The 144,179-nt window shown below is 31.8% G+C and overlaps 15 protein-coding genes, 1 long non-coding RNA gene and 1 other non-coding gene across 31 annotated transcripts in view; 8 read left to right on the forward strand and 9 right to left on the reverse strand.

Moving 5' to 3' along the window:
- On the forward strand, positions 6,439–13,461 carry LOC109349089 (zinc finger CCCH domain-containing protein 12-like). 4 transcript variants are annotated; one of them, XM_019589751.1, is made up of 4 exons: positions 6,439–7,557; positions 8,784–8,848; positions 8,885–8,958; positions 13,105–13,461. In XM_019589751.1, the coding sequence occupies exons 1-4, from the start codon at positions 6,819–6,821 to the stop codon at positions 13,208–13,210; spliced, it is 984 nt and encodes a 327-aa protein (XP_019445296.1). In that variant the 5' UTR covers positions 6,439–6,818; the 3' UTR covers positions 13,211–13,461. The 4 variants fall into 4 exon arrangements, with proteins under 4 accessions (XP_019445296.1, XP_019445293.1, XP_019445294.1 ...); XM_019589748.1 differs by having other exon boundaries at positions 6,442–7,557; positions 8,784–8,958; XM_019589749.1 differs by lacking the exons at positions 8,784–8,848; positions 8,885–8,958 and having other exon boundaries at positions 6,447–7,557; positions 12,930–13,461.
- Positions 14,712–15,611, forward strand: LOC109350393 (RING-H2 finger protein ATL29-like). Its single transcript, XM_019591635.1, has one exon. It carries the CDS (start codon positions 14,712–14,714, stop codon positions 15,609–15,611), a length of 900 nt encoding a protein of 299 aa, XP_019447180.1.
- LOC109349091 (transcription factor bHLH71-like) lies at positions 18,809–20,722 on the forward strand. Of its 3 annotated transcripts, XM_019589756.1 has the most exons (4): positions 18,832–19,392; positions 19,809–20,222; positions 20,468–20,570; positions 20,611–20,722. In XM_019589756.1, exons 1-3 carry the CDS (start codon positions 19,009–19,011, stop codon positions 20,564–20,566), a joined length of 897 nt encoding a protein of 298 aa, XP_019445301.1. In that variant the 5' UTR covers positions 18,832–19,008; the 3' UTR covers positions 20,567–20,570; positions 20,611–20,722. The 3 variants fall into 3 exon arrangements, with proteins under 3 accessions (XP_019445299.1, XP_019445301.1, XP_019445300.1); XM_019589754.1 differs by lacking the exons at positions 20,468–20,570; positions 20,611–20,722 and adding an exon at positions 20,314–20,449 and having other exon boundaries at positions 18,809–19,392; positions 19,809–20,276; XM_019589755.1 differs by having other exon boundaries at positions 20,468–20,722.
- Positions 25,486–27,609, reverse strand: LOC109349093 (E3 ubiquitin-protein ligase Os04g0590900-like). Its single transcript, XM_019589757.1, has one exon. It carries the CDS (start codon positions 26,844–26,846, stop codon positions 25,731–25,733), a length of 1,116 nt encoding a protein of 371 aa, XP_019445302.1. The 5' UTR covers positions 26,847–27,609; the 3' UTR covers positions 25,486–25,730.
- LOC109349094 (28 kDa ribonucleoprotein, chloroplastic) lies at positions 29,975–33,175 on the reverse strand. 3 transcript variants are annotated; one of them, XM_019589760.1, is made up of 5 exons: positions 32,750–33,175; positions 32,558–32,656; positions 31,279–31,572; positions 30,163–30,259; positions 29,975–30,084 (listed from the first exon to the last, which is right to left on the reverse strand). In XM_019589760.1, the coding sequence occupies exons 1-5, from the start codon at positions 33,104–33,106 to the stop codon at positions 30,023–30,025; spliced, it is 909 nt and encodes a 302-aa protein (XP_019445305.1). In that variant the 5' UTR covers positions 33,107–33,175; the 3' UTR covers positions 29,975–30,022. The 3 variants fall into 3 exon arrangements, with proteins under 3 accessions (XP_019445305.1, XP_019445304.1, XP_019445303.1); XM_019589759.1 differs by having other exon boundaries at positions 29,975–30,108; XM_019589758.1 differs by having other exon boundaries at positions 29,975–30,259.
- Positions 36,567–38,659, forward strand: LOC109349095 (protein TORNADO 2-like). Its single transcript, XM_019589761.1, has 2 exons — positions 36,567–37,175; positions 38,111–38,659. The coding sequence occupies exons 1-2, from the start codon at positions 36,678–36,680 to the stop codon at positions 38,420–38,422; spliced, it is 810 nt and encodes a 269-aa protein (XP_019445306.1). The 5' UTR covers positions 36,567–36,677; the 3' UTR covers positions 38,423–38,659.
- LOC109349096 lies at positions 53,608–55,858 on the reverse strand. The gene is made up of 4 exons (XM_019589762.1): positions 55,586–55,858; positions 55,216–55,413; positions 54,644–54,859; positions 53,608–54,299 (listed from the first exon to the last, which is right to left on the reverse strand). The coding sequence occupies exons 1-4, from the start codon at positions 55,586–55,588 to the stop codon at positions 54,069–54,071; spliced, it is 648 nt and encodes a 215-aa protein (XP_019445307.1). The 5' UTR covers positions 55,589–55,858; the 3' UTR covers positions 53,608–54,068.
- On the reverse strand, positions 61,935–62,489 carry LOC109349100. Its single transcript, XR_002107919.1, has 2 exons — positions 62,352–62,489; positions 61,935–62,282 (listed from the first exon to the last, which is right to left on the reverse strand). It is a non-coding gene; the product is annotated as an uncharacterized LOC109349100 (long non-coding RNA).
- LOC109349098 (glycine-rich cell wall structural protein 1.0-like) lies at positions 77,612–78,836 on the forward strand. Of its 6 annotated transcripts, none has more exons than XM_019589770.1 (3): positions 77,615–77,965; positions 78,014–78,388; positions 78,458–78,836. In XM_019589770.1, the coding sequence occupies exons 1-3, from the start codon at positions 77,677–77,679 to the stop codon at positions 78,607–78,609; spliced, it is 816 nt and encodes a 271-aa protein (XP_019445315.1). In that variant the 5' UTR covers positions 77,615–77,676; the 3' UTR covers positions 78,610–78,836. The 6 variants fall into 6 exon arrangements, with proteins under 6 accessions (XP_019445311.1, XP_019445315.1, XP_019445316.1 ...); XM_019589771.1 differs by having other exon boundaries at positions 78,014–78,352; positions 78,422–78,836; XM_019589767.1 differs by having other exon boundaries at positions 78,014–78,836.
- LOC109349097 (ubiquitin carboxyl-terminal hydrolase 21-like) lies at positions 79,762–83,948 on the reverse strand. 3 transcript variants are annotated; one of them, XM_019589764.1, is made up of 9 exons: positions 83,188–83,948; positions 82,972–83,092; positions 82,377–82,487; positions 82,015–82,181; positions 81,582–81,911; positions 81,359–81,476; positions 80,380–80,829; positions 80,004–80,291; positions 79,762–79,973 (listed from the first exon to the last, which is right to left on the reverse strand). In XM_019589764.1, the coding sequence occupies exons 1-9, from the start codon at positions 83,623–83,625 to the stop codon at positions 79,945–79,947; spliced, it is 2,052 nt and encodes a 683-aa protein (XP_019445309.1). In that variant the 5' UTR covers positions 83,626–83,948; the 3' UTR covers positions 79,762–79,944. The 3 variants fall into 3 exon arrangements, with proteins under 3 accessions (XP_019445309.1, XP_019445308.1, XP_019445310.1); XM_019589763.1 differs by having other exon boundaries at positions 80,380–80,824; positions 81,354–81,476; XM_019589765.1 differs by having other exon boundaries at positions 79,762–80,291; positions 80,380–80,824; positions 81,354–81,476.
- On the reverse strand, positions 88,164–93,291 carry LOC109349101 (probable ADP-ribosylation factor GTPase-activating protein AGD8). Its single transcript, XM_019589772.1, has 7 exons — positions 93,005–93,291; positions 92,788–92,906; positions 91,167–91,596; positions 90,754–91,020; positions 89,188–89,313; positions 88,690–88,785; positions 88,164–88,501 (listed from the first exon to the last, which is right to left on the reverse strand). The coding sequence occupies exons 1-7, from the start codon at positions 93,074–93,076 to the stop codon at positions 88,394–88,396; spliced, it is 1,218 nt and encodes a 405-aa protein (XP_019445317.1). The 5' UTR covers positions 93,077–93,291; the 3' UTR covers positions 88,164–88,393.
- Positions 97,444–102,387, reverse strand: LOC109350901 (probable E3 ubiquitin-protein ligase RHG1A). The gene is made up of 6 exons (XM_019592212.1): positions 102,315–102,387; positions 101,079–101,169; positions 99,822–100,957; positions 98,831–98,899; positions 97,971–98,156; positions 97,444–97,788 (listed from the first exon to the last, which is right to left on the reverse strand). The coding sequence occupies exons 2-6, from the start codon at positions 101,089–101,091 to the stop codon at positions 97,642–97,644; spliced, it is 1,551 nt and encodes a 516-aa protein (XP_019447757.1). The 5' UTR covers positions 101,092–101,169; positions 102,315–102,387; the 3' UTR covers positions 97,444–97,641.
- Positions 123,061–125,420, forward strand: LOC109349102 (transcription factor MYC2-like). The gene has a single exon (XM_019589773.1). The coding sequence runs from the start codon at positions 123,233–123,235 to the stop codon at positions 125,315–125,317; it is 2,085 nt and encodes a 694-aa protein (XP_019445318.1). The 5' UTR covers positions 123,061–123,232; the 3' UTR covers positions 125,318–125,420.
- LOC109350394 lies at positions 130,019–130,348 on the forward strand. The gene has a single exon (XM_019591636.1). It carries the CDS (start codon positions 130,019–130,021, stop codon positions 130,346–130,348), a length of 330 nt encoding a protein of 109 aa, XP_019447181.1.
- Positions 131,858–131,943, forward strand: TRNAM-CAU. Its single transcript is given in 2 exon segments — positions 131,858–131,895; positions 131,908–131,943. It is a non-coding gene; the product is annotated as a tRNA-Met (tRNA).
- On the reverse strand, positions 136,818–137,826 carry LOC109349104 (abscisic acid receptor PYR1-like). The gene has a single exon (XM_019589774.1). The coding sequence runs from the start codon at positions 137,708–137,710 to the stop codon at positions 137,087–137,089; it is 624 nt and encodes a 207-aa protein (XP_019445319.1). The 5' UTR covers positions 137,711–137,826; the 3' UTR covers positions 136,818–137,086.
- The window catches only part of LOC109350881, a 2,103-nt gene continuing 1,520 nt past the window's right edge, over positions 143,597–144,179 (reverse strand). Inside the window, exon 4 of the mRNA XM_019592190.1 lies at positions 143,597–143,851. Within this exon, the coding sequence (XP_019447735.1) occupies positions 143,690–143,851 (162 nt within the window). The 3' untranslated portion in view covers positions 143,597–143,689. The remainder of the gene's footprint in view (positions 143,852–144,179) is intronic.

A 144,179-nucleotide genomic window follows, 5' to 3' on the forward strand; every position in this document is an offset into this window, starting at 1 on the left:
TAAACTTATTTGTTTAAGGGGAAACGTAAAGTGGTTATACTGGTCAATGGTCATTCATTTCAAGCTTCATTTATCAGAATTGTTTAAGCTATCATAGTATTGATATATATTGCACCACAGGAGGGTATAACAACTTAATTAGCTTATAAAGTGGCTATTTCCATCTATTTTTTACAACAATTGCAATACCATTGAAGAATCAAGTTCTTAAGAAGAGCCAGAACCCTGTCACATAAATATTAGAGAAAAAGATGTATGTACAGACAGCGTACAAGATTTATACACTATCATTGTATCATCCATCACTTATAATTGAATCTTAAAAAGATGTGTAAATTAAATCTCAACATACAAAAGCGTAGAATAAACTTCCCATTCACAATCTAACGAAAAAAGCATATTGTACTCATGGGATTGGGATCGTCTTCTTTGTTCTAGAAGAGTTTGAAATATCAGATTGATAAGGTAATACAAATTTTACAATGCACAAACCAGTGTGTTTGATTGAGATTTAGATTCTCAATACATATATTTTTCTGAAAAAAGTAATCTAATAAATAATATAAAAACTATATATAACTCTTTATACTATAAATATTATATTTAATAAAAAATCACTCTTACTGATATAATTCAGAGACATGTAAATGGGCACAATCAGCAGCCTCGACCCTTTTCATGAATAAGTTTCGAAGTAATAAATTCAAGAAACTGTTGGTATGTAGCCTATAAATATAAATATAAGAAATAGTTCATGTGAGTCATTTACAGAACATTTGCTAAAATAATTGATGGCATCGCATCATCAGACACACTTTCTCGTGTGCATGTGTGAATGGAATGTGAATCACCTCTCTTATTGGGTGTCTCTATTCAATCAAAATGTTCTATATGATTAAAAGTAAAATTTATAATAATATAAATTAATATTTATACACTATTCTATGATATTTCATTGACTTCGTATATGAGGATAAGATTATTTGGGACAGAGAATCACCCAGAAGGCCAGAATGGGAGAGTAGAAAGTAACGGTTAACTAGAGATTCCGAAGTGGACCAATTAGCTTAGCTATATTATAAATTCAAGTGGGTGGGCAGTTAAATATAAAGGAATGAATGGGGGTCAAGATTTTATTGCTAATTTAGAACAATAAAAATAGACGACAAAATGAATGCTAAGCCTATAGTTCCATTATTAGTGTGAATAAGGATTTTCTTAATTAATGGAGAATCAAATACTTCAATTTACTTGTGTTTTGAATGACAAAGATACTATTCTATTATACTTAAAAGGATAAATATGTTATTACATATTAAGTTTTTATTGGTTCTTTGATTTTTCAAAGACTTACCTTTTGGAGATGTACATCCTCTATTATTGCATACGTAAATGCGTGTGTGCCTTGATTCAATAACTAGCCTTACACATAGATCACCTAATCCAATTTTCGTCCCAATTCTCTGTCCTGGTTCAATAAAAAAAAATTGGCTTAGTGAAACAACTAATTGCAAGTGGCTTAGGTCCTTTCATTGAATTATGGTGGGTAACCTCTATGTTGACAGGTTACTCATGCCATCATTTCTCCTAATAGGGATACATAGAAGTATCAACCACAGAAAAGTTATAGTTTATCAAATAATTTCATAAAAATCAAGACTTGACTCTCTAGTCTACTAATGCAGCCAAATCTAAAACATTAATCTATTGAGCGGAAAGATCTGCAACTTAAATATCATATTAAACTTATTTGTTTAAGGGGAAACGTAAAGTGGTTATACTGGTCAATGGTCATTCATTTCAAGCTTCATTTATCAGAATTGTTTAAGCTATCATAGTATTGATATATATTGCACCACAGGAGGGTATAACAACTTAATTAGCTTATAAAGTGGCTATTTCCATCTATTTTTTACAACAATTGCAATACCATTGAAGAATCAAGTTCTTAAGAAGAGCCAGAACCCTGTCACATAAATATTAGAGAAAAAGATGTATGTACAGACAGCGTACAAGATTTATACACTATCATTGTATCATCCATCACTTATATTTAATTATTGTTGACTTTTCAAAAAAAGTAATCCAAATGAAGGGTGAATGATAGTGTGCATGTGTATAAATCTTTACATATAAATTTTACACTCTAAATATTATATTAATTTACAACAATATGCTATTTTTCAATTAATTTGTTTAATGTTGAAAGTTTTGCTTTGCCTTCATTAAAATAAATGTCATAATGTTTGGGGGGTAAAATTAATTGAACTTAGGTTCTGATGGCTCTTCATGATTATTGTCATAAGATTTAGGAGATGATGATCCTCTGTTGCTGCTTTCAACTTTCTGTAGTGTACAAATCAGAATCAACCAACGTGTATGATGCGCATGCCTCGATGAGAACATTATGTATGGACATTTTCGTTGATACATCTTGTTAAATCCTAATGCTTCTGATGTGATTGATTATTCTTTAATTAGTAATGGAGAATTAACAGAAAACTTGTAACATTGTGCTCTTGATGTAGTAGACAAGTGGGTGGAATTGGAATTTACTCGTGAATGGGCTGAGTTAGTGACTTAGTTCTCTTATTCTGTCAAGTTATGAAAAGAAATTAGATTTGACACCAGCACAGCAGCACTTATCTTTTAGTGGTGTGTTTAGGAGTTAAGAGGGATGGAGAAAAAGAGGGGTCAAATGTCAAGGAGGAAAAGAAGAAGAAAGAAAGAAAAATCAAACTAATTATACTACAAAATTATTGTTTTATATCCATTTAAAAATCTAATTAATAATAAAAAATGAACAAAAATGTAATTATAAAATTTTAGAATAACATTTAGGTACTTTTAATGTGTTTGTCCATAGAGAAAAACCTCAAATTGGAATAATCATAAAAATGGGTAGGTAGAGGGTTTTAGAGAATTTAACAAAATCTTTAAAATTTTCTGAATGGCCAAACTCCCAAACAAATAATACACTTGCCAAAATCATTCCCCCTTCCTTCTTCTATAACACCCCAGTTCTGACAAGCAACCTCCCAAGTCCATGAATACATTGAGCGTGTCACTTATAAAGGGGATCTTTATGCGACTCAAACCCGCTGTAACACACCAGTTCTAATACGCAACCTCACAGACTCATGAATATACTGAGTGTGTTACCCACGGGCTTAAATACCCCTGCAGAAACCCTATAAATGAGAGCATTCCACGACTCGAACTCGTGACCCCATGGATAAATAGTCACTTTACCCATGAGTCGTTACCAGTAAGCTACCGACAACGACCCATGGGTAAAGTGACTATTTATCCCCAAAGTCATGAGTTCGAGTCGCGGAAGGCTCCCATTTGTGGAGAATAAAATATTTCATGAGTATTCAAGCTTGTTAGTGACACACTCAATATATTCATGGGTCTGAGATGTCGCATGTCAGAGATGTGGTATTACATATTCCATCTAAAACAGACTTGCACAACCTAAATAAGTCCTGTGTTTGGAAGAATTCTCCAAAAGTTCTAATTATTCTTCATCCCCCTCTAAGGATATCAACATCAGCAATGGTATTCTACTATCAAGCGGGTTGAATTATTTGTTCTTATCCAAAGTGATCTCATGAATATTTGTAACACACTGATATCAAAATGAATAGATAAAGGGGAAAATGAAAATGGGGAATGAGAATAAGAGACTTTAAGAACTATGGGTAGCAATTACTTCTGCTCCAAGGACTTTTCAAGAATATCATTTTCCATATCCCAATTCTAGGGCCCCAGTATTGAAACTTTGAAAGAAAGGATCCAATGAAGAGTTTGATCACTCGAAGCATAGGCATCCGGTGATAAAGTCCAAGTCACGCAGCTCAAGAACAGAGTTAGAGACAGCAAAAACACCGGGACCCACGAGTACTACCCATAAAATTTACAAGGGCACATGCAAGGGTAACAAATAAGGGTTACAAAAGTAAATAAAAAATTTCCCCGTGCATAATAAATCCAAAGAAACCTACAAGTATCCGTATGCATACAAATAAATTTCCCTGTCCTGCTGTGCATAATAAATATATAAATTGCATCATTAGCGCTTCAATTTGGATTGGTTAAGTATTATAAATGGATTCAAATTTTGATCTAGTTTGATTGATTCACCCAAAACAATCCAAAAATTACAATTTAAGTCGTTCTTTTATTCTCTTTCAATTGGTCTGTGGTTTTATTTTTGAAATGAAGAATACCTACAAATACACAAACATTAATTCTTAGGAACTATTGTACATATGAGACAGCTTTTGTATTATCTGAATTTTATTTTACTAACACTGACTTTTTTATTTATAAACTTACTGATATCCCATATTTAGTTTTATTTCTCATTTGTTTCATCCTTTTGCAATTACCTATATAAAAAGTGTATATATATAATGGAAACATTTTATCATATCTTTAATTTTATGTCAAATAAACATTTTCCAATCAAAATTGACTAACGTGTCCAATTGTCTATACTGATTGGTGTACATAGGATGGAGGTGCCTTATTTTAATTAGACACAAATATGGTTGAAATTCATTACGTATAGGGTTGAAATTCAAGTTTGAATATCAGTCTAGATCTAAATCAATTTAGAGTTTGACACTCCTGAGTTTTAGTGAAATTACACATATCACGTTTCACTTTTCTACACTTATATAAACCTCCCATTGTTTTTATACTTTTATTACACTGATCACCCCTGCATGAGAAATAAGTGTAATCGTTTAAACAAAAAGTGCGATAAATGCAATTAAGTTAAACAAAACATGATATATTGTGAGGAAAAATCCAAATAATATACAAATCAATGTATCTTTATTATTTTTGGTTACAAAATGCATCAATAATTCTAAAGAGGTATTGTTTAAATCGCTCTTATATTATATCTAAATGAAACAAAAATAATAAAGAGGATATTATTTGGACTTGTCTCCCCAGTATATCATGTTTTATTTAAGTTGATTGCATTTATCACATTTTTTGTTCAAAAAATTACACTTATATCTCATGCAGGGGTGATCAGTGTAATAAAAGTATAAAAAATTAGGAGTTTGTGGAGGTGTAGAAAAGTGAGGGATGATTTGTGTAATTTCACTAAAACTCAGGAGATTGTTAGTGTAATTTACTCATAAATTTATAGCTGCATAATTAACAAATATTAACCAAGTTAACCCAATGATACTTACGGCTAATTGTTGGTAAAAAAACTCTTTCTTGGTAAAAAGTAAAATGTGAGTGATTTTTTTTTACATGTAGGAGGATAGGCCATAATGATTAAACAACACGGACCATAGAAATTGACCTTAGCTTATCCATCAACTTAATTTGATGATAATGTCACAAACTTAGTATTAAAAATAAATTTGTTGCCAAATAAAATTTTGAAAGTTAAATTTGCGACTAAGTTAGTCAATTTGTGATATAATTGTTAAGAGAATAATATGGTTACAAATTTAAATTTTCAGGGGGCATTATGATGACAAATTAATCTTTTAAAGACTAGTATAATAACAAATTTATCTGAATGGTTAAATACATGATAAATATATTATTTGAGGGACAAACATGATAACAAAACTGATTTGAATAATTAAGTTAGTGGCAGTGTGGCACCGTAATTAACTATTAACACTTATCAATGCTTATTATAAATATTCATAATTCCTCATCTTAATATCTTCATAATTAGTACAATAACTTGTTTATTCAAAACATACAAACTAACATATGCAATAAATATATTAATTTCCAAATTCATTCTCCTAATAATTTCCTCATATCTATTGCTATTATGTAGCCTATAATAAAAAAATATTTAATATATGCATTAATAGTAATGTAAGTGTTATATATTAACAATACATCCTTCAATATTGATAGGTTATTTATTATTATATATTTTTAAACAAAAAATTCAAAAAAGTATATGATATGTTAACCATGTAAAATGTTTTATATAGACAATACATAAATATTAATATAAATAAGAAAACATACATTAATAAAAGAAAAAAATATATTTATAAATATTGTTATTCATCCTCCTAATAACTTTCTAATTAGCATCTCCTTTCTTATTTATTTGTCCGTAGTAATAAAAACACAATTTAGTAAATGCATAAATGTATTTATCTTCATTAAATTTATTCTGTTATTTTAATACATTTATAGTCATTAATTTATTTGCAGCATAAAATCAAAAATAATTACAAAACATTCTTTTACTTCTACATGAAACAAATTAAAATAAACAAAATGTTCTTTAAATTGACATACAATTAACAACAAATATAAAAAGTATCTTCAGTTATATTCCAAAAAAGACATCCTTTCTGTGTTTGGAGAAATTTTAGGACTATATATGTATAATATATATAAATCCATTCAAATCTAGAAACTGATTTTTCCACCATTTATAGTTCCACTTTATTCAGCTCATCCATTATGTCTGTTATGTCTATCTATCCATATCTATCTTCTTCCTCCTTCATTCAACTCTCATTACATTGAAGAAAAAATAGAAACACGCTTTCGATTCCACACCGCTGCCTTAAACTTTCTTTTTCCATATACATTATTTTTTCCCACATTATTTATGTCGTGTTGCTGTACCCATTATCTAGATCTACCTCTTCCCTTTCGCTCATAACATTCATAAATTACTTCCACTTTCTACATTATCTCACTATCACTTAACTAAACTTAAATTAACTACCCACTTGTAAGATTATTAAAAAATCTTCACTTTCTGTCCAAACAGTGGTTAGGGTTTTCAAAAATCTTAATTTATGGATCAGACCAGAGATAGCAACGTGGTTCAAATAATCACCGGCGATGAAAACTGGTCCTCCTCCGGCGATCAATCCGTTTGGGCAACCGAAGACGATTACAGATTCTTCAACAACAGCAACGATGCCGAATCAACCCCTAAGAGATCGAGAAACTCGCAGGACGCAACGGCGTCGTCTAGCAATAACCGTTCCAAAGCGATTGGGAAAATGTTCTTCAAGACTAAGCTTTGTTGCAAGTTCCGTGCCGGCACGTGTCCATATGTGACGAACTGCAACTTTGCGCATAGCATAGAGGAGCTGCGGCGGCCACCGATGAACTGGCAGGAGATCGTGGCGGCGCACGAGGAGGAGAAATCGGTGCCCGCGAGGGAGGAGTTTCAGATTCCGTCGCTTTCGGGTTATTCAGGGGAGACACAGAGGTCTTATAAGGGGAGACATTGCAAGAAGTTTTATACCGAGGAAGGGTGCCCCTATGGGGATAGTTGCACTTTTATGCATGACGAGAATTCGAGGAATAGAGAGAGTGTGGCTATTAGTTTGGGACCTGGTGGGTATGGTGGTGGTGGTGGCAGTGGCGCAGGTGTGGGTGGGGGTGCTGGGAGTGGTGGTGGCGGCGGTGGCAGTGGTAGTTTGAATTTGAAGCCATCCAATTGGAAGACGAGGATCTGCAATAAGTGGGAGTTGACAGGGTATTGCCCGTTTGGGAATAAATGTCATTTTGCTCATGGTGCTGCAGGTATTCTCCTCTTTGCATTTCTATGTTTTATGAGGTTAATGTTTCACCTAAATAAAGGTGTTTTTTTAACCCCTCTTTTCTTTCTAGTTGTGATGCATTGTGAAATGTAAATGTCACTCTAAATTAGTGTTTTAAAACTTAGAGACATACAAACGAATTCATTAGAGAGATGATTGAGGTAGAACTTAAATAGTTCACCTTAACTAGTAGAAATGATAGTAAATCTCACCTTAACTAGTAGAAATGATAGTAAAATCTCATCTTAACTAGTTCGAACATGTGTGGAGAAGATTTGTTGAAACACCAATAAGGAGAGTTGATCAGATGGTACCTTAATCATTGGAGATAGAGGAAAACTATGGGTGAAATTGTTAAGAAGGATTTAGGTGTAAATGATTTGTCTATAGGCTTGATTTATGATAGGACACATCATGACGCCATTTGGTCCACGTAGCCCACACCACCCTGTGGAAAAAGCTTTGGTTGTTGTGTTTTGAAACATTAGTGCACCACTTAAACTGCTTGTTTGTTGTCCCTCAATTAACACTCTGAGCAGTGAGCAGGGTAAATTATTATTTCATATTTTTACTTCTCAGTATTGCTCAATTAACACATTAGAACATACACATGTTAACCATCTATTCTTTAAAGTATCTGCAAATGAAGTTAGACCTATATGAGAAGCTGATTTAGTTAAACATCCAAGCATCAGGTTTTCTACAAGTAATAATAGCAGCTTTCAAGATGCTTCTTAGGCTAGGTAGTCAGCAATCTAGTTGAGAAACAAGAGATGAAGAAAATAAACTATTTACAATCTATTTTCTGCCTGAATCAAAGTATAAGGAACACAAAATTTTGTAAATAAATTTATCATTAACTTGCAAAATTAATGTGATAGAGGAATATAAATGTTTCAGTACTTCAATGATTTATAATTACACGGCATTCCACCGTTCCTTCCTAACTAAATACACCAATGCATACAGTACTTATTGTTATTTCCATATGCTCATTTCCATTATTTGAATATCTGCATGGAGCATGATTGTAACACCATTTGACAGTTTCAGTGTGTTATTGCTTGTCCTGCATGTATTACATTTTGATGTCATATTCTCTGATGTTGGCACCTGCCAAACTTTTATTGGCTTACACTGTTTATCTGTCAAAATTATGGCTAGTATTCCATTTTCATAAAAAGTCCGACCCTGATATTATGATCACAGAATTGAGCCAACATGGTGGGTTTGTAGATGGAGAAAATAGAGACTCAGCTTCTGCTGGTACTCCTGACACAAAACGTGGAGGAGGACTGTTGAAAACTCTGGCAGATAATGTGGTTGCATCAGTTATTCCAGTTGCTCATTCTGATGTCTATCATATTGGGGTTCCTTCACAAAGGCCATCAGTAGTGATTCAAAGGCCAGGACAGAGAGATCAGATTGGTTTAATCAATATATGATTACTCTTCGAGATAAGACAAGATACAAATTAAGGAGATGAGAAGAGCTGATTGCAACAAGTCAAGACTCTACTCGACTTTCAATTTTAGAACCAACTTGTGGCTATACTTAAGGGATGGAGATAAGATGATCAAATCAAATTAGATTAGGTTTGTTATGATTATGTTAATTACGATTTTATCTTCAAATTTCAATTTGTTAGGATTATTTTTCTACATAAAATGATAAGAACAAGAGAGTATTATGCATAAATTTATACTTTTTAATATTCCCAAAAAATCTTCCCTTTGCTTATCCATTTTAATATTTACAAAGTATTAGAATATTTTATAGTACAATATATATACTTTTTTTGGTACATGGATAATATATATACTTTTTTGGGTAGATGGATAATATATATACTTTTTTGGGTACATAGATGATATATATACTAGAACTCGAGAAGCACTTTAATCAAAATAAATCTATTCCTGAAATCAGAATCTTTAAACTCAATTTTTCCACCGTTTTTAGTTCCACCTGATTCATAACCACTACTATGTCTGTTCTATCAATCTATCCGTATGGATCTTCTTTCCCCTTCACTCAACTCTACAATCTTATCACATTTAAGAAAACACAACAACAACAACAAAAAGCTTTCGATTCCTCCGCTATTTCCTAAACTTTCATTTCTTATACCTTTATCTTCATTTCGCTCTCATAACACTCACAAAATCACTTCCACCTAACTAAACTTAAATTAACGACCCACTTGTTAGATTTCTTTAAAAATCTCAACTTTCTGTTCCCCAAAATCGTAATTTATGGATCATACCCGAGACAGCAACGTTGTTCAAATAATCACCGGCGGTGAAAACTGGTCCTCCTCCGTCTCCGGCGACCAATCCGTTTGGGCAACCGAAGATGATTACAGATTCTTCAACACCAACAACGACGCTGACTCTACCCCAAAGAGATCGAGGAACTCGCAGGAAGCAACACCGTCGTCTAGCAATAACCGTTCCAAAGCGATTGGGAAAATGTTCTTCAAGACGAAGCTTTGTTGCAAGTTCCGTACCGGCACGTGTCCCTACGTGACTAACTGTAACTTCGCGCACAGTATTGAGGAGCTGCGGCGGCCACCGCCGAACTGGCAGGAGATTGTGGCGGCGCACGAGGAGGAGAAACCGGTACCGCCGGTGGAAGAGTTTCAGATTCCTTCGCTTTCGGGGTATTCAGGGGAGGTGCAGAGGTCTTATAAGGGGAGACATTGCAAGAAGTTTTATACTGAGGAAGGGTGTCCCTATGGTGATAGTTGCACTTTTTTGCATGATGAGAATTCCAGGAATAGAGAGAGCGTGGCTATAAGTTTGGGACCTGGTGGGTATGGTGGAGGTAGTGGTGGGGGCGATGGTGGTGGTGCTGGGAGTAGTGGTGGTGGTGGCGGCGGTAGTTCGAATTTGAAGCCTTCGAATTGGAAGACTAGGATTTGCAATAAGTGGGAGATGACAGGGTATTGCCCGTTTGGGAACAAATGCCATTTTGCTCATGGTGCTACAGGTATGTTGTTTCTCTTTGCCTTTCAATGTTTTATGAGGTTGATGCTAATGTTTCACCTGAATAAAGGTGTTTTTTTAACCGCTCTGTTTTCTTTGTAACTGTGATGCATTGTGAATGCGAATGCCACTCTCGAGTGAATCTTTCTTGGAACCGATGTTATAATTTCCAGAATTTGGTGTTTTAAAACTTAGTAGATAGTTAGGAGTGAATGCTTTAGAGGGATAGTTGAGGTAGCATTTATAATGTAGAAAAGATGGTAGAATCTCATCTTAACCGGTTCGGACAAGTGTTGGGAAGACCACACATGATTTTGAAGTACATGATGCCTATAGATTTGATTATGATAGGATATATGACATATGATACCATTTGCTCCATTAGCCGATACCACCTAGTGAAATTTTTTTGGTTGTTATTTTAAAACATTAGGGCACCACGTAAGTGTTTGTGTTGTCTCTCAATTAACACTTCTTAGCAGTTAGCAGGGTAAATTCTTATTTCATTTTGTACTTCCTATTTCTTAACAAACACATTGTCTCTTTCTTTGGTTGTTAATTTTACTTTCCCAATGCCTTGGATGCTTCAATATCTTTGGTTCCTTTACCTATTTATTTAATTTTTTCAACTCCAGCTACAAGTTTTAGAATGAGAGGATAAAATGCTTAGCTTCCTAAGTTGTGGGCTCAGAATGAAGAGAAAAAAAATGGTTGCTTGCATCCTTGTAGCTCTCGACTAGATGTCATATAGATGGAAATTGATCAATGTTTTCACTGATGTACTTTTTTGCAACTGCTGCATACACAGTGGAAGCAACATTGAAGGAAAGGAAACTTCATTAGAACATACAATATGTTAACTAGAAAGTCCTTAAGGTACTTTCGAATTTAGCTAGACGGTTAGACCTATATGAGAAGCTGATTTAGTTAGCACCTAAACGTCGGGTTTTCTGCAGCTAATAATCGCATCTTTCATGATGCATGTTAGGTTAGGTAGTCAGCAATCTAGTTGAGAAACAAGAAATGAAGAGTATAAACTATTTTACAATCTATTTTCTACCTTTACCAATGTATAGGGAATCCAAATTTTGTAATAAATTTATGATCAACTCCCAAAACTAATGTAATAGAGGAACATAAATGTTTTTTAGTACTTAAAATGATTTATAATTACCCGGTAAAATAGAATTTGATGTTGTTTTCTCATTTTAAATCAACAAAAAAAAAAATGACACGATATCAACAATGACGGGCAAAAGCCCTGATCTTGCTAAAAGTATGAGTTAATGTAATAATGAAAGTTTATTGGAATATGCTAATGTCTTCAAGTAACCAATGGAGCATAGAGAGTTTTGATTGTATTTTGGCCTCTATTATTTATTCAAATGTCTTTCCCATGAAGGGTGAGCCTCGGGCAACGGCAATGTTGCTTGCCTTGTGATACGAATCATGGGTTCAAAATACCCTCTTCGCTTGTGGGGATAAGGTTATGTATCTACCCTTCCCAGACCTTGTGCACTGGGCTCCCCCTCGTCTTTCCCCCTGAGGCTGAGGCTGTGCTCCTCCCTATGTTACTTTAATGCAGTATCATGTTTTGTGAAATTGGTTAGAGAGTGGACTATAAAGCTTCAAACAAGAGCATAAGATGATTCTCAATTTCATTCTTAAGGTATTATGGTTACTCAACATAGTTAAAGATTCTTTTAGCTGAGGCCAAGGTGTCTGAATATGCTACTTATTGTCTTGTATGCACAATTTAACGAATGCATACAGTACTTATTGTTATTTCTGTATGCTCATTTCCATTATTTGAGTATCTGTGTTAGAACTGGTATCTAAGAGAATTGAGATTTAGAGTTGTTGAATAATACTTCAGATTCAAGATCAAATCGATCTTGAATCTATACAACTTTATTGATTTGTAAGAAGAAGAATAGGAAAGATTACAATGGAAAATAGAAACTCCCTAGTAACTGAATTGCTCCAATTCGGTTACTCCCTTTCTAGACTTTCCTCAAAACTATCTATTACAAACCCACCCTTCTTTATTTATACTATTCTCAGATAACTACCTTCAACCAAATTAACTACCCCCAACTGACTTAAGTAACTTCCCTCTAAGTCCCTTTCTTACTTCTCCTAACATACACCTTCGTAGTAGGAGGCCTGGACCTACCCTTATCAATCTGCTTGGAGCATGATTGTAAGGCTGTTTCACAGTTTCAGTATTGGTTCAGTGCTTGTCCCCATGTATTACATTTTGAGATGTTGGCACATACCAAAGTTATTGGCTTACACTGTTTATTTGTCAAAATTATGTCTAGTAAGCCATTTCATAAAAAGTCTGACCCTGATTTTTTTAACTCAGAGTTGAGCACTCATGGTGAGTTTGTGGAGGGAGAAAATGGAGACACCACATTTGCCGGAACTCCTGACACGAAACATGGAGGACTACCTTCAAAAACTCCTGCTGATAGTGTAGTTGCATCAGTTATTCCAGTTGCTCATTCTGATGTCTATCATATTGGGGTTCCTTCACAAAGGCCATCAGTAGTGATTCAAAGGCCAGGACAGAGAGCTCATCAGAAGTGGAAAGGTCCAGATAAAATAAGTAGGATATATGGTGATTGGATCGATGACATCGAATAGAGTTTCAATCCCTGTGTATTGGCAACAAGGAAATTAACTGATTAGGACTTGTAATTCCCCAGTGTATTAATAACCTTGAAACTGAGTATGTAATCTCCTCTGAATGTGATGTTACAATGTATCTTTATGCTTTCTTGTCTGAACAGAGGAGCCAGTTTTTGGGGCTCCTTCATGTTTATTTATGTAAGATTTTCCATTCTCATCTTCTTTTTATTAGTTGATTAGTTGCCAACTTGACATATGAAGGATCATTTTGTTGTCTTTACATATACACGCCTCCAAGTGAAATAGTTACAAAACCTTATATCTGAATGGCCGAAAATCTGGTTTATGACAATATGTGATATGGATTGATTTTTGTAGCTGATTTCAAATAATGCTTTGGTTGCTGGTTGTACAGACAAATACCATTAATTTCTGCTAAAGTAATGAAGTCCACTATTGGTTGAGAATATGAGCTAGCTTTTGTGGTGGATCTAGGTTTACCATTGGTCATCCATAACTATCTAGTCTTGCACATATAATGCTTTGGATGTCTATCCTTAGATTTGAGGGTGTGTGAAGATATTGAAAACTCACATTGGTTGTGATTTGTGAATATAAAGCAAAATTCATTTACAATAATTAGACATACCTTTCATGTGATCTTGCTCTCAAGGTGGGAGTTACTTTAATATAGTGCATTTGTGTTATTTTTACATTCTTGGCAAATGTGACTTTTCTATGTTGAATAGAAGATTAGAAAGAAAAAATGTTTAAGCAAGTGAGGGGTGAGCAGGATATAGGAAACTTGAATTCCAACATTTTTACATAAGAATGTTTAACACTGCTGGTCATAATATTTCCAAGAATGTTCAATGACCAAACACTACACAACAATTTTACAAGCTTTTGTATGTATTTTAATTTTGCATATACCATAATATTTACGTATAAATGTTTCATGTGTCAATTTTAATGGTACAAAACAATATTATTTTTATATTTATTGTTTTTCCTCCTCCTTAATTTCTCTATAAATAAAAATAACTATTCCTTGATAATGGACGGTTACATAACAAATTTAACTAACCTTTATATACAATATATTAAGAGCTCTACACACACAATAGCCCACACACTTCCATTGATTCAGAATTATCCTAGATAGTGTTCGGACATAAGCCCTCATCTTTCTCATAAGGACTCGTTCAATATCAATGTTCCCGCAAACAAAGGCTTCCATCTAGTGCTAGCAGAACACAATGACATATATCTCCTTGATTCTATGTATTTCGTGCCTAAGAATCTCACCTTAATAAATAAATAAGGAACGAAAAAGAACAACAAAAGAAAGAACGATCTTATTGCCACTTTACCTCATTGTTTATGCTTAAACTTCTCTCATCCATGCAAAGAAATTAAAGAGCCAAATGATGAAAAGTCAAGAATAATAACTAATCTCTTCCTTTACCCTTTTGGAAGCAAAGACACAATTGATATTTTTGATCTTGACAAATAAATGTTTTCAGCAAAACCAGATGATTCTGAATCCTCACCATCTTCATCATATAGTAGCCCACCAACTATTATAGCTTTTGCCCTGGCCTTGGTTGTGGTGTGTTTTGCTGGTTTCAGCATTGTTTACTTCTGCAGGTGTTATTTATTGAGCAATTTCAACACTTGGGTATTTCAACGTTCAACCTCACTTGGTGGTTCCATTGTTAATAATGTTACTTCTCTCAGTAGGGGGCTTGACCCTTTGGTGCTTCAAACTTTCCCTACATTTCCCTATTCCACTGTTAAAGACCTTCGAAAAGAGAAGTATAGCCTCGAATGCGCAATTTGCTTGCTTGAATTCGAGGATGATAGCATGCTGCGCTTCTTAACCATTTGTTCACATGTTTTTCATCAAGAATGCATTGACCTATGGCTTTGTTCTAACAAGACATGCCCTGTTTGTCGTAAAGATCTTGATTCAGCAATTGGCGAAGCACGAAATTCTCACGAGCGAGCAGAGGACAATGTTAATGTTGAACAAGAGAGAAGGGGTGAGGTATCCATTGATGTAAAAGAAAGCGAAGATCACCGTAGACATAGTGGTGGTAACAATGAAGAGTCAATTCCTATGAGTACGAGCATGCAAACACATGGAGAACACATGTTTTTAAGGTCACACTCGACAGGGCATTCCATAGTTATGATTAGAGGAGAAGATGAAGGGAACAATAATGATAAATATACGTTGAAATTACCGGAGCATGTAGCAGTACTAAACATTGTAGGAGGAGGAAGACACAACCACTCAAAGAGTTGTACAAGTTATAAGGATGTAATAAGGCCTGTTGCACCTTGTAGTAATTGTGGTTATGTTGAAACTGTATCTGGTTGCTCTTCCATTAGGGCTAATGAAAATGTTTAAGTCTTCTTCATTCGATTTTAGTTTTATCCTTTTGCCTTCTTGTTTAAAATTTCAGATGTACTTGGAGATATAGACGATGGTATAGACTTAGTGTAGTTGTACTTCTTTAGAATTTTAGATACACAAAGGTTAACTAATTGGTACTTTACTATTGTAACTATTTAGATGAGAACACTTTCCTTAGTTCTGGGTGACCTTAAAATGGATATATGCACCGGGGTTATAGTTATTTGAAGGTAATCCTGATTTCTCCATAGAGCATCTCTGATTACTATTTGGGCATCTGCTCATGGATTTGGTTTTAATATTTGTATGTCGTCCATTGTTCGACCAATGTAGCCGACTTTACCTAATTGAATTAAGGCTTGATTGTTGTTGTATTTGAATGTCATCCATTTTTTTCAGCTGTTTTCAATTCTATTGCCAACTGGTTGATATTACTCATGGAAGTAAAACTTCAGTACTCAAGGAAGCATTTAACTGGAACGAGGTGGCTACATATCCTCCAGTGTACACTTGTTATTCTCATATGCTTTCTCTCTCTCTTTCAAAAATATTTTCTTTTAATTTTACAACTTGTATGCAAGTAAAATATCCTGATGGGGTTGGTAAACTTGTCTGTAGAATGTAGATACCCTGCCTCTCTGTATTATCAAACACAGCCCTTGTATATAAGCCTATATTTTATCAACTGTTGTCTGAACTTTAGAATATGTTTGTATGAAATAAATGTTGTGGTTAGTGTTACTATCTATTTTAAAAATAGGTTACTTTCCTCTTTGTTAATCATCCAGAGAACTTACTATAAAACTTGGGTGGCAAATATAATATTGAATATGAATAGGGGCTGAACATAGGACTGATCCTTGATGACACATACATACTGACGATAACCATTTCCATGCACATGCAATTGTATGTTATCTTTGCATGGACACTGATTGATCACTCCTTGGTCAGTGAAAACACAACCCACAACCCATACTGTGATGTGTGTTTGTTTACTATACTTCATTTTCATGCATTCCTAATGTGTCATACTTTAACAAGTTCTCATATATGATGTTCGGTTAAAAAAAAGGTAGAGGGACAAAAGAAGCATCGATCTTCTAGCTAGTATACAGAATTGGAAAAGAATATTGGAAATGAGTCATGGGAATTTTTAAGTGAGTTAAGTTCTGGTGATATCCTGGGTGATGTATTTTTTCATGAAGGGAAGATTTACACTAGAGTCACATGGTTAACTTAACAGAGACCTGACATATTGGACCACGGTCCAAGGTCCAATTCTGTCCTTCATATGTCATCATCACCACATTAGGCTAAATGTCTGTGTTTGTAACATGTCTTTTTTCATCTTACTTACACGCAGACATTCACATGCTCTTAAACTTTTACTCAAGCTAGGCTCTTCTTGTTGGAAGATCTTCATTTATGGGTTATAACATTATTCTATGGGTTAAGTGAAAGAAGCATATAAGTGGGGTTGATACTATATTTTGACCAAAAACCTTAAGGCATTAGGTCATGGGTCTATTCACTTATATGCTCTTTTACTCATCCATTTTTGCCCAATGTGAGATTTCTTCATTCACACTCGGAATACCCACTTGCACCGTCGTTGACTTATCCTTTCACAACGGAACACGCCGCCCTGACCTCTCGTCAGGAAGACTTTCGACACAAGGATCCCTCATGGATCTACCGACCACTTGTCGCTTAAATACTCCGTTGAGCCATCGAACCATCAGCTCTGATACAACTTGTTGGGAGATCTTCATCCATAGGTTACAACATTCCTCCATGGGCTAAGTGAAAGAAACATATAAGTGGGTTTGACACGACCTAAAACCTTAAGACATTAAGTTTATAGATCTATCCATTTATATCCTCTTTAACTCATTCATTTTTGCCAAATGTGAAATTTCTTCATTCACATTTGGAATAGCCAACACTTTTCACTCGGTTACATTTGCATGTTTGAGATATTTGTAAGGTGATTTGATAGATATTCCTTGTCAAAGTACCGGTGGTCCTAATCATAATAAATTTCTTTAAACTTTGATTTGATATATTTTCTTTGCCAGGGTTTTATTGGGAAAAATTCTATTTAATCTGATGATTGCTCTATGTTGAAAATGGTTATTATCTGATTATTGGTTGAGAGACAGTTTTATTTCACATGGAATTTTTCAATAAACTTGTGACAACCATAATAACATGAAATACTCCCTTCGAATAGAAGGTGCATTGGTCATCAAATAAATAATGTTGTAACCTAACATCTCATTTCAAGTTGACTGATGAAGTCAAAATGATCTTCTTGGTAGTTTTAGCATATAACGGTCATGGACCAACAAGACATGACATTGACATAATAGTGTAAAAATTTACTAGATTCTTATATAGACTAAAATATCAAATGTTTGATTTCTAAAAATGACATTTGTTAGAGGAGTATATACGCATTGATAAGGAATACCCTTAGTTAAACCAAAAAATAATAGTTGCGAAATTCTAACAATTTTATATGTTCCTATTGCCCATTTTTTATTTGTTCTTGTAGCCTTGAGCATCTTTCCTGCATGGATAAACCTCCACCATTGGATTCTCAAGTCAACAACAGCAAAATGTTGATATGCCTTTGACATGTAAAATGTACAATTAATTTGTGAAATAGATGGTATAGTGTGTATAAATTATTTATATGGGAATCTCGGGTACATGGGTCAGTCATTTCCTACAAACTCCAACACAGATTTGAATGTGAGGAGTAGCTATTTCACCTTGTCTGTTGTTTGAATGCATATTTCTATATAGATTTGGGCCCCCACACACTCTACTATTGCAGAAGCTGTGCCAGTCTTTGACAGCATCTATGAAATTGTGAAGTGAAGGGTACCAAGGCATGGATTAGTGTGAGGAACCTGTTTCCTATTCCTACAAATTTTTATTGTTGAAAAGCTTAACACCTTTTTTGTCCTCCCTCACGTGCTAATCTAAATTACCCTTTTCCAATAGTTAACTTAGCAAAAAGATTGTCACACCAAATTTTTATACACTTTTTACACTAATAATCAATGTGTAAATAAATACTGTGTAGTGTGTACTATGTGGCGACCAAAAATATTAATTCATTACCAACATTGATAATCTATTTACATATCTGATCATTATATAATACTTGTTGTTTATCACTTGTTTGTACATTAATCACTCATGTAAAAGTGACCTGCAATATTTGTTAAGTAAATAGCAAAAATGTATGATTTCACACATTTTCCTCTGTCTCTAATTGCATCAACTGGTATTTTCTATAAAGGGTTGTTCTGCTGAATTAAGAATACATGAAGACCTCTTAGGTAACTTATTTCTCACAATAAGAGAATTCAGACCAATGGCTTTAGAAACTCTTCCATCTAATGAGTTTTCCAATTTCACTATCTATGATACTATTTCTGCAACACCATTTAGAAGCTATGACTCTTCAGAGGCTAGTTTCTTATTAGGAGAGAACATAGTTGATTACCATGAACATGACCCTGATGCATTCAGTAACTATGCATTAGGGACACAAAAACGCCAATCCGGTGAACCAAGGCAGAATTTCGCGGCGCAAGGGAGGAAGAAGAGAAGAAGAAAGCCAAGAGTTTGCAAGAACAAGGAAGAAGCTGAAGCTCAAAGAATGTCTCACATTACAGTAGAAAGAAACCGGAGGAAGCAAATGAATGAGCATCTTGCTGTTCTGCGTTCACTCATGCCTGAATCCTATGTCCAAAGGGTTTGTCACATTTGTTTCTTTTTCAGTCATGTCTTTCTCATAAGAATGTACTTGGGAGTTTTCACAACTTTGCTATGAAATATGTTATGTTCCCTAATAGCAAAGCTGTGGCGATATTCTCTTTTCAGAAAACTGCTAAGCTAAAGTTGTACAAGCATATTCAAAAACTTCATGAGGATAAATCTGAGCAGAATCTTAAAGCTATGTTATATGCACAAATTATTTGGACATTTATTTCTTCCAAACGTGAGAAAGAAACAATACTAAGCCTAATAATTTGAAGTTTGAAAGTAAATATGTTTTTAGTTTTAGATATCATACTTTGTCCTTCTTGAAAAGCTTCATATATATGTTTTTTTCCCAATAATCTTTTCTCAATTCCACCATTGATTATGTGCATCTTTTGCATGTTTTAGGGTGACCAGGCCTCTATAGTTGGTGGAGCTATAGAATTTGTGAAGGAATTGGAGCATCTCTTGCAATCTCTTGAGGCTCAAAAGTTGCAACTTTTACATCAAAGGGTTGCACAAACCAATGAAGATACAGCCATTTCCAAAATCAACACACCCCCTTTTGCACAATTTTTTGTGTACCCTCAGTATACATGGTCCCAGGCTCCTAACAAATACACATCTCAGACTAAGGTTGGTGCCATAGCTGATATTGAGGTTACTTTGATCGAAACACATGCAAGCATTCGAATTCTATCGCAAAGAAGACTCAGGCAACTATCAAAGTTGGTTGCTGGTTTTCAAACACTCTACCTCACCATTCTTCATCTCAATGTCACAACCATTGACCCATTGGTACTTTATTCTGTCAGTGCTAAGGTATGTATTCATGTAACAATCATGTGTGCTATACAGGGATATGTTACTTGCTTTTTTGACCGGGCCAGAATATTATGGAAAAATTCCAGTCTTAGATAGTAAATATTGCAGAAAATGTCTTTTCATTAAGTGCCAAAGTAGTACTTGAGATGTTACTGTTGATTAATTGAAATGGTGTCGTTATATAATATCAAATGAAAATTTAGATAACTTTGTTTAGCTAAAATTGGCAACTTTTAATGAAGGTTGAAGAAGGATGTCAACTTGGTTCAGTAGATGACATTGCAACAGAAGTTCACCACTTGCTTAGAATAATTGATGAAGAAGCTTCCCTTTGTTGCTGATGAGGTTTATTTAGTGGAATGGACAAAACAACCCATCCCCTTAGAAAGAAAAAGAACAAAACATTTGCATAGGGCTTGAGTTTTTGTTTGTGTTTTTTTAAGTGTGCCGTTGAAGTGTTGATGCTAAAAGCAAATTCTGTAAATGGTGTTTTAGTTCGTTGAAGCGTACTTTTGTTTGGGATTTGGGAAGATGGTTTGTAGGAAACTTGACTGGCATGGTTTAAAAACCAAATGGAAATTAAATTGCTGACACAGCATCTAATTTGCAGATGGGAGCTATGGGGATCACCTCTCCCAATCATATGTTGAGACATAAGTAAAAAAATATTTTAAAAACAAAGAATAATAAAAAATAACATTTTAATTGGCTCGACATGGGAGGGGCTTGTACTTTGTGTTTTACTTCATGAGGATTTCAGTGAACAGAAATTAAAGATAACTCTCCCCACTACCACTAAACGACTCAGGAAAGGGGAATTATTGAATTCAATTTCGTTCTACCCACGACCAATATGAGCAAGTCATTTTAAAAAAAATATTAATTCAATAATTCATTTACCAATTTTACCCTACATTAATTATTTTATCTTTAACTACAAACCTTATTACTTATTTACTATTGTCTTATGCAACTGTCGTGCCTGTCAACCCGCTTTATTATCGTTTGTAATGTATAGTTTGTATTTTATAAATTCAAATATAATTTTTTGCACTAAATTTACGGTTGAATTTATTCAATTGGTCTAATGTTCAATTTTTTAAATACACTTTTAAAATAAGAAGATAATAAGGATAAAATAAGAAAATAATATTATATGGTTTTTTGGTAGAAGTAAAAAGATATTGAAAGCAAAATAGGAAAACACAAATTACACCATGGTTATTTGTGTTTTCCCTTTATTAATAGAATAAATATTTAAAAAAAAGAAGATAATTATAAATAAAATAATTAAATAAAGAAAATGTTTCATGTCCAGTTAAAATAATTTTTTTTTGAAAATTTTGACTTTTATCTGAATATATGTGAAATATGATATCTTCTACTGGATGCATTTGGCTAACACGCTCCATTGATTCCCCTTGTTCAAGCAATATGCTGCTGATCACGCATATATTCATATTGATAAACTCGTCTCTCACTTGAGTAGTTTATATCTTCATCCTTTCTCCGAAAACTGTCTTCAAACAACACCTCTCTTTGAAAGGACCCTCGGTTTCATTTAATCAGCATTTGCAGGAGCATGTTACAGCCTAATAATAGCATCCAAGTCAATCTTAGACTCAACAACTACGTTCAGCTAATTCTGCCATAATTGATTCTCCCTCGTTAAACTTTACTCGACTCAAAAATTGTGTTAGCCCTCATTTTAGAACCATTTTTTCCCAAGGGATATTCTTTCACCAAAATAGGTAATAGATTGGAAAACATACACTCGCACATAAAATCTCGGGGTGGAAATAGAATCATCTAATCTATATATAAAGCACATATCAACTTATCTTTAGGAATATTCTCCACTGCATACTCTCACACACTAACCTATATATAAAGCAGTTACTAGAACACGTTGGATTATGTTCAACCCCACTCTCTTCTTTACAGACTCGTCTGATCTTCTGGTAGAAGACAATGGAATCATTTGTCAACTCGAGGGAGGGAGAAAGAGTGAATTTGTGTGTGTTAATTACTAACTTTTGTTGTAAGAGGCATCAAGTTATCGAGATATGTGATACATTTTTGTAGTTTTCAGAGGAAGGCTTAGATTACAGTATTGACATATTCATAATTAAAGTTTTACAACTTCTATTTTAATAAGTTAAGTATTTTTATTTTTTATAAACTTTTGACCTTTATTTATATATGCATTTAAAAAAATAAAAATTAAATAACAAAGTTAAGCTGATATATTTTGTTTAGTCAAAATAATATTATTGTTGAAAAAAGGGCTTTGTGGGATCGATGCAATATTTCATCTGTTCTGATTCTCAGCTTACAATTTTGTTTCTTTCTGCGCAATTTGATAGAGATATATCATAGACAATGTGTCCACTAGTGTATACCAGAAGCAGATACAGCCATGCATGGATGATCCCTACATGCATATGATCAAACCATTATCTAGTTTAGTTTGATTATTAAGTCACATTTTTCTTCCTTACAAATGTCTTTTTCAATATAGATAATAGCATGCTCTTAAACAGATTGATAAAGCATAATGAAGAAAGTACACCCGAATCGGAGAAAGAAAAAGGAAGAGAGAATGGTGCCAAATCAGCCAATGCATATTGAATATTGAGCTGGTTTATCATTTTGGATTGATAATTGGCTTCTGAATATCTTAATGTAAGGTAAAGTTTCAGACAGCTAATTTTTGCATGGTGGATTTTAAAATTTAGACCCCAACTTTTTTTTTTGGAAAATCTCATAAGCCCTTAATAAAATGCATTCTAAATTTGTAAGAAGTACCAATATGGAAATATATTCTCATAGTTACCTTTTCTGAATATAAGAAACGCATTCCGACTAACGGTAAAAAAAATCTTAACAAATACATGTCTGAATGTAAAATAATATTTAGAAAAATATTATTATAAAGTATTTAGTATTTGTTTCCTAACTTGCCACACCCCTGTGGTAAGACAGTTACACTAGGAAGTGGATTTAATCTAAGTGAAAACATAAAATGCATATTTTCTTACTCCTGAGCAAAGACAAAACCAGATTTCGTGCACCTAAATGCTAAATGTACACTCGCGGTTTCATACGATGCATAACTAGAGTCAATCCAAGTGTCGTTGAGATTAAGATTAAACAGGAATGACGAAGTGGAAAGTGATTAATTGTATTGCATAGTACAATATTTCTATACACCTAGGACATCCTCATCAACTTTGACATAAAACAACTGCCCATAAAACAACAACTGTTGAATGCATCAACAAGTTCAACTTTGAATGATATTTTTTAAATACATTCATGTAGTAAAAAAATATTTCATTGTATTTAAAAATATTTCAACAGGTGAATGTATTTTAAAATATATTATTTTCTTTAAGTACATTTTGAATGCTTTTTTTTAGAGTTATGGGCTCTTTAAGTTATAAAAAAATAAAACTAAGGGTATTATGAGATTTAAAAAATGGAGAATTTGTTTTAAGTTAGGGTTCTGGTGAAAGTTCTAGTCTTGATATAAACCCTTCAAATCGTGGGCCGACCCAATACATTTTTGTATTTGGGCCTATCAATCCAAATGCACTATGAGATGGAATGATCCAACCCAATTTATTTTTATAAATATGCATATAATATATGCAGGAAGTAGTATTATAAAAAATAAGAACAATTAATCGTTGGATCACATTTCAACAATACAGATTAAGATAAAGATTAAAAAGAAATAATCATATCAACAGTAACTAGTTTTTTAAATTGACATCCCTTTGATTTTTTACGGTACCTTTAAAAAGTTGTATACAGAGAATGTAATATGATGGGCGATGTTCAGAAATTGATTTGTAAAACTTTTACTGAAAAATCCAATACTTGTGCGACGTTTGTGGTTTCATAAAATATAGTTCTCGCTGTGAACGAATGGGCTCTTAGTACTAATCCTAATGCAAGAAGGATGCAGAACGAAGTTTCAGTCAAAATGGCCAAAATAATGATATTTAGCGAAGGAGATTTATATTGTGATATACCAGTCCACAAACTGAGATACGAAAAAACATTAATTCAACGCTGCCAAAGCCCTCCTTTTCTCTCGTTTTTGCGTGTGAAAAAGGGCAAGTATCTAAAGCAAGCAAAGGTCATATGAATCGGTAATTGTCACTATTATGGTCCTCACCATTCTTTGGAATTGCTCAAAGGTTGAGCTGGAAGTTTTGGCAGAGTTAAGTACATACCCTGTCATACAAGCACCATTCGGATAGTTAAGGATAACCTTGAAGTTGACAGGGTCATTTGATGTATCTATATAACCCAAAGTCTTTTCATATTATATGACACATTAGAAGGGGTCATTTTACTCAATAAAGTGTGACATTTTATATCAAATCAATACTTTATCAACGCGCATATGAATTTGGGTTTAGGAGAGAGACTTAATTGAAAATGGTTTTGAGAAATTATTAACGGTTGAAGGGGAATCTGAATATTCATTCAATGACACTATTATTGTGACAACCGTATACAATTATTTAAGGGCGTGCTCTATCAACTCGATAATAATGAAGAGGACTATGGTCCCTGATGGCAATTATGTCATCATCGAATTGACACCTTATGGGTATATCTAAAATCAGTGTCTTTCACACAGAAATGGTCTAGTAATTGGGTAGCACAGGGCCAGAAGCTGAAAATGAAAACAATAGGTATGGTTTATGCACAAATCAAGGTTCTGAATTTCGGGGGTAGGATAGTGATTTGGTTGGTCGAATTTGGCTTAATAAGTAGGATAAGGTTGCTTACATCTATCATTGTCATACCTCACCCTCGTGCATTGGGATGCCCATGTACAATAGTGATTTGGTGAAGTTCTACCTTAAATGTCAAAGGATTTGTACGTAACGTGTAGGGTAAGTTTCATTCTAGTTGAAGCTCATTTTCACTGGACTAACTACATATCTTTACTGCAATATATTACAGATGTTATTCTGATTGTGGACTGCCTTAAAACTCTACCACAAATGTATGTATAAGTTTTCATAAACTGTCAGGTTTCATGAGAAATTATCCCAATTGTGTTCAAATCTCATTTCATTTAATCTTTCTCAAGTTTAATAATTCTTGTGATAATAATTTATGCTTACGTTGTTAGTTCTTTGTAATTCATCATTGTATTGATAGCTTGATACAGAGCAGATAAAAAACATGTGGCTCCCAAGTTCTAAAGCTAAAAGAGAGAGGAGTTTGAGATACTCATAAAACCTTTCATTTTGTGAACACAAGGGTGACATGGCATTTGATCTTAACTGAAACTCACTGACCAAAATACAAAAAAATAATACATAACAGAAGTCCCGTCCCAGCTATTACTAATATCACAATAACTAATATACCATATAAAGATTCAATCATATTTCATACAAGATTTTCAAACAAAAAATTGGCTAATATATTGTTCATCATCACCAATAGAAGGAACAAAAGGGGGGAAGGGGATTCTCATAGAGGTATAATCCCTTGCCTTCCCCTGCCATTTCTACTAAATGAGAATCTTCCACTGGAAAATGATCTCTTCATTTCAATTGGACTCAATACACAATGCAAGACCCTTCTTCTATAGCTAGACTTGCTACTTTCACCTCTTGAAATCTTTGATGGACCAGCTTCAGTAGTAGGGGACCCTTCTACTTGTGAATCTTGCTCTTCATTCATATTCAGAATATCAGCAACTGAAAAAACATTTTGTAAGGAATGATCCATAGACACTGACCTCCTAAAGGACTCATTTTCTTCATCTCCAATCTCAATTATACTATTCCTTCCCCTTAAATTACCTAAATCACTAAAAGCGCGAAATGCATTCTTCGGAACTTCTCTACCATCACCATGCATAGTCATTTCTTCTTCCACAACATCCAACCTAGTACTTCCTCTTCTAACAACTGTAATCTCATCTTCATGTTGATGGTTTTGCGAAGAAGTGTCGTTCCTCGAAGCGAGTTCTACCACTGGTGGTGGCACATAGAATGCTGCAGCATTGAAGGTAAATATGCTAGAACGGCATAGAGGGCAAGTTGAGTGAGATTTGAGCCATGTGTCAATGCAAGGAATATGAAAAACATGATTACACTTCGGCAAGAGTCTAATGCTTTCACCATCTTGAAACTCACTGAGACAAACTAAGCAATCTGTCACTCCAACCAAACCATCTCCTTTTTTGTATTTGCATACTGTTATGGACTTGATCAGTGCCTCATCTAAGCCAGTAGTTGAAACATGCCATGGCTCATGGAGTGCAAGGTTATGATTGTCTTGAATTTCAACATTTGCTTCATGGCTCTCTCTTTGTGAAGATGAAGCTTCTCTGCGTCCGCAGTACTTAGATATTATGGTATAGTAACTCACAAGAAGAAAAGCACTGGCCAAGATTCCAATGATTGCAATGACTAGAGGGGAAAAGTTTGGACCTGAATCATCATCAGGGAATTCAAATGGAGGAGGTGGAGGGTACACTACATTACACCACTGTGGACAATATAAGCTACAAAACCCTTGAGTACAATCTTTGGTGTTCATGTATGGAACCCAAGTTCTTGGGTTTCCAAGAGATGCCATGCCACAAGAACCTTAAGATTAGTATATATAAATATATAATATACTACTACATGAATCTTATAATCATAGTTTCTATTTCCTCCTGCTATTGCTAGTGAATTTTCAGAGAACAAAAAATATGCTCTGACTGATAGAACATTAACATTGAGAACAAAGAAACTGAATTAACTTCAGACAGAATTAGAAGCAAGTAGAGAAGTTACAAAACTATATAGAAGGAGCTTATGCAGTAAGCAAAGCTATAGAAGACGTATATGATAAGCTATCACCTGAAAACTAAAGGTTGAGAATGTGTGAAGCTTTATCTCCTAACAATGATTAGTAGCATACAAGCAATATATGGGGTAATGGTCTTATAATAGTTTATATGAACAAGATAAAGGTAAAGAAGACAGGGATACTCGCCAGAACATAAGTTTCTATCTTGGTAAAAGATGGCGTGGAAAAGGGGCAAAGAGATTAGATGGAAATCAGATCAAAGACATGGAAAATAATGGGCATATACTTTAACTTTTTTTTTGTCTGACTCTTTCTCTTTTCTGTTCGTACTTTTAGTTTATCTTTCTTGGTTACGATGGTTTGTTGACTAGAGAAGGTGTTGGTTAACTAGTAATGTTGGTTGAGAGTTTATTAAAATAATAAATGCTTTACTTTATTTTAGTTTTTTTTATGTGTCCTTTATGAAGTGAAATCCAATTTAGCTCAAGAGCTTCACTAAAGTTAGAAATTTCAGGGTTTTTGTTTTCAATAATGTACCACCTACATCAGACTAGTAGTATGCATTACTTTGCCATGTGGTGAATATTTGAGTGTAGACAGATAACAATATTCTTGGGAGGAAAAAACCAAAGAAAAGAAATAACAGTGAATCTATGAGTTGGTAGCATTATTGAATAATGTTATTCATACATACTTAGCTTACACACATAACACATCACTTTACTTACATGTACATGATTTTCACAATTTAATTGCATCTGGTCTCACCTTGTTTTCTATGGCCCTTCACTCAGGATTTGGCACTTCATCAAATGCGACATTTTAGAAGCAGTGTTCATGTTATTCAATATGGTGCTCCATTGACACTGTCTCTTCTGTCTCCTTTATGCGTTATATCTCCTTTGTGACACTTTAGCATATTACTGTCCCGTTATACTTTGCATATATTCTCCCATGTTCCAAACTGTGACTATCTTTCTCCCTCAAAACTTAAGGCCTAGCAATATAACAGCATATTCCAACAATTAAACTAATCTCTATTATGAGAACTATAATCCTTTAAACTTAAAGATTACAATAAATGTAATCCTAGATTCCTATAGTTACACGACAGCCATAACCTTTAATCATATGATAACCTAAATTATGTAGCTAGTCAACTAGAGATTGTGAGAATATATCCATGAGAATAAAATAAAGGTGCAGTAACAAAACTGGACTGAGTATGATTCTTAAAGTCACTTACAATGAAATATGGTGTCACTTGTCACCTGACACTTAATCTACTATTTGCAGAAACTTGTGGGTCATATCTTCTTTCTCTTTTCAACTCCACTTGTTCCCTCTCTCAAGCCACCAAAGTAAGATAACATATTTAAGACAACACTTGTGCTTTTCCATATCTTACATATGCTACCCTGCATTTATATATAAGATAATATGATATGGCTTGTTATAATTGAACCCTTGGGTCTAGCCATCTTGTGGTCACAAGAAGAAAATATATTTGAGCTTATTTTTATTCTCTTCCTTTATTGCACTTCAGTTTTTCAACGATACATTAAACTAAGTATCATGCTTCAATTGGTTTTCAGATCTAATAGGGTTTTTCCAAGGGCATGCAGATTTTGCATGCTTTCTTTGGATGTATATGTTCTTATAAATGGGAAGATATTTCACAGGATAATGAAAATATACACATTTCATGTTTGACATGATTTGCATGTATCTTTATTCAAGATCTTCTCCATTAATAGAGAGACAAGTATATGACTTTATGTGTGTTTTTAATGATAAAAGTATTATTTCATTGCATATAAAATGATAAAATGTTTTATCATATCATTGTTTTCTTTGTTTTTTGTAATACATGTATCTCCATTAATAGAGATGATCATTACTTTGGGCGAATGTTTTAGCATATTAAGAAAAAGAAATAACCGAAAGACTATCAACAATTAATATTTTATTCTAAACCATAGTTTGCTAAAGTATTTATCAATTCCAAGTCCAACTGCCTGCATGATAAAAAACTGCATTATGGAAAGAGTTTATGACTATTCAAAATTTATCTTTCAGGACTTTTTCTCTTATGTTTTACTTGCTGTCTAGTGACTGAACTTACTGAAATTATTAACTTGAATTACGTGCTGTCCTTATCCAAAAGAGTAATGACTCGGGCCCTTTTTCTTGTGTAGAAACACAATCATATGCACAAATGCCTAAAAATTCTTGATCCAAGCCCTTTTAACTCTTTTGACCAGGAACCTTATTTTTCCACTCAAAAATGTTATTTTAAATTAACGTTATAACTTTAAATTATTATTTGATTTTCAAGTAGGTTTTTTAAGATGCATTCAGAAATAAAGAATAAGTGAGAAATATATATAATTTAAATTATTATAAGAGAAAATTATTGAGTATTAGGTGTGAAAATAACACCAACGTTTTCCTTTTGGTTCAAGTCATTCTTAGTAATAGGAATTGGCTTGTCTATATTGTGTATGACTCATATTTGTAGTATCACAAGGATTGTCATTGTGATGAAGTGAATGGAGTGAAACGGAAGGAGCTTCACGTCAGCTGCTGGCATATGTGTATTCTGAGATCTTATTTTATATATTGGGCTAATATAGATAGATATATTCTTTAAATCCTAATCCAGATATCTTTAATAATATCCATCTATTCAAATTTATCCGGTATATAAGCATAATTGAAAGAACCTCGTTGTATCACAAGATAATTTTACATTCATGGTATTCACAAATGAAAAACTAAAATTACGACAAAAGATTTGGCTTTGTGGTGAAGCTAAATGAATATGTTTGCGGACAAGTAAGCTGTGATAATAGAAATAAGAATTTTTACTTTTGTTTACATGCAGATTGCGCCTCCTTGGCTTTTTACTCAGTCTGCATACCACAACCAAAGATCAGTAAATCAGTACTTCAGATTTATGATTCTATAAGTTGATTGTCGCCAGTGTCGTCTTCAGGTTGAGCGTTAATAGCACCATCTTCAAGTTGAGCATTAATAGCACCATCTTCAAGTTGAGCATTAATAGCACCGTCTTCAAGTTGAGCATTAATAGCACCGTCTTCAAGTTGAGTGTCATCATCGTCTTGTTTACTTGCAGCTTCTTTAGCGTTCCTTTCACTGAATTTTAGGCGAAGTGGCCGTCCCATTAACTCCTGAAAAGGGAAGGTTGACAGATAAATATTTTCCTTCACCGGAAAATGAATACGCAGAAATATTGTCCATATATAGATGAACTGTTGACTTTAGAACAAACAAGGAAGGAAAAAAAGGAGACTTCGACATATGGTACTCTGAACACAATTTAGTTGTAAGGAACCAAAAACTTTTTAATCATGTAGAGAAAGAAAAACAAACAAGTGACTTCCCACCAGCCAGAAACACAGTTATACACCATTTAACTCTTTTATGACATGAAATTCAAGCAACTCCACAGCTTTCATTATGTAGAATTAGAAACAGATAAAAAATTGTAAGACTCAATTATCCATGTATCTTGCTTGTTTGTCTCACCCAGTCATCTTATTTGCCCTGCATTATTGTACTGTTCTACATGCAAGATGAAAACCCAAGACTCCATCAGACTTCAACTTAACCAAAAAGCATCATAAGAGCTCAATGCATCTTAAACAGTTAAATTGGTCAATAGCATCATGGTTGTCACTTCACTCACTTGTAATGTAGCAAGTTTCAAAGGAACCTACATAGTTGAGTAAATAATTGAAAGTAAAGCATCATTTGTAATTGCAATGTGAGTCCAACACTTGAAAAGTGACAGTAATCTTGCCCTCGTAGAAATACCTTGGTACAGAAAATACTAGTAAATACAAGTGGAATCACTTATATTATAACCCAAAATACAAAAGAGAAACATGAGGAAACCATCATTGATAACCGAATTCTAGGAAGTGTCACTCTTCACTAAACTATTGACAGAAAGAGGGTATTAATGCAAACAACGATTTCAGCTAAAGATATTAATAGAACAAAAGATATTAATGCAAACAACGATTTCAGCTAAAGATTATTTCTACAAGGATAAAAATGCAAAGCCATTAATACCATGCTGATTATTAAAGATGAATACAATTATTTACGGTCATGAAATAGCCATATTTATCAATATCTGTTAGGAAATAGCAGAAAAAGTAATCATCAATAAAATGATAATTACCTTCCCATCCAAAGCAGAAATGGCAGCCTCTGCATCCTCCTTCGTAAGAAAAGAAGCAAATGCATACCCAGCTGATCTTCCAGTAGGACTGTCAAAGACAACCCTGGCTGAAACTGGTTGTTTGAAATTCTCAGTGATGAAATCTCTGAAATGGGTAGATCTTGCTTTCCATGCAACGTTGGTTGCAAAAATAACATGGCGTGTTTCGCCCGGAGGGGGGCCTGGAGGACGCAGAGGAGAAGGTTTCTTAAATCTCTTCGCAAACTCTACTCTTAATATCCTTCCTGATATTTCCTGAATCAGGCAATTTTTAGTTAGCAAAATTGTCAGCATACAGAATTTCAATGAGACATTAAAGAAAGGCAGCCCAGTTGACAAGGCTCCCACTAAGATGAGATCTGGCCATCTAGGGAGGGTAAATGAATGCAAATACGCAATCTTCTCCAACAAGTGGAAAGGTTGTTTCCAAGATTTGAATCCATTATCTTCACATCACGCAGCAGCAACCTTATCATTGCGTCGAACTCACCCGCTAATGTGAATGAGACATTCAACGATATCTAAACTCATTTTTCATTCACTTTAGACATTATCTAAACTATGTTTAAGGTATCACTGCTAAAACATACATTTTTAGTACGTTGAAAATTCAAAGTGCTTTGCCGAAAATAAAATGTATACAAGAGTCATCAAATTGTCCCACATTTATAAAGTGGTCGTACTACATACCATTTCATAGTGACAGCTTAGTTTTTAAGAAAAGAAGACATTTTTTGTTTGGAAATTCTATTATGGAATGAAATGATTGATAACTTGGTTCCATCGCATTGTAGTGGATGAAATACAATTCATTCCATCAGACCCCATTACATTCCATCTTATTTTTAACAATTCAAACAATTGAACCTAATATAATCTCATTCTCCATTCAATTACATTTCCATCAAATTAAGCATAAGTGCATAACCATTATTATAAAGAGTTCTTTGTCCATAATCCATATTTCCTGGACTTAACAGTTTCCTTACCGCATTTGGCGCCACCATTATTTGTTCGGCCAGGAGGAGACTACACAAGGGTACCTCCCAACACTAGAGGCCTAACACCTCTAGCCACCCTTAAGGACTCAAACAAAAGCAATAATTCAGAATATTCATAATTTTGTAGCCACCATTCAGAATATAATTTTATAATCACTTCACCACAGCAAATATCAAATACTATGTCAGTAGATGAGTAGAAGTAAAGAATGTCATCATAGAACAGAGAAGTAACTTACATAAGAGTCAAATTTGTTAACAGCGTCCATAGCCTCTTCCCCTGTAGCCATAGTAACAAAGCAAAACCCTTTGCTCCTCCCATCTTTGCTCTTAATTATCTACTATAACAAAAAAAAACCCATTTCCTAAAATTACACAAACATAACATAAAATCAAACCCAGACCAAACAAGAACATGATTTCAAAATAACCTCAACGTCGGTTACGTTCCCGCATTGGGAAAAAAGTTCCTTGATGTCTACCGCGGACAGAGTCCAAGGTAAGTTGAACACGAAGAGTTTCGTCTTCAAGTTTGTTGTCTTGGTTTGATTTTGCTCTGTTTTTTCCTCTGAAGTTGGTGATGGTGCTTCTTGCAAAGCAGAACATAATTGGAAGCAGAGTGATGTGGAGGTAGAGAAAGAGAAAGATTTGGAAGAGAAGAAGAGGTTGTTTTGAAGAGAAGGGTGGAACTTTATGGAGTCAAGTGGTTTTGGAGAGAAACGGTGGTTATTGGAAAAACGATGAGATGCAAAGACGGTGAGACTGAGAGCAGAGTCTAAAGTAGCCATCGTGTTTGGTGAATTGGGTGGAGAAAAGAAGCAGATAAAGGTAGGGCACTATTCATTTATTTTTAATGGATAATTATGCCCAGGGAACATAAACAAATAAAAAAACGTAAAATGATAATTTTCACCTATAATTTTTATTCGCTTAAATATTATGTAATCTTTGTAGAGTAGGTTGGTTTTGTATTTTGAAGATGGATAAGAAACTAATTCTGTAGAATGGATACATGAGAATCTAATGTTTACACCAACATCATGTTTGTTTATATTAATTATTACAGTTAATATGTAGGATAAAATTATGTATTTTACCAAAAAGATGCTCTCTCCATCCCATAAATTATTTTCTTATTATTTATTTTTTCTGAGACTGAAATATTAATATTAAGAATATTTTTTAGATCATTTCAGAACTTGGTTAGAAAGTCAGTAGTTATTTTATAAAATTTATATTAATTATTTGGTTTACAAAATTTATTTTTCTTATTTCTTTGTATAGATTTATCATATTGACTTCACTTTCCAAATAATCCCATTTCTACATTTTTTTTGCTATTTCTATATGGTATGGAAAGAAATGAAAATTTATCTTTCATTTTCGTCATCATTCTTCTCTTCCAAGATTCATGGTTGAGAAGGTTTTGGTGAGGGCACCTACATCATTCATGACTTTACAGCCAGCAACCACCTCAAGAATTGCTTCTCAAAATACTTGTTTTGAATTTCTTTTGGGCAGAATGAAGTCTGTTATAGTCCAACCACAGTTTCCAACTGCAACCACCTTCTCTTTCTGGATTCCCTCTTTAGCTAATGACATAAGGGACTGAAAATGCTTTTCTGGATTACAATGATTCGGGCAAGGCCAGCAACCCAAGCCCTGCTCAAAACCGTTGCTATATCTGCAAGATGACATTGCTTGCCATGGTACATTCCCTTAAACATGCCATCTGTGAAGTTGACGGCTATATCTATCATTCTAATAGCTGCCATGCTTGCCTGATCATATGTTCAAGAATGCTCAATCAGGTTTTAATAAGAATTAGGACTATCAAGACCCATTCAAGTACTGGGAGGAATTTACGTGGATAATGTAGTTTGACTACACTATCACACGTTTGGTATATTTTTAGAGAAGTCGTGAATGGTATCCACGACTTTGGGGGATCCACGATTTTGGGGAAGTCGTGGATCCCATTGACGACTTCCTGACATAGTCTCTCTCCATGGAATCATGTAGTCTAGGTTTTTATGGGAACCTAACCATAATGTATCATAGTCCTTGTAAAAATAATATGTCAAAGTTATAAAAAATAAAAAACAATAGATGGGTGTTGAACCATGAACCTTTAGGTTCCCATAAAATCCAAGAACCACTAGGCTACATAACTCTTTTGTTATTATTATACAATGGAAGTCGTGTTTAGGGTACACGACTTCCATGGAGAGATCCACAAAAAAATAGCAATAGGTGAGTGTTGAACCATGGACCTTTAAGTTCCCATAAAATCCAAGAACCATTAGGCTACATAACTCTTTTGTTATTATTATACAATGGAAGTTGTATTTAGGGTACATGACTTCCATGGAGAGAGAATATGTCAGGAAGTCGTGGATGGGATCCACGACTTCCCCGACTACGCTAAAAATACACTACTTCCATAAATATTTTGAAACATATACCAAAACGTGTGATAGTTCCACCTAAATTTTCCCAAGAAATGCATACACTAGAATCACAACCATCTTGTTGGTGTTTCTATGCAACATGGTTGAAAACTTGTTGCCAGCCATTGATGTTTGTTTCTTGAAGAGCTTCAAATTCTGTTGAAGCATTTTTTTATGGTGTGGCTGCTGGGATGCATAACTTCCTCTGGATGGTTGATGCATTTGAGCTGTATATTTTTTGAGGCTATGTGAAAGATGGATCTTGAAGGCAAAAGATTTGGGAGGGGGCATAAAGAACTTGGAGGTGCACATGATCTCATAAGTCAATATAGGCTTTAGCCTTACTATGAATCCTTCTGCAAGAGGTCACTCAAAAATGGGGTGAAATGTCATTTAACACATGGGCATATATAAAATACTTACTCATAATTTGTGGATCTTGGATGCAAATTATATAAACACATTGAAATAGGATAACTGATTATATCTAACAATTTTTTCTGATTCTCCAAATATACTATATTAATAAATCGGTGTTTGATATTCCAACATCAATTTCAGAGACACACTATCTTCACAAATTCAATATCTCTTATTTGATATAACGGTAAGATGATTCACGTCTAAAAAAATGTATATTAGAAAATCACACATCATCAGAGTAATAATAAGAGGACTGAAATGGAACAATGATGTGAGAATGTCAAATTTTTGCAATGAATTAGAATGCATAAGCAGCATTTCATAAAGATAAACAAATGTATAAGCAGCAGTCTTGTTTTTTCGTTGATGACCTGGGCACCTAAAGTGTATTTAAACTGGTTGAAACTTGAAAGGACTAACAATTTATGCATTAAAAAAGATAGTAAAACCTTGAATACAGACGTAACAGAACATACAAATCTCAAAATCGTGAGCATACAGAATTTGAATCTTTCCCCTTTACTTTAGTTTTATAATTTTTCTCTCCCTTTTCTCGTGTTCCAAAAAAATCTCAAAAGTTGAACATGATATGCTCCTTAATTTATCTTTTCTAGTTTTAAGTTTTAATCTTCGTTCCAAGCTGGACTGAACATGATACCCCATGAATTAATTAAAAATTAATTCCCTATATTTTTCAAGAAAAATAATATTAACATTTTAGTAAAAAATGTTGTAAAATAAAAACTAAACCAATAATTCTTAATTTATGTATCAAATCTTAAACTACACAATATAAGGAATAATGGAATCACTAATTGATAGGCCAATGAAGTGAACGTGAACATGTGGACTTGGGATAGCTTCTTCAGAGGATAAGTACAATGAAGTCAACATGGACTCTCCAAAGGTACTAGGAGTTCTGACATTTATGGATTCTTTCTTCTTATTTTGTCCATTACCTGCACACTGTATTGCTGGCAACCATTTCCTTAATTTCCCGCCATTTCCTCTTCACACTCCCTAAGTACTGTACAAGTCTACCATGGTATTCTTTTTCAAAAAGCTAGTTCAAAGTAACGTGACCAAAAGATCAAAATATGTCCTAAAGTTTATATTAAATTATAATGTTATCTTTACATGGTTTTAGATTTTGAGGGATCCAGGGTAAAGAGACAAATTAATACATGTGGGGTATCATCACGAAGACCATTCTATCTTTTGAACATACATCAGCTAACCATGTCCTCATTTCCTATCTGATTAATTAAAAAGTTTTACTTAAATAAAATAAAAATTAATATTTTATATTATTTAGTGAAATATTATTGCTTAAAACATAGATATATAATTTTTTTTGGGAGAGATATGTTATATTTTATTTCAAAGAAAACACACCACTTTATTTCTCATCCATTTAGCCTACGCAAGAACCAAGAAAACCCTGAAACATTTCTCAATCAAGTCCTCTTAGTTCTCTCCCATCAAGATGGCACTCAGCAACAATGTCATAGGAGCCATAAACTTCATTGCTGTGCTCGTCTCAATCCCAATCATAGGTGCTGGAATCTGGCTAACAAATGGTGCCGCTGATTCATGTGTCAAGTTTCTACAATGGCCTCTAATCATCTTAGGGGTTCTGATCTTGATTGTAGCTCTGGCAGGTTTCATTGGGGCCTTTTGGAGAATCCAATGCCTCCTCATATTTTACCTCATTGCCATGCTAGTGCTTATCATACTGTTGGTTTGTTTGGTGGTTTTTGTGTATATGGTCACCATTAGAGGCCATGGAACCATAGAACCTAACCGTGCTTACTTGGAATATCATATGGATGACTTCTCTGGCTTTCTTCGTCGGAGGGTTAGAAGTTCTTTCAAGTGGGATGGTATTAGAAGCTGTCTTAGCCAAACAAATATGTGTGCTGAGTTAAACCAAAGTTTCAGAATGGCTCAGGACTTTTTTAATGCACATCTAACTCCTATGCAGGTAAAACTACTCTGTCAATTTCTTTTTAGGTTTTTCTCTGGCTATAGTTTACATATCAATTTTGTTATCTCATTGCTCCGGTTCAACTTTGAGTTCACTTGTGGTTTTAGTCTCTGTTTCTTTTGGGTGGAGAATAAGAAAATTGAAAAAATATGAAGGAACATTTTGAAATAGTTGTCTTAACATCCAACATTATGTCATTGTCTTTTTAGATTTACATTTTTACACACTTCTTTAGCTTCTGAAGAAAAACATACAACCGAAGCTTTTGAAGTTTACAATGTTTTAATTTCTTAGTGTTCATTGTTTGACATTGGCCTTTAACTAGAACACATTCTTGTTCAATGTGAAAATTATTCTCAGATTTTAGTCCCATGATAAACCAACAAGACTTTGATTTAGTAGTTAGGCAAATGCCAAGTTTAGATTTCTAAAAGTAAACTTGTGGGAGGGGTACATATGCCTGCTGAGGACTAAAAAATAACATGATAAAAGGGTTTCATATACTGAACCAAAGTGCAAACTCCAGAGATATAGCAATTGTTGAAGGGATAAGATCCTAGTCACAGCAATACATCAATAATTAGTAATTAGTATCATAAGAATTTATGTAGGATATACCCTTGTGAAAGATTAAAAAAAAAGGTGTGGAATTGTTCGTTTGTTTGAGCACCATAGGCGAGGGCTGTTTTTTCAACCTTGAAAAGATGTGCTCAGAAGGACAGAATATTTAACAAGTGCGTAAGAGTATAAAATACAAGTATTAATGTTCCATTTTGTTAATGAAACTAAAGAAAAGATAGAGATTGCAAAGTTAAGAGAGTTAACTAGCCTAGATTCTTAAATAAATTGTTATCCTACCCGTTTTCTTATCCAACATTTACTGATATTGTTTCTCTTTATTCCTTTGTGCTATCTTTCATTCAAACCTGTAGTCAGGGTGCTGCAAGCCCCCAACACAATGTGGGTACACATTTGTGAATCCAACCTATTGGATTAGTCCCATCAACATAGCAGAAGATATGGATTGCCTACAATGGAACAACGACCAAACCCAACTTTGCTACGCTTGTGACTCATGCAAAGCTGGCTTATTGGCAAATCTTAGAAAGGAGTGGAAAAGAGCTAATGTGATATTAATCATCACTGTTATTGTTCTAATAGCAGTATATATAATAGGGTGCTGTGCCTTTAGGAATGCCAAAACTGAGGATCTATTTCGCAAATACAAACAAGGCTATACTTGAGGTGACATGCCAATAATGTGTTTGATGTACTAGTAGTAATAGTAAAGTTAGGTACTTAACAGTGGTTGTGAAATTGGGTTACTTTGTCTTTCTTTATTATAATTATTAGGATTTGTATCGAGAGAGGAAAAAGTCCTTGTATGATTTCGTCTATTTCACTTTGTTTTATCAGAACAAAAGGTGTTTGTTCTTTTTTATGGAACAAAGGTTTCTTGAGCTCCGCGTGATTTTTGGTAACCACCGAAAGCTGATGCCTTGATTCTCGTTACTGATACTTTGTTGTCGTATGCTTTGTCTAGTACCGGGTCCAATGGGAATCACATAATGAATGTAATATTAATTTGTATAAGTGTTATTTAAGGCTAAATAATTAGCGCGGTTAATGTATAAATATTTTTTCTATTTTTGTTTTTCAACTTCCTATATGATGTATTTAAATTTTTTTAAATAAGAAAAACATTTTCCGTTGTGTATTGATGAGCTTTGTTTTATTTTCCGTATAATAGTGAGAAAAACAATATTTTGTGATTTGAAAAGAAGCACGTTATCCAAATATATTTCCCCCCTAGTACCCATTCGAGTGTTTAGTAGTTTCTTTATTAGCACTACATTAGTAGATTTATACCACCTTCAATCCATTTTAAAAAATAGTGAGGAACTCATGAGAATGAGACTCCTATCCAGTAATGGAGAGGTAAGTGTTGTTAAAAAACATAGAAAATGTGATGTACTATTACCCATATATTCTTATGTTGATTATGATAAGACAAATTTACTCTTAAAATTAAAGGAAAAAACTGCATTTCCCTCTCTATTATGTAGAGGTGCCTGACTCTTCATATGAAGGGAAAAAGGTCTAATTAATATGATATTTGTTATTGAACATTTGAGATTCAGTGAAACCAAAGAAAGAATACATCATCTTAATTATTATCTCATTCTTTATCACCAGCATCAAATACATCTTAATTTTCTTGACAGAATATCGAGGGAAAGTAGCAAATTATTAACGCGCTACAGAATTGGTGTGTATGCGATTATCTGGCTAAAAACATTTAAAATAGAGAGAAATTGTGCAACTAAATTGTAATGCACTTCTTCTCGAAAGAAGAATTTGGTTTTGGATAGTAATTTTTTTTATTCGACCAAGTATATCTTCACTTTTTTGGTAAGAAATTAATCTTTTCATGTTCGTGACTACCTCTCCAACAAGTATGGCTCTCATAAATTATACTTTCGATCTTGAGGATCCAATCGATTTTACATCACTTGACTAATGGATAGTATTTTGACAAAGCTACAGATTTTCAAATTTTTAACCGAACTATCTTAGTAGTATCTGATAGTACGTTGAAGAAAACCCCGAAGAACGTGACCAGTGGATCATGTAATAATGGAGTAGGTTAACCTAATTCCATGAGTCGTTTGGGCTCAAATACGAGTTACAAATCCCGTACACTCGTAAGGCCTTCAGTTACATGTGGATCCTTGATTTTTAATTTTTAATTTGAACCATATTGTTTTTTTTAAATTCCCAAAATACCACTAGCTTTATTTAATCCCATCACTATTTTTCTTCATCATATGCTAAATTTGTTTTTTCTTTCTTTCTCATTTCCGTTTCTTCTGATAATCGTGAACCCGAATATAATTTTGTACATTCTGGCGAACATAAATTGGAATGCTATTTTTTCTTTATTTTCATTCCATCTGACCAATATTGGATATCAATTTTTTATAATAAAAAATAGCATTTTAAGTTTTTTAACATACGTGTCGGATTGATACTTGTCCACTTTCAAATAATATTCCTAAAATAATTCTTGGGAAACAGGGAACTAAAAGATCATGCAAACGAATTATTATATTCTGAGCATTTCGACCCATTATGCATTACCGACGACTTGGTTAATCACGAGCATCATGAAAAGCATATCGCATTTCGATCTAGTCCTTGAAAATTTATTAGTGGAACCATAAAAATTAAATCATGACCATCTTGAAAAAATGCTCCACTAAAACATGTTTTGTGACCCGTCCACTCTAAAGTTATGCAAATTAACGACTACAGGAAACGCTATTATCTTCTAAAAAGTAAATATTATAGCTCCTGCATAAATGTAAGTAGTTGCATTCTAAATCACAGTATGATAATGAAAAGTTTCAATTACAACAATTGCTTTGACAGGGCAAAAAAATGCAAAGATGGGTGGTGAAGAACGAAGATGGTTTGAAACGAACTTGAATGGAGTTTAATGTTGAAACTGGTTGGTTTGAACGATAGGGAAGATGAAGTCAGTATGGTGTGGGTTGAAAAGATGAAGTTAAGGCTTTACAAATTTATACATAGCAATATGTGCGGATATCATTTATTTGTATTATATTTATAGTATATATTATATAAAACTCTTAAACTGTCTGTGTATATATTTTTTTCTATTTTAAAAATTTATGAGGTAGAAAATTAAAAGTTTGGGGTAAAAAATAAATATCCTAAATTTAATTCTAAGATGGGCTTCAACATTCAACACCAAATACTATAATGGGCTTCAAGTAAACGTGAACACATGAGAATCATTACTTGAGTGTCAACATGCTAATAACACGTGTGACCAAAAACTAAATAAGAATCACACATCACACGAATAAGGAATTCCAATTTTCAGATGTTAGTTTTGCACTAAAAAATGTAGAAAAGTTACTACTCTGTGAACTACGATTTGTTGTAGTTGTGTCACGAACCATGATTGGTGACCGAACAATTCTGAAAGCCTTGCACCGCACTAGGTGCTTACAAACTTCAAGAAGTGAATTGGCACTAAATTTTAGAGCAAAGCATATGAATTGTACGGCCCAACTGACAAGTAAGCATGGGAATTGGCACCAACTCTGCATGAATGTCAGACGCACCACTAGGTTATTGATTCCCATATCGTGCTTCTAGTGGTATGGGTAGGTGTATGAATTTGGATGGGAGGCATTAATGATAACCGCATTTCAATTTTGGCAGGGCCATTTTATTCGATTTTCAACTTTTTTTGCTACTAATTTCCCATTACAAATAGTCTTACAATTGCATAAGTTAAATGAAAACGTAAATATTGCTAATGCTAGAGAGTATACAAAAAATTTATATTGTATAACACATCGTTGTTAACTCAATATATTAAGAGTCACACATTCACACCTATTAACATCGGAAATATCTAAAAGTTATGGTGAACCACACTTCAAATCAACCATCTTTTAAACATTTGTGACTTCAAATCAACTCTGTTTTATCAACCAATTAGATAATTATTTGATATATCATTTGATCTTAACCCAACACTTCATGTGGAGAGTGCCAGATGGATTATATACTCATTAAAAACGTAACATGATGACAGTTGATAAATATAAGCAATTGACAATTTCATTAATTCTAACCAAAATGATAATAGTATAACATTTAAAGCATTCAACTTATTCAAATGAAACTTGAATTGATGAATGATAATTTTTTGTTAGAAAGTGGCATAAATGCCTATTCTAATATTAAATAAAAGTTTAATGGATATATAATAAAAAGTTGGGAAAAAGATATATCTACTTATATTTTTCATATAGTCATTACATTATTTATAATTTATAGTTTATCATAATTGACTTGACTTTTAAATATAAATAATACAAATGAGTAGTAGATGATATATAAAGATCATATGTCCTAAGAAATTCATGTCTTCGTGTCCTTCATCACTCAAGTTTCACAAATAATATAAAAATATTAATTTTTGTCTTTATGATTTTTATTTTTAATTAAATGAGACTTTCAAATTGGGTGGAGACTCAAAGTGAGACAATAGTGGGGACATGTGATCTTTATCCATAGATAATATACTAATGGTGTATAAATGTCTACGTACTCTAAAAAGATTACTTTTTTAAAAATAAATAAATTCCAATCAGAATAAAATGCAAACTAAAATAGTCAAATTTTCCACTACTGGGAAAATAACAAACTTTAAAAATTGAAATTTTAATAAAAGTTTGGCAATATGTAAAAGTATTTGATTTTTAATTTGAATAAAAATAAGCTAAATAACAAGCTTTCATCCAACTTTTAAAATAAAATAAAATGATACTAAGTGTTAATGTCAATTTATTGCAATAAAATATAAACCAAATCAAATTTTGCGTCAAGAAGCATAAAAGTAACAATAAATTGAATATCTTTCTTAATTTTATCTCTATATGTATTAACCTTTTTAATCACATACATTATGTTATATTCTCAAAAAACTTTTATCAATGAATTTATTAGTGCAGCATTTGTGCGTCATTTAAAATAATTATCACAAATTAAAAATCAAAATCAAATTTAAAAATTATTACAATTCAGTATCAGCTTTCCAATTATATATTTTTATTTATTAAAAACTTGTGTATTGGACGGAGATCTTAACTAGTATCTATAAATGATGACTACTTGGATTGGACATGAGTGATAGAATTAAACATATAAAGACATTTGCCAAATTTGAAAGGCAATTCCATCAAGGAGCCTTTCAGAGTTCAAGTTTGCTCACTGAGTTGTCGGACGTTAGTGCCTTGAAAAAACTTCTAAGCTGGTCCACATGTATAATGATCACAAAAAATACAATGATGAGAAAGTTAACCCTCTAGAAAACAAAATCCTACTCAAATAATTAGTAAAGGTTGCAAATGACTATCATATTAATCTTCTTTGACTTATGTAGTGGAGATGAATTAAAATGTACTATATATGGTAATCATTTTGCATTTCCAAAGACTAATTTAATAATTATTTTCTTTTGGATAACTAACTCGGTCATCATATTTTTGGAAAACCAAACTAATATTTTACTCTAATATTAGTGGTGGTGTCTAGCCTGGTACACTAAGAGTATCTTCATTCCTTAACATATATTCTCGCATACTAACCATAAAGCTAATCATCTTACCTGCTAAAAATTGCATTTCAAGGCATTAAATTAATATTCATTTTTGAATATATTTTTAGTCAATATAAAAGTATAAAGGGTATATGAATGGATGTTTGGTTTAAATATTATATATTTGTTTTCCCAACTCAAGTTGGAGTCTAGATAAATTCTGGCCTAAAAGAGAATTGCCTTCCCTAAAGGAAATTATGGATAGAAAAACTAGCATCAAATTTTTTAGTGAAGGATATAAAAAACTCAAATTTAAATAGATGCCATCAATGAACTATCATTATAGGCAAAGTAGGCAATAGATAATGACCCAAGCTATATTCCATTAGTGACTGTCTAGTCCTAGATTACCCAACTACCCATGTACTTGGGGCTGGATTTTTGTAACAATCCTAAATCAACTGCATTTGCATCTGAATATCTGATGGATATATAGAGACAGAGCTAGCTGTCTGTATTTGCCATTTATACATTGGAAGTTAATTACAGGAAATAGTTTCTTGCAATATCCATTGTGGAAACATTTGCACCTATTAGCAATGTACAAGTGAATGTTAAACTGATTTGATTTTTTTGGAAGCCCCTGCTGGTTTTACGCGTAAATGTGCCAATATGAGGCTCTGAAAATTTTGGTTCTACTTCCAGTTACAACCATTGTTCTGAAATTTAACGGCCAAAACTTGCCATCATCTTTCGAATAGTGGAAATGAACGTGGAGCATTTAACTCTGACACCTCTACAAAATTAAAATAGTTGGAAGTCTGTGCTTGCTAATTTTAGATAAAGTATTAGCAGCCACGTGACTTTATATGTGTCTCATACTATTTGTTTTCCACAAGTGTAAAGCATGTAAAAATGAAAACAATAAGTGTATTTTTTTCTATTGTCAAATATTCACACCCCCAACTTTTTTTAATTTACTCAATTCATTTTTCCTAACCATTAAACCATCTTATAATTTGTTATGGGTGAAACTCAAACTTATAACATGCATCACTTTATTCCTTAAACTTCTCCACATTAACCATCAACCACCATATGACTCCCTAAACAAGTGTAGTAATTGTTTTTATAATTTTTTACAAAAAAACATTTATCTCTTCTTTAGATCTTTTTCTTTAGAAGACAAGGATATATTTGGAACCATTCATTCATATTTTATGTTAAATGTTAAGGCATGTGACATGTTTACCTCCATAATTACACAATATTCGGATTATATACTTCTTACCTTGTGCACCACACTAAGAAAACTATAAAAGTCATAGACCTTATACTTTATAGGTATTACGTCTGCAATTGTCTGATAGAACAGCAATATTTTCTTCATTCGTTGATTTGTGCTTCCGATACTACCAATGTGTGGAACATTTTTTCTCAAAATATCACATTTTATTAGTACAAATGGAGCAATGTTAAATATATAGAACATCGAATAGTCTCAATACTATAAACTATTGTGGTTGCTATCAATTGTTACAGAACCAAACAATGGAGAGAATGTAATCATCCTTTTCATTCTCTTCTCTTTACGTAATCATGCTAATCTAACACAAAGCAAATATAATGAGTGGATACCCGTATTTTCAAATTTTTCCTTATGTGTGTTCCTACATTTAATTAATTGGAGACAGGATAGAAGCAAATAGGCCCACCAGAAATGAACCACATGCTAGATGCATGTATCTTAGAGTAGACACTGAACTAGGCCACAGTGAATTACATATGGATCTCTGTGAAAAGTGAATATTTGATATTAGTCTAAAGATTTCAAAACATTGAGTGGCAGTATAACGAGGATAAATTATTTCCTTAATGTTCTTAAATATTGTGTTTGCCTGGAAAAACATAGAACTTAAATTTCTCCACAAATTAGTATAATGAAATACTTATATATATAATCCAGCTATAGAAGGTTACAACCCTACAATCAATATCTCAAATAGAATATTAATTTCATACTTATCATTTCATTTCCTTGAAAAGGTCACATAAATTTTTGATGATAAAATGATATAGAACCACACGTCTTCTATTATTGTACCGATTAAAACGATGTTATGGACAGCGACTGAACATAGAATTCTCATGTACAAGGAGTCTAGACAGTACTATTGTATATACTAAAGTATGTATTGTTGGCAAACTAAGCATGAATAACCAATCATAACTTGCAAGTAACAAAATGTGATTATGGACCCATTCAAGGAGATGATGAAGTAAGATTATCAAGCACGGTGTGGGTGGAAGTGTGGGCATGAAAGAGGCTTTATTTTTGCTTTATCTATCATCATCCATCATCATCCTATTTTAGGAGTTAGTAAATCAATGACATCATGGCTTAAGCAGTTTTATTAAGTGGGGGCACCTTCACCTGTAGCTTTAAATAAACAAGTCTTAATGACCTTGTCTTTTAGTGAAGGGTGTGCATATTTAATAAGCATACAGTGTTAGATGATTGTATATTTAGGACAAAAGTTTGGATTACGAGCATGTCATCAAAAGAAAGAAGCTAATATACGCTAGGCAAAGTAGAAGTTAAATGATAAGTGTATATATCCACTCACTGCTGTTGTGGATATATACACATTAGATGGCATGCACATAATATTCCTACATGGCTACGGGCAACCATGCCTAGCTTCCGGCATAAAGAACAAAGGAAAATTGCAGGTGGCGATTATTCTATGTATAAATTAACCACTTTAGATGGCATGCACATAATGTTACCATGCATGTTTCTAAATTCATTTGCGGCTGTATGCTTTTGGACGCCTAATGAAGGAACATTCATTTCATTGAATACCTTTTCCTTAGTGATGCTAAATTATGTTACATTTTTGTATGCTTAAAAATTATTTTGAGTTAAGTTTTGGATGAGAAACTAAAATGAAATTCTAAAAAAAATTCTTTCATATATTACTATATCCTTCAAATGTCAACTTGTCAACAGACTCTTAATATTTGAATAAATATGGTGTATATTCTAAATTTTAATTAAATATTATTTTTATTTTAGAATTAAAAAACAATTAAAGGAATGAAATGGTAGATTATTATAAAACTTAACTTGTCATTTTTAAAACCATCAAATAGCTTATTTATTTATAAAATATAAAATATGCCTTTACACGTTTAACATATTTTTCCTCAAAAAAATCCTAAAAGGCTACTATTTCAAAGAACAAATAATAGTAGCTTTCTGCACTCGAGTTCTGATCCTAACAGCCTTGCTCTCGAGTCATAACCACGTTGAGCTACTAAGTAGTAAGTACAAACCATTGGCCACTTTATTAGGAGGTGCAATTGAAATAAAGATTCTCTTCATTAATAAAGAAGTAAGTAGTTATTTTTATACATATTTTTAATGATAAAAATATGATTTCATAATAAACAAAAAGATAAAAATGTTATTATATATTGATTTTTGTTATATTATTATATGGCATTTGCATTGCTCTCATTGCAGATGATCCTTCCCCAATGAAATGACGTCAAGAGCTATGATTGCATATATTATTTTCGAAGTAGGAATGATTGCATGTTTGATGTCCAAGTCTATGGTACAACATGTAGGCTCAATTTTATTGGGAGGAGAAAAACTTGTCTACTGTGTAAACCTATTTATATACTCATTCAGTTCCTATATAACTGTCACTATTTTGAGAAGTATTTTGTTCATTTTTTATATGTTACTTTTCAAAGTTCAAGAGAGTATTAATTTTCCCCCAATTATACCCTTAAGTCAAAAGTCTTCTCAATATGACTCTACACAGTTATCCAAAACTATAAATTAATGGATATTGTTGATTCCCATAACATTACAAATATTCTTTAAAGACACAAAAGAATGCAAATTTGAAAATGTTGAAGATTCTAAAGAAGCAGCTCAAGGTTTTGACTTAAATATTGCACCTGCAAATATTGAGTATGAGTATGAGTTTGATTTGAATAAATTTCTTGAAGTAGGAGAATAAATATTTCCAGAGATAGAGATTCAAGAAGTGGTTTCAACTATGTTAAAAATTTATCTTCGTAGTGTTTATTGTATCCTGGTAGTAATGAAAAGGGATTTCGCAAATTCGATCATGATCAATATGAATTTTCTTACGTCCACAGTTTATAGGCTTCCTTTGAGATACATCATGCAAGTCACTTTCTTTTGAACGACACCATATACGTAGAATAGTTCTTCTAGAAATTGAAAATGATGAAGCCACAATATCTATCACTCCTTTCTTTACTCTTCCATCAACACTATTTTGATGTAGAATATGATAAACGGTTGCACGTTCTTCATTGCTAAGGTATTTTAACCTTTTATTCATGTTTCCTTCCAAATTTGTTTCATTAACCTCCATATCTATTTAGCATTAAAATACATAAAATAATAAATAAATAATCATTGTAAAAATAAATGAATTGAACACGTAGAACAAGTTTAAAGGCTTAAAATGACTAACAACATTTAAATGATTTAATTAATAAAACAATAATTAATATAAAAATAAAAGAATTAAAAGCAAAAAATAATTTTGATACCAATATTTAAATTTGTTTCTGTCACGTCTATATTTGCATTATTCTCTTCTCCTGTTTAAAAACACAAAAATAAATAACATAAATAAAACAATCCAAATAATAAATTATATAACACACAATAAAATAAAATAATAATATATGTTGATCTCCTTGCGTCCAAATCTTTTCATATACAAGAAAGGGGTTGTAAGGATAGAGAAATAAGGCATCTATGTTGGACATACACTTTGACCAAAGATTAAAAATATGAACAGATCATTCTCCTAATTTAGTTGTTTCGACTGTGGATATTGAGGGAGTTCTTAATTTAATTCAAAACATTTTGTGCATGACTAAAAAACAGTTTATTTACCTCTAAAATCTGCATGACGAAAAATTTTAAAAACAAAATATATTCTCATACCCATAGTGAAGCTACTTTCTCCATTCATATTTGCACCACATGGCTTCTTGTTTAAATCCAAAAAAGTATGGTTTGATTGTGATGATTGTAGAGAATGAGGAAGAGCATTGAGATCAATAAAGTAACTTTCTTCTGCATCAACATTCAAATCTGGAAACATAGGATGTTCTTCATTTGGAAAAAAATGTTGAATGTCTTCATTATCAGTATGTGAAGGAGTGACATTTAAGTCTATATCGTATAAAGAGAATTGATTTTCTGCAGTTATAATTCTTCATATATGAACTTTCTCAAATTCACAGTCCATATATATAAAGAATGAAACAACTAGTAAAATTTTAAAAATTATGGCGGTAAGTTAAATTTAAATTTCGGTGGTAAACAAATTTTAATTTAAATTCTAACCAAAGTTTTTATTTTTCACTTTGATTTTTAGGAGGGAAAGTTGTTTGGAGGCAAAGTTTTTTGGAATATGTGAATTGGAGTAACGAAAATACAACACTTGAGTAATACGTAGGTATAGTTTCAAGTAAGAATAATTATGCAAAATGATTGAAATTTATGAGCATGAGAGATAAAGGGTATTATAGAAAATTAATATATAATTTTACTACATTAATTGACTTTCTTAATATATGTGTCAAAACCTTAAAGTGACAGTTATATAGGAACAGAAGGAGTAAGTTGTTTTCTTTCACTTCGTTTATCTCAAACATTTAAAAGGGCGACGCCTGATTGGATGAAGATCTTCTATTCTCGTTGGTGTCCCTATTTATGTCACAAGTCAATCAAAATGTCTTACTTTTTTGGGAAAATAAAAATAAAAACATAAATTTATTTTTTTATATTATTTGGTGTTATTCCATTGGGTAAGGACATGAGGACATTGTTCTTTGGGACAAACGATCCCCCATCTACATGATTGAAGAGAAAATTAATGGAGTATGGATCTATGTAAACAAGAAAATTAATGGAGTATGGATCTATGTAAACAAGAAAACAAATTATCAAATTAGAAAATTACTTTGGAAATTAGTTAGTGAAGCAAACGATTAAGGGTAGACAAGATGTATAGATTACTTGTCCATTAGTTTAGATGCATTTGCCCATAAGTTTTTTGTAGTGGAATGTTTTTTATGATTAAAACGGTAATAAGATAAGATAGTTAGGCATGTCTACTTTTACAGCTCTTTTGGACTATTACACACAGATTCTCACTGCTCAATCCCAATAAAAACATTCTAATCAACTTCCCTTAGTGGTACAGAAATATTTATATTTCACATTATGGACATTCATATAATTAGGTCAAACATCTTGAATTGTCAGTATAGTGGCAGCTTTTTCCTTTGATAGCCAAGTTATTTTTTGCCACTTAACTAAGGATGCCAAAGACGGCTTGAAAAGTCAAATAGGATGGGGTACCCCACGAATGCAACTTTTTACCTCTTTCTTTTCTATTATTATTATTATGTGGGGAATACAATTGGGAATACATTTCGTAAGTCTTACATTGAATGATTAGTTGGCATGAAAGTGTGAACTGATTGTTGAGGTAACCCCAGTCTACCCGACGGTTTATAGTTAGGATTTTTAGTAACGTTGATTTTGTTGTCTTTTGGGTCGTGCTTGTTTATCTCCTCTCTTTTGGCGCTTAATAAGTTGATTCTTTTCATTCATGTTCACATTTACCAAGTCACAACAAAGCATTGTTCTAGTAGTGTAAGCTCTTATTGGATCCCAAAATTGAGGGTTCGATTTTTAAGAACGACACTTTTTGGGGCAGCCACAAACACTGAAATTGATTAATTCCTTACACAAATATATTTAGTAGTACCAAAAAAATATTGTCTAAGCCAATTTCAAAAAATTGTATGAAGAGAGAGGAACACGAATGACAAATTTTACTAATTGTTTGGTTTTTTAGTATATTATAAGTTTAGTTTCTATCGTAAGCATAAAATAAACTATTTTGTTAGATTCAAAGTTTCACAACTCAGACTTAATAAGATTAGTTTATAAGACTTTTTAATAGAGTTGTCAATTAAGAAAAGAGACCACCGTGTTGAATGGGCTTCTTTTAAAATCAAGAAAAAATGCAACGTTGTCATGGAGTTAAAAAATTTAAAATCAAACCCACCTCTTAAATCAAAGGGATAGTTAACACTTTTATTGCTTTATTGAAAACTACGTTAGACCCTAATGAACTTTAAAGTGTATTGTTTTGTAAAAAGTTGTGTGGTAAAATAAAAATAACCATTAGATAAACATAATCTAGGGAGAGTAAGTAAGAAGTGAACACATAATGCTGGTGTGCAGGGAGTTGATCGCATACCTACTAGTAGGAGAACATAACTAATTTCATGACGAGACAATAGGGGAATGTTCTAGCGTACAACATAGGCAGAGGTGTGTTGGACGGTTCCTTTTGAATTACTGAAAGATTCTTTGCCGCGTATCGCCCCCTTTCACTGTAACCACACAAATTCACGGTCACACATTGTCCCAGTCCGCGTCACGCCACGGTCACAATTCACTTCGAAGTTCGAAGTCCTTATATTTTACCACAAAAATTAAAATATTATTATTAGGATCGGACCACTCCACGTTTCGGCAATGGACACTTGCGAAATATATAGTCTGTACAGGTATCACCTTCTAGGACACGCCAGGTTACAAAACGAAAGTTGCCTTATCGTTGTTTTTTTCATTTCTTGTCTTGAGCTTGTCTTGACAATATTTTCATTCAAATATTCAATCATTCTTAACCCATTCATTATTCAAGGATATATTTTGATTTTTATTTTATATTTATAATTGGATCCAACTTATTTACACTCATGGCATATATAATGTTTTTACAAATGCTAGTGTCTTGGACTCATGGCAAGATTTTTTAACATAATATATTTAATTATAATTTATAATGATATAAAAATAAAATAAAATATAAAGTCAATAATAATGGTAAAGACGATTTAATTTTTTATATAAAATAAAAATAGTAATAGAACAAAAATATAAATTCTTAGTAAGATAAGTATGGCAAGACCAAAATTATAGCGTCTCACTACTTAGTTGTTTATACTATATATATGAAATTTGCATATTTTTTAACTTAAAAAGATATATGTAGATAAATTATTATTATACAAATAACACTTTGTAGGGGATTAAACAAATAACGTTAACATAAATATAATAAGAATTTTTTAAGTTATATTTAAGTATACAATCTTATTATTCTAATAATTTTTAACAAAATTAAGGAAATATGACGCTGAATATAATTTGGCAGAGACGACCACATATTTAATTTGAATCTTTATTAATAATACGTTTACTTTAATTAAATAATTGTTTTTTATTAATTTGAATTATTTAATTACATTTACGTGTCATGAGTCGAGTTTTTGCACCTCGAACACGAGAAACAAGAAGTAACGTGTCGAACAGATACTCCAGGCTAAATGCGTGACAGTAGCACACGAGCAAACAAGAATACTCCCATATCCGTAATAAAAAAAAAGCGCGGAAAGTTAACAGGCAGCTAAAAACAAAGCTAGTGTAACATCTGTATTAATGTAAATATTTATACATAATTATATATTATTTATACATTAATTATATTATTTTTATTTAAGAATTAATATAATATGATAATTAAATTTGGATAATAAATGACACATAAACAAACAATATAAAAAGCTCTTACAATATAAATTCATACATTTATTTCTCATTAAATAAATAAGAAAAATGACATTCATAAAATTGATGCATAAACAGTGTAAGCATGTTTTATTTACCAACCTGATATTAGTATCACAAATTGGGATGTTTGGTTTTTATAATAAAAATATAGTAACTAATATAAGAGATCGTATGTGTAATGAAAAATGATCCACTTACTAACTTGTAACACCTGTGATATTCCCGGTGTGCTCCTGGAATGCAATCCATCTGAAATAGTAGTTGCACTCATAATTGTCAACAAATAAAACACTAAGTAAAATTTGTTTTGTTCTATCTACTAGGTGTGTCTAATAATGGTTATATAAGTAAGTTATTGTAAAAAAATTAATATCTTGACCAGTCATTCTTTGTCAAAAAGCACTAACATGAGATTCCAATCTTTCCATTCTTTGTTATTAGAATCTGAAATCTTACACACTAAGAAACATTAGCTAATTAAGCAATTCAGTACAATTTCCTTAATATCTTAGATATTCCTCTTTAGGAAGCATTTCAAAATACACCAATTAACACATGATACTAACCACGGTTGAGGTTTTTTCACTCAGAATGGAATGACAAATAGTTTTCTAATCAGGAAAGTTTTAGATAAATGCTTAACCTATGTCAGGCAGAAAAATCACATTTAGAATGTCCAATTAACCACATTAATTTGAACATCCCGGCCCATTCTGTCCATTATAGAATGCTTTATACTTATTTGAACCTTTCTACGCCCTTGGATTGTAGCATATGAGAATCTACCGCACGATTAGGGAAAGATGAAGAGATCATAGCCGTACAATGATTGTTGATAGCAGCCATTAGATGAAACTGAGTTGGAACCCAAGTGTCACAAAGACCCAGGAACTACGGAAGCGCTCATAGAATAATCGTGTTGTACTAATTGAGGGGCGGCTGACCTACTCTCTCTATTTTTGAGAACAAATCCAACTTGCTTTCATCAACACCAATCAAACTTCGACACATGCAGATGCTGACTGCTCCAAATAATAACCCCACAAATAAGACGGAACCTGCGGGTCCCACCCTATATTGGAACATTATGGATGGAGTACAAGTATTTTTCCTTCCTCCAAAATTACCCTTCACTGCCATTCACAGAAATTTCATTACGCTTCAACATAAATCTCTATTATTATTGTATTGATGAGTTTTCAGTGCAGAAGTCATCGAAAAAAACTTATGTTGGGTTGATGCAACAATAAAAATAAAAGTTTGACCTGAATATTCATCCATTGTCAAAAACTTAGATACAAATCATGGAATAACTAGAATTGTTCCACTTTCAAATAAACCGTTTCTCCACCATTTTTGTTGATAAAAAAATCTCTACTAAAAAAGTGGAGCGTGTACTTAGTAAAACCTTGCATAACATCGCATGATGGAGATTGGAGAGGGTGTGTTGAGGAATACGTATTGAAGGAATATATTTCTAGCCTATCTCAATTCACTTTCAAAATAGGACCAGAAGGGTAGAGAGGAGAGAGGAAAGTAATTACATAAAGTAATAATTGCATGACACATAGTAATAGCACTTCTTTATTTCACATTTTTCATATAGACATGCCACCTATTTTCAAAGATTACATCATCATTTGTCTTCTTCCCACATCCACTATTTACATCCCCAGCCCCAAAACTTACGTATAATTACTTTAGAAACCAAACCCTATATTACTTTTAAAAACTAAGTTGAAAAGAGCTTTACTTATTTGAATTATTACACACATGGCACACCATCAAGTATTTCACAGGTGTCCTTATTTTCAACTTTCCCTTAACATTTTCCATTTCTATGGATTTTCTATATACAGAAACACTAGAAGGCACTGAAGAAAAAGCATAAAGAACGGACAGTAGAACACTTCCAATACCGGCATCTTTTTTTGGGCAGAAAAAAAAGCTCGAGTATTGGATTACAACTTGCATTAGTGTATATTATATCTGGGGGCATCATAGCAAATAACCTAAAAATACAAACTATCTAATATTCTATGATTAGTCCTCCCATTGGGGCACGGTGTGGTATTCCCTTTCTTCTCTTGGCTGTTCTGTAATTAACTGAAGTTGGTGGTGGTGTAGATGGTGTGAAGCTCTGGAACTTAGAATTCATGTGCCTGCCATGGCTGCTGCTGCTACAGTACGAATCCTCAGAATCTGATGCCATTGCTGATGTGTGCTTCTTCTTCTGGAAATTCTTAGATGTTCCAACAATCTGCAATTCATAGTCACATTTGATTAATCAACGAACCAAAACAAAAATGAATACTAATACAATGTTCAAATCACAAATTTCAAATATGGTGTTGTTGTTTAATGTTGTTGAGAAAATAAGGTAAAAGATTAAATTGACAAGGTCCAAGAGTCTCGTGAATCTCGGTAAAATTCCCATGGATATAAAAAAAAGTCAACTGATTTCAACTAAAGTTATCTCTCCGAGCTTCAAAATAAAGCAAATTGAAAGTCCCACTTTTCCAAATATTTAATTTTTTTGTTGAAAATCCTTGGAAGGTTAAAAATTAAACACTGAATGAGGACATTGTTTGGGAAGATATGTACCTTGCAACCAAGAGAACAGAACCGGTAAGAATCAAGAAGGCTTCTTTCACAGACTTCACATGTGTTTGTGACACCTTTCCCAGGCCTTGGTTGAGGCCTCTCATTCAAGAACACAACCCTTGCACTGTTGATAATGTAGGTCTGGACCCCGGTGATGTCCAACACCTTCTGAATCTCATTGACCCTAATCACATCATGGTATGAGGACCTCCTAATCTGTTTTCGCAGCAGAAAAAACAGAGAGAGCGTTAGAACAGAACAGTCAAAACAATCCACAGTTAAATTGTGACTCAAAAATCATAAAAAGCTGACATTTTTTTACAGTGTGATTACTTTCACACCATTCTAGGTGTTGACAAAGGACTATTGGCCATTGGGTTTGAAACAAGAAACTAAATAATGAACATTTCAAATCTTAGAAGTGAATGAATGATGGGACTTTTAGCAAAAATGGTAGCACCAAATAAGGAAAATTGATGATTTTGATAACAATGACTATAATACCTGAACTCAAAATATGTCAGATGGTAAAGTTTTGGTTCAAAGTAGAAACCTTCGACGAGATAACAAACCTGAATAGCACGATGGTCCTTGTGATGAGTAAGGCAGAGAGAACAGAGAGCACCATTCATACAATCCAAGCAATACATATTACATTCACTCTTGTGAGAATCAGCATGTTGCTTGCATTGAACAAAAAAAGTCTCTTTCAACAATGGCTTCAACCATGGTGGCCACCTATTGTCATCATCGTCAGGTCCTCCAGCACCCTATTCAAAAAAATCAATCAAAAGCAAAATACGAATCAGACCCAGAAACCAAAACTAAGAACAACAAAACAAAGAAACAAAGAACCAAACAAAACAGAGCACCAATGTCTTTAATAATAAAAACATGTACATTAACATTAGCAATAAAATAATGTAATAGTATGTGTCATACCATGATTCTTCTGTTCTTGGGCTTGATTTCCCGGATAGTGGAGTCTTGGTTTTCGATCGCCAGCTTGAGAAATTGGTGGGAGACAAAGATTGTGTGTCGGGGATGAATGTAAGAGGATGAAATAGGAAAAAATATTATTTTTGAAGAGTGAGAGAAGCAGAGAGAAGAGAGGTTTATTGTTTTGAAGAGTGAAGGGGTATGAGCCTATGAGGGAGGGAATGGGTTCTTGTATAGGACTTTAAGGGGGTAGATAAGAGTTTTAGACAGAGAAACTAAACTAAGAGTGAGAGAGGGTTAGGGGTCGTTCTTATCCGCACAAAGTCTTCAACCAAACCTAGTTCCGAGCCCAAACCTAATAAGATGCGTTGGCCTTAAGGAACCACCTCCTTCTTTCCTTTTTCTTCATTTTTTAAATTGTTTTTAAATGTTAACATTTCATTTTCACATTGTCTCTTTGATCTTATCATTTCTCTAATTTATGTACTTTTGTCTCATTATTAGTGTGTTATTCTTTAGTGCGATTAGAGAGGTGATGCAGCAAAGGTTTATAATTTTGGGCTTAACCATGTTGTTGTTAGTTTTGGGTTACTTGAACAGTGTTATATCAGACTATGATTTGATATTTATAGAGGGGGCGAGATAACCAAAGATAATAGAGAGAATGTATAGATTATGGTTAAGATATGTTCTCTAAAAGTGGTCTTCTCTGTACTAATATGCAAATGGTTGGTCCTAAAGAGTCTTTTCAAATCATGAGCTAGTTTTGAACTTAATAATTTGATGTCTATCACAAACCAATCAAAGTGAATAATTTAATTGGAAAAAAGTTATAAAAAAATAAATCAATATTTTATATTATTTTGTGGAATACTATTGAATAGGAACATGACATTTTTCTTACTAATTAAGTAATTATCCATTTAGGCATGGGTTTGGCCACACTTATTTCCTCCTCTTGTTTTAATAAACTAAATTAGCACTCTATTTTTTTATGGTAAAACATCTCATTTTTTTCAGGCTGCTTATGGCCTTGTACTAACTCAACTTATATTGGTTATTAATATGAAAAATCTAACAGTTGTTGACCCAATGTACCATCTATAACGGGTCTTGTACCTACAGTCAGGATACAAAGTTAATGCCTTGACTATTCACATCACAATTCTTTGTTTCTCAATGTGAAATGTTTGATGAATGAGTCAAGTCCCTCCACCAACATAAGCTCTATCTTGCTTGAGGATCTTTGATTAAAATGCACATTATAGCGAAAACTAAGGTAAGCAGACATATGATGTTTAAAGAAAGTATATGAATTATAATACCAAACCTGATTAATAGTGAGAGCTGTAGGGCTCAATCATGCAGTTAGGTATTGGTTGGCCATCTCTAATTAAATTAAAATCTATAGCAGAACCAATTATATGATCGATAACTATGATTTCTAGAAACAATTGTTATTCAAACAAATAAAATGAAAAACTATTGTACAATTTGTCTAGGTTAAAAGAGTTTCCACTGGGGTACATGCAGGTAATACCCATAATGGAAAGATTCTGCGTTTTTTAACTAACAAGTAATTAGGGTTGGAGACTTTAAAACTTACTCTTCAACAAGTCCAAAGTAATGGAGCATCCGGACCTGTGTGTATACGGACCAATAATTCTGAAATTCCTAAATTTATACGCACTATTATAATAGGAATATCATGCTAATCATAAGTGTTCTGTTATTAATTATAATTGTAATATCATATTTCTGATTATATAATTCTCTTTATATAAATTTGTTATTATAATGTTGAAGTAGAATAAAATGAGTTGTTTTTAATTGACAATTTATAATTTTATACTTATGTTTGAATTATGTACTCTAATTTCTTACCATTTTTCTCATTTGGATTGCCTAAAATAACAAATATGATCATAGAAAATATGTGCATAAATGCATAAGTTAGTCACACTTTTTTTTTTATATTTTATGAATTTTTATATGACAACCAATTCATTTAATACTCAAGAACATACGAGTAAAACACATCCAATATATATTCATGCAGTTTCAAATCCAACTATGAACTGGGTGGGCTGGTACCTGGACCCATCCAAACTTACCGTGATCGTTGGGGTAGTTTTTTTAGCTACCTCAGTAAACATAAATGATTATTGATTCGCAAGCTCAATTTAAATGGATAAAATGAGTACCAATAAGGGTAGAGCTGGAAGTTCCAGCTACTTGATTGGGGTTTTAGTCAATTCATTTCTAAGTTGGACTTCACTAGTTGAGGTGAAAAAGTTTGTTGTGTTATTGGAGCAATTTTTTTTTTGCCTAAGGCTAATATGGCAGTAGTTTTTTAAACATGCCTAGTCTAGTTTTTCTATTGCTTAATGTAGGCACCCATGACCTAGTTGGGTTAGGACCCAATTGGATCAAACCAAAATATCTAGGTCTATTTGGGAGAATTTTATATGCATCAGTCAAGTTGCTTATTATATAGGAAATCCAACTTGTTGCTTTAAATGAGAGAAGATTATATGTTAAAGACTCTATAATAAACCATACAAGTTCAAAAATTATTTGTTTTAAGAATGCATTACTACTCACGTTACATATGTTTATAATCACAAATTTTAAAAATTGAAGAAAAGTAAAGGTAAATTTAAAACTACAAGGAAAATCTTAAAAATGAATTGCTCAAATTTAAAACTCTTGGATGCACATAAAATTTAAATCTTATGCCAAGATTTATCAAATGACCAAGATAGACAGCTGAGTCTTGGAAAATCTATTGTGGAATGTCGTTTTTCACATTAAAAAATAATTTAACACAGTCTTTATGATTTTTTTGGCTTGAATCTATACAGAAAATATTCATGCAACTTTAAAGACACCCACTTCATCCAAGATAGTAGATCCTATTGTCTGATGCTCCCTGAAAAACTAAACTCACTTGTGCACTCACATTTCTATAAAATATTCAGTGTGCACTTATTCATCAAATTTAAAATGAGAGCACGAGGACTTCAAGGTGGATGACCAGCTTGAATCATATCTAGAGAAATCTTCGAATCTACCTTCACAATAATAGTAATAATCTTTTTAAATCTCTTACCGTAACAGCACGAAAACTGAAGTGGGTTTCGATTTTATCTCTACCAGATTGATGCAAATTTTGGAGAACATGGCTTTAATTTATTTTCAATTAACACATAACCTGGGGTAGTTTAATTGAATTTTAAAAAGGAAATGTAAGTTCAATGAAACTAGGATGTATTGCTGATGTAGCGATTATGTATTTGCTTCTTTAAAGTCAATTACGGTTATATTTAATATATTTAAATAGTATACAATTTAACCTTTAAGGTGCTACCGCCTAACATTTTCCATTCATGTGTTCTCATTGGATATATTAGTCTTCTTGCACATAACTAATGACATTTACATATAAGTGAAAGATGGAGAAGTTTGAAAGGGACATTGGGGAAAAATCAAATGAATGCCCAATTATTATTTTTTATCAATAATAAGGCACAACGTTGATGATAGGCAAATAAATTCCTAAAACATGTTTGCATAGATAGATGATTATTTGGGAAAGAAAAGGTCATTTTTATAGTATATCCACATGTACGCCTCAAAGAATATTAAATGTAGATTTTCGGCTATAAGACATCTTGGTGTGGAAAAAAAAGTGTTATTATAATTTGTTTACCAAGGAATTATCATATTACATACTATAACAGCATTTTTTGAATTAAAAACTAATAGAAATTATAAAATGTAGTTACTATTTAATTACACTTAAAGTCTATATGTGCTTCTTCCGTGAAAAAAGAAAAATGATGCCACAAGTAACAACCAACAAGTAATCAAGTACTAATAATTTCCAAAACATTTCGCATCAGTTGCAAAGGAAACTCATCACGCGAGGAACGCATTTCATTCCACACTGCTAACAAAGCTGGTCAATTTTCAATAATTGCAGGGAGACTTTTCAACAATGTCCACAAATTGAGCCAAATAAACAGAGATTCCATAGCTTCAGCCTCACTATTCAGTTCCATATCTCTCCCTTCTTCCTTCAACATGTTCACCACCAACCATTCCATGCTAAATTGCTAATTAAATTAGAAAAATAAAAATAAAAACACTCCAACCATATCTTTATTGGTTTCCCAACAATATTATTTGTGGATTTAAAAGGACATCTTTATAAACATTTATTGTTTTATTTTCTTTTTCCAAAGTAATGGGTTTTAATTCTAAGCGTAAAAATAACGTCTACTCCCCCGTTCTTTGATATTTGTTTGCGGAACCACATATTTAATGAGATTAGCCAGTGGATAAGCACGGTCCACTCTTTACATGTAAAAGTACTCTAAACCCCTCATTGAGATTAGGTGGAAAACATATTATTTTATTCATATAATTGGTGTGCTACGTAGGATGAGATAGCATAGATATTTCTATATTATAATGCTTTGAAGAAATGTACTTCGGCGTGGACCAGGCCCAATTGCCCACAGTTTTATCTGTCTTCTCATTGATGAACTTGAGACAACACCAATGGACACAAGCAATGATGCAATGTTTTTAAACAGCAACAACTCTTGTATGATATATATACATATTAAAGAGCTATTCTAGTACTTCAATATTTTTGTTCATTAATTTAATTTCTGAAAATTGAAAAATTCAAAATAGGTTATAAAAATATTAAACATGAGTTAAATTAAACTTTCTCGACCAAGATATTAACTCATTCATAATTATCGAGTATTAGTTTGAGTTTTCATTTTTTTCGGAAATTAAATTGATACAAGCTGAAAATTTTAAAAACTAAAGTGAAAAATAAATCTAATATATATAATGGCAATAAAAAGTAATTATGGACTCTGACTTGGTTTCCGTGGAACGCACTGAATAAATGTGGGTGGATTATCATTCGTAGAGTCAGTTTATGAATAAATATCCAGTACAAAATTGTACATGTGCAAAAAAATTAAAGATTAAAAAAAATATAAAACTCATATAGTTCCATATCTTTAACATTAAAATATATAGACGTGAGCACTACAGAATTCGTTGTATCACGGGACTGAGATGCTTGCAAATATTATGATGCTCAAAATTAATATATCATTATCTTAGAAAAATAGTTTACTTTTGTTGTCTTTCTCGAATACCCTATGTCTTTGTCCCCTTGATTTGTTTGGCTAGTATCATACCGTGTAGGTTGATCGCAGGTCGTATAAGGCCAAGAAAATACATGAAAACATAATAAGAGAGGAAGGTGGCTGATGTTTCAACGGGGCATGATTGGTTGCTTTAGATGGCTCAATTGCATGAGAGCATATTTTCTATCTCATAATGTATGACATTTCATGTGACATAATTTGTTATTAGTTACAAAAATATTTAATAAATTAATTTTTAACTTAAATATATATTTTTAACCAATCATATTAATTAAATTTGTATGTCGGAATATGTGTTCTTAAAAAGTAATACTATGTGGACTGATTCAATTCATTGAAATGCACAAGAGACGGAGGAAGCTCAGTTTTTATTTTTTATACTAGATATTTTTTCTTTTTTCAATTAAATTATAATAATCAAAGATCAATTGACTGAGGTTATGGTTTAATCAAATGTCCCGAGTTGGATTTTGTAGAAAAAACTTTGACACTCATAATAATCCTACCCAATTTCAGAACATAATTGCATCTAGATAATTAAGAATATATGTGGTATGGAGAAAAATAAATCTTACAAGTTACAACTATTATACTACCTACATTCAGGTTTCATTGAATTGGCATATATTTTGAATATTAAGAAGGTTGTTATTTTGCTAAGTCGCAGAGTAAAGCAGTGGTGGTTTTCTGAGGACAGTTATTCATTGACTATGGATATTGTAAAATAACATACTATAAAAGTGTCCCAATTCATCCGTTAAGCCGTCAAACATCATGAAAAATGTCCTAGTTTAAATCTTTGAAAATGTGGCTTGACCTTTTCTTATTCTCTTTTACCATTTGTTATAAAATTCATGAGAAGAAAATACGAACTTAAACTAACAAGATACTTAGTGTAGGCATCGTATCTTTTTTTGGTTGAGGGAGTCATCTTACCTTCAAGTAGAACTAAATAAGTTGATGATAGCTACAGATTAAAAAAAAAGATAGGCAACTGGTTATTATAATTTAGAAATATAGAAAAAACTTATTTTTAAATAAAACAACATAAAAATTATACGCTAAATATTATTAAATTCATATTCACAAGGTAGTTGGTAAGCGACTTTACCTGTCAAAAAAGAGGAATAAATTTTTGCACGAGTATTTTTTTCTGCTTCCTTTAAGATAAAGAAAAAGACTTCAATTCCATAACAACAACTTTGCTTCCATTTTTTGCAGCATGTTAGTTAGCCTTATCTATTTTAAATTGTTTCTCGATACCTGTACCTAAATTTCAGGAGACGAAAGCAGTGACAGCCAATTATTGCACCACTGAACAGAATCTTGGGTTGCAAGCTATTCGAAAATCTGTTATTTTTTACTCAGCAAAATATACAAGTTTTCTTTGCCTTTGTTATCCGCATTGAGAGACATAACGATATACACACAGCTTCAAAACATACCTATAACCTATCAAATGTTGATTGAAATATTGAAGTGTTTATGGTATGAAATTCTTACTTGAGAATTTTTCGTATTTCTTTCGGGAGAAGGGGTTGAGGTTTATGGTTATATGATTGTAATATAACTTTGAGAACATTACAAGAAACATATTTATAGATACCATTCTATTCAAAAACTATATATAAGAAAATGTGAAATGGCATAACTATGACTTGATTGACAAAATGCTTAATTGGACTAGAGTGTCTACAACTGAAATTTTGCTTAATAATTTAATAAGAATAGAGATCAAATGCAAATGCTGCGAAAGAAGATTGACATGGCTTGAATTTGACTGAGTGCGGTGGTAGTTGTAATTGAAGTTTGTAAGTGGTACTTTTTGTGCAATGAAATTCCAAGGGCTTCATGATGGTACCTTTTTTAATACATAGAGGTTTAGGTATAAAAAAAAGAAAAAGAAAAGAAGCCTTCCGAATCCACAGTCTCCCAATATCAAAGGCACACCAGCATTGACCACATTTTATCACTGCAAGCGTGTTTCACACGTGCGCGTTGACCTGACCTGTAATACTACGACGTTTTTACATCTCTATCATTGCCACTTCTTGTGTTAGACCCCACCGTTACCGCTGCCATGCGTTCCTCACCGTGTGCGCGGTTTGGGACTTTAGGTCAAAAAAGGAGGTGATATTTTATAAGTTTCCTAGAACTTTATTTAATTCATTATTTTATAGATTTATTGTGTACTCGCTCCCCGTTCACTGTGAATTTAATATTTTTTCACCTTTTTCGTGCTATTTAATCTTTTAGAAAATTAAGAAGTATTAGCTATTTTTCCTTGTTAACTTTTTTTGTTCTCTATTGTTATTAATTAATTTTGTTGAAATCGAAAGTAATGTGTCTATTGGAAAAAAACTAGTTTACAGTATCATTGATAATTTAGGCAAATTTCATTGGGCCTGCTTGCCTTTATTAGGCGGACAAAACATAAAAAATATATCAATCAGTTCTAAAATGTCCGCCCAACATGCTATATTCGTCAACTGGAAAAACATGCGGTCCACATGCATGATTAGGTAAATTATTGAACATTAGATATATAAATATATATGTATTTGTAGAATGTGAGAAAATATTTTTTTTATATATGCAATTTGTATATCAAATATAAGAAAGTATTATCATTTTCTTAATATGTATACACATTTATATTTTGTATATTATATATACATATGTATTATTCCTTTTGTATTTTGTATGTAAATTATATATTATGCATATTTTGTATTATATATGCATTAATATGTTCTATGTATTGCGCCATTTATATTAATGTTTATTATGATAAGGACATTTGTATATTTGTATGCAAATTATCTATTACTTATTTTGTATGAAGTGAATAAAAATTTGTATATTTTTTTTAGTTTTGTTTAGGACGATCTATAAGTCCACCCTACTAATATTTAGGACGGACAATGCCTTATTTTAAAACAAGCATGCTCAAACCCACCTAAAATGGATATTACTTGGGCAGAGCAAAGTGGGTTGGGGTAACAACCCTAATTACCCCTACTAGTTTATAGTTATGTAAGTCACATAGACTTACATATGTATGATTGAATTAGAGGTATTCAATAAACTAGTTGGAAAGTCATAAATAACTTAAAAACTTATAAATATCTATTTACTATTCATTATTTAATTTATAATTAGTAATCAGAGTAATTAAATAGGTAGATAATTTAGTAAATAAATAATCATTTTTAATATTATTAGTAATTTGGTAAAATATTTGTAATTTTATAATTATTTCTTATTTAATCATCTATATAATTTGATGAAATCATTTTAATAAATTCTAATAATTTATTAGTTTAGTTATTTATAATTACTTTATCATTATTAGTATGGTGTAATTAATAAAATTTGGTAAAATTTTAAATGGTAAATTTGATAAATAAATATTTAAAAACTCATGTGTTTTTTTGAAAAGATGTTCAACTTCCAAATGCGACAAATACTCTTTTTAAAGGCTGTAACCTTCAATTAATTTTTATCTACGGGATGACTTCAGTCTTTTATTGCATGCCCTAGCCAGTAAACAGATCCCAAAACTATAATTACAAAAATACAGTTACTAAAAGGAAAAAATGTGAATCAATCTTTCCTCTTTACATGCACCTTATATCTAAGCTCTCTCGAGAAAAAATTTGAGGTGACTAGGGTTATTTCTTGGCTTTGGATCAATGGGAAGAGGAGACAAAAATTAGATCTCTTTTTCGGGATAATAAACCCCATTTTTTATCTTGATCCTATGTTGTAATGGCTTTTAGTTTTTTCTTTTTCCCGCCTCTTTTATCTCTTATGGTTATTTCCTCTCTTAATAAAATCTTTCACTTTGCCGTAAAAAAAAAAAAGCACCAACAAATAGTGATAGTGGCATATTAATTTGATAACACTAAATGAGCATTTTACTCAAAATGCGTATTCATTCTACATTGTAAATAACCCAAAGCTACTACTCAAAATGAACTGCATATGTCACCATTCTTAGTAGACCTAAAATGGACAAAACAATTCTTACCAAAAAGTTGAAGAAGTTTAGCCGCACATATATCAGAAAGTTCCTGAAAGGTCAATTATGAACTCAAATAATGGAATACAGCAACACTTTGGATAACGACAATGACTAGTGGCACGAAAGCTAGCTATAGATGAATATAATGTGCATTAAGAGAATCTTAATTGTGGGAAAATTTTGAGACACTAAAAAAGTAAAAAATAAAAAGAGAAAATGGTTCTATCTGCACACACCTCATGTGAAGATGACAAATACATTTATATGGACAAAGTATTCACATAAATGATGAGGGGCATAATGCCATATATAAGTAAGATTTGTAATCAGTTTTAATATAAATATCATAAATATGAGTGAGGTATAGTAATTTAACAAGATTGTGCTCCCATTACCCAGTTAGGAATAAATTCAGCGAAGGTAGCTAGTTCTGGTTAGGACATAGATTTCAAGAAGGATGGGTTAGCGTTATTGGGTAGGACCATGCAAGTTGCCACACTTTTAGTTCTTAGGTACGGGTCTGTAGAAGCAACTTTTGGATTTTTGTCACATCCTCTCTTTGTTTTTGTGTGTTAGAGGTTCGGCCCCAGTCAACACTGTGTAATGGTTACTGCTGCTGAATGTGTTGCCAAATGAAGATATATTTTAATTGTCAAAATAACATTATTGTTATTCTATTATGCATGAAGATATATTTCAATACTTACTTACACTTAAGTATCACTAATTAGACGCAAAAAGCTTTTTACCATATTTTTTTATGCATCAATTGTCACTTTTTTATTTAAATAAAATCCCTTTCCATCCAAAATATATTTTGTGTGCATTGTTCTATTTCAAACGGCTTAAACCAATAGTATTTGGATGCTCATTCCTACTATTGTCTCTTAGACTTGGGGAAAATAAGGAAGAACAAGCCTCAATTTAATAAAAGTTACTTTTAGTGAAAATAAGTGTGTGAACGTGAAATATGTTGCTGCGCGCTTTCTTTGGATCACGTGCAATAATTAGTCTTGGTAATAACGAAGGGATGGAACTTCTAGAATTTGCGTCAGAAGCTAAGGAGACTAGGAGAGTTGGTGTGTCATGAATGATGACTAAGCCTAACTCTTGTATTCCATTCTGAAGCTTAGCTTTGGATAGAGCACACACTTTTTGACTTCTGTTCTTAAAGTATCAGCAAAGTTGAGCACTTACATTTCCTTCATATTTTCGTTAGTCACACACACATACATACATACATACATACATACATACATACATACATACATACATACATACATACATACATACATACATACATACATACATACATACATACATACATACATACATACATATATATATATATATATATATATATTTATTTATTTATTTATTTATGCTGTTAAAGATTATGATATGCGACACTAATCATCTTAAATAGTTTAGATTGTATTTATTTTTTAATAAAAAAATTTAAAATATTATTTTTCCATACCGGAAAGGATTCCAAACCATGCTCAAATAAGTTATAGGAGTTACCACATTGTTATGGACATTGATTGGAATTAAAAATAAAACTAGTACATTAAAAAATTAACATAGTTTTTTAACTCTTAATTTCAATGCATGTGATGTTTTTATCTTAAATTCTTTTACTAGTGTCCTTTAATCAGTTACTAATATACCTTCCAAAAAAATAAGTTATTAATATTTTAGTGAATAATAAAGAGATTTTTTTTATCGGCAAAAGGAAAGATTTTATTAAGAGAGAAAATAATTACAAGAGAGAAAGAAGCTGAAAAAATAAAAAACTAAAAGCCATTACAACATAAGACAAAAAATGGGGGTTGCTATCCATTCCGAAAAAGAGAACTGATCTTTACACCTCTTTCCATTGATCCAAAGCCAAGAAATAACCCTAGCCGCCTCAAAAAATTTCTCGAGAGAGGGTTGCACTGAATTAAATATAAAGTCATTCCTAGACCTCCAGATAGCCCAAATAGTAGCGAGCCAAATGATATTCCAATAATTCAAACAACGCCTGTGTGGTATCATGCCCATGTGATTAGTGAAATGATGGATGGGTTGAAGAGGAAGAACTATATGAATATTCAACCAATTATACAAAAGCTGTCAATCTGAATAAGTGAAGTTACATGAGGAGAAAAGATGTTGAGAAATTTCAGCTTGGTCGTTGCAAAATGGACATAAGATTCCCGCTCCAGATGCAATAGAGACTCCCCTCTTGAGAAGAGTATCAACAGTGGGGATCCGATCCTGGAAAAGTCTCCATGCGAAAGCTTTTACTTTTAAGGGAGCTTTTGACTTTCAAATAATACAAAGATGGTTAATATCACTAGTCGAAGGTTGATGTTGATGATGAAGAAAGAGAAGATCATAAGCAGATTTGACAGAGTGAAGGTTGGATTTGTCGTGGTGCCACTCCCAAGAATCCAGAATGTTTTCTCAAACAACAACATTTTGAATGACCTGCAAAAAAGTTTCAGTTAGATCAGTTTCCCAAATAAAAAGATTAAGTCTCCAAAAAATGTTCTAAACCCAGTTTCCTTCGACCTAACTTCCTAACTGACTAATGTGAGTGTTCAGATTAACACTGAGAGAATAAAGTCTTCTAAACCTGGATAACATATTAATAGGGCCCACCCAGTTGTCAAGCCAGAATCTGGTCGAAGACCCATCTCCTATACGGCGAGTAATACCTTCCTAAAACTACAGATTGTTATTAGAGATTTGATAGTAGAAGAAGACCTAGGCCCAATCCCTTTAACATTAGCAAAATTCTGACCATACTTAGAACACAAAATTTTACACCACAAACTATCTATCTCAGTAAGCATATGCCAGTTCCATTTCCCAAGAAGGGCGAGATTGAAGAGATGAATATCTTTGACGCCTAATAATAAAGAGATTGTTGTGGAAGTAAGAAGATTATGCTCTCATAGAGTTAACTAGTGCATCAACGTCACGATTATTATATACTCTTAAAGACATCCTCTGAATTATCTTTAATACTAGAGAAATTAATACAGAATTAAAATTATGACATGTGACAAAAACATTCTTTTTAGGATCTAGGTTTTTTTTTAAATTAAATAACTGAAAGAAAATCTAGAAGAACCCAATTCAAACCATGCATGCAAGGATCCAATGTGACTATTTTCTATGTAGCTACTAGATCTGATTACATTTTATTTATTTATCTATTTATTAAAGTATTGCTTCTTAGTCGGAGAATCCCAAGGTTTATGTTCAAAATGAAATATTAGGGCTCAACATTTGTTTCTGACATTTAATCATTATATCATCCAAAAGATGTCTCCATGAGAATCCAAAATAATTACGAATGCATATAATAAAGTAAAAAAAGAAATTATATTGTAGATGTCAAATTTCTTTAGAATGACTATTTGGCTCATGTGGCATATATTTGCTCTCTTTTAAGAATTCGAACTTGTCTTGCCCATGAAAAAAACATTGATTTTGAGAAACCCCTGGGTACAGTATTGTAAATGTTCTCAATTCGAGTAAAATTGTTTCATGAGGAGATTGTTGCGGCTAGACAAAATAAAATACTGTATAATTATTTACGCAGTTCTTAGTCAAAATCTCACGTATCTTCAAGTTTTAAAAATGAAGCATATTTCAGCCTTCCGTGTTTGGGGTGGATGCATTTGACTCCCCAAAAAAGACATCAAGGACACATTAGTATATATATTTTCTGTCTCACAGTTTCTAATACTCTATATCTATATATTGTGATTTTTAATCGATTACAAATCACGATCCCCATATTATTGGACTTTACACTTCCGAATGGGACTTCACCAGTGCTACTTGAACCAGATCCAATGGATTTTCCACCTCTAACACATAATTGATACTTTCCAATGAACAAGCCTGAGTCAACAGAGAAAAGCCTTCTTTTAACGTGAATAACACAGGCCAAATGAACCAATGCCTTGATAAATATGTAACAGGCCAAAGCCCAATTATTTTACTGACTGGACCGTAATATTTAGCGTACTTGTTATTTTTCTGTTTTTCGGCTCTTCAAGGGTCCTACTTGAAAACACTCGTGGGCATTCCTACATTTGTTCTACAATCTTATTTATTTCAATGGGTTGTGGGCTATATTTTAATGGACTACATCGGTAGATTGACAAAAAGTACTACAATATCATAATACAGTAGTTGATTCAATATCCTTCTTATTCCTTAAATAAATGCAGGGAATCTATGTCATTAAATAGTTTATTTATTTATGTAAATAGAATGTATTTCAGTTAAAAAATAGTAATCATTAAGAGAAACTAACATGAGAATGAAAAGGAACTTTCAGAGCAACTAGTATAACAAACAATATTGGAACATCCTACCTTCAATGTATTCAACCACCGGTTTATCCAAAAACATATAGTCATTCAATTTTTACCTTGATTCTTAAGGTGGATTAACATTAGAAAAATACATTAAGATTTAAGAGTACATGTAAATCAAGATCTATTCCTAAATTCAAGAACCACAAGACACTCGCATTTCATGGACTTGATTTAACAAATGATTTTTCAATTGCAACCAAAATCAACAAATCAATACTAGAGTGATAAAAAATACAAAAGCATTAAGTGCATAAAACGGACCTTCAATTATTAAGATGAAACTTGATTATAGAGCTAAGCTAGCTTCAAGAAAATTCAGAACAATCCATCATCCAACTTCGAGTTCCAAAGATTTTCCCTATCAATACACAAACTCTGAAATCATAGTTGGACAAATTGTGGAGTTTTCAATGGGATATAGAAATCCTAACCAATTTACTTAACCCTAGTTGTCTCTCATCATAGACAATGGGTTAAAATCCACATAGTTTCTCACACCGATTAAGTAGATGTTATGAGTCAATTAAATATTGGTCATTGATTTAGTGGCTTTAATCATGTTCAAATAGATTATACCATTAGTCCATTTTTCGGTAAAATGAAAATACAATTGTTATCCCACAAAAATTGATAAAAAGTTTTTAATTCCAGTTTTATTGCCTGCGCTAAAGTAAGCCGTTAAGCCGTTAACAATAACATAAAGCGTTTACCAATAGCGTCACTGAGAAAAGACCTTCGAACAAGACATCAATGAAAATCATCATATAAAAATGGGCACCACAAAAAGCTTTTCGTGTTGATTAATAATTCCATCAGTAGGTGGGCCTGCATGAATTATTTTCATGCCATAATAACATTTTTAACAATAACACATTTCTATGATTACTGGTACCACAATTGAATTGGCAAATATCTAACTGGGTTGGAATTTTTTACTTTATGACTTCTGGTACTATATTTGAATTAGCAATTATATAAGGTGTTGAAAATTTTGTCCAAATTTAAGAATAGTTGATAACTATTGATATAACTTCAAACAAATATGCTAAAGTACAAAATGGATCTGAATGGGTAGATGTGCTAACAAGATTTTGCCAAAGCTGATGCTCCTTGACGCCTTTATTTTACTGTGTGTCTTTGCACGTGGCATCCTCAAGTAATAAGCAATCACAATCTTGGTCATTCAAATGGCTTTGACCATTTGGAAGAATTGCATTTTTTATCATATATGTCTCCCTTTTCACACAAGCTAGAACTAAATGTAAAAGTTGATATCCTAACTTATTGGATTAATTGTAAGATAATAAGATTAATTAAGGCATTTCACAAACTTCAATCGAGATGAATTCGAACTAAAATGATAACTCATTTTGAACTTGAGTCAATCAAATCCTAATAGAACTGAACTGATTAAGACTCCTGGTTCTATCCGATTCAACTCAATTCTATTCCTAAGTTGTAAAATAAGAATGTGGAAATGTGGATGAGGGGGTTTTTCGATAAAGAAGGAGGGAGTGTATGAAGAAAGAGGACTGACCCAATAAGAGAAATGATATTCTTCATCAATTTGGAGGTTAGAAATTAGAACCTATAATTATGAATCTTGAAATAACCAAAGATTCTGAAAGAAAATTCTCACCTGCTGCTAATGTTGGAATTACTTTCTTAAATCGTGTTACATAAAAAAAAGGATAATCCGGTGTAGCATTTTTTATTTAAATAACCTAGAATAAAGAGTATGGAACGTTGAATAATAATTTAATTTAATTTTATCATCAAATTGACAGAGGAATTTATTTGTTTTTAATTTTTTATAGTCATGTGAAGAATACACACGCCAAAGGTTTGATATATACATTTTCGTAGCATGACTACGTCGTCAAATAAATTGGAAAATCTTTACAAGTAATATAAAAAGCCTTACTAGTTGAGACAGGGAAATAAATTGCTAGGACTGAAAACCATATAAAACTCTTCCACAAGGAAATCATGAAGCTTATGTTTGTCCTCTATACTTCTATACTGCATATAAAGACAAAATATTGTTTAATTTTATCATGGTTTAATTTTCATTTCCTGTTTTTCCCTTAATATTATTTAATTTTTACAAAAAAATCATATAATTTTAAGTAACTACAACCAACATATTAATTAACCACATATCTCACCTTAAAATGAACATTATTATAAATACAAAAAATATAATATAAAGTACACCGAACACAACAAATACATTCTAATTCTAAAAAATGAAATATATAAAAATTGAATACGTAGTATCATACAATATTCACCAATAGGCGCAAAATGCGTGTACATACTAGTACAAATAATACTAATACTCGACACTTGTGCATCAAATAAATTGAAATATCTTTAGAAGAAATATTTAATTAAATATAAGATATACTAATAAAAATTTTAAGCTAATATTTAAATAAGATTTATTTATTCAATTATAAACAGAAAATATTTACTATTTATAAAGAATTCAATTTAATAAATTATTTATTATTAAATTGATTAAAATATATATTATTATAATTTTAGAAAATGAAAGTTACTAAAGTAAATTCAATTTAAAAAAAGTAGTCATCATAAAAAATAATTATTAAATTATATATCACTATTATGAATAAAAAATTAAAACTTAAATTATTAATTTATATAATGGTATAATGAAAAGAAATAATATTTATAAAAAAATATTTTAATTAAAATTTATATATCAAATAAATAAAAAGGAATGCATAAGAGATAATATGTTTCCAAAAATAATTTATTAGTAAAATATTTTGAAATGATTTAGTTTAGAAGTGGTTTATGTATAAAAGGAAAATACTTATTACTTCTAAAAACAAAAACTGACAAATTATTTAATATTTATTTTATTTAAAAAATATGTATGATAATTTATAACAAATTAAAATAAATATAATATATAAATAATATTATTTATAAAAAATCTAAATTAAAAAATTAATTATATATGTACTATTATTTATATAAAATAAAATTATTAAATTAGTGATTATTTATATAATGATAAAAAGGAAATGATTACTTAAAAATAACTATTTAATTATAATCATAATGAATAAATCAAATAAATAAAAAAGATAAAAAGGAAATGTATATATGCATTTAGCACGCCATATGACTGCCCTTCAATTTAATCATGAAAATTCGATCTACCTTTTGCGATTCTATAAAGTTTTTTCAAAGGATGATTATAGGGTATATTTATAGTTGAACTTGACATACTTTGTAGTAAGAAATATGACAATTCTGAATTAACATACTTTTGGAGAGAAAAAAGTCGTACCTAATTTATTTTGGGTCATACAAAATTAGATATTTGCACTATGAATGAATGGTTTTTTTTTTACTTTATTTTGTTCATTTACGAAAAAATTAAAGGAAAAATGGTTGATTAATTTCAATTCATTTTCAAGTTTCCTTGCAATCAATCATTAGGTGTCAGTATCATCATCACTTCTTAATCATTGGCGTTGTCTCATAATATTTTCCGAGAGGCCAATCATTGTTGCCTTCTGAGTGAGCAAAATTGCATATAACATCTTGGCCAATTAAGTTATCAGATCATACATAAATATATTTTAAAAATAGTTATGAATTAAATTTTTTGATCGATAGATAAAGATGAAACAATTTCTAATTTTTTTCTTCAATTTCCAAATTTATAATCTAACACACTTCCTTAAACTTTAACTTGGCCTGAACAATGTGAATACTTTATTTTACTTGAGATCAAGTTTACTTTGAGTATCTTTATGAAAATACATGTTACATATTTTTGGAGTGAAATAAAAATTCTATCATATGTCTTTTTCAATTCAATGTAAGGTTTTTGTTTGTATTCCCCGACTTATATTGGCTTCTTTTTTTAGAACTGTTGTTAATTTTTATGTTTATCCTTCTCATATGTTTTTAGTTGCTTCCTCATATGTTATTAGGTCACAATCAGCAAATAAGGCATACCAAATAATTTCCTCCTCTTATCATGTGCATGACATCTTTGCCAAGTGCACAATCTTGTAAGTGTAGAGGTGGATGCTGCCCATTTGCGAATATCTACGATTTTATGAGTCTCATGTTGATTCAATTAGTGGTTATTAACTTTATCATTTATAACAACTGGTATAAGTGGAGAATAAAGCTATCATGATACATTTTACACATTTTATATATTTTACATATGTTAAATTATTTTTTTACATGTGTTTAATAATTTGTTAGCTAGTTAGTTAGTTTACACTATAATAAGACTTTTCATGCCTTGATCAACTCAATGAAAAATTCACAATATTTATTTTATGCTTCTACGTGAAAACTTTTTACTGTTGACTACTTTTGAGTTTCTAGATTGTCAAACTTGTAAACTTTTCTATCTTCATTGTTTCTTACAAAAATGCACTTTTCAACATTGTTAACAAGCTTCTTCCTATTTAATCACAGTGTACTAAATCAAGTGATTTTATAGCTCTCCAAGCAAGTACTTTCGGAAAAAAGATATCGATGTTTCTGCCTACTACACAAGCTTGACACGACGAGTTCATCAATTTTATTATTTGAAAAATGGAACGTCTTTTAAATGTTTTTTATTTTATAAATTTAAAATCTAAAATATAGTATTGTGGGCTGTATATGTTATTCTACTACTAGAGGTCTTAGAGTTAAACAATATATTCTATATGAATCGTAAAGATTCTTCAAACTCAAATTAAGTTACTCTCACGTTTATTATATAACTAGATAAGCTCAAATAACAATTAACATATAAATATAAATATAAAGATAAAGATAAATTTAAATAAAATAAAAGTAATTAAATCATAAATAAGATAATTCTTTATCAATCTAAATATTCTCTAATATTATGCATACAAAGGAAAAAGAGCAATCCATTAAACAAGCATAACGAGATGGGTGGGTCCAGCAACCTCCATTTATGCATGTGACCGTCCACTATATGGTACTTTCAATTTCATCAACTGGAAGCAACTTCACCATTGTTAATGCTAGTGATGGATGTGATAAGGATAACTTCAAATTAAAGCAACAACCATTCATCCTAAACACTAAAAACCTCAGTGGCCTTAATGGCCTCGTTCACATTTTCATTCACCACTCATTTCTTACCCTTGATTAAAGTTGATAGGCTAATTAATATATAATGAAATTAAAACATCGTGACTAGCACAAAAATTAAACCATAATTCTATGTATGCACCTGGCGACCATATTAAATAGGGAATAGATGCACATAAAATTCACCGAAAACAAAGAGAAATTAAAAGATTGTTGAAGGAGAAGCCACTTAAAATGCGTTACTGACATTACTCGTTCTTTAACTAGAGCAGAAGCCACCTTTTTTTTTTGAGAGAACATTCATTAAGAGAGCACAAGGGGTGCAACCCAACAAACACTCAGAAGTTTCCAATACAGTAAAAAGGATCATTGATCCACGAAGAGAAGGTAATAAAACTATTAACACAACCAGAAGAAAACCACAACCAGGATCTAAGCTTAATCAAATCAAGAATAGACAAATAACTACACTCCTTACCATTAAACACAGAGTCATTCCGCATCAACCAGAGAGACCAAATCACCGCGCACCACAACATACCCCACACATTAGAGCCTTTCTTCTTCTTCCAAACACTAAAATGAAGCTTAAGGAGGTCACAACAATTCCTAGGAAGATCAACTTTAAACCCAAGCCAATCATAAAAACCTTTCCACACAGCTGAGGAGAAATCACAAAGTAAAAAAAGATGATCAATAGTTTCCTCAGAGTTACAACAAAACAAACAATCAACATCCACCATAATAGATCTTCTCCGCAACTCAATTCTAGTAGCAACTCTCCCTTTTAATAACTTCCAGACAAAGCAGGATATTTTTGAGGGAAGACAAGAAATCCACACTTTTTTCACAAGCAAGTCCACCGCAGACACCGAATGCTGAATTTGAGCCTCATAAGCAGAGCTCACCGAATAAATCCCTGAAGAACATAAGCTCCACCCCCAAGAATCCGATCTACCCTGCTGACAAGAAAAAGGCATAATAATATCAAACAATTGCCTCTCTAGAGCTTCTTCCCACACAAATAATTTTCTCCTCCACTTCAAAGACCAAACCCAATTCCCTTCGACCCAAGACCCACAATCACAAACAAAGCAGTTAACATCCATAGCCACCAAAGACAATCTTCTAAAAGAGTCACAGAATCTACTCAACCCACACCAAATATCCAACCAAAATCTAGATTGGGACCCATCACCTAGACTACGAAGAATGTTAGACGAAAACCACTGGACCCCCACTCCCTCCACCCCACCTAGACAACTAATAGACTTCCACCACCCCGAGCCAGGCCCAGAACCCGAATGAGACAAGAAGCCACTTAATCGGTAATTGAACGCCAAAATCACACTAATTATTTCAATAGAACTTAAGCATGTTGCAACTGGACATAAATACTATAGACTATAGTCTCCACTATGGGTGGCAATGGGAATTTTCTTCTTAGATAAAATGGGGTGACAGAATTGTAAGCTGCAAGTCTTATGGAATGTGGTTCTATACTCTTCTCATGGCCTTGGAGCGGAGAGACTTTATAATAGTTGGAGTCTTCCAATTCCACTCATGGCCCTATAGGGATGAGACTTCCTATTATGTGTCCTTACAGTTTGAGAATGGATTTTAGATGACAAAAAAGGGAAAGAGATGACATATATCTTTATTATTGATTTTGAATAAAATCATATAATTTTAACCCGTTAATGATAAAGATGTCTTATAAATCATTGGTCTTGTAGTACCATCATGATTCAAGACTTTTGTTTTTTCGGGGCAAGAACTTGAAAGAAAAATGGCAAACAAAAATGTAATGAATAGTCTTGGAGTATAATTAACTTGAGAATAAATAATTTTCTTAAACTACATAAATATTGACACGTATCTTTTTTCATCTACTATTTTATGGGAATTAAGTTACAGTCCAGAAAGAACATAATAATAAGAAAAGAAATCCATTCTGTGGAACTGGGCTGAGTAGTTCCATATATGCACACCAGAATATAGTAAGGGTTAAAAAAATTGTTAATCTTTTAAAGCAAAAGTATTGAAATAATAGAGTGAAGGGGTGTTCAACCTACAAGAGGGGTAGTACAGCATCCAATGATCAAGAGCTTATTCAATCAAGACTAAGACTCACTTGGAAGGGTAGAAATTGAAGAGAAAGAAAATGAGATGAGAGAAGTTGAGGAGAAATGTCATCTTTTTTTCATTTGGTTTAGGAGAGAGTTTCAGGGGATAAAAAAAGAAAAGAGAGACTCAAATATTTTGTCTAAAACTGTATCTCAAACCATGTCCTACATCAATAATATTGAAACAAAAAATAATGAACATTTAATCTTTTTTAATTGATATGAAATATTTTCGTTGATCCTACTCGGCATGGTTTGAAACATAATTTAGGACAACAAATCCTTATCTAGTGAAGAGTGTAAGAGAAAAATCATTTTTTTCTCTTCTTTTTTATACAATCAAAAAACACTAAAATCCACTCTATTTCTCATCTCTCTCATCTTTTTCTCTCTTCTCATTCTCTTTCTCACATATTTCTCAATTCTTATTTTCTTCTCTCAACCAATCTCAGCATAAGGTAGATTCCGGTGAATGACCCAGCTTCATTTGTTGCACTTTATAATAACTGAGTATTAGTTATTCAGATCATACATACCCTATGTTCCAAGTATGGCACACGACCTCGTAGCTCAAAAGCTACTTGTTTTGGTGCAGAACCATCACGTAATAACCAGCAAATACCTTTTTTCAGCTACTCTAGAGTCTAGATTCCACTAAAATTGGTTTCCAGTGGCCAATAATTAATGCGAAGTGGTGTTACTCTAATTGTAAAAACAATGCAGCAATCATATCAATAAATAAATCTTTGCACTATCTAAAGTAAAAAGAAGCTTCAATAAAATACACATAAAATCCAAAAGGCAGAGAAGGATAACATAGAAGATTAATAAGTTGCTTATGACAACGAAATTTGACAAACTTTTAGTTACACTGTTTGAAAGTGCTAAGTGTGAACAACATATGTAGATTAATGAGTCGGATATCCAATAATCATAGTATTAAAATATGCAGATAAGTTATACTTTGTGAATAGAGGAACTTAGATCCATAATGATCCTAGCACATTGAGAATAAGATCAAGCTAATGAGTGACAGCAAAAGCACACTATGGTGTGTGTAGTAGTGTAAGGGAGATACTGATGTATTATCAAACCATCACTTCTAGATGTGCATTTGGGCCACTCTTTGCACAATTAATAACGCGTTTTTGTACCCCTCCAATATCCTAGTGGACCAGTACCATGGTATCTATAAATATCAACCCTGGATCCTCAAATGTCATAGTGGAATTTCAACACTTTTCCAATGGCAACTTCTAAGGTTTTTAGTATTGTTTTCTTTGTGGTATTGGGTTTGGGAGTGTGCTCTGCTGCCAGAACACTCCTCACCTTTGGCTTAGACCATGGCATTGGTGGTGAGGGAGGTTATGGTGGTGGAGGAGGTTCAGGTGGAGGAGGTGGAAGTGGGGGAGAGTACGGTGTTGGTGGCTATGGAGGAGGAGCTGGCGGAGGTGAAGGTGCTGGTGGAGGATATGGGGCTGCTGGTGGAGGTGGAGGTCAAGGCGGTGGTGGAGGAAGTGGCGGTGGTGCTGCAGGTGGTGGATATGAAGGTGGTATAGGTGAAGGAGGTGGTGGTGCTGCAGGTGGTGGATATGGAGGTGGTATAGGTGAAGGAGGTGGTGGAGGCTATAGTGAAGGTGGAGCGCATGGAGGTGGTATAGGTGAAGGAGGTGGTGGAGGCTATGGTGAAGGTGGAGCGCATGGAGGTGGTTATGCCGGTGGAGGTGGTAGTGGAGGAGGTGGAGGTGGAGGTAGCGGTGCAGGAGCTGCTACCGGTGGTGGTTATGGAGGAGGGGAAGGGGGTGGAGCTGGGGGTGGAGCTGGGGGTGGATATGGAGGAGCAAATGGTGGAGGATATGGAGGTGGAGGTGGTGGTGGCAGTGGAGGAGGTGGTGGAGGCGGTATTGGTGGAGCACATGGAGGTGGATATGGCACGGGTGGAGGAGCTGGAGAAGGAGGTGGTGGAGGATATGGTGGTGGAGCACATGGAGGTGGATATGGCACGGGTGGAGGAGCTGGAGAAGGAGGTGGTGGAGGATACGGTGGTGGAGCAGCTGGTGGCGGTGGAGGTGGTTATGGCAGCGGCGGGGGTGCTGGTGGTGGAGGCGCACATGGGGGTGGATATGGAGCTGGTGGTGGAGGCGGTGAAGGTGGTGGTCATGGTGGATACTATCCATAAGACTAATTAAGTTGAAATTCTCATGAGGAGAAAGGATACACACCTAGCTCCTTGTAACCATCTTTAGTAACAAGAATAAGAATCTAAATGGGTACGAGGATGCATATAAACCATTTATACATTGTATCTTAATTTGTAATGTACTAAGTAAATCTTGAATGGAAGGTGTGCAAGACTTACGTCAATATGTTCTATATATTTCTCAATAATAATATATTTCCAACCTGCATGTTCCCATTTCCTTCCACTTTTGGTTACTTCTTTTTATTTGTTTATAATAAGTCAGGAAATACATTATATGAAGGATAAGGGTAACTAATACAATAATAGGGATCAGCTGTCCCATTCATATGTCAATCTATGTCCATATTTAATATAAAAAAATGATATTTCAAAGTTATTAAAATAAAAAACATTATTTTTATATTTTTCACTAAAATTCAATTAGTTAGAGATAAGGAGACACTGTTATTTTATGATAGAGAATTAATACCATGTACATCATATAGTTAAAATCAATCTAATACTATTTAAGACATGATCAGCATTACAAAATAATATTGTGCTTAATAATGATTTGGGAAAGATGGTGTAAATGTCGTTGTAGGAGGTGTTATGGTGGTTGAGGAGGTGCAGATGAGCATGGAGGAGTTGTGGAAGTGAAGGGGCTGAGGGAGGATATGGAGCTTCTGGTGGAGGTGGCCAAGGCAGTAGTGGATATGGAGGAGTTGGTGGAAGTGAAGGGGCTGAGGAAGGATATGGAGTTCTGGTGGAGGTGGAGGTGGCCAAGGCGGTGGTGGATATGGAGGAGATTCTAGTAAAGGAGATGGCGAAGGTGGTGCACATGAGGGTGGTAGTGGAGGAGGCAAAGGTGGTGGTATAAAAGGTCAAGAGTTCCTAAGGGTGACACTTAAGGACAATCATTCATCCAAATAAAATTAGTTCATCTATAAAGTAAAAATATATTTACTCTCTACACATTTAAAGTGACAATCTATACACATTTGAGTAAAAACACATACAAACTAATGAATGTGTCGGTGGAAGGCAGTATACTAAACATTTATAGTATAACATTACCCAAATCGTGCTAAAAATATTAAGAGGTGCATATTTTTCCTAAACTGCTTTAAAAAAAATTATAGATCCTGTCACATAAAAAGTTCAAATAAGAAAATCAATTCTCCCTATTGGGTTAACTAGAACTACAATATAGCAAAACAATATAATCTCCAGGTGTTTACCTATACATTATTGCCGGAAGTATTCACAATAGTATTAGGAAAACGACCTAGGTTTAGGTTTTTTTCCACAAACCCCAAAAAAACAAATTAACTAACTGCAATAACAAATGCCAAAAGCCAAAGACTACTTATTGTGAACTCCAGCTGCCACAGGGCGCATGACAGAAGCATGGTTTGGCTTTTTGGGAGCACGGCGATGGCTGTTTTCCTTGCAAAGTGATGAATCTACCTCTTTTCTTTTGTTCAAAGCTTTCCCATTGCATTCAACTAAAGCCAAAATTGCATCTCTCCTTGAACCATGCATCTTGCTAGCATATCTCACAGCTGCTTTTCTCTCTGAATTTCCGGTATCACCCGTATACTTCAATTTTGATTTTGATCTTTTAGCACTCTCACTACTCTTCTTCAAATGACCACGAGGGATTTGGTAACTCCTATCTGACAAATACAGCTCAATGTTGTTAAACAAACAAGTCAAATTCATAGAAATGCATTGGGGGGATTCAGTTAAAGTAGACTGAATTACCTGGAAAATCACGATGTGGGGAGCTGGGAGGAGTTAAATCATTGAAACCATCATTATTGTTGTTTTTATCAGAATCACCGCACTCAACATGTGAATCTCCATCAACCAAGGTACTCACATTCAACATGGCACTTTTCACAAGTGGCACTTGGGCTTGGTTGATATCTTTTACCCCATTGAGACCAACACTTTCCTGGTTTGGCTTAGAAGATTCTTTGGATTCACTAGCCTCAACTATTACATTACTTGAATTAATAATAGGAGTTGGTTTATCTGAGCTGTCAACCCTATCAAAAACAGACTTAGGAGAGGTATTCCAAATACTTGGATCCAGGCACGGCAATGGAGATTCCATAATATTGGAAAACCATGGTGTACCCTGTTGTGCATAAAACAATATATATGCTTCCTGAGACAGCACAGATTCCGCTGAGACCCTAGTAACCTGTAGAACAATTTCCAGACAATAACATTAACTGTCAATAACCAACACAACCATCAAGAATATACACACTACCGTACACAAAAAAAGAGTAGAAACAAAATCCCCAAAACAGATATTACATCATTGGTGTGAAAACAAGTATAGCAAATATTGTCAACTTATGTATGATTTAAACCCATAGCTTAAAAATGAAGAAATGAGATCAGAAATATCAAGGGAAATTTTCTAGAAAACCAATGCCATATGCTATAATGAACTATGAATGGGGACACATTGAAGGCATCATCACTGTGTTACCAAAAATATGACATCACTTTCAGCAACAATCATTTAAAGCTGAAGATTCCACATTTCAAACATGTAGTAAATCACTCCAAAACCCTCGAATAGATTTGATATGGAAACTAAATTGCCAGTAATCATCTCAGATCATGAATGTTACCAGAAAGATAGGGTCCCATTTATTACTAAATAATCATATAATATGCAGAACAATCTCTAAAGGGAAAACATGTTCTAGAGTGGTTACCAGTGAATCATCCAATTTATGCCATATATCTGGGGCTGAGCGAACATAGCAGAAGTAATGTCCTGAAGTAGCTGATAATCCTATATGCACGACAACTGCATACAGATCATACTTCATTGGTTCCTATCAACACAACAATGAGTGGATAAGAACTCACAAGTCAAACAAGAATAGTAAAAAACTACATGTATTGTGAAATGTAAATGGGGATATAAAACCACTACTCACATTACTGTTGTGATCAGAAACAGAGTACAGCTGCAGGTCTAACTCCAGTGGAAAATCCACATGTTTGTCAAGTTTTTCAACTAAATTCCCATCAGTCTTAAATCTTTTCAAATGAAATGCAGCGACTGATGGTGTCTGATCTAACAAAAGCTGCTTTTCCAAGGTAACTTCTACCTTACAGCCATCACACTTAAAATTTGATTCAATATGTTCCAACTTGGTGAAGGATTCCAGAGCATTTGGAAGAGTGTCCACATTTTCTATCTCTAAGCTCATGTCAATTAGTGGTTCATAGGTATTAGATGAGTGGCCACAATTAGAGCAGCGAAGCTGAAAGAAAAAGACCAAGAGAAGATAACAGTTACCAAACATAACATTCTAAACCATAAAGGAACTGAAGGAAAACATATGATAAGGAAATTATCTATCATACTTTGCTTAGGAGACGACCACCAAAAATTTTATCTACTAGATTGACATCATCAAAACTCTCATTATTCTCCTTCAAATCAAGGAAGCACCTATCTAGTTTATCCAGGGCACACTGCATAAATTCATGTGCATCTTCCTGCTGGTAACTACTAAAGCTAGATGAAAAATCTATTAAGAGGTTAGGGATCACAGCAACCAGAAGAGAAAAGGAAACTAAGATTGAATTGATTAAAGGATCTACTTCACAAGCTAATGATATAACAATAACTATTAATATTAATGACAACCTCTAATTATAACAGTCAATTTATTAGAATTGCAAGGTAATTTATTGATAATAACCACGGTGGTGAATAAGGATACAACTCAAGTTTTTAACAAGCCTCCAAGGTGAAACCATTCCTCCTGAAGATGCTAAGGAACATTCAATTTGGGCACGAAGAGCACACATGACACAAAACCCACTGTGATAACCTGAAATTCTCAAATACAAAAACCAAAATCTTAAGAAAAAAAGCAGAAATAATAAACTATCATGCTCAAACTACACACAACTACAACAAGAAAATATAAGGTTAGTGGGCATAGTCACACATAAAATAGTTGATTGTTGTATTCACAAAAGTAATCTATCAGCTCACTAGAGTGCTACTTCCAGACCAAACATGAATTTTGTTCTCCAGGTGCTTGCAGTACCATTTTCCATTTAAATCACAACGTCAGTAACACAGAATCAATGGAATATTGTACTTTATTGGTGAACAGCACCAACAACTTCAGAGAGCAACAGGTATGTTTTGACCATTAAGGCAGTAATACATTTGGTTTAGCTTGTTTGGTGTTTAAAACATGAGTAGTAACCAAAAAAAATCTTCTAAAACTTAATCAATGAAAAATGCTAAAACAAATAAAAAGGGCAGGATTGCTAAATCGAAACAAGGGTATTATATTAACTCACAATCACAAGGGAAGGCATGGCTACTAGAACGGAGACCCTCAATTAGGGGAACAGTATGTGTAAAGCATTGCAAGATAGCATTCATAAAGCATGTGTTGCCAAGATTTGAAAGCCCAGCTCCCTGTTAAACAAATATATCATCACCAAAAATGGAGGAAAAAAAATTATTAAGTACGAAAATAAAATCACTACTATCAAGAAGAAGAAAACGCATACCACACGAGAGGGTGAATCTTCATTCTTTGGAGGTGCAATGGGATCACTGGAGTAGAACCAGTTTTGATCGTCAGTATGATTTGGCTCTGGATCACAAACTTGGGGTTTCTCATCAGAAACCGGCCACGAGTCCCAAGAAGTAAAATTGTACTTGGAAGAAGACTGATATGGCGAACTCAAATCAGCGTCAGAAAGACCATATCGCTGTTCAGAATCATTATATGGATCGCAGAGATAAATAACGTCACCGGAGGGTGGCGCCACCGAGAGCGGCATAGGAACGTCATCGAAGGCAGAGGTTCTTTCTATGCAATCGAACAACTGAGATGAATTTACGATTTTGGACACTGAATCCAACGCCGAAGGAGGGGGAGTAGAAGGGTTAGCTTGATCTTTCCCCACTTTGGGTTTGGTCGGTGCAGGAATCGGCTTACACATGGTGAAATCTTGATTAGGGTTTTGGAATTAGAGAGTGAAGGATAACTGGGAATCGAAATTGAACGTTGCGAGGTAATGGGTGATCGAGGGATAGGGTTTTGAACACGAAAAGATTGGATTTTTGGTGGGAAGGGTTTGAATTTAAAGGCAGAAAATTGGGGGTTAGGGATTTGAGAAAGAGGAGGGAAGGTGAAAATTTTTAAAGGGCTTTTCAAAAGATACAGAAAAGATTTGTTTTGACACCCAAATATTTGGAGGAAAAACATATCGCGCGCTCTCGCTCTCGTACCCGACAGTTTTCTTCTTCTTTTCTCACTGCGACAACATTTTTCATTTTTAGTTTAGGTTTCACACTAATTACAAGCAAATATTATTAAATCATCTTCCACGGTTTCACAATTCACACTATGTTCCTATTCTACCTCGAATATTTTATATTTTAAATAAATATAATCCAATATTAAAATAAATTGTGCGAAAAATAATAAACTAAAAGGTACTATTTTATTAAATTAAAGGGCAATATATTAGTCGATAATTGTTGAATACGTTTCACGAATGCATCAAAACAAAATATATTATATTAATATTAATTAAAAAATAAAGATTAAAATATATTACATTAAAAAGATAAATGATATAAATAATAAAAATTCCACAAACTTCTTTCCCCCTCTCACCCTTTAATCTAGATTAGGGATGGCAACGAGGTGGTGCCGTTAGTACTTACGTGTGAATTTATCAAATTATTTGCAAATAATAGGTATGTATGACTACCCAAATTATTTTTAAATTTAAATATATATTTATATATTTTGTAATAATTAATATATATAAAATAATTATTATATTAATAATAAAATTTATATACATATTAAATTTATCATTATATTCATCATAATAATATATATATATATAATACTTGACAAAAAAATTATAAAAATGTGAGTATTCGTGTACGAATATTATTTATGTAAACTAATTCCAAAGTAAATTATATTCATATTTTTTAGTTTTAATGAAATTATGCAAATTATTTATCTTTTTTTTGTAGCTACACAAATTATCTTAATTATATACATATATTCCACTAAATATTTTTGCTTAATAAATAAGTGTGATTTTTTAAATAAAAAAATGTATTAAATGTAATTAATTAAACAAAATATGTTATATTGTCAACACAAGTTTAGATACCGTAAGTTGTATTAATGATTCTGAACAAATTAATATATCATTTAATATACCAAATGTAATTAATTAAACAAAATATATTATATGAATTACAATGTCTCTTTAATAGTATTGGATTGTTATAAAATGCATCAATATTTTTAAAGGGATATCACTTAAATCACTCCTACTTACTTACTACATAGCAAAAAGAACTCATGTCACATCAGCAATGGACAAATGTGAGCACTTCATACAAAATTTTCTCTCTAAAAACTCTAAACTTCTTAGCGTACAACCTTACACATAAGATGAAAAACTTCACTTACCATCTATTTCAATTTCACATGATAATTCGTTATTCTTCTCTCACATTTCTTCTCTATTTTTTCATAACTTTATCTCACATTTCATTCTAAAATACATAACTCTCTCTACTTTTCACTCTCTCATTTCATCACTTTTCTTATCTTCGACCAAAAAAAATTTCTCTTACTGGTTTATATTATTTCCTCCATTTCATTTCAAAATATTCTTTTGTTACTCGCGAGAGATGTAGGTTACTATACGAAAGTTGTTATAATGTTTTATAGTCAACTTCATAGTAGTTCTATGCACGTGAATCTATTCATTCATTTTTTTATTCAATATATTACATTAAAGTCTATTCTTTATTAATTTTTTGTTTATTTTGTAAATATGTGTTTATTGTAAGATAATTGGACGAGTGAGTTGTTCTAATGTCGTGGGGGGCAATGTAAGTTGTATTCAATATGGTGTATTTCTTTGTGTTGGTTAATCTTGAAGCATTATTATATGTTAGTTTTCTATATTTTTGTGTATTTCTTATATTATATTATAACGAATAAAAAATAATGAATATATATTGACTTATATATTATTTGAATTTCTCTTCACATTATATATCATATTTTGTTTAATTTAATTACATCTACCATTTTTTTTATTTAAAAGATTAAACTTATATCTTATACAAATGAGGTTAATGTAATGCATATATATAAATTGTGAGGTTTATGTAGGCGTAGAAAATAGAGAGATGTATAATTTCATTAAAATTAAGAGTGTGAGTAATTTACTCTTAGTTTTAATATTTTGGTAACATATACAATAAAATGTTGTATTTTATTGATGGAATGGATTAAAATACAGTATTATATTATTGACTGAAAAGTACAATGTTAAATATTTTATAAACTTATTACAAAAACAATATATAGTGGATTTTTTTAATATGACGTTAGAGGTTCAAATGTTGCACTTGTGAAAATTGTTTTTGCTAGTGAAGAAAAAATTCACTTTAAGCATCTCTCATATATTACTCTTTAACTTTTAGTACAGGACACATTTAGACCACAAAAAAATCCTACATGACGTCTTTTTGAATAACAAGGATAATTTTTTCCTTCTAAACTAAAGATATATTACCAGCCAGAGATGAATATGCTAGAGTCGAAAACCATTTTGGAATAATAATAATAAAAAAGAAAGCACTTAATACTTTCCTCCTATTTATTTAAAGAAAATAGCAAATGCTTCTTCATTTTTCAAAATATTAAATATTTCCATTTGTTTCTATATTCTTATTTTTAAATAACTAGTATCATTTAAGATATTTTATGGCGGAAAACATTACTTTTGTAAGATAATAAATAATATTTAATGTGTTATCATAACAAGAAATTGAATGTAATATTTATGCATTGTAAATGTAAAGAAATTTTTACACAATGAGTAATATCATTCGCCATTCTTTTGTATTACATATATACCTAGAAGTCAAATGATTGAATATGAATGATAAATAATATAATAATAATGTAAAAAACTCTTAAACTATCGTATATGATTTCCTCTTAAACTCTTAAAGATACCTTATACGAGATTCGGGATGACAATAGTATCTGCAATGGGTCTATGTTCATGTTTTTGAATATGTGAGTATTTGAGATCTTAGATTTTGAAACATACTGCTAGACGAGTTTAAATCTGGGTAATGATGTATTGAGACCCCGAAATTGATATTCATTCTTAATAATTAAAATTATAATATTATGTTAACTATAATGGTAATATTACTTTATTAATCTATAATTGTAATATCATGTTAATGCATGAATGTAGTTGTTATGTTATTAAACAATGATGTTATGTTGTTAATTCAGTTGCGTAATACTACATTATGTTGATTAAACAATTATTCATAAATATAATTGTCATTATAATGTTGAAATATTGAATTTGTTTTTTATATTTATACGAGTAAAACAAATTATGTTTAATAATCATTTTGAATTGTTTTTTAAATTATGTTTTATACTTTTTTTTCTCTTATTTTGATGGTCTAAGTAATATATATGATTAAAGAGAAAAAAACACAATTACATAAATTACTCACAATTATTTTTAATATTTTATGATTTTTTAGTATCGGGATTTGTTTGGTACACAAGGACGTATAGATTGCATACCAATAAATATCCACACAGATCTGGGTCTACAAATGAAACAATGAAACGGATCTGGGCAGTGCACCATATGTACACATCCATATTCCTATATGAGAAGGAAGAAGTGAATTGGAAAGTAAACAAATGATTTAACATGCTTATGCTTTGGGGTTGGATTAGGACACTAATACTCAATGTTTCGTACCTCTACAAACAGAGCTAAATCAAGATCTTATGTAGGTATGATCGGGTTTTTTTAGATGAATTATGTTTAGGCCTTTATTTTTTATGTGGATTTTTTATTGTATTAGGTTGGAATTGTTAATTAGAGTAATCAATAGTTAGGTAGAGTTAGTTGAAAGTTACTAGATATAGTAAGTAGTTTTTTAGAAAGTAGTATATTAATTTGTATTTCTTTGAGGTATTTGTGAATACAAGCACATTCATTTCCAATTACAAAACTCTTTCTCTTTCTCTTTCTCTCATCTATCACACTTTTCTTTCTCTATTACAAACACTCTAACAGGAATATAGTTGGAGTCTTGGGCATATTTAAATCGTTCCTGCTGTATTGCCAATCTATGACAAATTTTGATTGCGTCACATTTCATTGAACAAGGGTGTCTTCTTAACTTGGATATAGCACTTTTCTAAATATAGTTCGTTTAGGTATTTGCAATGTCGATTTTGAATTAAAAAGTTTCGGTTGAAGAAAATTGTCACATACAGAACACCAAAAGCACCTGATATCCCATTTCAAACACCAAAAGTACTCGACGAATTATACCCCGCTTGAGATAGTGACAAAATTTGAATACAATTCTTTAGGTATTTGCAATGCAAATTCTATAAAATATGAATAGCTATTATGCATGTTAGAAACTGGCATAAGCCTGACTAACCAAAAAAGCTTCTTATAACACATTAGCAACATCATAATGAATTCATGCGTTAAAAGATATAAATACCGGCCACGCCTCAAATTTAATAGTACTTTATATTTGTTTCTCAAAGAATATTTAATAGTACCTTATACTGCACAAATTTCCATTACGTTCAAAACAACAAGTGGCTGTTGATTGTTACAAACTCCAAGGATTTTGTTTGATACAAAACATAAAATTTTAGAGTATTCGATCTTGAAGATCTGTTATCAAAATGTTGGCCAAGGAGCTGAGCCTCTTCCCAGTCTCTCCAGCAATGTTTCTAAGGGAAGAGATATCTTCTTGTGCCTGTAAAACAAGAGAGAGAAAAGAGGAAGATTGCACTTTTATAATACGGCACAGACACAAGGATCAAAGAAATTTTAAAAAATTATAGAACATGACACAGTTATGATACAACATATAAAATTAATACAAGGTTAACATATAAAAGCCCAAATCTTACATTAAAGGAGAAGGTTGCTTAAAAGGCATACCTGGAATGATATTCGATTGATGAGGTCACTAGCAGCAAGATCAATGGAGGAGTCCGAGTCACCAAAAAGATCAGCACTAGAGATGGCAGTTTTACCCTGGAAATAACAAAAGGGAGAATTATGCCAAACATCAACTTTAGAGTCACCCCAAGACAGTGTTATAAAAAAAATTAATTAATTTTTTTTCATGCTTGTAATAAGTCATAAGTTGTCTTCAATAAAGCATGAAAGCAGTTCACCCTTCTCAGTTCATTAAAATGGGAAATTACCATGTCTACCACATCATTATCGGTTATTAGCACTATAATAATGATAACAAAGAAAAATAGCTTAGCTAATAAATGAAAACATATTAAAGAAACTCTTATAAATAGAACATATTAAAGGAACACCAGATATTTATTAGAACATCCAATATCTATCTACATGTGTCACTCAGACCCTAAATTGTACACTCAGACAATGTTCGAACAAGATATTAACAGAAAGGAAACATACTGAAAACTTTGACAAAGTAGCTTGAGCAGCCAAATCTTCAGCTTTGTTCTGATCTCCAAAAAATTGGGATGAAGAAATAGATTTAGCATTTGAGAACTTCTTTCTTGCTTCATCAGATTCCTGAATCTAGTAAAAGACAGATACCAAAACAAAATAAGGATCAGAATTAAATAAATATATCACTGAGTACATAGTTTACAGGTGAAGTCAGATGAGTAATTATATCATATATATTGTCACAAAATATTGTTGAATGTTCATAAAAGTAAAAGCATGCCATTCTCCATGAACATTTAATATTAGCAGACCCACTTCAATTTGTTATCATCAGCGTTTTTCAAAACATCAGTTTGATATAGATAATAACTCAATTTTCAAGCCAATTAAAAATCCAAAAGGCCAAGAAAGACAAATAATAGAAGAAACAATCTTGCATCTAAAAGTAGGTTACACTTTTCATAAATTTGCCACACAGCATACTGAAGAAGCTTTCCATGAGATAATGCTATAATTACAATACCAAAGGCAGAATATATTCAACATAGAATGACATTACGGTGTAATTACAACATCAAAAGAAGACATTTTAAAGCAAATATTCCAAACTCACAAATAAATACCATAATTAAAGCAACTACTCAGCTATCGAGCAACTAATACACTGCAATATATATATATAACTAACACTATTCAACCAAATCCTCAGTATGTGCTCAACATCGTATGGCATATTACATACCATAGGTATAGATGTATAGTTTCACCCCAACAACCTATTAACCTAAGCAATATGCAGAAGATGCACAACCCTTTCTCTCTCCCCTAGAAGAAAACACCTTAATAAGATATAAAAATTGAGAAAACTTAAATGGACGAAAAATAAATAATAATACATTCTTAAGACCATCAGAACATACTTGTCAATCATACTGTTTATATCATCGACATATAATGCTTAATGCATGTCTCTTCATGTGTATGCTAGCACATCTCCTTTTTTGCCAAGAAAAAAACACCAGTATGGTGTGTGTACGAAGAAAGAATGTAAATAATGATAACAGAAACAGAAAAAAGGTTATAGAAGAAGTAGGAGAGTAATAAGGAAAGTGTGGACAATGCATGAAATAGTGAAAGAAATCAGTGAGCAAGATGGAAATTAAATTAATAATGTTACAACTTTCATCATTTGAGAATTATTTCAATAATTAAAGACCAAGTAATAAATGCAGAAATGGCATATTTGTGTTCAATTTCAAAATTAATTTGGAGATAATGAAATGAAAGGATAGGAGTTATTTTGAAATTTTGGTGCCGAAATCTGAAGATGGAAAACAGCTTGAGATTTCTCCTCATTAGTGGTACAGATAAAAAGTGTATAGCATTGTCTCAAACAGTTGTGACCAGTATGCTTTGTATGTCAAGCCACATTTTGTTAAAAGCTTTTAGCTTAATAGAGAGAGGAAGCTCAACTTCGAAGAGAGTCAAATATAATTTAATTCTCTAGGCTAATCCTATGCAGTTAAGTTAAATCATGCTAGCTTAAAATGTTGCAGCTATGTGGCTTACTTGCACTTTTGAGGAATTCAACACGGACTTCTTTGGAAAACCGCTATCCATTCCAAAGTCTGCAAAGAAGCTCAATGACTTCGGTACAGACACATGACCATGCACATCTGTATCCCCAGCTCTAGAATTCAAATCAGATGACTGGACATTTTCTACATACCCAAACCGAGATGGCTGTGGTGGTACAGTAGGCAAATTTTTGTTTGTCGCGGAAGAGACTGGAGCAGGTGGTTCTTCTGGCTTCTGCTCATAGAGAGACTCACTTGGCTGCATATCATAAGGTTAATAATTTGTCAACAAAAATAACCTCAAATTCAGTGGCAGTAAGATTACGATCAGCCAAATGAGACTGCTAATATATATCTTACAATATAGTAATATAAAACCTGTGAAGCAGATAACCATTTGCATACCTTTTTAGTAAGCTTCCGGGCTCCAAGTCCCCCAGTCTTCCCAGATTTTTTAGCAACAATAGATTTCTTTACTGTACTGGAAACTATTGTATGTGAAGCTCTTGGTGAAGAAGTGCTCTCAGGCGTTTCAGGCTTCCCCAGACTATTTTCTTTTGGTAATTCATTTGTCCTAACTTCAGGAAGTCCATTAGCCACTTGTGGAGACTGAGAAGCAACAGATGATGATAAACTTGCTTCGTCAGCCATACTTTTAGCTACTTCCTTAGAAAGTATTTGTTTATATAATTCTGCAGCTCTTGATGTATATTTGGCCTCTATTTTACCACCATCATTCCAACCATGCTGCTTAAAGAAAACCTGTGCACGATTATTTCCTCCAAAGCTCATCGTTTTTAGTTGCTCAGGACTCCATGAGTCTAAATTTGTAGATCTACATTAAAAAATATAATTTTAGATGCATTCATCTTTTATCACATGATTCTATTATGCTCCTCCCTCCCTTTGTTTATGGACTTTATTTAACAGAATAACCGAGCAAAAAAAGTTACAAAGATGCAGAACCCACAAGCAGAAAATTTAATTAAGGCAATACAAATGCTAAGGCCTAAGCATTCCGAACTACTCAAGGAAAACACAATAACGTTTAAAAAAAATACCCCTCTAGTTTTAGAAATTACAGAGCATCCAGTTGCAAAATGTTTATCAGACAAGTGCTTCCTGTTCGCCATACATGCCCCAGAAAAATAAACTAAAACATATTTCTGAAGGGGAGACCAGTGCACTTTTTTTAAAGATCACTTTCTTCGTCATAAAAGTAAAATATGGTTTTGGTGATTCATTTATTTTCCATTAAGTATCTACTCAGTTTCCCCATTCTAGATCCTCACATCACATGAACAAACAAGGACCATAACAAAATAATAACTTCATCTCATTGGTCATCTTTCCAATCCTAGCCACCCATAGATCCGATAAAAAACATTGTAAACACCATGTTGCCCTGATTTACATTAGAAGACCTTAATGGGGCATGTCTTATACCATAAGATCCACATTGAGGTTGAACAGCTTTATTTATTAATCAATCATTAAACAAGTGGAATTCATTGAAAAGTCAAGCTCATAATTTATTTATTTTGTATTGTGGTCCGCTGATGTTTGAGTCAGCTTGTAGGCACCTCAACTAATTGACTTCACTGATCTGGTCAAAAGTAGGTCACCCATGCTAGGACTAAGAGATTCACAAGGATAAATCACACGCTCGTCTATGGCTAGGCTAGAACAACAACCCCTTGGGGTTATATAATTATTCATTCTACCAACCCTTCATAGATCACGAAATAATTTTCCCATTTTCAACACTCCAAATTTGATCCCACGCACCGTATCCCAATTTCTTAGCTAGTCAAGTCATAATGACAAACTGGTTTGGGAAATTTCTACAAAATGAAACATCAACATGAAATACAATTCTATACATTCAATCATTCATCAGCATGTTTTAGTTAGCTAATCAAAATGTTCATTTAATCCTAATCAATACGACAACGGCTAAGCCATCCCAAACCCCCGCAACACATTAAAACCAACAGTATCAACAAGCCAAGCAATTATAACATGCCTGACAAAGCTGATGTGAACGCCGAGGCTGCGATGAACAGCAGAACAATCGATGCAGAGGAAGATCCCATAGGTCACAGAAGCCCAAGTTGGGTTCTTTGCATTGCAATCAAAACATATCTGAAACAATCAAACAAAACCCTCTCAGTATAAACAGATCCGAATCCGATCTGGGAAATCATAATATATATAAAAATCAAAACGGGGGAATCACAAACCTTATTTTCAGATTTTGACTTGAGCTTACGGAACACGGTGTTCTTGTCGGTGAATGGGTCGGAAGAGGCCATAATTGTTAGAGAGAAAGAAATGAGAACAAGAAAATAAAAGAATGTGAAAATGGGGAATAAGGAATAATAGTGGGTGTGTAGAAAGATGGGTTATTTATTTATGGGGGAATTGAATTGGAGGTGTGAGTTCTCAGGGGGTGATGATGGTGAGAACAACGTTTTCACCTCCTGAGACCTCAGCTAAATTAAACCGAAAACGTTATTTGTCTGTGTTCTTTTTTTCTTAATAGAAGGAAAGTTGCGTGGAATGACGAGAGTAGCCTCGAGATAAATGAGGGAGGGAAATTTGTTCACGTGTTGAGGTGCTGCCTGTTTGTTGGCTTTGGGTGATTGGGTTGTCACTTTTCACAAGGTGGGTGATTTGTTTCTGTCCCTCACCAGGACACTATAGCGACAGGCAGATATTTCAAATAAAAAAAATAGAAATTGATATATACTCATCTAAAATTATTATATCTATGTGATAAAATAATATTTTATTTATTTGATGATTAATTTACTAATGATATATGTAGTTTTCGTATAATATAGGAGGATTTAATAAGAAATATATCATTAATTATAAAAATATCAAACCACAATGTCTTACTAATTGAAACATGATGTAAAGATGACATCTTTATTTAAGTGATGAGATGGAGAAAAACTCAACATTTTAGATCATTTAAGAACCAAAATTATAAATTCTGTTCACTAAAGTAACATTGGTTTTAGTAATACTTAAATAAAAATATTTGTTTTAATTTTCAGTCTAACTATCCCACTTTCATAATGATACAATTAGAGATGATGACATTAGTGTGAGACAGGTAATAATAATTAGAGGTGTAAAAATTCAATTTGGTTCGATTTTTGGTGCATTTTAGTGATCGAATCGATCGAAAACATATAGTTCGTTCTGCTCAATTAACCACAAATTTAACTATAAGAACCAAACCGCTCTTGAATGGTTCGGTTCGGTTCCACGGTTTTTACATTTACTTTTTTATAAAAAATCTTCAATTATCCTAAAAGGATAAACATTACTACTACTATTAAAAAAAATTATGAATCATATATAATAATAAAATTCATGATTAGTAACATATATATGAATTAGTAAAATATATAATAGTTACATTTATAACCTTACATTTCATAATATGAAATTAGTAACACATGAAACAATACATGTATAACAATATATGATATATGTTAGTTTCAAACTCAATATCATAATAGTTATAAATATTTCCAAATCATAAGACACTATAACACAATTTAGTAACTAATAACATATATAATACTACAATTAACACAAAAATTGATAATTTAAATTAGAAAATTGGTTGAAGAATTTAAACAATTATAAAATATTATTCTCTAAGCCCTTGTATATATTTCTTTATTATGCGGTTCGGTTCCAACTGTTCCTAAATTTCTAAAACTATAAACCAAACCAAACATAAACGGTTCCTTAAAAAAATAACCGAACGGAACCGCAAAACCGAACCGAACCATATTTTATGATTTGGTTCGGTTCCATCAGTTTCACAGTGTAAACCGGAACCACTACCCCTAATAATAATAATGTTTACTTGTGCCTGCCTATTTCCACATAATCATGTGGGTAAACATAATCTACTTATATCCAACTAATTTTTATGTTTATTTATATTTATATAATCAATATATAGAAGAATAATTATTCTATAAATAATATCATATGTATATGATAAATTGTCATAATATAATTAATAAAATTCATTATATAATAATAATAAACAAATTATATATAATCTCAAAATAATAATATATAATATTTAATTAATATATAAAATTATGAATATATGGATACCCACAAAACAAGTATCACATCACCGTTTATAAGTTATTATTGCCGATAGTTTTATAAACAACCACATCTCAAATAATTTTCTCATTTCTTACTTATATCCTCATTTACTTCCTAAATAGCAACATTATCATTCACGGGAACAATTTTATATTATCTCTCATCTTACCCCTCATTAGTAAGTAATAATCCATTTTTAGCGGTTTAATTAGATTTATTTATAAAATTGTATTATTAAGTGTCATAATAGTATTATTTAAGAAATATTAAATGAATAGTTAACGTTGGAAATCTAAGTACAACACTTATGGATATATTAAACGCATCATTTTCAATACAAAATTATTATTTTTGCCTCTTAAACAATAACCTCACCTTCTTACATATCTATTTTATTACAATCCCGGTTAAGCTTATACACAAACACTGCAATGAAATATATAGAGTGATCATTCCACTCTCTTTCTTTAAAAACTTCGAATCTAATTAATTGCTAGCATCGACAAGAAGGGTGCAAAAACTCGGGGAGGGCTTCAAGCCAAAGTCCCAACTAATAATGCTTACCATGACAAGCTAGAACGTTAAGATTCTGAGATTATTAGATAAACAAGCCGCGATGTCAATCATTAGGTTTGGACAAGATTTTTATCAGGGAAATTTTCATGTATACGAAACACAAGAAGAATCGAATATTTTTTTCTTCATCAGGAACTTCTACCTCAAGGTTTTTAACTTATAAAGTTTTAAGGACGCATACACTGAGAGACATTGACATCCAAGATTGAATGATAGGTAATGTCCTAAAATTCTCTTGAAACTTGTGAGCATTTATGTCCTATAAATAATGGGATTGAAAGTCAAGATGTATACACAAGGAAATTAAAGATTTTGTTATTTTTATCTCTATCTTGGCTATCTGGCCCTCTTGTTCTCATATTGAGCAAAAAAAACTAAGGGATTGTTGAGTTTATTCAAGTGTAAAGTCTCACATTGGATATGTGGGGAGCAGTGAAATAGTTTATAAGTAGGAAAGACCCACAAAGCTAATGACTTAAGGTTTTGGTTCAAGATATGATGTCTCACATGTGGTTCTCCACTTTTTCTATACCCCGATCACAATGGAACTCCCCGATGGTTGGAGGCTCCCCGGTCACAGTATGGTCCAACAAGTAGTATTAGAGCCGATAGATCGGCTGGGACATGGTGGACTTAAGGGGGAGCAGACCGGAATGTGTGGTACCCACACTTGAGGGGGAAATTGTGAGGTTTATTCAAGTGTGAAGTCCGACATTGGATATGTAGGGAGGAGTAAAAGAGTTTATAAGTAGGAAAATCCCATGAAACTAATGCCTTAGGGATTTGGTTCAAGATGTGGTGTCTCATTTACGACTCTCCACTTTTTTCTGACCTCGAAAACAATAGAACTCTCCAGTGGTTGGAGGCTCCCTAGTCACAGTCTAGTCCAACAAGGATAATGATATTATATTGGACGAGACAAGGTGTGAATTTTAATGTATCAATGCATCAATATGGTTACATTCGACCATTAGGACTCATACCAATAATTGAACATGCAAGATTAGTCTTACATGGTTGTCGATCATACTCGGGAGGTTGACCTAGTTATGGAAAGAACGACAATGACAAGACATGATCAAGTCAATACTTACAAAACAGGAAAACCCTACTAAACGCCAAAGGACAGACTATGTTGCTTAAGCAATGCAAGTTTTCTTTATCCACATGGAAAATGTAGAACAAATCTACAATCTTGTCATTTTGAGCGAGGATAAAACAAGGTAGTCCATATAATGGTTAAAAGATATATCTTGGAAAACATCTCAGTCTACCTCTATAGATATAGGGAAGCATCAATCACTTACTCATATACATTCTCACTCTACCATCTCTATTTAAAATATACACTTATACTAACTTAAGAATTAGAGTCATTTTCAGTAGTCAACTAAGGTGATCTAAGATTGTCTCTTATCCGAATGGAGCTAGGAAATCTAGATTATGGTAAACATCTTCCACACTAAAGAACAATATGTATATGAAATATACTCTATAAATAAACGATAAGAAATTTAAGTATGAACTTTTGTAAAAAGAATATCCACCTAAATATCATAATTAGAATTTGAAATACATCTAACTTATGAGTTAGGCTACTCTCAAATACTAGAAAAATGTCACTTGTGACAATCTCATTTAACTAGAGATAAGCTAAATTCCTAACTTATTAATAGAATTGAACAAAGTTTGTATGACTAAATTTCGGTAGAAAAAAGGTTTTAGTTAAGAAGTCTTTCAAATGATAATTATAGGAAAATTATTAGTTCTAAACAAGTTAATATCATTTTTAGAATGAGAAAGATAAATACATCCAAAATAATATATATAATTTGACATTTTTATCTTTGAGAATTAAAAATGTAATAAATTATTTATCAAACGCACATAATGTTTTCCCATGTAAACATATATTGCGATAATGGGAGCTACAATGCAAAATATTTTTATTGGAATGAGTTCCGAGTTCTCATCACATTATCCCAACTCCTATGATATGTAATTACATCCATTATTAATAGAAGATATACCAGCAAATAAAGGGAATCACACATCATCCTTAGAGAGTACTTGCTTATTATAAAATATAAGTTTATCCGAAAGAGGAAAACTGAAAGCTAAAATCTTCCTCCTTGAAGTTTCTCTTAATTACCAATCATTCATCATTTCCATCAACAGCTAACCCTGTTTGTTTGCACACGGGGCAAATGTTTTTTATCACTAACCATTGTCTGATACAATCCACATGAAACCTGTGAACACAGTCCAATTTCCCCACTTCTTCCCCGTCGATATAGGTTGCCTATAATGAATGCAAAAAAGGAAAATATTGAGTATTGAGACTTTGGATCAATGAGATTTGAACATGAACATATTCCCTATAAAGAAATTATAATAATAATAAAATGAGGATAGTATGTTGTTCATACTTCCCACATATTTCAATGATTACCATGAAATGAATAAATATGCCGCAAGCCTTACCTGACAAATGCAACATTTTTCTTTATTTTCAGGTGTATCCTCGCCAACAAGCTCAAACTTTTCACGCTTAATGTACTTCAGAATATTTTCATCTGTTAGTCCTATGTTCGCCACAGCAGTTTGCTCTTGTGTGACAGCATGCCTTTCTATCAGTTCCTCCAAATTTCTAGCAAAGTCAATTACATCCTAGGCAATTCAAAAAATTACAGAAATAAAAGGAAGAAACGAGGATGTCAGAAGCTTCTAGGGTTGATAGAAGTACGAAAAGTAAAGAATAAAAAAGAAATAATTAAGAACCAAGAAAATAGTAAAACTATGTACGAATATTAAAAAAATAAAGATCAGCAATTGTTTAACAACAATAATCAAATCATAAAATCAATGTTACTTTTGGATTCTCGTCTTAAAATGTTGTTATCTAATTATCTCATCTTGTTATCAAATTGGGTACATGATGCCAGTTTCCTTCACCAAAAGGTAAGATCAATACTTCCTTCAAACAGCAGTAATTTCCAAAAAGAAGTGCTAAACACGAGTTAATTTATCTCTTTATCTTGTTAAGTGTATAAAATTTATCACGTGGAGAAAGTCCTCCACATTATTCACCCCAAAGCAAATGTAATACACGTGATTGGTCCAGCATTAAAAATACCTACATGATACGTTTTTAATTTACAAATGAACAAATGTCGATGACTAAAGTAGACTTAATCTCAACCCTATGAATTTGTTTCCATCGTATCTTGCAAATTTATGACGTCAGATCAACATAAGATAACCTAAACAAGAGATGAGTTTAGGTTGACCTTGAACATATATTTCCTCCTAAGAACATTTGTATCTTGTTGTGGAAATTTTACCTCATATTGCAAGTGACCAACCTGTTGGCGATGTAAGGCAGCTTCCAAAAAATTGATGGCAGTATTAACCTATTGCACCAGAAAATATAAGAAAACTTATGACCATGTAAATGCTATATTAATATACAAATAATTGAGATGGAAAATCAAAGGGAAGTATACACGTTAATAGAAAAGTGAAAGGGTGCTACCATTTGCAACCTAGAAACATGTTTAGTGTTTTATTAATGGTGTCACATACCATATAACATAAAAAACCAAAGAGAAGACAGATCCGTATTTATAACTGGAGATGATGCATTTACCCTTTGAAGTATAAACAAGAAAACTTCCCTCCACGAGAAAAATAAAGGGAAAATAATGAAAGCATCATAAATGCTTCATGTCCCATATTACATTTGATGATGTTTTGTATAGAAAATATTTCTATCTAAATTAATATATGTGTTTGGTTAAATGCTTTTAAACACACCAAAGAGAAAATATATATTTCAGAAACAAGTTACATGACTTTATATATGTTTTCAATAACAAAAATATTATTTCATTGTATATAAAAGGATAAAAATATCTTATCATATGATTATTTTTTTTATTTTATGTAGTATTTGTCTCTCTATTATAATGGGAGGTAAACACTTTAATGAAGTGTCAATCATTGCTTGAAGTCACGTCCCATATAAGGTAAAAAGGATATGTCAGATGAATAATTATTTTTCACTGTTTTCTTTTAAAAACTTTCACAAACCATGTTTGTATAAATGAAATAGAGGGTAACATAACGAGTTCCCACTATTTGTAAGTGTTTTTCAGAAAATGAAACGAGAATTTAACTTTTCTCGTGTTCCTTCATTTTCTTTTCCATTCCACCACATCCCTTCCAAACTCTCAAACATAACAATGATTCATGGTTAAATGGTCATAAACTATATAAAAAGTATGTTTAAAGCTACAAGAAGTTCAACTTTAAGAAGATAAATATGAAGCATACCTGATCATCCCTGTTAAGCCACCTTACGTTACTTCTCGGGTCAGGAAGCTGAAACATTGTAGTTAAAAAAGGTACAGAATTGTTGTGGGGTTGAGTCTCAAACCTTGCTGCTGAACTACCCTCATTAACAGTTCCAGAATGACCGAGTCCAAGAGAAAGGTCTAGTACTTGTGGCCTTTGTTGGGTGGACCCAGTGACCCTTATTTGAGCATTTGATGGTCTAATAGTATTATAATAAGAACCATACTGATAAGTAGGTCTAATGGCCAGACCCGTGATCCCTGGACTAATATCTTGGTCTCCCGTTCCAATTCCACGATTGGTATGCACCACATTTTCATGAATGTTTCTTTGGTTGAGAAAGGGTGGTCTAGCTCCACTTATGGTTTCATAATGAACAGACCGACCTATTGGATGAGCATTTACGGAACTGATAATATGTGGGGCATACAGAACTGGTTGTACTGAGGAAGTTGAACCATTTGCTGCACCTGGTGAGGAGCTAATGAAAGGAGGACGGTGACTTTGGAAAAATGAAAGTGGTGTGCTGGTTAATGGAAGTTGCAACCCCCATGTATGGTGGATGTTTGGCAATCTGCGAGTTGCAGGAAGTATAAAACGAGGAGTAGCAGTAGCAGTTGCATTTGTAGTTGTTTGCAAATTGAAGTTACTCCCATTGCTTTGAACTTCTCCAACTGGATTTTGGATATTAGAGAATGGTCTTACATTACGAAAAGTTTCACCCTGAAAATGGTCACCATCTGGTAGTTCATTGCGATAAGAAGATCCAATCAAGTTGGTATTGGTGTTTGCTTGAGATGAAGCAAGGCTTTGTCGAGCTCTTCCAGCTCGAGCACCAATTCTAGAACTTTCACCTCTGATGAAGTCTCTAGTACCTTGAAGATCTGAATATCTTCTCTTCGATGGTATTAAACGAGAAGTGTTTGCTGACAAGACACCGTTCCTTCCTTCTTGTCCTACGGATCTTGTTGCACCAACATTAACTTCAGTTTGGGCAGAAGGAAAAGTGCTAGTCATCTGATTTTGAGATTCGCTTTGATTAATGGATAAACTCAGTGACAAATTTAGATTTTGGGGATGATTGTTCTCCAGATCTTGAGCAGATAAGTCTGTGTCTGCATCATGGTTAGATTGTCATGTCAGACATCATAGTTAGAATTAACAGTGTGAGGTACATATATATATAACCGAAATATAGATAATGGCCAATGATCTAAACAAATGCGATAGATTCACCTTCGTTGTTCATTGTTGCTAGTATTACTTTTTATATTCAAATATCCAAAGAAAAGATAGCATGTATTGGACAGTAGATAATGTGTATATCCTGCAAAATCACAAAACTTGTATGAGAACCAAAAGAATATGCTATTGAAAGTCATAATATTATTTAACACTATATTAGCAATATTTGCAAAATTCTATACCGTATAAATATGTAACACCCAAAAGTGACTGTGAGCTTTGAAGTACCTAAGGTATATATAAAGACTAGAGCAAGGGATAAAGATTAATCTGTAAGATCTAAATGGCTTTGGGAGGAAGAGAGTACTAGACCTTCAAGCTATCTTGAGCAGGTAGACTAATTCTTGACATATGAAATAACATTTATATATATATATATATATATATATATATATATATATATATATATATATATATATATATATATATATATATATATATATATATGAACAAGATATTATAGAATTAATGATATTGAATAAGTAACAAAAACAATTGGGAAAAATAAAATAAAATATGAATTGACATCATAAGTTGTTGAAACAAATAAATGTATTATTTACTCTGACTCAAAAATTGAAATATCATTAATTTATATACAATTAAATAAATATGACATGGATGACTATATGATTGATTGGGTACGATCATGTTTGTCCCTTACCAAACTCTAAATATTAATTTAATTTAATTTTTGAATCTAAATTTAGTCTCAACTCGATAAAACTCGATCATATGTGAGTTTAATTATAATCAAGTTAACTGGTGTCCAAGTTAGGGTCCTAGTCACCCTTAATCCTTGCATTTTCACCATGCCTTTCTGGTTGCACCTAGTACAAATATCATTCCTTGAATCATCACCATGCCCCATGATGCACCTTCAATATATTTTACAATTTCAAAGTGCAAGGTGGGTTGTGTGCACCTTGAGTGAGGAGGCAGCAACGTAGACAATACCGTAAATATATAATAAATACGAGGTTATTCTTAATTTTGAATTTGACAAGCGAAAATCTCAAGCATTTATTCACTAAAAACATAAATTTTAGATGAAAAATGGTTGAAATTCTTAAACTCCGTGAGTCATGTACCAAATTAAGTACCATAGGGAACAATGAAAAGGGCGAAAGAACATATGGGCACAAATCAATACCTTATTATGAAAAAAAAATCAATAAACCGAAGATTATAAGAAAAGCATAAAGTTGTGAGCTGAAGAAAGTATACCTAGCAGATCAACATTTGTGACAATCTGTATGCGCTGGGCAGAGAAAGATGGCCTTTTGCTTCATTTGTTGGCTCATCTCATTCTTAGTTCCTTCCTTCTTTTCAAGTGTATATCCAGAAATAATGAAACAAAAGAGTTGTATTATTATATATACTGAATTAAGATGATGGTTGGTAATATATATTATATGGAAAGATTTATTTTTGTGGAAAAAGGTTAGAGAGTTTCCTTTTCTTGGGTAATTCTTACTTTTATGGTAGTTTTTTTATCAGCAATGAAAACTTTATTAATTAAAAGATAAAATATTATGAGAACAAGTGGTACTCCTATCCACTGAATCTCAGAAATTAATAAAGAGAAAAATACTTGAACAAGTGGTACTCCTGTCACATAACTCAGTTGATACAAAATTTCAAAGGCTAGTGGTGGGATGCACTTTTATATTTATTTATGTGTGATATCTTTGCCCAAGGCCTTCCCATTTATTCCACATAAGAATAAAACTTCAATATTTTCCATATATTCTAACTCATTTTGTATGGAATGCATTTTTTCCTTCGTAAATTTAATTTCTTTCTCGTTAGTAAATAAAAGCCAAAATGAAACAGAAAGAGAGAAAAATAGTCTATATAATACATAAAACTTTTCCCTTTATAATTTATTATATTATATATTGTAATTAATACTTTTATGGTAGCTCTTAAAAATATATAACATTATGGGTTATTATAAATATAATTGGTGATGAATCAAATCAACTTTATTTTCTTTCAAAATTTGACTTGTTATTTAGTTATATCAATTTAGTTAGAAGTTGATCTCGTTAAATAAATGAGTCAAATTTGAGACAAGTATAATATGACTCATAAGTTTATGAGTTAGCTTGACTATTTATATCTATGTGTTTTTTATGTGACAAATATTTTAGAATTGCTATATTTATATGTATGTACTTTTTATATCAAATATTAAATATATTATATATACTAAAATTAATTTTATATAAACTGATCTAAAAAAGTTATTTTCATATAAGAATGATCATCGTTTAAGCTAAAGAACTTTTAAAAAAAATGAACTAGTTAACTAGTTTGAAAAGTTTCTACACTTTAAATAAATTGAATTTGAGCTAAAAAATAATTCACATTCAACTTAATTCAGTTGAAATACGGGTCAATTTAATCTTTATTAAATCTAACCAACTTAAAAATAAGTCAAATTGTCTTCAATTTAACTCATTTTCTCCCCTAATCACAAACAAAATTGATCGATTGTTCAAGTGCACTTTTATATCAATTTATGTTTGTTCTCTTTGTCCAAGGCCTTCCCATTTTTTCCTCTGAAAAATAAAAGAACCCTTCTAGTATTTTCCATATATTCAGGCTCAGATGCTATCTAGTACATTATCTCTTTTTGTTAATTTACACTTTTTTAGTAGCAAGTAATTGTTGTAATTAATGTAAAAGAATAAATAAAAAATTAGACAAATATCAAAAAATTATTTCAATATGTTATTAATAGGGATGTAAGTAGTTTTAGATTGAATGATGAAATCAATAGAATTGTATCAAACCAAAAATAATAATTCAATTTCTTATTTATAGTTTGGTTAATTTTTAACAAACAATAAAAATCAAACCAAATCAACAAACTATTCCTTTTGTTTGGAACATTTTATGGAGTCCCAAAAAATCGAACATAACTAATTATTAGTATATATATAGATAAATATTGGATTGACAACATAATAAACAATAATGAAAATTCAGCAAAATTAATATTTTATTGAAATCTAATTTGTTTCCTTTTCTTTGTAAGGGTTATTCCCACATTTCATTTTATTTCCATCCATACAATTCTCTCTCCTCTCAATTTTTGAAATGAAGGTTCAGGTAGATTGTCATTTTATGAAAAATATTCACTTAATTGTAGTAAATGCAAGAGAAAGTATTAAATGTAAATACGCACCTTTCAATTTTGTTGTGAATGCAAAGAGGTAGGATTTTAATTTTCCTAATATATCTTCCTACAAAATTTTCTACCCATAATAAAGTTAGATATATTAATTTGTGGTTATGATGATTTACGGGAGAATTTAGTAGAAAATTATCATTTTTCATATAGTAAATTACACTCATAACTTATAAGTTTTAGTAAGATTATACAACTCATTCTTCCATATATATATATATTATATTATATTGACTATCTTGCATGGAATATAAGTGTAATATTTTAAACAAATTTTTTTATAAGTATAATTAAGTTAACAAAATATAATACATGGTTAGACGAATCCAAATAGTTTATAAATTAATATATTTTCATTATTTTTGGTTCATTACAATATAATAAAAGAGTTAGTTAAACAATATATGTATGAATTATTGTTGTATTTTATAATGAACCAAAAATAATAATAAAATATTGATTTTTATATTATTTGAAATTGTATCCACAATATACCATATTTTACTTAAATTAATTATATTCATCACTTTCTTTGTTTAAAATATCACATTTATTTCTCTTTTAAAGATAATTAAAGTAATATATGAATATAAAAATAAATAGTTTATGTAAATACAAAAAATGAAAGGTGAATTATATAATTCAGTAAAACTAGTAGTGTGTGAGAGTAATCTAATATTCTCTATAATATAATTGAGGAAATTTGGTATATTAGTCCTAAGAATAATAATATTGATATAAAACTCTGGGTTTTAATTGTATAATATATCTTCGTCAATATATTTTCATTTTTACATTTTTTGTAGTGAGAGCTTTGTCATCAATAGTAATCCAATAATCCTATCTTTATCAAACATGATTGCCTTGGATGATACTCTTTGTTTAAACCTCTTTTCTCGTTATAGAAAGATGTTATTTTTGATGAGTACTAAACATTAATTGTTGTACAAAGAGATACAATTGAAATTTGATCTCATGATACAACGAAGTGACGAGCGGAAGGTCTCCATTCGTAAATTAATATTTACGTAAAAGTCTATAAAAACACGGGAGCTCTTTTTCTTTTTTGTATGTATGTAATCATAATTAATTATTTTTTCTCTTCCTAATTATCATTTTTATGAAATTGTTATCAGCATCAACATCTTAAATTAATAGTAATGTAAACTTTCAAACATGCATTTTGTTTTAACATGGATTGCTAGATAATTATTAATATATATATATATATATATATATTAATATTATTGCATTAATCACAATTAACTGAAATTAGTAGTTTCATATTTTGATAGCAGTTTTTTTCCGAATATTGTAGGTCTGATTGCACATGTTAGATATTTATAAAATATATAAAGTTTAGAGAGATTTTATGTAATTTTCTATGATGGTAATAACAAAATCTATTTTTTGAATCTTGTCCTTTTCTTCTAATTGCTTTATTATCTTGTTTCTTCTTCAGCCATGTTTTAAGTACATGAATATATAAATTGCCTTCATTGATAATTAATATCACATAAGACTGAAATATCAGAATTCCAAACATCAATCCATTAGTAGAGGAATCTCATGTCTTAAAAGGGTGTATTTGGTTCATATGAGACTTTAGTTTGATTATCTAGAAAATCTTAGTTCAAACATTTGAGCTTAAAAAATAAATGATTTTACCCAAAAATACTTGTAGAAAACTGTTCCTTATGCTACTGCCAAACATTTTCTCGCCTCTAGATATTATGAACCAAAAACCCCTCAGTCACATTAAGCATCCCTAGCTGGTTAATATGGAACTCCATAACATTACCACCCATGATACCCATTGGCTTCACTTATCTATTTATATTCAATATTATACCTTAATTTAATTTTTAGGTTGTCATTTTGTAGACAAATTCTTAATAAAAATATCAATTGTTGCTACTTAACCATATAAAAAGTGCACAACACACTAATATCACATAAAAAAAGTGATCCTCCTCAAACTACACAATGTAAAATGTATTAGATTTTAAGCCCTTTAATTAAGAGTTGCTGTTCATGACACCTACATTTCTATTAACATTGACCGAGTGACATCATCTTTCCCATCGGGGTCTTCACTCATATTACCAACATTTTATAATTTGCGTTTAACCTACTCTAAAAATAGGCATTTCATAGCCCAATTGTTATTTTTGTTTTTGTTGCCTAAATAGCTTATAACTACAACATTAAGCTTCCTAGAGATAACCAGTGTGGAAATCAAAATATTATTATCACCCCTTTAAAAAATCTATGTCGAAAACAACTTCACTCTATCAATATTTTTGGGTGATATCTTTTTTTTCCCTATGAATGCTTCACTTATATACAACAATTCAATAATATACCTTAATCTAATAGGATAATTTATATACATTGTTAATGTAAAAATTTATACATAATCATCACGTCAATCACCGTTTATTTAAGGTTCATATTCCTAATTCTATTGTGGACTTTTTTACAGTTCAAGAATCTTTTCTGTAAATTTTGTGAAGGGAAATTTATTTGGAGGATATTGTGGTTTATTGTGATTTAGTCTGTCTAGAATATGAAAAATAATGTTATCTTTAAGGGCAAAATCCAATTTATATCCAATTATGGATCAGATTCATATTAAGTTTTGGTTATGGTTCTTAATCAATGTTGATTATAATTTGTTCTCATTTGCAAAATGGTGCCTTGACCATTTTTCTTGCATTTACCTGTATTGTAAAGTGTAATCAGGTTGACACTCCTTGTGACTTTTTATATTTATTTGTTTATCATAAATTCATTCATTTGAATTACTTTTTTTTAAAAGTTAATAATAATCAAACATGAATGATGCATGATGTAACGACAATGTATAGAACTCATACATTATCATTTAATACATTTCCCCCCTCTTAATATAATTATAATCTATTATTCTTACATTTATGTTAGCTATTATAGAGCTTTCGTAGTTGAGGTTGCTTGAGATTTCAGAGACACACTTGATATTCTCTCTTCATATAGAATGAAGAAATACAAACACGATAAAATAATTTTAGCGTCATATTTTTTAATAGCAATAGCAAATATAGAACATTGCATCGGACATTGTATATATTTAATTTAATTCTATATTTCATTTACTTAGTTTCTTTTTTATACTTAAATATAAAAAATACATTAAACATTTTCCTGTTTTTCTTGTCCAAGATCATAAATATTTTTGATTGAAAAGGACTTTATTTGAGTTGAGAATATTAACATCATGGTGGAACTAGCTCACTCAGCTATTTTTCTTGTCATATAAGACTCCAGCCCATGACCATTCTGATATTCAATAACAATTTCTAATTTATTTACCGGATTTTCCAACATATGCATTCGTTCATATGAACCTTAATGATTGAACGGTGTGAAGATTTTTTTATACAGAATCACTGTATTATACAATATTTATTTGAAATATTTTTTTTAGAAATTCAATAATGATTAAATATGAATGATAAATAATACAACAATAAACCTATATAATATTGATACATACATTTTTATCTCATTAATAATTAGCACAGAATCTGTCTACCCATATTAATTTCTATCGCTTGTTATCCACAGATTAATTTGCTTGTGTTTCACACTATTTGAGGTGTATATGGAGGAAAAAGTTGTGCCTTTAAACAAATTATATTATTAGATGAATGAATGATTAAGATGTATAATAGTTTTTTTTAACTTAATTTTAAAATAGGTAAATTCCCTCTTTAATTATTATATTATTTGGCACACCAACCATATCAATGTTTAAGGTGGTAATAGTTTTTTAGTTAACTATACCGGTGTTTGAAGTTAATCTACGGGAGGGGTTGACTTAGATAAGAGTTGGAGTTAAAAGATTTTGATTTAGAATATTATAGATACAATGTAAATAGTGAATTAATTTTCATTGAAAAAATAGAGAAATAAAATAAAGAGTCACGTACCACCACGTGTCATTATGTGTGAGAGATATTTTCCAATAGCATATGCAAAATAATTTAAATATTATTATGTATTAACAATAGTTAGTCGTTAATATGTTAGTATTTTTGTTGTAGGTGAGATTCCACCCTGAACCTCCTTCACTCCCACCATCAAACTATCTTATAACTCTATTTTTTTTGTTGATGATGAGACTCGAGCTCACAATCTTCTACATTTCATTATTACGTCTTCCTTCTTCACAATTAGCTTATATTTTTATATATTATATATAGAGTTAAAAACATAAGTAATTTCTATTTTTCTATTTTGCTTTAGTATTTTTTAATTTCTATAAAAATTCATATAATTCTAGGTAATCATGGTAAATACATTAATTGCAAGTTGAAAATTTCCCTCTCACCTTATAAATTCTAATAAAAAAAATATTTTAAAGAATATACAATAACTATTATAATATAAAATACACAGTGTACAACAAAAAACGATATAATTATATAAAATTAAATATATAAAAATTGAAATTTTAATTGCATAAAATAAAAATATAGGTGAGTAACACAAAATATATGTCAGCATGCTAGTTCAAATAATATAACTTTTATAGTAATTTTTATGTTCTCACGTGACTGAAGAGATTTTAATTTTAATAACAACAAAAGATTTAAGTATTTATAAAAATATTAAAAAGTAAAAGTGACTTAACATATTTCTTATTTTCAAAGTTCATACATATAGGGACCCTCTAATTCTTCTCTGGTTAGCTATTATATTGTTCCCAAACCTAACATCAACATAGAACATATATCCTCTATCTCTCTATTTCTATATCTTTATCCTATATAATACAATCTCTGTTATAATATAAAATAATTTATTTTCTTAAATCAATTTGTTGTTTAATATGTATCATATTTTATTATAAAAATAAAAACTAATACAGTATCAAACAATTAGTGAATATAAAGATATAAGTTATTTCATATTATGAAGAGAAATTTTATTTTCATCCAATAAAATAATATTAAATAATATAAAAATATTAATTTTTATTTTATAATTTTTTTTTAAATTAAGTAACACATTTTGGTTAGTGTGGAAGACAAATGATTACACAAACGTAGACATGAGAGGATCACGTCGTATCTCCTTCCCTCTTCCCTGTACCTTAGCATTTATATTTTGACACATAATTAAACTGATATAATTTTTTCTCTTAAACATTAATACTATTACTTTTTATAGACATTAACTTTTGACTGAGATGACATAAAATGAGATAAGATTAAGGAACAGATGACTCAATTCTTATACCTGTAAGCTGTATGTTCTTCTGCGTGGGTCCGTGTTTCCTACTATTGTGTATTACCTTTTTACTGGCATGAGTGGCTTTCGGCTTTTTTTATGGACACATTTTGAGCTTTTTATAGCAAACTACTAGACGTGGGTGGGCTTTGTGTGTTGTGTTCAATTTTCTCGTTGTCTTTCTCTTTCTTCACCCTCAATATCACATCTTTTTATTGCTATTTTTTGGCTCGTATACTTCTCCCATTTGCATTCTAGTTTGTGCCAAATGTTATAATAACTCAAACGTGGAAACATCCACCATCATGTCAGAATCCACCACGTTAAACTTCCGTGGAATGTCATCTAAGGTGACTATTTTTTTATAGAAAAACTTCTATAAAAACGTATATAACATATTAAATTTGAAGACAAATATATTTTATGATTTTTTATGCTATTATTTAATATTAAATTTAATTTGAATTAAAATATTAATGTTTATCAAGATCTTATTAATTCTCTGTATTCGTAAGTCTTTCTCCTAGTTTTTTTTGTCTTTCTCCTAGTCTTTATTTTCTCCTAGTGTTATACCTTACATCACTCAAACATTACAACTGAAAGCACAATTTCAAAGGTTGCTCTTTGTAATAACTAAGGAAAAATAAATGAACATGATAATTTTAATAGTTGCTTTCTAATCATAATTCTATGGTACGGTAAGATTTTAAATCACAATTTATGATCATATACATAAATCAGATTTTCCTGCAATACTTAATAATTACAATAAACACAACTAATAATAGCATCACAATTTCAAACTACGGTAGCAAGCGTTCACCGTGCTGTATATAACCAAACTGCAATAACAAAAATGATTTTTAGTGTAGTGTCCGTTGAAGTATTTAACTTTTGCAAACAGTGCCCCAAAGACAAGTTAACTATCTAATTTTCTTTGGGAAAACTTGGATAAATATATATAGAACATGTCACATTTAATATAAATATATATATATATTTTTATGTTATTATTTATGACTAAATTTTAATTAAAATTAAAATTTTAATACTTTGATAAAAATTTATTAGTTATCTTTATATACATATGTCTTTACAGAAGTCTTTTCATATATTTATATGTTAAAGAAAGCAATTACAAGATATTGAATATAAAACTGCAGGAGAAATGTCTGCTTACGATAGCCACCAAGTTCGAAAACTTTGATATTTACACTGAATCACACGCGGCGGCGGGTGCTACATGTATAGGATTGTGATTGTCTCATATTAAATATTCTCTACCGAAGTAGAGACAAGTTTTACAAAAAAAGAAATAAGAAAAACTAACTTGCCATAATAATTGTATAACAAAGGAGAGAATCCATTTATTTTAAGAATCTTAATCTCTTAATCATTATTTCTAGAAAAATTTAATAGTTTAAATTAGTAGGTAAATCTAAAATATCACTTTTATTATTGAAAATACAAATTTCCATCTTCAAAATTTTAATACTAGAGATGATCCTTATTCAATAATGAAATATAGGGTAAACAATATTCAGGAGATTTTTAAATTTAATTTAGTAATAAATAATTAAAATTTGAATCTTGAAAAAGGTTATGTCGCATGTTAGCATATTCATATAGTATCAGAGTGTGTCAATTATTTGTGACGCTAAAAGTGTTGATCTTTTCATTGAGTTTTACTTTCTATAAAAAATAATGCATTTTACTTACCTACTTTTGATTTTCCACCAAAAAAATAATTAATGCATTTTACTTACCTTCTTTTGATTTTCCACCAAAAAATAATTAATGCATTTTACTTACCTACTTTTGATTTTCCAATAGGAAATATAGTTCTTTTTTATGATAGAATAATTCTTTAAACGATACATTGTGGACTCTATATATAGATTTCGTGATTAAAAATCAATTGGACTTCCCCGTCACCCTAACTCAGCCCATAACGGCTAGCTCACGTTGGGCTGAGCTAAAATGTATAAGCCTTGTTGGTCAAATTTTAATTTTAAGTTTTTATTATAACGGATTTAATTTTAAGTTAAACTATTTTATATAACACATTCATAGTTTCAACGGAAATGCCTTGAACTAACATGGACTATTTAAGTATTAACTTCAAATTAATGACCATCTTCATTTTTATTTTTTTATCTAGTTTATAAAAATGACTAATTTTTTATTTGTTTTGTTTAGAAATTTGAGAATTTACTAATTATCATTTTTCATGTTTATCTCCATTTAATATTGTCATATTTATAAAAATAAATATTAATTATAGGAAGATAAATGATATATTGTAATTATTTGGTTTTTAGAAGATAACAAAGTCGTGTTGATATTGATGTTTTCTTATAAAACCGTGGAAAATGGTAGGAACTTAAAAATTTGAATCTTTAAATTTGAAAGTAGGTAGGATTATACTCATCACTATCAGTTAAATTAAACTACATGATGCACTCTGACAATCTAAGTAAGATGGTGGATTTATCAAATTGAGAATTTTTTTTTTCAAATCCTAATAATAATAATAGTGGATGATGGGTGAGGTGTGATGAACTTGAAATCAAACCACTTTCACGGTTCCACTTAATTATTATACTGAATTCGAATTTTGTGTATAAAAAGTATTTTATAAAAAAAGTAGTATTATTACTTCGTAAGTACTCCTACCTAAAAGGAAAACATATTGTAAAAAATACATGTGGTATAAAACAAAATAACTACATGAGGGATAGATATATACAACAAAAAACAAAAGCATTTTTGGGGTGGATTTAATATGTATAACGGACAGTTTAATTATTTTTTACACTGTCGGTAAATCATCCACCATTGATTCGTTTACTATTATTGACTCTCAAACAAAAATAATACAAATCAATGGTGAATGATATATTGACAATGTAAAAAACTTTACACTATCAATACACAAATTTTAAACTCTTTTACGATTTGTAAACAGCCACAAATCGTGAGAATTAATTTTTGGGGCGGTTTAGACACACAGCCTGAAGTTAGCAACCCAAAATATTCATAGTTATCTGCGGCGAATATTGAATATAAGTCCAATACAACATTGGTGACAGTTTAGACCGCCCCAACATGACGGTAAACTTTTAGTGCAAATATCTAAATTGTTGCTTCAAAATTTTGGTATATAATATAACACAAAAATTATTTTATAATTACTATATTTAATATCATGGAAAAATGAGTAATTTTTTTCTTTTATATAACACATAACCCAAAAATTATTTTTTTCTATTTTATCTATTCTCTTTTAAGATGTCATATTTTCAAATATTTGTGGAAATAATTTCTTAATACTTAAAATGCAATTGAATGAAACACATTTTTTTTCTGAATACTTCTCATTAATCAATTCTTTAAGTTTTAATACATACATCATAGTTTACAAAATACAAGGAATATTCTATTCTTCGCCCCTAACAAAGACTAAAAATAAAATAATGTCGGGGCGTTAGCATTACAAAACTACTCTACACAAGTTCTTTATCAAAAGAAAGGAGCTCTTAGACTACTAGTGCACTAGAACCTCACTCGGGTCTTCCTCGATCTTTGAGTCTGAAGAGATCTCTATAACCTCTACCGAATCTTCTATGCAAATTAACTCTACACAGTCATCGTCCTCGTCCTCCACCACCTCATCTGTTGCCCAATCCATCGAAGGGTCTGGGGTGTACCCTATAGACTCTGATGAAGTAGTCACACTTGCTCTTTCCGTCCCTCTTGGCATTGAGTCAGTAGATGAGAATTCTGATTGGGGCCAGGTCCTGACAACCTCCGATATGCCTCGTGCCTCAACTGGTGCGAATGGATCGGCAGGTATAGACCTTTGCTCTGGTAGGGTGAGCGATGCTTCCCGAACTGCATAATATTCCGGGAGATGCAACACAAAGCCATCACATACGAGATCCAATTTCAGGTCGCAGGGACCAATGTAGGTGTATATGTTTTCTTCAACGCTCCATGCCCCCTCCTGGAACATGGTAAAGCGGTAGCCCCTGACCCTGATATCACCGATTTGTCCATCTAAACATGGATGTATACGAGTACACAAGAAAGAAAGATATGAAGTAAAACATCTAATGAAAAACTTATCATTGACATTGTGGAATTACACAAAATATCACATCAGGACAAAGAATAAGTACAAATATATCATATGATCATATACGCATGTATTAATGATGAATGAAGTATAAAACTTATGATTTTAGAATCCATATCGATAAATACCATGTATGTATGATAACCGTCTTTATACCACTATCCTCCTAATAACTATTCGGAAATAACTGAGAGTACAAGTCCCATAACATGCGATTTGATAGCACCAACATTTATTTCTCGCAAGGATATATACATATATATATATATATGATCGATCTATTCCAACAAAACTGTATATTTCAGGATGATGTCGTATCAAACACTTTCTGGACATCCCTCTCATCGATCCTGATTGCAAAGAAGGGTTGTTAGAGATCGTCTAGTTTGCGCTGTGAGCAATGTCCGATCCAACAAAATACCTCATCCAGGAATACACGAGACTCGTCTCACCTAGACTCTCTCTCAAGACTTGGTGATGAATCACCGCCATCGTCGTCCCTCTCAATATCTCGGGACTCGTTCGTCTCCCATAAATTTCCTCTCCATTACTTCAATATTGATAATGAATATGCATAGTAACCGACGTTAGCAATTTAAATATTTTAATCCATCTTTTATAATGATCTTCCCATCCTAAGACATCTCCCATCGGGAATGCTTCTAGTAGGACCTGATCTTAACATTTAAACTAGAGAGAATAAACCTCATCACTACTACGAACCATCGCTGAATCACCCTATACGGCTCTCAAGCCAAGCCTCTTACGGTCAGACGATCTCGCTGCATGGGCATATAATACTTCTCAGCACCACTACGAACTATCGTTGAATCACCCTGGACGGCTCTCAAGTCAAGCCTCTTATGGTTAGACGATCTCGCTGTGTGGACATGATATAACACTTGCTGACCTTGTCCTTAACCATGCAATTCTTTACATACATCACTTTAGATATGGAAACTCTTCTTTGTATCATTTCCAAGAATTTCATATAATTATTCATCTTTACAACATTTACTTATTGAAAGAACAATATCTCCAATAAAGGTATTTTAGGTTTTATTGAATATGATTGGAAGTGAATGAATTCTTGATGGCAAAAATGTTATTAGACTCTCGCACATGTGAGAATTATCATTCAAACGACTTCAGAAGTCTTGTCTGTATGAAGCTCTCTCACTTAAGCGAGAGCTGTCTTACTCAAGCGAGAGAATCACCATTTTTATGAGGCATTTGTGGCTCGAGCGAGAACTGTCTCGCTTAAGCAAGAAAACAACCAATTTTCTTTGTGCATATTTCAGCTCGGTTGAGATCTGTCTCGCCCAAGCGAGAAAAGCCATTTCCTCTGGACACTTCCCGCTCAAGCGAGTGCTGTCTTGCTCAAGCAAGAAAAGCCTAAAACTTAGTTAAATTTCTTTTCCCAATGAAAAGTTTTCTCATTTATAACACATGTTTTTAAGACTTGAATTTAACAATTATCTCATACATATAATTCTTAGAAAGTGATTCGAGCAATATTAAACAGGAATAATCATGACATCTTCATACATAAACATAACCTAACATAATTCGGCATAAGGAATATTTGCGTACTTAATCCAAACAAAACAAACAATTGATTAAGTACAAGCTTTATTAATACCCAAGACAACTCCAAACTTGTGAGGGAGTTTGGAGGTCCTGAAACATATATGGACACCACTGTGTCACAATGTTTTCTCCCTCACCTGAGTGTGTCATGCAGATTGTTTCCTCAATTCCAGGTGAGCTTAATTCGTCGGGTCTTTTCTCGAACTCTTCATCACGCCAAAATAAAAATAACGCTAATTAAGTCACTTTGATAATTATTATTCTTACGAAATAACATTTTACGCGAAAATAAAACTTCTGATCTAAAATGAACTTAATCGTTTTCATCCATCCGATTAAAGGTTAGATATTTCTTGAATCATCGTTTATCATTAAAAGTCTTACAACACAACGACACTTTCTCAAGTAAAGTTTTAACAAAACTTATAATGGAATTATGTCATAATCTATGGATATACATCAGGTTAGTTCCCAGGAAAGAGAGGTGAGTCGTAAAGGCGCACTTAAATACAAAATCTTTCTTTAGATAGAACTTTTGTAGACATGTATTTCCACTTCATTACATTTTTCGGTAGTGATAACTATTCATAAAACTTATCTTTTGCAAGTAAAACATTTTTATTAAGATTAACCTTTTTAAGTAAGATTATTAAGCTAGACTTACCATTTTAAAGTAAGCCAACTTTAACAAAATTAATACTTTTAAATCAAGACTTTTTAAGTCAATCTTACCATTTTAAAGTAAACTAATTTAACCAAGATCAACACTTTTAAATCATTTTTCTATCTAAGACTTCATAATGCTTTAGGTTTATAAAGTCAAGATTTTTTAGAGCAATCTCCTCGTTTAAAGTATGTTACTAAAGAAAACACAACTAATTTCATGATCATCTCAACACCTCCAAATTTTAGGATAACTTCAAGGGTTAACATGTGTTGATTTCATAGTCATGAACTACAATTATAAATTAACACTTTTACTACTTTACTATCCAAAACTTCATAACATTTTAAGTTTATGGAGTCAAGACTTTAATAAATCATCTTTTATATCAAATTATTACTTGAACTTGGAAATTAAAAAATAACATATGTTAAACAACCTTTTACACACAATACCTTTTAAAAATGAATTTTTTTCAACAAAAACTCATAAACATTTTGAACTTTCAAGAATAGACATAAACTTTTCTTAAATACAATAAATGTTCCTTTGATGTTCAAATCATCACCTTTAAATACATTCAAATACTAACAATAATTTCCAATATTTCTAAAGTAAATAAATTCATCTAACCTTGTCCAAAGATAAAGTTTTTCCATCTCGAAGAAATTTTAAGTTTTACATAAGTCAAAAACTACACAAAGGTTCATATGATTTCATTATCATCCCTTTTAGTCATGACTTACAAAATATTTAAAGAAAACAAACATAAACTCAACTCCATGAATAACATACTAAGATATCATGATTTTCTCATGGTGTATGTGGAGAAAAATGGAGAAGAGAAAAAGAGAAAGAATACCTTAACTTTATTTAGGAGAATTAGTGTAAAAGTGAGAGGATGGGTGATGTATTTATAGGAGAGCCTCACTCTCTCTCAAATCTAAAAATTAATGAGAGGCAATCTAGATTTAGGCTAGCTTAGGTGATGTATATAATGGTTGTGGAGTGGGGAGATTTGGTTAGTGAATTAGGGGATTATGGAAGCTTTGACTTTGCTTGTTTGACCATCCATTGACCCATGATGTGATTAATACTCCGAGTTGATTTACGCGACATGATTTTGCAATTGAAGTCGTGCCCGAATATTACCGGGTAACATCGTCCGGAAATATACGATCTAGCAATTTAGGTTTTTTGCCCAAGACGTTGAAACTTGAATTTCGAGGTGAAAAATACTTAGAGATGAGTTACAGATAAAATTAGTGTCTATTTTGACTAAAAATAATATTTCAAAGCCAACTGCGAAATCAAAATTCGATTCCGAGTTACCAAACTAAAAAACTGAGCGAAAACTCGATAAAACAACCCACAATCGTCTCAGAAACTTTTATTCATCAAAAATCTTGAAAAAATAGGGCAAGCAAAAATATTATAATATAAGACTAAAACTCAACTGAGGTTTAGCCTAAAACATTATTGATTAATTTCTATAATTAATTCATTAACAACTAATTACTTGATTAAACGTGCTCGGAAAAACAAAGTGTTCCATATACTAATTTCATTCCTCGAAAAAATAAAACTGAAATTAATATTTAAAAATCATGAACTTAAGTTAAAATAGTTCACGACACACTTTTTATTTTATATTATGAATAATTACTTTGGGTTTTCCATTTTTGTTGTTGAAGAAAATGTATTAGTACTTTAAAAATTTGACGGACTAAATAACTATTTACTCTAATTTTTGAAACTCGGTAATGGTTACAAACCGTAGCATAAAAGTGTATGAATAAAATTAATACTCTAACATCATATCATGCATATGTATTTTTATGTTGCCAAAAAGGAGAGTACATATGTTGAAAGACAGATTTACATCAACATCATCCCTTCACAATATAATAATTATATCATAAAACAGGTGAATTATTTTAAATTATGAATTTTGTCACCTAATACAACTAAAATATTATCATTATACATAATCACATAACATTGTAATTACAATGTTAAACTGGAGAATCACAATGATATAACTGATCTTGCTACATCCAAATTAAATTTAATCATATTTTTTAATCACACAAAATATATAATTTTCATGTTGCAAAAAAGGAGAGTACACATATTGAAAGACAGATTTACATCACCATCACCCCTTTACAATCTAATAATTATATCATAAAATAGGTGAATTATTTTAAATTATGAATTGTGTCACTTGATACAACTACAATATTATCATTACGCATAATCACATAATATTGTAATTACAATGTTAAACTGAAGAATTACAATTAAAAATATTTTTTATCACAAAAAAAATTGAAAACTATAACTTCCCAATCCATATCAAAACAAGAATAACAAATGTGAAATTTGAGGTCGTTAGAATCAACAAACCCGTCAGTTACCTTATACGTTTGGTGTTACTTTGAGGAAAAGTTAACAGTCCTAAACTATGGAATAATCACGGGAGAAATTAAATCGAATTTTTTTAGTAAAACAAACGCTTCATACAGTACTCGACAAACCCCAAATAAAACCCTATCTCTGAAGTGATGATGACACGCTAATATTATAAAATCTATGATGATCTGTTATTGTTATCGAAATAATAAAGAAAGATTAGTGGGGAATATAAAATGGGCAACAAGTAAACAAGATCGAGTGTATGTGTGTTTTCCCACATGGTTTTTGATTCGTTATCTAGAAGAGAACGAAAAATATTAAATAAAACTTTGGCGCACAACACGCATCGAGTAAAACGTGACACACTATGATACTAATCAAATGGTTAACAATATTTTAAGACAAAGCAAAGTAATTTTCACGAAGCAAGTAGTGGGATTAACTTATTAATAGAATCTGAATGACGCTGTCAAGGCCGAAGAGCCGTAATCATCTCTCCTAACAACAATTCACTATTTCCTTTTGCTTTATCACATTCCTTCCGCAATTTGATTAATTTTCTTTATAATGCCACTGTAATAGATTCTAACTTGTAAGGGAGTTATCATTATTTATGAATAAATAATTTTAACTTTTATTTTTGTTATCAGGGATCATTAGTATTAGTATTATAGTAACAATGTAAAAATTTATGCATAGTCAGTACATAATCTATCATTTATTTGTACTTTTATTTAATGATAATTAAAATTAAATAATGAAAAATATAATGAAATATATATATATATATATATATATATATATATATTTGTTTCACTTGTAATTATCCTACTTTAATTTTATTACAACATTAGCATATTTCTATTTTCTGATGCCACATGCACCTAGTTCATAAGACTCTAGTTTTTTTTGTTTTCTTTCATCTTTTACCAAAAAATAACATTAGCAAATGCATTTTTCACTTTAATCAATTTATAATTTTGTTTTTATGGGCTCCGGCCCAGTTTGTACGAGGAAAACGATAATATTCATATTTTCTATAGAATGAAGTTATGTTTGAATCAAATAAAATAGGTGAGAAAACTATCTCTTTTGAATATTTATTATAATCATTTATTAAATTATAGTTTAAGATTATTGATGAATTTGTATTGGCTCCTATTTAGTATAAATCATCGTACTTTATTAATTTGATTGTTTTTATTTTAGCATTTAAATCAAGTTCTTTATTATTATGATTTCATTGATTTTCAGAGATCTATTATGAATGTCAATCATATTATTTAATTATGTAATTCAAATTTACATAAATTTAATCGTTAATTGAATTTTTATATTGTATCTCTTTTATTTAATTAATTAGTATATTTAATAAGTAAATATATAAAAGTAAAGACATTAAATTTTGATTTATATTGTTTTGGTGCTATTATAGAATCTTTTTTGAAAGATTAATTTTGTAATCAAAATATTCTCATTCACTAACAAGACATTGATCTAATAGTGTAATGTCTCATTGAATTCTCAAGATCGAGAGTTCGATTCACAATATTTGTTGGGAGAGGCAACCACAAACCCAAAAAAAATTAGTTCATTATAAAAAAATGTGATGAAATCTCATTCATCAATATGGAATGAATCATGATAACAAGGAAGGATAACTTCACTAAAATATATCTAATTATTAAGACATTTAATAAAATTAACCGTGTTAACTAAAATCCACAATTTCTATGAACGTGTTCAAAATAATCATATAGAATATGGAGATAGTAGTTTAAAAAAGAAGAAGCTGAGATTGCCAAACAGGCACCATAGGCTAAGTTGAAATGGTGTGGCGATTAATTGAAACTTGTGGTCCGATTTTAACTGTTTCCACCCTTATGTGGAATACAAGAGAACTATGATAAAGTTAAGTTTCACCCATAGTCAAAGACCTCTTGAACTTTAAAATAAAGAAGAGGGCATAAACGCTGACTAGTTTAACATTTAACTTTCATAGGCAGATGAAAACTTTCCATGACCACGGACCCTTCTCTGCAACCATCACACTTCAATATGAATGGAAAATGGAATACAAATTGATGATCACAATTCAACATGATTGGCACATTTGCCAATATTATAATGCCCAAAATATAACCAATACTATGGCGAGGTAGCAATGACAAAATCTCGGAATGAAACAAAAAATGGAGCAATTCCGCTATGAGGAGGCAACTAGAGCCAATCAAGAAATGATGAAGTATAGCGAAGAAGAAATCTAAAGATCTCTCAACCCCGGTTGAAAATTCTGACAATAATAACATCAAACAAATATGATCATTCGACCTTCGGTGACTTCGAACCCTTTTTACAATGTTATCTTGAGAGTTCTGTTTTCAAGAGAAGCACCAAAGAGTCATCCACCAACCCAAGGATCATTTAACAACATTTATACATAAATGCGTATTGTAAATCTTTTTGATTTGATCAAATATACGGGTTTTTTTCAAAGATTTTAGCACCATCGGTATCCACCAGTCATTTCTTATCGACTATTGAATTTTAAATTAAATGTAATATAATAAAAGATGTGTTAATAGAATGTTAATATATACATATTAAACTATTTCTCAAACATCGTTTATTGGTATATTATAAAATTCATATTTAACTATAACATGTTTTTAGGAAAATTGAACATTCAATTTTCCACAAGTGGTGTCCTGCTGAAATAATTTGGTAAATTGATTAGTGTTAATATTTTGTGATGTATAATGAAAAAATTACTGACGTGGATATGAAAAAGATATGGTACAGTCTTTCTCAATGGGATCAAATTTTTGTGTGTGATTGCGCCTCAATCCAATATAAAGTTGTCACATTCTTAATAAAATAACATTTTTATGTTATTAATGGTATATGATTGATTTGAGACATGGAGACATAAAATTTTGTGGACAGAAGATCTTGTTTCCACCAACGATGTCAAAATCATATCGTACCGGTCGGTTCAACAAAAAAACCGACAAATTGAACCCCTAACTGGTACGGTACAGATGTTGAACCGGCCAAGTATCAAAACTAGACAAAACCGGTGAACCGGCAAGTTTATACACATATTTTTTTTTTGAAAAAAAACTTAAAAACTTGTTACAATGTGACCCATCTTTCCAACTATTTTTCAACACTTCAAGGCACACTTAGATTACATGGTTCGAAACATTCGTGTGTAATCTTAGTGTCATTTGCGTAATCTTGGAGTACTGTCTCAAGATAGGATTTGGTGCAAAAATATAATTTCGATAGGAGACAACTTTGACTTCTTGGTGTTAAATGTTAAAACTCCAAATTTATTTGTTTTGTAGAGTGAGTTGTGAATTTGTGTCATTTATTTATATTTTGCGGTTGTTAAGTGATACTTTTGGATTGATAAATGTTTTGTAATTTAGACTTTGAATTTCTTAAAGGCATAAAGTTGTTTGTTTATGTGAATTTTTGAGTAGATTATGAATATGAATTATAAATTTGAGTATCTACCTATTTCAATTTTTTGTTGTTATAAGTTTATATATATAAATATAAGTAAGTATGTCCGGTTTAACCGACATGTGATTTAATTACTAAATCACCGGTTGAACCAATGTACCACTATATCAATACTCTCACCGGTTTAATAACCGATATGATTTTAACAACACTGATTTCACTCTTACTAATTAAGTTAAGTCGTTTAGTGACTTATCATGGAAATGGTGGATAAAAATGGGTTAGGTTGCCTATCAAATACTTGTTAAGTGAATATAATATATTAGGTTAAACTAGATTTTTGTCGTAAACAATCAAATTCATAATTTTAAAAAAGTCTATTTAACTTAACAAATTTGACTTCAAGTCATCCAGAAAACTATTAAGTCTATCAAGTTAGACTATTTAATTTATATTATAAAATAATATTTATATTATATCCTTTCATATAACTAATATTGTTTTATTTGAAATTTAATATAAAGTTGTATATAAGTATATAACTTAATTGTTAACGTTAGATATATAAGTTAAATCAATTATATTAACCTTTTTAAAGGTTAATGTATCGGTCTAGTTAAAAGCCCTATAATTTTTTTAAAGATATGATAACTATTTTCACACTTATGAAGAATCCAATATGTGATTATTCAGTTTAAAGCAGGAAAATGCTTCCCTGTAAAAAAACTATTACAAGAAAGGTGAAAGTTGAAAAGTAAGAAGAGTTTATTTAGGTGATGTATGTCTTTCCCCTTAATCAGGGAAACATTTAAAAATCTTAAACATATCTTGTATTATTAAAATCAATGTAATGGATCATATAATATACTTTGTAAATCAATCAAAAGATTTGATTTGTCTGAAAAAAACTAGGTATTTAAACATAAATAACAACCTTATCTTTTCTTTTCTGGTTGGTTTATCCTTTTCCTAAAAGACATATTCTCATTGTTCAAATTTATATATATTAATAAGGAGTTGATTTTGTGGTGTAAGATTTTATTGAGTATCATCCACTACCGATGACCAAAGTTCTACATTTATTAGGATTTACTAGGAGATGTATTCCCACAGCAAAAGTATTATGGATGCTGAGTTGTTTACCTTTGTTGTGGGGATACCTTTAATTAAAAATACAAGTCTGTGCCTAAGATAAAATTAAACCCAAATGCAGAGCAAATAAATCCCAAACCCAAATGCAACCTCTGAAACTCTGAATTGAGCCTGTGATTAAAGAATTATTACATTAAATTATTTCTTTCTCTTTATTCTCTCATTCTTTGTATGTATCTCCAGTTCTCAGCCAAACATCCTAGTTGTCACCACCCACACAACTAGACTTTCCATTGATGAATCTGTGGACTGACGACAACTCCTCCGTCATGGAGGCTTTCATTACCACCACCTCTTCCTCCGACCTCTCCTCTCTCTGGCCACCACTTACACCGTCACTTCCCCAACAACCACACCACCACCAACAACCGCAACAACAACCTCTTTTCAATCAAGACACCCTCCAACAACGACTTCAAGCTCTCATCGAGGGCCACGCCACTCATATATGGACATATGCCATATTCTGGCAATCATCTTATGAATATTCCTCTTCCTCCACTCTCCTCGCGTGGGGCGATGGTTACTACAAAGGCGATGAAGACAAATCCAAACCCAACAACAAGAACAAGAAGGCTTCATCTTCTGAACAAGAACACCGGAAGAAAGTGCTTCGTGAACTCAATTCTCTCATCTCAGGTACCTCAACCGAAAACGATACGGTCGATGAAGAAGTCACCGACACCGAGTGGTTCTTCCTTGTTTCCATGACTCAGTCCTTTGCTAACGGCTCTGCGTTACCGGGTCAGTCTTTCTTTAACTCGACTCCGGTTTGGGTCTCCGGTTCAGACCGTTTGGCTGGGTCAGGGTGCGAAAGAGCCAGACAGGCGCAGGTTTTTGGGCTTCAAACCATGGTTTGTATACCGGCGGCGAATGGGGTTGTTGAACTGGGGTCCACTGAAATGGTTTTCCAAAACCCTGATCTAATGAACAAGGTAAGATTCTTGTTCAATTTCAATAACAACAGCAATAATCATATGGGTTCATGGCCCTTCACCGCTAGCATCGCCACTACAACCACGGATCAAGGTGAGAACGACCCTTCTTCCCTTTGGCTCAATGATCATGAAATTAGGGATTCCGTGAATGTGAATGCAAACAACACTGTTGTTGCTCCTGCTGCTGGTAGCGTTTCTGTTTCTGTTTCTATTCCGAGCTTGAACAGTAGTCATATCAATAACAACAATCAGGTTATTCTCAAAACGACACAGCTCGATACCCCTGGTTCTAGTACCTTAACCGAAACACCAAGTGCTATTAACTTCCCTAGCAGGTCTCCTCACCAGCACCAGCAGAGCTTCTTTTCGAGGGAATTGAACTTTTCCGCTTATGGCTTTGAAGGAAATGGTGTGAAGAATGGGGGCAACCAGCATAACCATCATTCTCTGAAGCCGGAATCCGGTGAGATTTTGAGCTTTGGAGAGACTAAGAAGAGTTCTTATATCGGCACAAATGGAAATTCATCTCATTTTTTATCTGGGCAGTCTCAATTTGCTGCTGCAGCTCCTGCTGTAGAGGAGAATAGCAAGAAGAGGAGGTCCCCAACTTCGAGGAGCAGCAATGATGATGGCATGCTTTCCTTCACCTCTGGTGTTGTTTTGCCGTCTTCAACTTCGAATATGAGGTCTGGTGGTGGTGGCAGTGGTGATTCGGACCATTCAGATCTAGAGGCTTCTGTGGTGAAGGACCCTGAAAACAGTAGAGTGATGGAACCAGAAAAACGGCCCCGAAAAAGAGGGAGGAAACCGGCAAATGGCAGAGAGGAACCATTGAATCATGTTGAAGCAGAGAGGCAAAGGAGGGAGAAGCTGAACCAGAGATTCTATGCGCTTCGTGCGGTGGTTCCGAACGTGTCGAAGATGGACAAAGCATCGCTTCTCGGGGATGCCATTTCTTACATTACTGAGCTGAAATCTAAGCTTCAGAACCTTGAATCAGATAAAGATGGTTTGGAGAAGCAATTGGATACAGTGAAGCAGGAACTCGAGAAAACCACTAAAGATTCGGGTGCACCACTTCCACCTGATAAGGAATCGAAGATGTTGACTAATGTTGGAAGCAGTAAGCTGATTGATTTGGACATCGACGTGAAGATTATTGGTTGGGATGCAATGATAAGGATCCAATGTAGCAAGAAGAATCACCCTGCTGCCAGGTTGATGGCGGCTTTGATGGAATTGGAATTGGATGTGCACCATGCCAGTGTGTCAGTGGTGAATGATTTGATGATCCAACAAGCAACCGTGAAGATGGGAAGCAGGTTTTATACACAGGAACAGCTAAGTGCTGCATTGTCATCCAAATTTGGTGGTGGCCAATGATTGATACATCTGCTTCACTCTGCACTGCACCATTCGGATATGTAACTGAATTAGTTTGCAGTGTCTCTGGAATATTTTATGCCTTCCCGGTAGCCAGCTCTGTAATATAAGTTCTTTTTTGTTTTAAGGTTTATTTTGGGAAGTTAGCTTAGTCTTAATTATGAGGTAATTCAATTTGGAAGCTGAATGGACTAAGAACTAGCTATGGCCGGCACTAGTTAGCTTTGATGAAGTCAAGATAGGTTTTTTTTCCTGTGTTTATAACTTCATATTAGTTGTGTAGATTGTATATATATTTTCATAAATGTGAACCTCTTGAAATTTCTGTGGCTATTTGCAATTCTGCGAGTGTTTTTTTACTGCATGGTATTCGTTTCAGAGTTTGTGTTCGTTTGAGCATGCAATATGTAGCCTTTTTTGTAGGATCTTATTATGGCTCTACTAAAGTAGGAAAATATTTCCCTATATATATGTGATTTGATCATGTTTAGCTTGGGTTTGGTCCTTGCCACTTGCAATGTGTACGGAAAAGGCAAACTCGTTTCTCTGGCACAACAGAAGTGTAACATTTAGGATAATAAAAATTGGTCAAAAGTCGAGTAACAACATGAACATAAAGTATCAAACTTACTAAATACTAAATAAGATAATGCTCTAGCACACCAAAAAAGGCTAATAAGTGTTTTGTTTGTGTGATTTATGATTAAAAATTTTGATTTTTTTATGGTGGAGTTTGATGGATGGTTGCCTGCTGGGAATCAAAGTCCCTTGGCTGTTTAGTCGATTATTGCTTTTCAGACATATGAAAAATGCATTCCAACAGGTAATACTTCCAAGTCATTCTCTATCTGTATGTTAATGGTTCTTTTTGAGTGTCTACATCTTTGCCACGTTTTTAGGTTTTTAGTATTCGCCGTATTACACCTCACACCTTTTTCCTTATCAAAAAGTAAAGCCAGTTTCTTGTTCAGGTATTTTGCTAACCACTCAAGTTATGACCCTACCAACTTGAAGGAAAATGTCTACCGACATGTATGGTATGATTAAGGTTAAAAAGGAAAAGGAAAATGAAATTTGTACTGTCATATATGACATTTTGTTGTATATCATATGTAAAGTAATAATAAATGTTCTGTATGTGTTTAAATACCATAAATTGCACTCAAACTTTAGCCAAAAGTTGGTATGTAAGAGGTTTTGGCATGCATGTGTTTGTGGAATCTCATTCTCTGCTAAACTCCAACATGCAGGGCAGTCGCCAGCAAGACCCCATTTGAAATAGGAGCTAAAAAGAGTGGTTCTTTATATTGGAAAAAAAAAGGTTTCAATTCATATCATAAATAACAATATCTTAACAAGGTTCCAAGTTGATAACAAATTCAATCTTTTTGAGACCGATAAGATTAAAATTTCATTGGAGGATTAGGTTGATCACAGATTTAATCTAGGGGATTAATAGAATGACAAATTTCTTTGAAGAAGTTAATAGTACATGTAATCGTTGATAGATTAATATGTGATAATTTTTTAATGACTATTATGTTTGGATTACCAAATTCACTATTAATTCCCTAAAAAATAACATGGAGTAGGAAGGTAGCATTGAATTTGATGCGTTTACCAACTACTGTAGTTCTTTATGCTATGTTAAATTGTTATAGATGGAGTTTATCATTGTATGGCTTTGCTATTTCTTTTTACTACATTGGCTTTGCGTACTTTATTATTGGTACTACCTACATGACTGGACTTTTTGGCATTTTAGGAAGGTTGAGATATACAGAGATTTGGGTTAAAATTACTATGTTCAGACTTCAGATTATTATAATACTTTCTATCCTGAAACCGTTGAAGTTGGTAGCATTTTTGACTAAGACAAAAAGTTCTTCAGTACTATTTATGAGCAATAGATCTCCTATTTTGGACTATTCAATGTGTGCAACACCTATTTTAAGTGTCATTATTATCTCTCACATCATATAATAACTGCAATGAATAAGAACTTATTTCAATATGCACTTCCCTCAAAAAGAAGATAATACTCATAATTAGTATTTGGTAACTTTCCTATCATACCAGTTGAATGTGTTTTAGTAATACTCACCTAAATTAGGCATATATAAACATTCCAGTTTTGCTTTTTTTTGAAAAGGATATGAAATATTATATAAGCATTTTGGATAGATATTTTGGGCTAATGAACAAATTTTCTATGTCTTGTCCACTTGTTAATAATGGGTAGACAGATCTCATAGGCATAGTCCAAATTACCTATGATACGAACCATTAACTAATAGTTTTACTTTGTTTGTAAATGCTTTTAACAGTTTTCCTTATTAATCATGTGGGTTTCCTTAACTACCTTCAGCAATAATCCTACGGATGTGATACCTTAAGTGGTTTGTCGGTGAGTTGTACAATCAGCTTTCTCACTTACATATTTATTCTAGCAAGGGCATAGGTATGGTGTTCAATACTTTGCAGTACCAGCATAGTGCATATCTGACTAATGGTATTCTCAAATGTTTATTCACACATTTCTTTAACTCTTTAAAATAAAAAACCAAGAACATGATCGATTAGTAGAGACTAGAGAGGATGAATTTACAATATGAAAAGGTACAAGTAAAATGTATTCATTAAGATTTGATCATAACAGACGCAGGATGCATGATACAAGACACCTAAAGACTGAGGAAACTGGACAAAGGAACCGCTATATCTAACGTCCATGATGGAAATTGTGCAGGTGGTATGAATGAGTGGATCGGCTCAGGGAAAAGTTTTGTTGGATAATCTTATTGTAACATAATGAGTTTTGTGCCGGACAATTACCTGAATAATAGTTGATTAAATAGAAAATATTTGATAAAGTTAATTGATTAAAAATATTAATTGATTCTACGAACATTGTAGAAGTTTGTGTAACTCTAGGTAGCAATGAGTATTAACTAACGGTTAAGGTAGTTTTGTGATCTGTGATTATGATACTAGGGGATAGGATAATAAGGATATGGTACTTATAAAAAAATTAAAGCACTACAAGTATAAGTTTTATATATTGTCACTGCATTATTTACTAATCATATTTACTAATTATTGACTATTTAAAAAATAATACAAATAAATAGTGGATAATATATTAATTTTATATGCATAAATATCATATTCTTCTATTCATATGACTATGTGTGACTAATAGTCTTACGAGTATTAAATAAGATTTTAAATTAATTTTATATTTATATATTTTTAACGATAAATATGTATGAATAATATTTTTCTCTCAATATAACTGAATCATTAAATTTGTTATCTTTTTTTATTACTAATGGTATCTTTCGGCATAACTAACTAATATCATGCAAAACTAACAAGAGACAACAATGACATATGCAAAACCTATCAGAGGCAACAATATGAAAATTGGACAAGTGTAACAACGGAATCAGACAACTATAACAAAGGAGGATAAAAGTGTACGTGTGGAACAAATTGAGGTTAAAGGGGCCTTACCCCTTTAGTTATATAGGATAAATAAGAAAACAAGACCAATTTACATTTTTTTGCAGTGAAAATGTTTTCTTTGGGTCAGTCATATAATTTTTTGAAATCGAGCTTGATAGAATTATCCTAGACCATTGCAGGCTGAATATAATGGGCCAATTAATATGAGCCCCATTAAATAGGTGTAGTCATTCTTTTCAATAATTTCTCCAGTGTGTTTTTTCGAAAATTCTTCTGTTGTTATTCTAATAATCAACTTCTTTTCATTATTGATAAGGCCATAAGAGAAATGTCATTTGAACATCCAACCGTACTGCAGACTTTATATGGTGTTTCTTGGATAGAAAAGTAGAAATATAAAAATAGTGGACATTGCTCATTAAGTCATTAGTATTCACAGGGAGTGGTGATTTTGGTGAAGGAATGTGTTATGTTTTTTTTAATTATTAGAAGCGTACCTTACCATATTATAGTTTTTTAATAGTGGTTTCCTTTTTTCTGTTGTGAAGTACACTTAGAAATATAACGTTTTTGCTGCATATTTATATACTATACTAAAGTTTGTTGCCGCAAATTAGACAAAAAATACTACATTCATATGTTTTGTATGCTTTTAATTTTGATATTATGATATATCTTTATACAATATCAATTTGCAAATCTTCTTCTATTATAGAAAAAATGATGTATCATGTTATTTTTTTTGTTTATATTAAAATGACATTTTCATTCTTCAAACTAAAATAGATATATTTCTAATATTGTATATGAATATCACTCTGTATTGTGATACTTAATTGAATTATAAATAATATTTGTCATTTTCTTATAAAAAATATCTAGCATGTAGATTGTAAAAGATTGTCAACAACACAAAAAAACCAATTCAATAGGAATCGATGAGTTGTTTGTCAATAGTCAATACTAAACATAACCATATATACCCTAATTAAAATTGTACGTTGTTATGCTATATTTACGGATTAAATCTTCATGGTAAAAGGTAGCAATAGGTTGTTCAGTCGGTTTGATTGTTCCAAACCTGTCTTCCAACCCATCATGTGTTACCCCTTTTCATCCACCTTGGTCAATTTTATATAAAATAATTTGCCCTGGTCACTTTTTTCCACCAATATTCATCAGCACATAAGGAATAGCTAGGGCTCAGTTTCTTGGGGCACAAGAAACACCAACATGAGTCTCAATTGCCTCAGCTGCAGCCAGGTACTTCAAAGGACAGACTCCTATGGGGAGTTACATAGAGAAAAAGAATATAGGGAAGCTTGCAAAAGGGTTGATAGAAGCTGGTCCGGGAATATAGCTCCTTCACCCAAATGTGAAGGGGGAAAAGGTGGGGCTGTGGCCAAGCTTAAGGCCGATCGTCGTCGCATCCATAGTACCGGAAATGTTTCCTTTTCGGGTAGCTCCGAACCAAGATTGGTGAGAAGCAGTGGAATGAGAAGGGATTGGAGTTTTGAGAATTTGGTTGAAAATCAAGACCAAGGAGTGAGTTGCCGCAGCTGAAATAAGGTGATTGTTGAACATGTTACATTTGACCTTCTGTTGCATTGTGTATACTTGGTTGTGGGGGTCCTTTGTACAAGGTTGAAAATAAAAGAGATGATATGAAGATTGCGGGGAGGATAGAGTGGATGCACATTGTAATATGGTGTTTCAACTTTTAAGCGCCTTGTACAAGTTATGAGAGCGTTGTTTTTTGCACCATAATAATGTTATTTGTATCCCTTAATTTTTTTGTTTGTTTTCTTCAATTTCATCGTACCCATTTTTTGTTGTTATTTTTTATTCCAATCAAATTCATTGTGATTCATGTTCAATTCGTAAACTTAATCTCATTTGGTCATGAGCCTTTGCAGTTTATGTTACAATACTACACATGAAATTCTGCTTTTCAGGAAAAAAAATTAAGATGTTTTAATAAAAAGATTTGTATCTATCAAACAGTGATAAAAACAACTATTAATTTTTAAATGTGGCATCTATATCTAAAAAAAGTTCATGTGGTATATTATATTGGTCCAGATTTTATTCATTAGAATCTTTTATCATATATTATGACATCAACATGTTTTAGAAGGAAGTTTATCCTTGTATTCTTAGTTGGTGTTTGATTTAATATTAATTAAACTCTTCCAAGCAGCTTAAGGGAAGATAAATATAATAATATATACATCAAGGAGATTGGTGCACTTTTTAAATAAGAGGAATATCAAGTGTAGTCAAATCAATTTTTAAGGAAGATTAATGTCATTTACTCAAATAAACATTCTACAACTTACACCACATCCATTAAGCTACCTTATGCTGAGGGGGGAAATGATCATGATACATTGAGCATATTGCTGTTCAAGAGAGTTTCACTAATGAGTAAGCATGCATATCAACTACTTTCTTCGCTTAACACGAGTAGAAACTTCACCAAAAAGATTTGCAGCTTATCTGTGAAACATGCATTGCAGTAGTAAAGAAAATTTTACAATCATATATATTATCATATAGATATCATTTCACTGTATATACGGTCTTCTGTTATATAATACTCCGCCAAAGTTCAATCAGCAATAACCGGAGTCACACTAACCTAAGCATTTTATGTAATGAAAGAATTACATAGAAACAGAGTTTCCCCGATGCTTATAATTTCAAAACCTGCCAAATGATGTTACATGGGTTGTCCAACATTCTTTTCATTACTATTCTGTTTTACTAAGATTTGATATAATTAATTTGAATTGGATCATTGATAATAAGAGGATGAAATCCAGAGTGAAGAGTTTACCTTGATGGGTTCAGATTCAAACTTGGTAGTTACCCTTGTGGTTGTAACACAAATATACATAGAAAGAATTAAATGGTGGCGCGTGTTTGAGAGCTGAAAGTTCAGTGAGACAAGTTTGGTCTGGTCCAAGACACCAACCAACAAGGCACCAATTTTTCTTCTTTTGGACACGAAATATCATAATTAGAATCTATACACTTCATATTAGATACTAATCCAACGTATAACACAACGGGGTGGTGGCGCAGTTGGCTAGCGCGTAGGTCTCATAGCTATCTGAGTAATCCTGAGGTCGAGAGTTCGAGCCTCTCTCACCCCAAACATTTTATAAGCTTTTACATGATTTATGTACCAAGAAAAAAGATCACGTCTCATTAATAAATTTGAATTGCTTTAATATACTAATACGTAGCCAAAGGAATACCTGGGTGTTACAATAAATGAAATGAGATTGGACCAAGTCTTGAACAAATCTCATGCACTGGAATGTAAAGTTAATTGCATTGGTTTGCAAGCAAATTATAATTTTGTCAAATCTTGCTTCTGAGGTCTTAGATAATAACATTTGGCTAGATGTTATTCCAATTCTATAACACTCAGTATTCTCATGTATCTCTGTTTATTGCTATCTAAATATCTAATAAAGGGCTCCCACTTCAACATAATAAAAGTATGAAAAGGGTGGTGGCTCAAGTATAGTTCTAGACTTCTGGTAAAAACCTTGTCTCTTGTGGTTTAGGTATCTTTTACTCAAGCCATTCAGTATCTTTAGAATGTTTAGGGATTACTATATGAACGTGGGGAATTTGTCGAGTAGTAATGTGCAAAACTCACCATATAGGGTAATGCCCAACTCAACTTAGTAATTGTATTCAACTCATCTCAGCTAATATTGGTTTAGCTGATACTTTTCAATTGTTATCCTATAGTTGATTGACGAGTTTTTACACTTTAAATTGAGCGACTTAGTACTTGATCTAACCTATTAGTAGCTTCTAAGCCCATCTTTACACAACTTTATTTGGCTATCTGTATTTGGTTTTGGCAAGTGTTTCCCCTTTATTTATTCATTCACCATCATGTCAGCCTTAGCCTAGAACTTGGTCTAACTCAGCAACTATTTTGTGCCAACATAGAGCAATTACAAAATAAACGCCAATCACTAAGTACAAAAACAATATAAACCTTTATAAAAGTTAATGGCATGGTAATTTATAAGCCGGGACAAAATATATTTTAGTCACTCTGGACCGGTTCTAGGCACAAGCTTGTGAGGACAGTTCAAAAATGTTTCAACTTTAGAGGCCCAAAAAAATAAAAGGTCCTATTTTAAAATAGTGTAAAATCTATACAATAACCGTGTAAAAATTTATATACATGTGATTCATTATCTACTATTTATCTGAACTAACTTTTTTAAAAGGTCAACAATAATTAACTATCGATGATAAATAATACAATAACAGTGTATAAAACTCATACACTATTAATATATATATCTTAATGAATCGAAAGAGCATTTTAGTTTGACACTGGAGCAATACATTGGAATGAAAGTGGCAACTATCAACAAATAACTGAAAAGTCTAAAATAGGCTTCTTTGGTGGCTCGTCCTGCTCAAAATGGGAAAGAGAGACGGATATTATTAAACACTTATATAATTAGAGTGGATAAGAATGGTATCTGCTATCTAGTATCTACAAGCAGCAATGACTATGATTGGAGTTCCCATTTTCTAACATTTTCATTTCATTGGCTTTTGTTTGTAGCCACTACTTCTAAAATCAAGAGCCAATGATGAACTAGCAAAATGAAAAGAAAAAGGAAACTCTTCAACTAGGACTAAAAATATTCTTTTGACACATAAGCATTTGATTAATTCCCACTTCTAAAGCTAGTATTTGTAGCTTCTATTCATTCCTTGTCCCTCTCCACCTTCAACTTCTCTCTTCTCTGTAGCACCCAAGTTGGCAACTTGCATCCACTCATAAACCCCAATTTGGTTACAAGAGGGGCCTTCCCAAGTCGAGTTCTTCAACCTTTCTTGTCGGAAGGTTTAATGCTTTGCACGTGCTAAGTTTATTGCAAGGATTTTGGGGTAAACGAGAGAAATTGTACATGAACAAAATTATACATGCATTCCAAGACTATAAATAAATTACAAAAGGTGAAAAAGGTTTACATAGGTAGAATTTTCCCAAACATTGCATAGCAAGCAATTCCACATTTTAGAAAGTTGTTGATTCAATTGGCATGAAATTTGATTTCTTTACCTAAATAAAGGTATTGGGTTTTACCATAAAATAAAAATTATTATGAGAGCTTTGCCCTTAATTTTTATTTTATTTGTTTACAGATTTTGGTATTATTATTTGCTTTTGATTAAAATCAGGATAAATAGTTTTTATAGAAATTTATCATGTGCTTTGTATTTTGAGACATGTTTCCAGAAAAATACATTACACTTTATTATAATACACGAAACTATTTAATATAAGAATAATGAAATATGATTACTTTAAGATTTTTATTATGAAAATAATTGTACCCTAACATGATTGGTTATATTATAAATGATTTTCCTTAAAGCAATATAGTTTATTTACAATTTCTTTTAAATAAACAAAACCTTTAAATGGGTCTAATGTAACTTTTCTCAACCCAAGAAACCATAATCTTTCCTCTAAGCATATGTTATACCAAATCCATCACACATAAATGATAAAGAAGTAAAAAATATAACAAAAAATATATATTTTTTAACTTTTTAATTAACACTATTATGTTTTTATTGATATGAGAGACGAGATCTCTATTCTTGTGCAACATTCATCTCCAACCTCTCCTCCAATACGTGGCCACGATTTAAAGCTTAAATGGTAGTCATCTTATCATGTCAATAGATCAATCAAATCCTTCCCTCTTCATTGAACAATTGGATATATCTGCCAAAAGGAAGTCTTACACGTCAGACCATACATACTAGTTTTGAAACTCACACAACTTTCCCAGAAAAATAACTGTTCAAGATTTCATCATCAACTAGTATTTCAAAAGTTTTTTTGATGCGTTAGCCCCACAAAACAAGTTACCAAACCCAACATTATTGGAGTTATATATGCGTTCAGTACATACTAGGCCACAAATTCTTCTATTACGCATATTTTTTAAGAATTGTATATTATGTGGCTAGACTAGTAATCAATGAAGACTTCATACAAAAATGGTGTACAAAATTGATTGCCAACGATGGTAATAAAATATTTTACTTGGTTAACTTGGTATAAATGTAAATAAAAGAAAAAGGATGGTGCAAACATTATTTTTTGAAAAAAAATATGTATATACTGGAATTATAACAATTTTTTTTACTGTTGTATTATTCACTGTTCATTCTAATCATTATTGACTATTAAATAAAAGTAATACAAATGAATAGTAGATAATAATTTATTGAATGTGTATAAATCTGTACTGATGTATAGATATTACACTCTTGGATTTTTCTAATCACTACTAATCCAGAGAAGTAGAACAAATCACACATGAGTGTAGTTTCAATGTCAAAATCTGCCTCACTAGCCTTTTCATCTTCTTCTATATTAGTCCAAGACCATCCTCTACATTCTCCGGTTGCTCTAAATTCAGATGAATTTTTGTCCTCGCTAGATTTAAACTGAAAAGAGCGGCGTGTGCAACAAAAACTATATGGTCAAGGCAATAGAGACACAAGGCCTGGCCTTTTTACTTTCTGTGATTAATAATTGAGTAAGAAGCCAAGTGCCAATGAACTTCTCTCGCCTTTTTTTTACATTATACACTGATTCAATAGGGCAAGAACAGGCCAACTCGCTGGAGCCGAAAAAGAGTTATTTGATCAAATTAAAAGGTTGGTCGGTGTGGGAATACATCTTCTATTAAAAAATATGTATCATTTCATGTAAAATTTGTTTTTTGTTAGTCAGAAGATATAAAATTAATATATTTAATTTATGTTCTATTTTTCTGAACAATAAAAAAGTGATACATAAAATAATATAAAAGTTTGGAACCTAAACAATCATTTTCAACCCAAATAGCTGCAAAGTTTGTTTATGGAACAAGCCCATACATGCAGCTCGAATTACCAATTATACATGGAAGAATTTTAAATTAAACTTCCTTCTTATTTTACCTACTTTAATATTGGGTATTGGAAGGAAGCAAAAATGAATAAATTATATTGAATGGTATTATTTAAATAACTCAAATTAATTTATCTTACAGCAAATTAAATTTTCTAACTCGGCTACTTTTCTTTATCTTTATTTCTACATAAATCTAAGAAAATTAATCAAAATGAATGACAACTTAAAGTTGTCACAATTTGATTATCAAATTAACATTATTGAAACATTTTTTAGATTTCCCTTCCTCATGAACCAAACAATCATACACTTAAAAAAACAAAGGCTACAACCCCAAACAGTATCCAAAGTCCAAACTTCTGATCCAAACAATTCGCATTCTCTCATTGTGAACCGAACAGTGTAAAATTTATGCCTTACTTAGATTACTTTATCATTTCTTTCAGAAAATTATTTTAACGAAACCATTGTCTAGCGTTTGTTGCTATCACATAAATATCCAATATAACCGCCATGTTGCATCGGGGTGATAAAAGGAAAAGATGTCCAAATTCAATGGAGAAGACGAAAAAGTACTTATTCTTTTTTTGGTAGAGGGGAAACATTTTAAAAAATTATTCTGGCATGCAACACACTTACTTTGTGGGAGCAAAAGGGCTGCTAATTCTACAATCACTTGTTTTCTATCTCACTGATGATGTTTCATGCATGTCAAAATAAAGGGGAAATGCATTTTTAAGCAGTCAAACAAAATTAGCAAATATTTTAACTAATTAAAATCCACGTAGTAAATAGTAAGTTATATCTACACAATGGAGTGTAAAAGAAATTTATACTGCAAAATTAGTTGATAATCTTTCAACTGTCATAAAATAGTACTACACGAGAGAATGAAATAGCGCCAATATCAACAAAAGAAAGCAGAAACAAGAGATATACATACATTTATAATAAAGGAGAGGATTTTTTTTCGATGAACATAAAGGAGAGGAATTAACAACCACAAATAAACACCACAAGCCAACATTTCCTGTACAACTACTGCATTGACCGAAATGCCCTCCGACAATGTATTAACGTTTTTTCATCCACGAATACAGAAGAGGACGTAAGCGAAGACGAAGAAAACAAGAAATAAAATCGTAAAAAAACCCAAAAAAATCTCACCAAAACCAAAAGATAAAATTAAAAACTGAGAAAATCTCCAGATTTCGTTTTTCTCCTTTGATGTATCAGGAACCTCTCTTTCAAATCCCAATCTTTGTCCTTTTTTTGTGTGGTAAATTTGGGGGTGAACCCGGTTTATCGGTTGGGTTAATCGGTTCAACAGTGCCTTACTTACTGTTAGTGTCACGGTTCATCCCTTCAGTTAAAGACGCAAGCTTCTGGAGATTAAGTTTGACAACTGTATCAGCGAAGAGACGCGTGTCCTCTTCAGAGTTACCCTCAGGCACATCAACTATATAAGATTCCAGAACAACGGTCCAGATCTCACCGTCACGGTCGAACCCGTGAACAGAGGTGACGGAGCAATAATTTCTGAGTCGGTGTTCGCCTCCAACGATGCTGAAACCAGTGACGTGTCGTTCATCGTCTAGTATGTCAAGGCGTTCGGTACTGGTAGCAGCCGGTAATCCAGAGATTACGTTAACGTCCCTGGTGCATCCTACAGTCATGTTAAACGGTTCCTTGACGGAACAGGATTTGATAAAGTGCTTGTAGAGCTGGGGTTTGTCGAAGCGGCGAACGACGGACCAGACGGTTTGCGGCGGCGAGTGGATGCGCTGGGCGAGGAGGGTGGAGCATTGGCCGGGGCCTTGGGTGTAGGTGTGGTGCTCCTTGATGGCGGGTTTGAGGGTTTCGAACTCGTCGTGGGTGAGGCCGAAAGGGAGGGTTAGGTTGTGGTCGTCGGAGGATGAGTCTTGTTCGGTGGTGGAAGAGTTCTCACCTTTCTCCATCTGAGAGAGAGAAAGCGAAGGTGAGAGAGAAAGAGAGAGTGGATATGCTGTGGCTCTTGTTGCGAAGTGAGATTTTGAGGGACGGAGAGGGGTGATATTGGAATTTATGTGAATTCTGTTTCTTTCCCATTTCTATATAAAAATAAAAAATCAGATTTAATCTACGACTTATATTAAGTATTATTAACCATGGAAAGGTTTTAGTTTAGAGTATAGGAAATGGGTACCAACCTCCGAGTGGTCGCAAATAATATTCGGATCGTATTTTTTGACTCACAAATAATTAAAATTTGAGATTTTGAAATTATTGGATGAGTCTATGTTTATTTAGACTTGTTAATATTCAAACTCAATATTCCTTCGAATATATATATGTATAGGTCAACACAATTGTAATTTCATGTTAACAATAATTGTAATGTGATTATTAAGTTGTTAAACAATTATATTTATTATATACTAGCATGTTGACATGCACTGTCGTGTCTGTCAATCCGCTTTCCTATCGTTTGTAATGTATAGTTTGTATTTTATAAATTCAAATATAATTTTTTGTGCTAAATTTACGGTTTGAATTTATTCAATTGGTCTAATATTCAATTTTTTAAATACACTTTTAAAATAAGAAGATAATAATGATAAAATAAAAAAATAATATTATATGATTTTTTGGTAGAAATAAAAAGATATTGAGGGCAAAATAGGAAAACACAAATTGCACCATGATGGGTGGTTATTTTGTGTTTTCCCTTTATTAATAGTATAGAAGTATAGATATAGATTTATTAATGGTATAGATATAGATATAAATATTATATAGTCCCTTAGTATATTATTCACTAATTTATATTAATTATATTTTAAAGTCAACTATTATTAAATAAGAATGATGAATAATTCAGTTTCAGTATAAAAATCTTATACTTTCAGTGCATACATTCTTTTTTTTATTTTCTATATCAATAACAATAATGAATTTAATATCAATGTTTGATTAATATAAGAGTGTAAAATATGTGCACTGACAGTGTAAATATTTATACACAGTCAGTGTATCATCTACCATTCATTTGCAATACTTTTATTTAAAAGTCAATGATAATTAAAAATTAATGGTGAATGACATAGTGACAGTGTAAAAAACTTTACACTATTAGTATATACATTTTTTTCCCTTAATATAAAGATTAGTAAATTACACTGATACCCCCTGAGTTTTAGTGAAATTACACAAATCGCCCCTCATTTTTTTACACCTATACAAAACCCCCTGCTTTTTATACTTTCATTACACCGACCAGCCCTGCATGAAAAATAAGTGTAATCTTTTAAACAAAAAAATGTGATAAACGCAATTAAGTCAACCAAAACATGACATATTGTGGAGACAAGTCCAAATAATATATAAGTCAATACATCTTTATTATTTTTGGTTTGTTACGATAAAGTATAAAAGCGATTTAAACAATATTTCTTTAGAACTGTTGATGCATTTTAACAAAAAAATAAACAAAAATACATTGATTTGTATATTATTTGGACTTGTCTCAGCAATATACCATGTTTTGTTTAACTTAATTGCATTTATCCTATTTTTTGTTTAAAAGATTACACATATTTGTCAGTGTAATGAAAGTATAAAAACTAGGGGTTTGTGTAGGTGTAAAAAAGTGAGAGATGATTTGTGTAATTTCACTAAAACTCAGGATGTGTCAATGTAATTTACTCTATAAAAATTTATATACAATTAATATATCATCACAAACTTATATAACAACAATATACTACTAAGTTTTTGTCTTCGAATTTGAAATCCAAATATTAACTTTTATAAATGAACTCAAAACTGCAGTATAATTGCTAAACAATTAAATCAAATTAATCTTTGTCAGTGGTTTGTTTTAATATTTTTATATTTTACTCTCGATTAATAGATGTGATCCTTATTCATATTATGGATAATTATCTATTTATTATTATCATAATAAATTATTATTAACCTTTAAATAAAAATAATAATTCAAATGAATATAAATGATACATCAACCTTGTATAATCTATATACTAACTGCACATATTTATAATTGTTACACTAAATATTTGTATACAATCAACATAGTTTTATACAGGTAAGTCATGACCCAGGACAATTAATGGCTTTATCTTCACGACTTTCTAATATGTAAGTCATAACAATTCTTTTTTAATATGCAAAATTCTGGATGAAGAAATTGTGCAATTGTTGGATTATGATTAACATATCAATCCAAGATTAATCTTCTTACCGGGAAATGAAACTTTAGGTGCTGGAGAATAATTCACGAGCTTTGAACTCATCAAATAGGTAAGAAGGAATACTATTTAATTTTCAGTTGGGTACTTTTCCTAAGTACAAATCAATGTATCTTTATTATTTTTTATTACAAAATACATCAACAATTCTAAAGAGATATTGTTTAAATTGTCTTATACTATATCGTAGTGAACCAAAAATAGTAAAAAAATATTGACTCATATATTATTTGGACTTGTGTCCATAATATATCATATTTTATTTAACTAAATTGCATTTATCACATTTTTTGTTTAAAAGATACACTTATTTTTCACGTAAAGGTGATCAGTGTAATGAAAGTATAAAAATTAGGGGAGTTTGTATAGGTACAAAAAATAAGAGATAATTTATGTAACCTCGCTAAAACTCAGAAAATGTTAGTTTATTTCACTCTAAATTCAATTTAGCCCTAAGGATGTGTATGAAATCAGCAATTAGGCCCATAAGTGATAAGACCATGTCAACTGCAAGTTGCAGAAGTTACCATTTCCGTTGATTGGTTTAGGTACATACACTCAATGGATCCAACATCACCATAAATAATATTGCAGCGTGACATTAATTGCTTCAATATAATCATAAATAAGAATAGATACATGTGGGAGCTCCAATCATGAAAGTTGACCAATAAATAGAGGAATCTATACTTTTTCTCAATTATCGGTGATTAATTTAGACTATTACGCTACAACAGAATTATAAAATTTCATGAAGATAATATTACCAAAAAGTCCAAGCTGAAATCATTTAAGGGATATATTATTGGATCAGTGCAAGTTCAGGATTATGATTGTTCTCGAATATTGGTGCTCAAATAGTTGAGCAGTCTGAATTTATTTCATTACAATAAATGAACGATGTCACGATGATGAACGTGACATAACCAAGACATTAATTGTCTGTTTGTTGTAGCCACCATTTTATTCCATTAGATGAAATGAACATTTCCTTTTTAAATTTTCTTTTCCTTAGAAGATCAACATGAAAAATTTACTTACTTTTTTTTTGCTGAGTATAAACTATCTGAATTAGATAGTTTGGATCCTCTCCCCTGCTGAATTCTTCTCTAGTATTAGAATTAGGGGGTAAGTGGTTCCGGTTTAAACTGTAAAACCGATGGAATCGAACCGAACTATAAAATATGGTTCGGTTCAATTTTGCGGTTTGGTTTGGTTATTTTTTTAAGGATCGTTTATGTTCGGTTTGGTTTATAGTTTTAGAAATTTAGGAACCGTTGGAACCGAACCAAACCGCATATTAAAGAAATATATAAAAGGGTTTAGGGAATAATATTTTATATTTGTTTAAATTATTCAACTAATTTTCTAGCTTAAATTATCAATTTTTGTGTGAATTGTAGTGTTATATATGTTATTAGTTACTAAATTGTTTCCTAGTGTCTTATGATTTGGAACATATTTATAACTATTGTGATATTGAGTTTGAAACTAATATATATCATATATTATTATACATGTGTTGTTACATGTGTTACTAATTATGAAATGTAAGGTTATAAATGTAACTATTATATATTTTATTAATTCATATATGTTACTGACTTTTATTATCATATATGATTCATAATTTTTTATAATAGTAGTAGTAATGTTTATCATTTTATGGATAAACAATATCTCTTGTAATACATTTTGAATTTTCAATTCATGGAAGATTTTTATAAAAAAGTGAATGGAAAAACCGTGGAACCGAACTGAACCATTTAAGAGCGGTTCAGTTCGGTTGTTATAGTTAAATTTGCAGTTAATTGAGCAGAACCGAACGATATGTTTTTGGCCGATTCGATCACTAAAATGCACCAAAAACTGAACCGAACTGAATTTTTACACCCCTAATTAAAATATGAGAATATGATATTACAACAAGTTTATTAATTTATAAATTTTTATTTAACAATAATTAAAAATTTATATTATTTGAAGAACATGTATCATCATTATATATAATATTGGACCTCCGATACTAGAGATAATTTGGATTATTTTAGTTAATAGTCTTGATTGCTAGTTTGATTTTTGAGGAAAAAATTAAAATTTTCAGAATTTTTCCACAATATTTTATGACCCTAATTTTTTTTATTTCTTCTTTTGAAACATCAAACTCATAAACAAAAACTAAATTAGATTGTGTCCTCTTCCAAAATTAAATAATCTGGTTCTCCACACCATTCCACGGGTTTCCAGCTAAGTAGGGCCTTTGTCTCCTTGTGACATCCACATTGATGATGTTAATTTCAATTTTCCAACTTCTTTTGGGAAAATAAAATAAAAACTCGTTATTGCTTCATTTTGAAGCTGGTCAATTTAAACCCCAAGATTCACGAATCATAAATACAAAAAAAAGAAGAAAGCCGTATAAAGCATTTTAAATTTTGTGGTAATGAAATGATCTCCTAGCTAGCTAGTAGCAGCAAACGCTGTTACAACATCATATTCCTTTTTAAATGGTACCATGAAAAGTAATAAGCACAATATCATATTTTTCAATTTTCTTAGTTATTTTATATATGTGCCCCATACAATTGTTAAGGCATAATCATGAAGTTGTCATTTAACCTTTATTAGTTAGTGGGTGTATCAGATTCCAACTCCTTAATTAATTGTTTTTTTCCATCTTCATATGCACCTACTTCCTCAACTGGAATCCTCTATTCCAAAAAACATATATTCCTCTATCCTATTTAATAACACTATACCTACTAATATAAAAGCTGGTTTTTATTTTTATTAATTTAATTTTATTTAATTATCATTTTTCAATTGGTTGAGACAGGATATAAGAATAGAATTGAGACAACTGATCTCTATCCCTCATTTGGCACTGGATGCTGATTATTATTTGCCTTGGATAATTGGCTAGTGTAAGTATAAACATACAACCCAGCTAGAGTAGAACATTTTTATGTAAATATAATCCCAAGGTTTTTGTATATCAAAATTCAATATGGTAGTGCAAGAAAAAGTACTCTTGAAATATTATATTTAATTATTTAAGTCACTATAAAATTTTAAGAAGTTATTTTTTGGGTATAGAAAATTGAATTATTAGTGTATCAATTTTTTTTGTTAAGTGATTCTCATATAAGAATTGAGAATAATAACTTTGGCATTACCATTAATCATAAATAATTATAATTAAATGTTAGTTATTAGTCATATGATAATTATATGTGTAATATATATTTTAATTTTAATCATTTAAATAAGATTTAATAGTATCTATTAATTGTTTTCATTTCTCATAATAACATATTGTTATCATTAAGTAACTCCCTATATAGGATGAGATGGATGGTGTATTTCCAATAATTCAACTCAAATAATTAGCAATTTTGGGTTGTTTGAATCTAGAACGATGTGTGTGTTATTGCAGGTCATGCTTTCACATGGCCTTCTGACTCTTAAAATTGTGAAGTGGTTTATTTCCCCAAGCACTCTAAGATATGTATACTCACAGAATTTAAAAGGAATCGAATCTAAACAAAATCCAACACAAACATATTTTATTATCATAGAGCAATAAACCACCAAATTTCAGCCACAAAGATATAATAAGTCTAACACTAATGTGCAGGACAACTCCAAAAGTAGTAAAATAAATTAATCAAATGGTTATAGCATTAATTAGCATCCTAATAGTTTTAAATGTGGCCAAGCAATAGGAGGTTTCGATTTCTTTCCACCCTTGTGTTTCTGTTCATTACTCTTCTTTGGTTTATTCTTCACCGCTTGCTTCTTAGGAGGACTGGATTTTTTCATTTGATGCTGTACAGTCTCAGATTTTTCCTGCACCAATATATCAACCATCGTTTCTGGGGTTTATTCCATTAACTTCATGCATAGGATTCTTTAACCATCAACAACACCAAGTAACGACTTCTGTTTTTTTATAATTTTTTTTACTCTTTCTAAAAGTTACGAAGAATAAAATTTAGTAATATATGAGTTTGTATCATAAACTAATGGCAGCCTCTTTAGTCTTTACTGCTTAATATAAATAAATAGAATCAACGTAAAAAAGTAATGGAGAACATACTAGAGGCTCCATTTAAATATATGTGGTTTGTACCTTTTGTTTGTATATGCATACTTGCTTTTAGGCAAAAGGGTGCGT

This window comes from Lupinus angustifolius, chromosome LG06 (genome assembly GCF_001865875.1).
Source record: "Lupinus angustifolius cultivar Tanjil chromosome LG06, LupAngTanjil_v1.0, whole genome shotgun sequence".
NCBI lineage: Eukaryota > Viridiplantae > Streptophyta > Magnoliopsida > Fabales > Fabaceae > Lupinus > Lupinus angustifolius.

What these genes read in the sequence shown, in the direction of transcription:
- LOC109349104 (XM_019589774.1), bottom strand. Translation starts at nt 137,710, where the DNA reads ATGGAGAAAGGTGAGAACTCTTCCACCACCGAACAAGACTCATCCTCC.
- LOC109349095 (XM_019589761.1), top strand. Translation starts at nt 36,678, where the DNA reads ATGGCACTCAGCAACAATGTCATAGGAGCCATAAACTTCATTGCTGTG. An exon ending in CACATCTAACTCCTATGCAG is followed by an intron (nt 37,176 to 38,110) that starts GTAAAACTACTC and finishes TCAAACCTGTAG; the next exon opens with TCAGGGTGCTGCAAGCCCCC.
- LOC109350394 (XM_019591636.1), top strand. Translation starts at nt 130,019, where the DNA reads ATGAGTCTCAATTGCCTCAGCTGCAGCCAGGTACTTCAAAGGACAGAC.
- LOC109349098 (XM_019589766.1), top strand. Translation starts at nt 77,677, where the DNA reads ATGGCAACTTCTAAGGTTTTTAGTATTGTTTTCTTTGTGGTATTGGGT.
- LOC109349102 (XM_019589773.1), top strand. Translation starts at nt 123,233, where the DNA reads ATGAATCTGTGGACTGACGACAACTCCTCCGTCATGGAGGCTTTCATT.
- LOC109350393 (XM_019591635.1), top strand. Translation starts at nt 14,712, where the DNA reads ATGTTTTCAGCAAAACCAGATGATTCTGAATCCTCACCATCTTCATCA.
- LOC109350901 (XM_019592212.1), bottom strand. An exon ending in GGCTTAACAGGGATGATCAG is followed by an intron (nt 98,900 to 99,821) that starts GTATGCTTCATA and finishes CTGGTGCAATAG; the next exon opens with GTTAATACTGCCATCAATTT. An exon ending in TTGGTCACTTGCAATATGAG is followed by an intron (nt 98,157 to 98,830) that starts GTAAAATTTCCA and finishes TGAATTGCCTAG; the next exon opens with GATGTAATTGACTTTGCTAG.
- LOC109349096 (XM_019589762.1), bottom strand. An exon ending in AGGACCATCGTGCTATTCAG is followed by an intron (nt 54,860 to 55,215) that starts GTTTGTTATCTC and finishes CTGCGAAAACAG; the next exon opens with ATTAGGAGGTCCTCATACCA. An exon ending in TCTGTTCTCTTGGTTGCAAG is followed by an intron (nt 54,300 to 54,643) that starts GTACATATCTTC and finishes TATGAATTGCAG; the next exon opens with ATTGTTGGAACATCTAAGAA.
- LOC109349101 (XM_019589772.1), bottom strand. Translation starts at nt 93,076, where the DNA reads ATGGCCTCTTCCGACCCATTCACCGACAAGAACACCGTGTTCCGTAAG. An exon ending in GTTCACATCAGCTTTGTCAG is followed by an intron (nt 91,597 to 92,787) that starts GCATGTTATAAT and finishes TTTTTAATGTAG; the next exon opens with ATCTACAAATTTAGACTCAT. An exon ending in CTACTTTGTCAAAGTTTTCA is followed by an intron (nt 88,786 to 89,187) that starts GTATGTTTCCTT and finishes TGTTATTTCCAG; the next exon opens with GGTAAAACTGCCATCTCTAG.
- LOC109349091 (XM_019589754.1), top strand. Translation starts at nt 19,009, where the DNA reads ATGGCTTTAGAAACTCTTCCATCTAATGAGTTTTCCAATTTCACTATC. An exon ending in CTGAATCCTATGTCCAAAGG is followed by an intron (nt 19,393 to 19,808) that starts GTTTGTCACATT and finishes TGCATGTTTTAG; the next exon opens with GGTGACCAGGCCTCTATAGT. An exon ending in AGGGATATGTTACTTGCTTT is followed by an intron (nt 20,277 to 20,313) that starts TTTGACCGGGCC and finishes AAAATTCCAGTC; the next exon opens with TTAGATAGTAAATATTGCAG.
- LOC109349097 (XM_019589764.1), bottom strand. Translation starts at nt 83,625, where the DNA reads ATGTGTAAGCCGATTCCTGCACCGACCAAACCCAAAGTGGGGAAAGAT. An exon ending in GTGGTCGTCTCCTAAGCAAA is followed by an intron (nt 81,912 to 82,014) that starts GTATGATAGATA and finishes TTTTTCTTTCAG; the next exon opens with CTTCGCTGCTCTAATTGTGG. An exon ending in TTTCTGATCACAACAGTAAT is followed by an intron (nt 81,477 to 81,581) that starts GTGAGTAGTGGT and finishes TTGTGTTGATAG; the next exon opens with GAACCAATGAAGTATGATCT.
- LOC109349089 (XM_019589748.1), top strand. Translation starts at nt 6,819, where the DNA reads ATGGATCAGACCAGAGATAGCAACGTGGTTCAAATAATCACCGGCGAT. An exon ending in TTTTGCTCATGGTGCTGCAG is followed by an intron (nt 7,558 to 8,783) that starts GTATTCTCCTCT and finishes TTATGATCACAG; the next exon opens with AATTGAGCCAACATGGTGGG. An exon ending in ATTGGGGTTCCTTCACAAAG is followed by an intron (nt 8,959 to 13,104) that starts GCCATCAGTAGT and finishes TCCTTCACAAAG; the next exon opens with GCCATCAGTAGTGATTCAAA.
- LOC109349094 (XM_019589758.1), bottom strand. Translation starts at nt 33,106, where the DNA reads ATGGCTACTTTAGACTCTGCTCTCAGTCTCACCGTCTTTGCATCTCAT. An exon ending in TTAACAAATTTGACTCTTAT is followed by an intron (nt 31,573 to 32,557) that starts GTAAGTTACTTC and finishes TGCCTGATTCAG; the next exon opens with GAAATATCAGGAAGGATATT. An exon ending in TTTCTGCTTTGGATGGGAAG is followed by an intron (nt 30,260 to 31,278) that starts GTAATTATCATT and finishes TTCCCTTTTCAG; the next exon opens with GAGTTAATGGGACGGCCACT.
- LOC109349093 (XM_019589757.1), bottom strand. Translation starts at nt 26,846, where the DNA reads ATGGCATCTCTTGGAAACCCAAGAACTTGGGTTCCATACATGAACACC.